Here is a 131,001-nt window from a genome sequence, read left to right on the forward strand (position 1 = left end):
AGCAAACAAAGATTTTACAATATCTTTGTCAGTTTTCGACGTTAGCATTTCCAAAGAATCATTGTAAATACTTCCCAGTTTTGATTTGATTTGTTCATTAACCAGAACGTCAACGGGTAGCGCTTTTTGAAATTGCTCCACGACCTTTCCAATACTTGATGTTTTTGGGAAAACGGTAAAGGCGTGTCCGTACATGTAAAAGATAATAATCTCAATTCCGTTATCGCGAAACCGCTCTTGTAGTTCATAAGATCCCATTCTTTTACTTGTACTTTCCTCTTGGCGATGATTAGCGACGGCTTTTTGATAAATTTCGACTAGATCTTGAACGGCAAAAACGGAACTTGTTCTTTTCATATGTTCCAATACAGCTGTGCATCCAACAATTGATCTTTGCCTTTTGGAATCACAAGAACGTAATATTCGTTCTAAATGAGCAAGTGCTGAAGAAAATGATTCTGACGCTTCTGGTGGAACTGGAAATTTTGTGACTGTGACACCATCCTGATTTTCAATTTCACGACTTTGTCTTCGATATTTTTCTGCTTGCGTTTGTCATGTAACATCTTCCTCTTTTGTAAAAAAAATCGTCACAAAATGATTTGAAAGGTATGTCAAACGGTCCACCAATATCCATTTTTTTTTTAATTATTTTAATATTAGTTACAATTTCGCTTCATGATTGCGTTTCACTGAAAAACAAGATAAATCAAAATATTAGAAATAGATAATCGAAATATAGAAACATTCTTAAATTTCGATTCTAAAGATTTTTTAAGAGCTGGATTTCCTATTCACTAAACATGTTATATTTTTTTTCTGATCAAAGATTCAATTCATTGACTTAACTTTAACCAGATCGATCAACACACTATTTCTGTACAAAAGTCACCTTGACCTCCCCCACCCTAAAAATAACAATAGAGAAGAAAACGTCAAGCTTTTAGCAATTACAGCAAAAGGATTTGAAAATAATGCCTGCTTTTTACAAACTATCCATACTTTTCTGCGCAGTGATACAAAACAACGAGAAAAATAACCATAGAAACTTAAAAAAGGAAAATTTATAAATGAATCATATCGTGTAAAAACAACCCTTTAAGCAGGTTCAATCGAAAAGTCTGACTTTATTTGTTTGACCAATGTCTCGATGACGCTATCTTCAATGGGAAAGACTTTTATTCCTTCAGCCCTAATATTTCCGCCTTCTTCTTCTGTCTTTTCATCGTACAGTATACTTTGGCTTTTATTACTCTCCACTGATTCGAGTGCTTTCTCTAGGTTATTTTGGCTTAATTTTAAAGCAGTCAAGTCTTTTTGGGTTTTATCTTCTATGGTCGTTTGTGATTTTGAAGAATGTTCTTTCCCCTTTAATCTTCTGTTCCTTTCCATTAAGGCATCATTTAAAATTTTCATCTTATCAACCCATTTTAAAACACCAGCAGATGGTGGGGATCCTTTTACCTTGTTTAGTAATAATTGCGATTTTGTGAATGTCCAGGCAACATCGATAATACCATAAACAACTGTTATATTTGTTATTTTCTCCTTATTTTGAAGAAAAATTTTATTATGGTTGATAAAATTGTTGAAAAATATCAATCGGTCTTTTTCCATTCCAAGAGTCTGTTCTATTTGGCTATCTGTAAAAAGTTTTATCTGGCTTTCTTTCTCAAAACTCTTTTTCTTTTCCTTGTCTTGGTCCTGGTCCTGGTCCTGGTCCTGGTCATCTGGTATTTCGATCACAACTTTCTTTTTTACGACAAGGTTATTCGGCGGGAGACGGGTATTCTGGTCACATTCAAAAGATATAGTCTGAATGTTGTTTATTGATTCTGCGACCTGGTTAATGGAGTAGATTGCTTCTTGTTTATTCGATATAGGTAATCTTCTTTTAGAAAAACGTATGTTGGTCAAGGAAAACTTTTTTCCAATATACTTTCTTAAATCAGATAATTTCGTTTTTGGGTCTAAAAAAACCTTTCTCATTTCTTGGGATGGATGGGTTTTCAATAAGAAAAGTTTTGTGTCTGTCGCACAAGAAAGAATTATACTGAGTACTTTCCCTTCTGCCGCGCGTGAACACTTAAGCAATTTTTCTTGAGTTTTTTTCAGTCCGATACTTTTATAAAGAAATGTAAAGTCAGGAATATCGTGCAAATTCTCCGTAATAAATTGTCTCGAATGTTCTAACGTCATATCATCTGTTAATTGCAATGTTACGCGTGCCATGTATTCATTTTGATACGTGAACAATATTAATTCGCACATCTCTAAAACGATAAATTAAAAATACATACCGATAACATTCTCATTTACTTTATCAATCTCAATCAAATTTTCATACATTAAAGAATAAACAAAATACCTTATCGGGGAAAACTTCGTCGGGGAAAAGTGACGAAATTTCGGCCAAGTGACGAAAATTTTCCCCGGCCTTAATGCGTTTACCAAAACCAGCAAGTGACGAATATTTTTCCCCGACGAAAGTTTTCCCCGACGAAGTTTTCCCCGATAAGGTATTTCGCAAAATTTTGGAAAATTTAATCAAAGAACGTCAAAAAATCCCCTTAAAGGATTTTCCTTAAAAAATAATTTCATTTTATATTTTAACACAAGATTGATATGTTTTTTTCTTTAAGAATAGAATTAATCTAATCTAATAATAAGCATAGTGAGCACAAAAAATATCAAATATATATAAAGAAGCATATAAGAAATGTAAACTTGGTGTTCAGAAGCAGACATGAAACATCCTCCATGTGGATATTTTCTCATTTGAAACATCACAAAACAACGAAATTCTCACTTTTTGTTGTAAAAACTTTTTCAATCTATTTCGACTAGATCATGGTCATTCTCGCTTTCGATGTTCGATTGATTATCGGCTAGGATGCTTTCTAGCTCGGCTTTCCTCAATGAAGTTGTTTTTCTTAGGGCTTCGTTTGCCTTTTTAAGCTCAACTTCGTAGTGCTTTGAACTCATTGGGTTCTTTGCCGACTTCAATTTGGCTTTTGCCTCAGAAATCCGGTTAAGACAATTTTTGATGGTAGCGGCTTTTAAGTTGACTTTCCCTTTTGCCTTTGCTGCTTTAACAACATTTTCAGTGATATCCTTAAAGTTCTTGTTGAGTTGGTTGGCAGTTTCAAGGGCCCACAGTCTGTTAGCTTCTTCATGTACTTTTTTTAATTGTGAAGTGAGGATTTTTGCGGCAAATCTCATCAAATTTGGAATTACAAAATTTTCTTCTTTGATTCTCTCCCGGTCGTAAATTGGGTAAGTCAACGTTGAGTTTCTTTATTCCTTTTATTTGTGAAGGGGTCGGGGAAGATAAGCTGAATAAATTTTTCCTCTTCAAAGACCTTTTTTCATTACTTTTAGGAGTTGAATTGCTTGGAGTGTTTGGATCGAAGTTCGGTGATTGATCGGAGTTTAGAGACTGATCGGATTCTGTAATTGGATTAAGGCTTACTGGTAGTTCGGGATTTGGTGATAACTTGTGCGTTGGTTCGAGAAGTACTAAATCATCATCTTTTTCAAAATCAATAACGCTGTTGTCTATGGCTGGATTCTGATCTTCTTGCCACTCTTCTTTAGAATTAGATTCTGTTTCTGATGCTGTGATATCCGTATTCGCCGGACTCGCGCCACTCAAACCTTCGCTTATTGATGGACCATCGGGAAACTGGTGTTCTTCTGATTCATGCTTGACCCGGACAATTATGAAATTGTCACCGTTTTCTTTTGTATGAATTTTTGCCACGTTGAAAACCAATTCTTGTTTCGGTGATATGACAACGTTCCTAGTTAAAAACTTAAAGTTTCTTAACTCAATTTCTTCCTCAATTTTTTGCCTTAAATCCTCTAACAGAGCTTCGCTTTCAACATCTAGGAGTATTCCCATTAATTCACCTTCGTTAGACTTTATAATAATGTCCATGCTGGAAATTAAAAAATATAATTGAAAAAATAATTTTCGCATTCATGGGAAAGATAACAGAGTTACATTTCGGAGGAAAAAAGGTCGAAAATTTCGCCCATTGAGTGAACGTTTTACCACCAGCCTCATATACAGTCATTTAATACAGTGGTTTCAACCATCCACTCCCACTTTGTTTGGTCTTTCCTTCCCTTTTCATGAAAGAAAACTGTTTTCAAAACTTTTTTTCAATTCAGTTAATACTATAGAGTTGATAAAAGAAATCTTAAAAAGGCAAAAGGCAAAGATTACTTGTATTTTTGAAAGAAAACAAAAAGTTTAATCCTTTGTATCGTTGAAGGAAAATGGGCAATCTACTCTTTGTATTTTTTAAGGAAAACGAATGATTTATGTCCTTGTATTGAAGGAAAATAAACAATTTAATGGTTTTACTTTTGAAGGGAAATGGACAACTTGTTCCTTGTATTTTTGAATAAAATGAACAACTTATTCCATGTATTTTTAAAGGAAAATATACAATTAATCCTTGTATCTTTCAAGGGAAATAGATACTTGTTCCTTTGTATTTTTAAAGGAGAATGAACAATAATTTATTCCTTGTATTTTTAAAGGAAAATAAACATTTTGTTCCTTGTATTTTTAAAGGAAAATAAATATTTTGTTCCTTGTATTTTTGAAGGGAAATAGATACTTGCTCCTTTGTATTCTTAAAGGAAAATAAACAATTAATCCTTTTATTTTGAAGAAAATGGAGTTGTTTCCTTGTATTTTTGAAAGAGAATAAACAATCAATCCTTGTATTTTTGAAGCGAAATGGATAACTTGTTCCTGGTATTTTGAATGAAAATGGACAAATTGTTCCCTTGTACTTTTGAAGGAAAATAAACAATTTAATCCTTGTATTTATTCCTTGAATTTTTCGAAGAAAAGTTGAGAACTTATTCCTTATTTTCTGATGATTTTGACTTTTGACCTTGTTGGAAAACGAAGGAAAAGGATTCTATGTCGTTGTATTTTTGAAGGAAAAAAAGCCACTTAAATGGATAATCAGATGGTTTGTTTCTTCCATGGTCCTTAGAAAAATTGTTCAGTCTAATTTTTTTTCAAAAACAAGATATAACAATTTAAAGTTTCTAAAAATGAGACCTCTCAGAGACCTTGCATCAAGATCCTTTTGTTTTCTATAGAGAAAAAAAAAATTCGAACTTGGAATATCTTAAGTAACTATTAGGAAAGTTATTAGACTTAAAAATTTGCAGGTTTTTCTCAGGACCATGAAAGATATCTATGGGCAAAAAAATCTCAAACCTTCTGATTATCCCTTTGATCTTATTTTATCCCTGGCCCCCCTGGACATCTACTTCCTTAACCCCTGGACATCTACTTCCTTAACCCCATGTCATCACTTTAACCATGAAGGTAATAAAGATACAGATGGAGAGAAAATGTCTCGGTAATGACATTAATGGTCGTTGAAATTTTTCATAAATCTATTCAAAGCGGCTTTTCTTTGATGTACCATCATTGGAAGCAAAAAACATCAATTTATAACTTTATAAGAACAGAAAGAAGCTGATCCGTTGATTTTGAAAAACTTAATTTTGCAAGAAATCTTAGTTAAAATGCGATTCGAAATAGTTTCAACTGATTTAAGGATAAAAGAATATATTAATTTCATAAGGATATACTTTTGGGCTGGCATTTTGTGAGCATTGAGAGTCGCATTACATTATCATTGAAAGTTTCTTATCTTAAAATCTTCATCCTGAACGGGATTCAAATGGCAACATTTTCTAAAAATCGCAAATTTTTAATCAAAATTGCCCTATTTTTCTCAAATTTTCAAAAAAATGGACCCTACGAGGAAGGGATTTTAAATTTTCGTGTTTATTTTTATAATAATCAGGATATCATAATTAGGCTGCTTTGAAATTTTTGTGCAAAAAAATATTAAAACTTTGGATTTTATATACAAAAAACGTATTTTATCTTTTGCCTCTCATCTTTACTATTTCGCGCGCTCTTTTTAAGACAATATCTACGGACCAGGAAAAACGTATAAAACTTGTACTTTCCTTTTATTTCTTTTATAAGACGAGACCAATTTAATTTATTGTTCTACGGGCAGATAGTAAAACAAATATGGGTCGGTCGGTCGGGATAATAAAAATAATAATTTCGAATTTAAGGTTCTGTTAATATCGCTACGCTGAAACTCTATGGAATAGGGAAACCAAAGTAAAAGATCAATTATGTTTACACAAGATTTTTCTTCCTTTTATTTTGAAAAGTAAATAAAAGCCTCGATTGATCACGAAATATAAAGGCCATGTTTTATTCTCCTCTTTCGATGTAATACATAACAAGGTATGATTTATTGATATCAGAAGGATATAATTTATTTTGCATCGTGTTCGTACGCTATTGTGTAATGCGGAAACCCTCATTCTAAGTGCTTTTATGCCATTCTGTAATGCGGAAACCTTCATTCCAAGTATTTGTATGCTATTTTGTAATGCGGAAACTTTCATTCGAATTAGAGAGAGAGCATAGATAATAAGAATCATTCGGATTCGAATTAGAAAGATAAAGTACACGTTGTTTTTATAAAAACATCCAAAACTTTCGAAGCAAATAAAAGTTCATGTAACAAAAGTGGCACCAAGTGTGAAAAGACAGAGAGAAAAAGAAAGAAAAAGTATCAGATGATCATGTTTATTTAACGCATCAATAGCTCTATTTATTTAATTTGATCACACCATGAATATTTTAGTGGTTTCCACATTCCATAGAGTTTCCGCATAGCGATATTAACACACTCTAATATTTTAAAGAGTCACTCGCTAAAAACTAATGTGATCGAACATCAAGTAAATAAATAATTGTGCACGATGTCGGCCCCGGGGGGGGGGGGGCAGTCAGGCAAATTGACCCATGTGCGGCGGTTAAGGGTATGTATTTCAAAACATCAGGAATGCACTGTAAGGGTGGACTTTTGATAAATGCACTGTAAGGGTGGAAATTTCAGCAAATCTGGGAAAAATTGCAAATTTTTGCTCGAAAATCTTGATTTCTTTTGCTCTAAAAGAGTTTGAAATTTGAAAAAATGCACTGTAAGGGTATGAATTTCACCGATTTTTTTCTGCACTGTAAGGGTGCGATTTTAAAAGCCGATTTTTTCGCTGCTCATACCGTCAGTTGGTAAACCCACTCCCCCCCCGGGTGTCGGCATATCTGATTTATTATAAGCACCTACTTATTATAAGAATCAAATCAAACTTTTGATAAACTGTGATAAACCTTTCGGTAATCAGTTCTTGCAAAGTAAACAAGAGACGCTGAACAATATGAGCATTTCTCTTTTTCTTTTAAGCATCTACTTTATAAGAATGAAATCAATAAATTTTGATAAACGGTGATATAGCCTTCGGTAATCAGTTCTTGCAAAGTAATGAAGGGACGGCACACAATATGAGAATACTTGCTGTTTTTATAAGTATCCATTTTATAGGAATCAAATCAATAACTTTTAATAGACGATGATATACCTTTTGGTATACAAAGTAAACAAGGGATGGCGCACAATACGAGCATATTCATTTTTCTTATAAGCATCTAATTTATAACAATCAAATCAATAACTCTTGATAGAAAGAAGCAAACTTAGTTAATTGACGTTTTCAATATTAATAGTATTTATTAAAAACGCATGTTCCACATCGTCACACTGGCTTTAGCAGTTTTAATATTGCTCAACCTTACTCAGTCATCCTAATGACTGTCAAAATCTACTCTCATGGTTCGACCTAAACCTTATTTCGAATTCGCCTCATCTTATTTCGTATCAACGTTTCAGCATACCTTGTGCTAATATTAGGCGAAATTTTCGACATTAGGTCGTCTTGTTTTTTTTTCTTTCTGGCAAAAAACAGGGTCAGTCGGGCCCGTAGAACAATAAATTAAATTGGTCTCCCCTAAGAAAAGCAAAAAGTAAAACCATCTTGTATTTTATTGTTCTTATAAAATCAAAGGAAAGAAAGGAAGAAGAAATCTAGTTAGTTTATCTACACAGCTGTGTAAATAAAACTTTGTGCTTTATGTTTTTCATTCAGAATGTTAAATATAAAAAAAGGGATGTACCTAGAAACCTTTGAAATTTAAGAAGCAGCCGGCGAAGCAAAATCTCGAAAATAAAGAAAATATGTTCTTTTTTTCTAGGCGGTAAATACTTTGCCAAAATATTATGCAATAAAAAATTTTCTAGGGAAGATAATTAAACTGAAGAAAATACTACAACAGAGTTTTAATCAATTTTCGCTTCTTTCATGAACTAATTCAAGTTTTGCACTAGAGATGTGTTCTGATTTCCTAGGGCCAAGTTCCTCGTGCCATGTGTACCTACAGAAAATTATTTTCAGAGATTTTGCACGAGAGATGTGTTCTGATTTGCTAGGGGCCATCAGTTTTTGCTAAGAACACATCCGGCTATTATCTATGTCTAGGACAAGGGAAATTTTTTCGAAAATTCTCAGAACACATCATTTTTTATCAGTTTTCGAAAACAAATTTTCTAGACACGTCTTATTTTTTTTCTCGACATATTTTCAATTTTTTTAAGAAACCGATTCTTTTTTCTAGGAAACAAAGTATTTAAAGGCCTGTTGATTTTCAAGTAAAGAACACAAAATGAATTTAATAGAAAAAGAAATCTCATCATAAACATCTAAAGAACTGATCGAAATTTCTAGGACAGGAATAGGCCAAGAACACGACGCAAAAAAAGGTCGCCTCGGCAGCTGCTTCCGAAATTTTAAAGGACATGCCCCTCACAATTTTGCCCGTGGGAGAGGGGCACTTAGTGATCTTACGAAAGGATGCGAAAAACTGAAGTTGCCTAGATGCCCCGAGCGCAGTGCAGTGCCTTGCCTTTTTTTGAAAAAAATAAAAATTCAGTCAACGAAAATTTTTTTAATAACCAAAATCAAACTACCTAATTATGTCAGACTTACGCGCCACTTTTCTTTGTTTCTACACGCTAAGTAATTATTTTATTAAAAGTGATAAAAATTGATGTAAAATTACTGTCTAAACTACTAATCATGAAGCTTTTTCTCACAAACCATCCGCACCTGTGTGTGTATTTTTTATATTATTGTATCTTGAAAGTTTCCGAAACTGAGACGAAAATAATTGACGTACTAACCTTTTTTATGTCCTTATTTGGTAAGGCGCCACAGCGAAAATTTTTCTCTCATTTTTTTCTTTTCGCAATATGTTTCATGTCTATAACTTTTATTTGTTGTTTGTTTTTTCTCTCCTTGATCGAGATTCTTCTATTGTTTAGCGATCCAGGAGTATATATTTAGCCAGGCCAGACCACTGTTCTTATAAACGTTTCTAAGACTTTATGCAAATGGGATTCGCTAATCTTTTATTTGAAACACAAAAAATCTATTGGAGCTTTTAGAGCTGAAAAAAATCTAGTACATTTTCATCACGATATTTGGCTCTGTTTCAACAAAGACCGAAGTAAAAAAGTCTTTCTTTACTAATTATTCGGCCATCGGGTACCTTTTGTGCTTTTTTGAGGAAAGGTAGAAAACATTCGGCAAGGGTAGTACCCCTCCTAATAGAAAATTGAGATGGGCTCATTCGAGGGATAATTTACTGGGGTAAATTACTCGAAAAATGGCATATACGTTTCGAAAGATTTCTTGATTTATTCTAGAAAAATTTATTAGAAGGGCTTTCGACCCCTTATTCTCATTTTCAAAGTTCGCGAAATTAAATACCACAACCTCCTCGCAAGCCAGGGCCGATAAAAAATTCTACAAGAATAGATAATAACCAAACTTTTTTTAAAATCACTCTCCCCGGCTCGAACTTGTGTGTTTTACAAAACTGTCACAAATTTTATTTGCGGAGGTTGCGCGCGCAATAGAGGGCACACTGCATACAGACTTAATACGCAGATCAACTAAAGTCTAAAGTCAATAAAGAAATTCAAATTGATGAAAACTTATGTTTATAATTTATTATTTTACTCACTAATTTGATATTCGAAAATAAACCGAAAGATAAAAATTTCATTAGGTTACTCACCCCGGCTCGAACCTACGATCGTAGCCACAAGTATAAAGCTTTGAAACGGCGGCTTTGAATGTGTGGGCGTATAATTTGGCGGTGTCGGGATATGGCCTCATTGAATTTTAAAGCCCGTGCGTTAGGGCTAGAAGCGAAACTCATGGAAAGGAAGTAAAGCTACTTAAATCCTACCAAATCCGTGCGGCTCGCGCGGTTTACATAGAAACGCTGGATTGAAAATAAAATCTCTACCGCTATATTTTAAAAAATATATGAGACTTGAAAACAAAGAAAACGTTAGATCCAACCCGACCGTCATACAAAAGGTGCCGGAAAGTTAAAGTTTCACTTTTGCAAGCCTGTGAAAGATAGAACCTTCACTTCTAGCCCCTTCAAGGCATTGAATTGAATGTACGGAAAAAAGCGGAACAGATTTTATATAAATAAAAGTCTTCAATTTCGAGTAAAAATTCATTGATCATTCAATAGATATTCGTTTCTCTATGCTGTATGGCCTTTATTCGTTTAGGATGGCGGTAATTGTCAGAAAAAAACACGGGGATTACGGTATTTCAAATACCTAGTGATAACCTCGATGATATATTTGATTAAAAAAGAATTCCCATGGGAAAATATCATTTAACTCCGATGCATGCCAATCCAATTATCTTCTATCGTAGAGTTTACACGATGACTTATCAACTATGTTTAGGGTAGGGTAATCCTGTTTTTTCTCTATTTTTCAATTAATTCAGTGACGTGTTTTCACCAGGGGAATTCGACTGTTCGTATTTCGAATAAAACAGGCAGAAAAACTGTTACTTCTTTAATGAAATAATACCCCCTAATAAAAGTCCTGTGCGAGTTTAAATCGCCAGCGAAAAGAAAAACGCTGCGGTAAAGGCTATTATTATATAGAAGTATCTTGATTTCTTATCAAATTCGGTCAAACTGTAAGACAATCATTTATAGGAAAGGAAAGATCCAGTAGACGAGGAAAATAAAAAAGTCAATTTGAGGAAGAATTTGATCGGGGACAAAAAACTACCCCGAAAAATTAGTCACTATCCGCGACATTATCCCATAAATCAGCATCAGCAGTGGGCGATGGGTTCGAGGATACAAGAAGGTATTTCATTATAGCTCGTATTTTGGTAACTAACCTAACGGTAAATAAAATTCCAAGTTCCGTATTTTTCATAAAAATGTTCGGTATTCCGGTGAAAATTGAATCAAGCAAACTGGGCAATTTTTTTAGACCTGAATCTCAAAAATAATGAATGTTTTAAAGAAAAAAGGAAGGGGAAAGTATTTTACCTAAATATATAGTTCATTAAAGTGGAGCGGGGACGAGCGTACTAATTTTCGCGTTTTGGGCGTCTGTATCACGCAAATTAGTTCCTCGAAAATGTAGTTTTATCTAAAAATTTCAAATACCCCTAGGAAAATTAAATCATTTTGCTAAAAATTAGTTTGCACTAATTCGGGTACCCTTTCACCTTTTCACCGTGAAAAAAAGTTCCACGAAAATTAGTTCCCGTAAGTGCTAGGTATAATCCTACCTACTGCGCTGAGGTAGTTATTACGACCTCGAAAACTCGGAAATACTTTACCTTATAGCTCCATGACCTCGGAAATAGTTCAGCTTAAATTTCGTATGTGACCTATTTAGCTCACTTCGTAGCCCGAATGACGTCGGAATTAGTTCACTCGTTGTAGTAGCTCAAAATGATCTCCAGAATGAATGTTTAGAGTTTACGCCATATCGTTCGGATAATATGACCTCGGAAATTGTTCACCTTGTAAAACGACTTCGGAGAAATAGTTTACACCATTGTGTTCGGATGACCTCGGAACTCAAAATGACCTCGGAATTTATATTCCATGTTTTGAAATGACCTCGGAAGTTCCGTTCCGTGTTTTAAAATGACCTCGGAATTTCAATTCCGTGTTTTAAAATGACCTCGGAAGTTCCGTTCCGTGTTTCAAAATGACCTCGGAATTTATATTCCAAGTTTTGAAATGACCTCGGAAGTTCCGTTCCGTGTTTTGAAATGACCTCGGAAGTTCCGTTCCGTGTTTCAAAATGACCTCGGAATTTATATTCCAAGTTTTGAAATGACCTCGGAAGTTCCGTGTTTTGAATTTTATTTTTGTTTCGGAATTTCCGTGTCGTCCGCACCCCAGTAACGACTATTTTCTGGAATGGCCCAATATCAAACCAACTTCAACTTAATGGCAGCCATGTTGAATAATTATGTACTCCAGCATAAAAACAATGATACAGCCATACCTAATTTTTAAAATATGCATGATACATTAATTATGCATGGCTGTATCATTGTTTTTATGCTGGAGTACATAAAAAACCTAAGAACCAATCAGAAGCCTCTCTGAAGTCACCACTGGATGACATCCTGGTGGATGATATCGTCTGCCAACCTTCTAGCAAAGGGTGAGATAGAACAAATTTAATGGAACAAATGGGCTAAGAGTTTTGATATAGCAACAGTATACAGTTTTGTTAAAGCCAAAATGAATGAACCTGTTCACTCCATCGATTTAATTTTTGGATTTTTCTTCCACTTCTCTTTCTGTTTTCTTTCTTTCCATCTGTCTGCCGCTTTTCATCTGAATAAATCGTCCTAGTGGATGTATTACAAAATTCGAACAACAACAATAAACTCACATCATTTGGTGACCCTATAGGTAGCCCGTTTGAATATGCAAAGCCCGTCGGACTGCATCGGAAGCCCGGATTAAGGCGTGAGATGATGTGTACTAACAAAACGAAAGTGATTTTTCCCGCGATTTAAATTCTATTTTCGAAACTTTTTTTTAAGTCCAGTCAGGCATCAGGTCATACATATTCATCACCTGATATCACTGACAGTGGGTCATATATCTACCTAAAAGTGAGTGTAATCCAAGTGAGTTATCTTTCTTTTGAAGTTGTTCATACTTGCTGTTGAGGTCTAATTAATAATTTGACACCTGTTTGACATACAGTTTTTTATAGAAACTTAGTGCTTAGTGCTTAGTATGTCAATCTAGGGATGTAGACCCAACTGGGCAGGGTACCAGTATGGATTTCGTGTAACTAACGCCGAAGTTCTTCGGCGTACAACTGAAACGTTTTTGGCGCATTGGCATAAGGGTACTTACAAAGATTGTTTTGATTTTCAGTTGGCGTATAGTAATAATTCCAGCTCGGCGTGAATGACTCCATAATCCATCGATTTTTAGCTTCCATTTGGCTAAATTTGCTTTCGCTCGCTTGCGCTTGTGTCAATTTATTAATTATGTTGGCGCATGCGCCTCTTTTCCCATATTGCACCCTTATTGAAAAATTGAATGTTGGTACAAAAGAAATTTTGCTTGGCGTGAGGCTTGCTGCACGGAAAAATATCTTCGGCGCAAGATTTCGTGGAATCCATACTGGGAGGGTACTCTAGCAACGGGTCAAAACCAGTTTGAATATAAATTTGAAGGGGCCATTTTGAGAGGGGTGTTCTTTAAAAATTTTTTTTCAAAGGACGGGCATAAATATTCAAGCAGGTTATTTGAAAGAAGAGGAAAAAAAGAAATCTTAGATAGGTCCAAAATGTTTAAACTCAATACACTTTTGGAACTATTCCTAAAAAAAAGTGACCTTGTGACGAAATATTTCTTTCCAGACCCGATCAATCGAACTTGTCATACCAATCGAACAATCGAACTCCATCGAAAGCTTAAAGTTCGATTAAAAAAATTAATCGAACACTAAGATTTTTTAAAAGATTGTGAGTGTTCGATTAAGTTCAATCAATGGCTTTCGGTTCGATCAGTTCGATAAACCAATTTTGTTCGACAAATTTGTGCTGCTCCGCCACCGTATATTAGCTTCTTTTCAAAGCCAATTTCAGAATGTAAATCGGGAAATTACCTCAGACAACAGATTACACACATTTCCTGTATCCTTTTAGCGCCAGAGGCGGTTTGTTGGGGCGTAGTATTCCGCCACTTGGCCGCGCACGAAATTGCAACAGAGGGGCTACGGACTTTATCCCGGATAGACAAATATCCGGGTACAATAAACGTCAAGCTGTTAAGTCCGGGAACTGTCGAAATGGCAATCGCGTGGCCAGGACAAAGTTTTTGCAAGCGAGGGAAGATATGAGGATTTTTAATATCATTGAACTAATCGAACTTTTTACTGACCAAACTAATCGAACTGCTATTGCTTCAAAAATTGTGAGTGTTCGATTAGGTTCGATTAATTTTTTTAATCGAACTTTAATCGTTCGATGGAGTTTGATTAGTTCGATTGTTCGATTGGTTCGACGAGCTCGATTGATCGGGTCTGGTTCTTTCCATCCTCATAAAAACAACAGATACCCCCCTTTCGCCCTGACTTGCACTGGTGTTAATTGTAAGCCCCAAGACTTGAAACCACTTTTTTTGTACAGGTATATAAAGAGGAAATACATTTTTAAAGGGAAATGTCCTTTTCAGCTAGAATTAGTCCCTAAAATAGATTCTTCAAAATCAATGTTGAAATGGAATCAGAAGAGGATATTGATTTCAATCAAAATGTTCTTGATCTGTGTGGAAATTGTCATGAAAAATGTGAAATGAAATGTGGCAATTGTAATGTAACCAGTTATTGTTCAAGATTATGTCAAAAACTTGATTGGAAGTATCACCAACGTTTCATGGGATGTACAAGCACCAAAAAGACTTCAAATGAAGGGGCAGCCTCATCAAGTGAACAATCCAACCAACACCCGATTCTTTTAAATGAAAGGAATAAGATTAAATATGGTGAATTGTTGAATGCACAGGTTGCACTTACGCATGCTTTTCTTGGAGCAGGTAAATATTCTGTATAACATTCTTCTATCATTGGTAATTAGCGTAATTTTCTATCATATTGTGATATTTTTATGGCTGCACAATATTAAAGAGCTTTCACAATTCTTTGTGAAGCCTTTTGCTGCTTTGGAAATGGCCAAAATGTTTGGATAGCCCCTCCTGCTCAAAGAAAGGAAACCTAGGCCTGCGTCTACATATTTGTTCAGGTTTTGGAAATTGTCCTTTGTCATTAACCATTTCTCACTTTGCTGATTTCAGGCCTGGGTTTTTCAAGATTTTTGTCGGTTAATGTAAAACGCAGGTCACAGGTCGCAGGTCACAGGTCACAGATCAGTGATGACAGGTTGACTCTAATCAATGTCATTGCAGAGGAAAATGTTTGGAAAACACAAAGAATTATCAAAAACATAATTCTCAAGCAATTTCATCCATATAAAACCATTTCAAACATCAAAATTTAACCATGTGCTTTTATCGATCTTTCGCAGTTTGCGCTGTGTATAACGCAGACCAGAGAATATTTGAAACCATATTATACGTATAACAGGTATATTACATATTGTAATGTTTGTAATGTTATATGATGGTTAAATATAATAAAACACATCGCTCTAAAACTACCTTCTCACAGAACTCATGAGCTTCTGATTGGTATAACTTTATATCCAGCCATATTGTTATCATCACATTCGGTATGCTAAATATTTTTGGTGTTTTTCTCTTGTAAGACATGATATTTTGTGATTCTGTCAATATTTTTGTCAAAAATTGTCATTAAGTCATCAAAAATAACAATCGAATGATTAATTAGTTTCATTCTTCTAAAACCACTCTCTTAGGGACCTCACAAGCTTCTGATTGGTGCTGTTTTATATCCATTCACACTATTAACATCACATTCTGTATTATAAATTTTTTTTTGTGTTTTTGTCTTTTCTTGCATCAGATTTTATGATTCTGTTAATATTTTTGTCAAAAATTGTCATTAAGATATTAAAATAATAACTGAATAATTAATTAGTTCCGTCCTTCTAAAACCACTCTCTTAGGGACCTTGCAAGCTTCTGTTTGGTGCCATTTTTTATCCATTCACACCATCCACATCAAATTTTGTATAGTAAATATTTTTCGTGCTTTTGTCTTGTTAGGCATCATATTTTATGATTTTGTCATTATTTTTGTAAGTAAGTGTCACTAGGTTGTTATTCTATTCAATTGTCATTTTATAATATCTAAATAACATGTATTACTTTTTTGTAATTTAATGCGTTATGTATTGATGTTATGTTATGTATATGTTATGATCTTTTTTCCGGTCTGCACTTTGTTGACCTGTGACCTGCGACCTGTGACCTGTGACCTGCGTTTTACACTAACCGGATTTTTGTCCTCTCAAAATTTTTTACCGGAAATACTCTTACGCATACTTTTATTCATTATCTACTTCAAAATCATTGACAATCTTATAAGAGCAACCAATAACTGGTTTTACATCCTATGCTTTTCTTTGCAGATTTGGTATACCAGGCTGATGATGACCACATAGAAATGTTGATGGAGCAACGTCATAAAACGTTTCAAAACGCTGGTCTCCCTATCACAATACCGCACATATTTGAAGGAATATTAGACATCAAAATATTTCGTACTTATGAAGGTGATGTATATTTTCATAACACGTGTTATGGCTTGGGAAGTGATATATCAGGAGGACATTTACCGTCACAGAACCCCATCAAAATATCGGAAGGAGATGCAACAAAAATGCTAACACCAAGAGATTTATTAAATAAAATTACAGCGGGTGTTGTCTTCGACCCAGACGATCATGATGAGTTTGCGCATTATGCTTCAAACAATTTGAGACCCCTTTTTGTATGCTCAAATCATAAGGAATTGAATGAATTACAAGTTTTACAATTCAAACATGGAGTGTTGATACTATTCACATTTGGGTTTTGATGATGAAAGCATATTAACTCGAAATTTGTTGTGTTCAAATTTTGGTTAGATAAAGTTGGCTGTTAAGACATGATGTTGATGCAGGTTGATGAGGAACCTTGGCAGGAAAATAAGCAAAATGAAAAAGTATAACATAAGTCTTATATGGAGACTTCAATATCTCATAGATTAGTACCAACAATGAGACCACTGAGGTTTAAGACCTGTAAGACCTTTTTAAGTTAAAATAAGTACAGTAAACCCCATTTTCAAATTATTTCAGTTCAATAATACAATGAAACTTAGGTGAAATGGGAGTGCCAAATAAGACCCAATTTCACATGAGGCAGGCAACAAACAGAAGAATCATTAAAAGTTATTTTTGATAGTGTAAAGTTTTGGGGACACGAGAAGTTTTTTTTCACATTGGTGCAATGCAACGTGTTTTATCCCAACAACACAAGAAAAAGTGCGTGTCCCATGGTTTCTTTTTTTGTCCCTGGGACAAAAGTGAGATTTCACTATTATTGGTAGAAAGAAAAATGTGGTGTGGACCCGAGAAAACTTCATGTGTCCCCAAACCTTTAATTATATCTTTTTTTTTCTTTAGTTAGTTTTACAAATCTGAACTCCTTAAAAGTATAATATCATGATATTTATGAAAAGGAAATATTCTAAACATGACTAGCTTCATGGGTTAAAATTTCCAAGAACACCGTACGCTGAAATATCATCCCCAGTGGAAAATTATACTCCAGTTTTTGTCCCGCTAAAATAATTAAATAAACAAATCCTCGTTGCAAAATATTTTGTGATTTTCCATCCCCAATGAATTTTCTGGATTGAAAACAGTTGAATTCAAATCCTCAGCCATAAAACATGGGAATATCAATCCCCATGGAGTTTCAGTCCGTTATTTTTACACAGTGAATTTTACTTTTTTTCCATACATGAAAAAAGTGTTGAATGTTAATTTGTCTCTTATTTCCTGTTATATTCCTATGATCTCTTATTACATGTAACTAATTTTTCATTGTAAAATGATAGGTACTTTAACATTAATGGAAAATCTTATTTATTCTAGAAACAAAGTAAGTAATAGACAATCTATTCTAAAATAGAACAAACGAGCCAGTGATGGCAAATTATTATCAAACAGTACCAAACTCACAAAACGAAACACCTCAACAGAACCAGGATGATGGATGTAGTTGGATACTAAATGAAGAAGATTCAAATGATCATACTCAACATAATATGGCCACTGATGACGCAATCGCCCAATGGAATGAAATAGGTATGAAAATGTTAATTCGTAATTTATTGGACACGCCGGAGTTTGTCTTACACTCTCTTTAGGATTCGACTGCTTCACTGTTTTTTTACCAAGTGACTGAAAATATATATTTTATGCCCCACTCTAGTCGAATATAGTCTTTTTTTAGCTCAGAAATACTTTTATTAAAAATAATATATATACTTAGTCTTCGTTGTATTAAGAGTAAAATAAGGTCAAATATTCTGTAGAAACATCCTTGAACTCGTAAGCAAATTAATGCTAGGTTGTGGATTGGCCTCGTCGTGTTTTCCTTTTGTTTTTGACTTTTAAACGATTTTTGACAATTTGACCCAACTTGATTTATGACGCCAAAAAATTGCTTTCCAAATCGGACCTTTACAGTGTAGCCCTTCAGCAGTTAAAAGGTACCCTTACAGTGCATTTTACCTAACGTCTCTGACCCTTACAGTGTAGTTTGATTTCGTATCTTATTTTGCTGAAGCCCCCCAAAAATGAGTCTAAGATGTCGACCACCCTTAAGGGTGGCACATGGCGTGGGTTGGACCATATGGGTGCCCCCGGGGCGAACCCTAAAAATATTTTTGTTTCCGGTCCACCGGGTGACGAAAAAAAAAAAATCACCCGGCCGGCCGCAAAAAATTTTTTTTTGCTAAATTTCGATCCCAAAACTCGATTTTTTAAAGCACTCGTAGAAGTTAAAATGATGGTCTTCTTTACCTTAAATCTGTAGTAACTTGACACCGCTACAGGCTTCGGCATAAGAAAAATTCACGTGTGATCATCGCACGCCTAGATTTTGATTTATAGCGGTCTAGGCGTGCGATTATTCAAATACTTAATTTTCATCGTTTATATTTTCAACTGTGTTACAATATCTCTAAGAACTGGACACTCTCTTTCATTTTGAATATTTATCTTCAATTGCTAAAGGCTCCAAACTGTGATTACGAAGTGAACTTTTTTGAGAAAAAAGTAGAGTGAGAGAAACATTTCCCCAATTTTTTAAATCCTCACTTTATGAATGTTTCTTTTTATTTTACTCACAAGTCAGCATGATTCCTTTTATAAGAACAAAACTGTTTACTTACTGAAAAGTCCCCACTTTGTGAATGTTTCTATTTATTTTACTCACAAATCAGCATGATTCTTTTATAAAAACCAAGTTGTATATAAAAAAAAACATTCTTAAAGGTTGAGTTGCAAGCAAGAATTAACAAAAACAATGCAGGGTTTAGTTTGAGATGAATAAAATTTCATTTCTATAACAATGATCGGCGTGTATTTTACAGTAGAACATAAAATATCACATTCACGAAAGTTTTCCAAACAAACAAACTAACCCTAACCCTAACGATGATGTACGAAAAAAAAATGCGGCCGGGTGACGACGAAATAAATTTTCACCCGGCCGGTGGACCGGAAACAAAAAATTTTTTCGGGTTCGCCCGGGCATTTTTACTGTGATTAGAACCTATACTAGTCTTATTGCAGTTCCCTTGCATCGCATGGATTGACCTGGGCGAAGATTTGGCAAAGACAAGATTGACAGACATAACATAACTTCGGCTTATCAGTACTAGTCCAGTTGTAGTAAGTATTGCGTTTTACAGTTTTTTGAGGTTACAATATTTCCCTTATACCATTTCAGAGCAGTCACTGAGGAATAACATAGATGACGAGATTAGATGTTTACGAAACAGGATACATCATTTGTTGGATGAGAAAAAGATGAAGTGTGATTTTATGTTGGGCATCTCTGGCACACCAACATCCAAAGTATATTTAATATTCAGACTTCTAGCACTTGTAGATTTTTCTAATATCACAGACTGTATTGTATTGAATACTTTAATCAGCTTTTTTGCGAAGATTTGGATTTTAAAGGTCATTTTAGACTAGTTTTAGCTGTTTCGCAAAATTAAATTCAGGCGAATTTTTTCTAAAAGCAGATCCGCTAATATAAATCCAAAAGATTTCGCGACTTTTCGGCTTCGAAAAGTTTGAATGTTGCGAAAATTAATCTGATTAAAGTAGGTTGATCTTGATTCAAGTTTTATAGTCTTTTACAGTTAAAGTCTTGAACAGACTAAATATTTTCTTTCATTAGGGTACGTCTTTTAGATTACTTGTTTAAATGAAAAAGTTATCTGTTATTTGTTTTCACGCCATTATTGATGTGAAAGCGTTCATTGAATAATAAACCTACCTTAGAATTACATATACGCCTTTTCGGGGTTCACGACGCCATTTTGTAGGCGGAGCAAATTTTGCGTGATACGCGGGGCAAAGTCCAGACGGGGATTCCTTCGATACAAAATGTCAATCAAATGTAAACAAAACAAAAACAAAATAATAAAATAATTCAACTCTGTGGTGGAATCAAGATGGGAAAAAATGATCATTGTTGTGTCTCAGGCTGCAAGAACGATAAAAGATATATCAATAACACCGTTAAAAGGAGTCATGTTGCTGAATTGAAATGGCACAGGTTCACCAGCCACCAGGATATCAGAAAGGAATGGACGAGACAGGTGAGGAGAGGAAGACCAGACTTTTCACCTGGGCAATGGACTTTTGTGTGCTCGAACCACTTCCCTGATGGAGAACCAACAACACAAAATCCATTTCCGAAATTATTCATGACAACTGCATCCATTAAAAACAAAACTCCAACTAAAAGGCGAAGTGTTTGGGAGTGCAGGAGAAAGCTTATAATGACACCACCAAATACAGACACCAATACACCAACTATCCTTTCAACCATTACCTCTCCACTCACGCCTTCTACTCCTTCGTTCTCATCAGCAGTTATCAATGGAATAGACTACTCACCATACCTCCCTTCAAGGTCATTTGAAGCAGTCACTAGAGAGTATGATGTCAGATTTTACACCGGCTTTAACACACCTAAGATCCTGAACTGTCTTTTTGACTATCTGAAATTGAAGGCATCGACAATGAGATATTGGGATGGTCAGAAAAAGACACTAAAACCAACTAGCTATCAAACAAGGTTGAGTGATATTGTTGAAACACATGACTATGATATTTCATTGCTAAATTATCACAATTCGAAACCCGGACCCTCAAGAAAATTGTCACTAGAACAGGAATTCTTTTTGGTTTTGATGAAATTGAGAATTGACAGTCTACAACATGACCTGGCTTACCGATTTGGAATTTCAATTGGAAAAGTTTCACAAATTTTTATTACGTGGATAAAACTGATGTCGAAGGAACTTGGTGTCTTGATAATTTGGCCGTCCAAAGAGCAAATTGCGAAAACCTTGCCTAAATGTTTCAAAAAATTTCACCAGTACAAAAAGACAAGAACAATTATTGACTGTACAGAGGTATTCACAGAAACCCCAAGTAGTTTAGAATCTCATTGCCTTCTTTGGAGTGACTACAAACACCATTGTACAATCAAGTTTATGGTTTGTATCACTCCAAATGGGTCTGTTTCCTGGATTTCGCCTGCATATGGAGGACGTACTACGGATGTACACATTGTGCGAAACTCTGGATTTTTAAAATTGTTGGAGCCTTATGATCTTGTCATGGCAGACCGTGGATTCAAAATAAAAACAGATCTTGCCATGAAACAATGTTCACTTGCTATCCCACCCAGTGCTTCAAAAGGGGTACAAATGACGGAAAAACAGTCTAAAGAGACGTCAACTGTTGCAAATGTTAGGATCTATGTTGAGCAGGCAATTAAGAATATCAAAGACTATAGAATCTTGAAGAATGAATTGAAATTATTGTATTTGCCAATTGCAGACGATATGATCAAAATATGTTGTGCATTGAATAATCTTAAAAATTCACTCTGTACTTAATTTTTTTGTGATATTATTGCAAGACTATAAACTTTGTCAAAAATCAGGTTTCGGAATTTTGAGATTTCTTTAAGGGATACATTTAAAATTTTATTGGAAAGTTATTGTGTAGAATTCAATAAAACTATTTTCGAGTCATTATAATAAATGCTTCAAATATAAACACTGTCTATCAATACGTTTACAATCAACAATCATCATTTTCAAATATATATATATAATAATACAAGAAAAATTTTTTTAAATCTTAAATCAACAAAATAATTTAACAATATTTAACTTAGGAAAATATGATAAAACTTGATAAATTTGTATCAAGTAGTTAAATTATTTTTTCAAATATATAAAAAACTTTATATAAATTTGACGTTTAACGTGAACATGTTTTTAAAGTATACTTACACTCTTTACTGAAGTTAACATTGTATTTTTACAAGAAAAATGTATTTCCAAAGGAAAATCTGCTTTATTGAAAGAAAATCTATTACGTATTTTCTAAGGAAAATCTATTGTGTACTTTTGAAGAAAAATCTATTGTGTATTTTCCAAGGAAAATCTATTGTGTATTTTCCAAGGAAAATCTATTGTGTATTTTTGTAAGAAAATATACTGCATCTTTTTTAAGGTAAATCTTATTACGTATTTTCCAAGGAAAATCCATTATGCATTTTTATAAGAGAATCTACTGCGTCTTTTTTAAGGAAAATCTATTTACGTATTTTTCAAGGAAAATCTATTGTGCATTTTTGTAAGAGAATCTACTGCGTATTTTTGAGGGAAAATCTGTTATATATTTTTGAAGGAAGATCTTCTGCCTAATTTTAAAGGAAAATATTAAAACATATTTTCCAAGTAAATTCTACTGCGTATTTTCCAGGTGACAATCATTATTTTACGTATTTTCATGGGAAAATTTTGATTTCTCGTATTTCCCAAGGAAACAATTTTTCAAAGTATCTCAAAAGAAAAATTATTTATGCATTTTACAAGGAAAATTAATTTTAGATTGTTAATTTACAATTAGTTTATAGTTTACAGGTTTTTAATTTTTATTTAATAAGGATAGTGAAAATAGATTCATCATGATATAATTATTGTTTTAAGAATTTATATGTTAACATTTAAAGTAATATTTTTATCTATCTATATAGTACTATTAGTTATGGTTAATTTATGAATGAGAGTTTTACCATCCATTTTAATTAATTTAAACTCAAGATGAAAAAAATCTAATATTAAACGAAATCTGTTGTTTATATAAAATTTCGCCTTCCTAATGATATGAAAAATAATTAGGAATAATCGTGCTCTGAAGAGATATTGTCATGAGATGTGTAGTCATGTTCTAAAGAAATTAAGCACAATCTACACAACCAACTTTCATTCATCAGTTCTTTTGAGTTGAGGTCCTCACATTTCAAGTGGTATCTACAACAACATCGATCACATAACATGCTCTTAAATTGGTCATGCTCTTTCATTTCAATTTCACAGTCTTTAAAAATAAATTTTCCACATTTTCCACAATAATCAATGTGTTCGATATCCAGCAACACAGGACAAACATAACGTTTAAAGAAAATCAATAGGTTACGCTCAACATTTTGCCAGTGTTCTTCATCAAAATGAATTTCCTCAATAAAAAAGTCAATATCAGTCCATACAATAAAATAACATAATTTGCATCCAGTTATAGCCATTTGTGATTGAATTTGTGTGTAGTATGCATGAGAATGTTTTAAAGAAATATGATTGGTTGATTCATTGTAATCAAGAAATAAAGAATTTTCTGCACAATCAGCAACAAGTTTCCCTTTGAACGAATGTGGGCATTTGATTTCAATAACCGCTGTTATATTGTGACATTTGCAACTAAATATAGCATCTGGTGAGGCTGCAATATAAGGAAAGGTGGTAAGGGAGAATAAACCACACTCTTGTAAGGAAAATTTTATGTGGTGGGAGACTTGATTTGCGTAGAACTGTTTCAGTGCAATTTTCTCTTTAGTACGTCCCCAGTTAATTGCTTCATTGGACGATAGGGTATCAGCTGGACGGTTTATTATTTTATGAACCAGATGTGTTGTTTTGGGTCTGACTACGGAATGTGACCTAACAATGGTATTTACTTTGGTGAAAATGGTGTGATGGTCAGAAGCAGTCAAGCGTCCTTTTCTGGATTCAAGCCATAAATCATTTGTTGATTGTCCCCGAGTTTTCTCTTCAAGAAGATTAGAGCTTTCTGTGTTTGATATCGAAAGGATATTTTTATCAAATTTTGCAATTTTCTCTTGAGGCGATAAATGCGAAAAGTTTTGAACAATTTTTTCGGCTTCTTTGGAGATTAGGATAGCGTTGGTTTTCGAAGGGACATCAACAGGGATACACTTAAAAACCACCGATTGAGGGCTAACAATATGCAGTTCTCGTAAAAGAGTAGAAACAGAGTCGTCAGTAATGGCTTGTAAAGCTGGTTGAGCAGGGTGAAATTTTTGCAGTTTTTTCGCACGTAAACCTTCTCTGTTAATGTCAATGTTATTCTTTTTGTCATCTGAGCGAATCTTTTTCCGAATTACAATATCTTTAACTTGTTTTGGAACAATGTCTCTCTTTGTTCTTTTGTTCCAGTCACATGGAACATCAGTACAAGCTGGATCAAGGTAGCCTTTTTGATTTGCATACTCCATTTTATACAAAACAGCAATGACATGATTACACGAGCGGCTACTACCAGCCATACAGCTACACCAGCAAGTCAAAATCAAAACAGGATCTTTTTGAATAGCTATCCACAAATGTTTTGTATCACTGACCGTCAATGAAGCTTGTACTTTAGAATACATGAAAACTTTGTTTTTTGATGATGAAGGCTCGTACACGTAGATCGGATGGACAAACCCACTATCAAAGTAAGAAAAAGCTTTTTGGTCTTTGTATCTACCAACATAGTCAATATCAAAATCCCGCACTTTCAAAATATAATTGAAAATGTTTCCCAAATCTAATTTTGGCCATTTTAAAAAATCATCTGAATGTTTCTCTGTCTCAATCGAAAGAGGGTCACATATCTTGAACTCTTTCAGTCTTTTATCATATTCAGCTGCCAAAGCCTTCTTTTGATCTTCTAGTGTTCCAATTATTGGTAATTTATTTTCGTAGGCATAGAAAGCCCTGGCAACAAGAATTACCTTTTTACCAGTGACTTTCATACCTCGAATTGAGAGATAATCAGTCAAATTATTGAGACCAAGGTCCATAAAATCTTCATATACTTTCATTGACATATTGTAATAATTTGTTATATTTCTACAGCTGAAATGAAAGAGAAAATTATCACAACACAACTCTAAGTTTCAAACGCACTCACTGTTTTTCTTGACCAAAAAGAAAACCTATATATCCTTTATAATAAAAATCAAATCAAAGATATCAGACAGAGAAGATATGTATTATGTTTTCATCTGTGAATTAACTTTCACTTTCGGTTGTTCAAGATGCAAGTGGTGATTCTGTTTTGTTTACATTTTTTGTTGTCGCGAAGGAATCCTCTTTTGAACTTTGCCCCAACCCACTGAAATTTTCTCGATCCCGCCATAATTTTGCTCCGCTTACAAAATGGCGTCGCGAACCCCGAAAAGGCGTATTGTGAAGAAAGAGCAAACTAAAACTGGTAAAAAGTTTCTCATTCGACACCCATAATTCCATTGCGTCGGCAGGATCGTTGAATTCTCTTGACTACAGGTAACTCCTGTTCTATGTATTCCTGTCTCCATGCAAGAACCAATTGCATTGCGTAAAAAGTTGTGAAGATCTCGTCAAAAAACAAACTGGTTAACAATGATATTGTTTTGTTCTTCCACAGGATGGTTATATAGATGACGAATCACATTGCAGCCAACCACAACAAATGGTATCAACACAATCTATGCTTGACCACGAAAATAGTAAGTACCGTCAGCTTATGGTTAAAGAATTCTTAAAGCAGCATACTGTATAACTTAGAATAGACGCCCCTTCTTTTAAACGCCCCCTTGAATAAACGCTCCTCCTTTGATGAAAAATTTTCAATTAACGCCCACTCAAATAAACGCTTCCTTCGAATAAACGCTTTTTCTCTAGGAGGATCGTTTATTTGAAATAAGTAAGGAAGTAAAATGTGAGGGAATACTTAGATATATGATATTAATTGTATCATATTAATATTCAAACTGATTTTGACCCGTTTCTACATCTCTTAGTTAACATATTTGTACTCAAACAATAATGAAAAGGCAAAATGAGGCTCCTATACTAAAGTGATCTTGGTTATAAATTATTTAATAACCCCCCTCGAATAAACACCCTCCTAAAAACAAAAAAATATACGGTATACGGTAATTAGTATATCGTAGTAGATAGCCTATACTAGAAGCTTAAAGTTTTGATGTACTGTAGACCGCTTGGGTGACTGGAAATTTAATTCCAAAATGATCTCATAAAAGTTTCATTTTGTTTTGTTTAAGTCTCATCAGAATGATAATTTGATTGTCTAAATGAGAAGTCAGTTAGCAACAAGCTTCTGGGTTTTATAATCAGGATAGAATAAAATAATTGAAATTCATTTGGTGAAACTTTTGGTGAAACTTTTTCCACAACTCTTCGTTTTAATATATTAAAATTGTTTGAGCATGATTAAAAGTATTGTGATTGTAAAAAATATTCTCAGTACGAATTCTTGAAAATCATTACATTAACGTGCAGTCCATTCTAACTTTCCAAGATTCTGCTTAAATTTTGTGCTAATTTTTTGAAATTGTTTGTGAAACTAAATCAAATTGATATCCAATCAACGCTCTAAAAGAGGTCGGTACGGAACGCACGGCGACTTAGTAAAATTTTAAGGTAATGAAGTTCCGGGAGACTTTCCACTCTCGTTTGTTTCGCTCAACCGTCTTTTCAAGTTGAACAATGTTTTGGTTGTTCGTTTGTTACCAGTCGATGGTGTTCCTTTCTTCTTTTTACCGTCCAATCGGATCTCTTTAAGCTGGGTCACGTGGTTCTTCAACTCTTTCAATTTGGATTCATTCATCGTTTGTTTAAAGCTAGACACGCGGACCAAATTTTCCATCTTCTCCTCCATCTCCTTTACAACTTTAGTGACTTTGTCAAAATGTTTTTCATAAGATCCCAAATTTTGTTTGCCATCGACCAGTTCTTGAGACATGTCATTGATGGTCTCGCAAAGCGCTTTGATTTGTTTCGAATATTCTATTTCAGCGCTCCATGACTTCTTTAATTCACGTTGGTATATTTCGGATGTTTCCTCGGTTCGACGCTTAAGGATCATGTAGTTTTCCATCCAGCGTTCAAGTTTATCGGCTACTACTTGACTTTCGTTGCAAATCTTGGCAACCTGTATAGTGATTGAGATGGTAAGGATTAAAGAGCTAGAGATATTTGTTTCAGCCCAGTAGTCTAAATGACCTCTTGAGTTTTGTTTTTGAGTTTATTACTGGCATGACAAATCAGTGTGGTGGGATCTCCAACAGAAATATGCAATTAAAATCAAGTGGCATCTTTCTAGGAAAAGTGTTTTGTAAAACTTGTCATTTTTTATCGCTTAAATACTGCAACTACAATGCAATAATATAATAACTAGAATACTATAATAAATAGTCAGGAAACACTGTCTAACCTTTTTCTTTTTTTCCGTGACATCCTAAAGAGAAAACTATTGCTGAACCAGGAATTTCCGCAGTAAAGGGATAGGTGGGTTTCCGGCCTATACTACAGTGGAGTCTCCATAGCTCGAACATACACTGGGAACGCAAATCTGTCCGAGTTAAGGAAAATTTCGAGTTATGGAGTAAGGTTTATAAGGTATGAGCTATAGAAATTCGAGTTAAAGAGACTCAACTGTATTTTAAATCATCATCTACGGTCAAGCTCACCTTTTCAGTATGGCCAGTGAATGCACTTTGACATTTTTCACTCAGTGCGAGCAGCTTATGATCATTTCGTGCTGCGATTGTTTTGATTTCACGGATTGTCCTCTGTATCCCCAGATCATCTATCGGAACATCTCTCAAAGGCGATTCAGCTTTGAATTGACCTTTTCTTGGTCTCTCGTCAACTGGAATAAGGATATATTCAAACAATGACTCTTCGAACTTGATAATTGAGTGGAAATGAAAACCTATTACGTCAGGATTGTTTGTATTAGCTAACTTAAGTTCATGAAAAGTTTGTAGTTTTTATACATTTCATTGAAATTTTAATCGATAAGACGATTTCCGAATATTCAAATTCAATGGCAAATTATTCTATATGTTTCACTTTTGACAAATGCCTTTTTCAGTTGCACAGGTTTTACCGGATCTTTGAAAAGATATGCTAAAATATGATGAAAAATTCAAGTTGATTATCTTACAATGTCTACGCTCATTCATTCCAGTATAGTTGCCAAATCCTCCAGGTGGTGGTGGGAAATCATGACCGGGAACGAAAAACGTCTGTTCTGGATCTATTGCACGCTTGCCTTGGATTTTTTCCGGTTCAACTCCTCTCTGGCCATTCCTTTCCATCGGCATAAATGTTTGCTCTTTAGGAATGGGCGATGGCGGAGGCGGAAATTTTTCGGGTGTATTGAAATGTGGTTGACGTTTTTCACTATCTGAAAGTGTAAAGAAATCAAGACATCTTCTTATAGAGGTTTTAAATGGCTAAGTAACTTGTCACGAACGCCGAAAAAAGACGAGCAATGTAGCAAAGTGCTTTCTTTCACTTTTCAGCTAGAAGAAAAATATTAACGAATACGAATATCCATTCTTATCAGTTGAGGTCGTAAAAACGCTAACCGCACCCATTGATTTATCCTTTGAAACAACACAACATGAACAAACAACAAACTTATACAAGCAACTAGTTTTTTTAAAGAAATATACAAAAACAATCGTGTGAAAAATCGTAAACAATCGTGTGAAAAATCATGAACAGTTGTGTAAGAAATTTCGGAGAGTCTTAAATATTTAGGCTGTCTACGTAAGAAATAAGGACTCTACAAACATACCTTCAGAAAGGACACTTGTCACTCCACCTCTGACTTCACTACCATCATCATCGTCGCTTCCATCGAGGTGAACTCGATCTCTCGTTTCGTTCAATGCGTAATCGATGCGTTCATGTTGGCTTGCTGTCAAATATCTGTCACGGTATTTGATACAGAGCATCTTCATCTCTTCGTATTTACCTGTAGAAAAAAAGGTATAACACACACATTTATCCGTTAAAACTGTTCGAAGCTTGTCTGAATCACAGACCTCTACAAACCCGCAGATTGTTTTTATAAGGAGCACGAATCTGTTAATGGATGTCAGCAGCCTAGTTTAAAGCAAACCCTGTTTGATGCTGTTTGATGCTCTTTTGTGAATCTTTGATCCGAAAGAAAGTCCCTCAGGGATATTTTTTTCTTTATTGTTTTCGGTGGACTGAGAGAAATATTTTTGATAGTTGTGGTAGAAGTATTGTCTCTTGATGGGGGCCTCTTGGATTCTGTCCCGTTTAGTCCCAGGGATAATATAATATGATATAAGGATGAAGACATACCATGCAGCCATTCATTTTCTCCATAAATATCGATCATTTTTTGTTCGGTTTTTCTTAACTTTTCTTCTAGCGTGCTTGATTGTGTATCATTGATGCGCTTTTGGTCGATAGCTATCCGCTTTAATTGCGCTCGTTGCTCCATCAGTGCGCTACATTGTTTTGTTTTCAAACGGACCTAGGTGATTGATGTTTAGGGTCATTGATTAGAACCGTTTATGATAATTTTACCGTATTGCTGTCTTTAAGAAATGAGCTGGGTTCGACTACCAGTCTGAGGAATATTACAAGATTTATCAAATATTGGAGTAGGACTGTTTGACTTTAATGTCAATTTAGTAAAGAACCTGGTCTGGACTGAGGGACGTCGACTTCTTTTGAGATTTGTAATCAAGATTTTTAATCTATTCATTTCGATCACTTGATTAAAGTTCTTGACTGAGAATTTTTTATACCACTTATACTCTTCTTGATATAGCTTTCAGGCTTCCAGACCAAGTTTTGACCAGCTTTCTGCATGGAAAAATGGATGTACGCTACCTTGATTTCTTAATGGGACACTTAACTTTCTAATCTGTTTACGATACTTTGATACTGTTATGCACTTTATGGAACTTTTCAAATTTTCATCCAGAGTTTGACTTGAGGGAAGGGGCAGGACAGTTTGTTGTGTCAAAAAGGGGAAACAATACGAGGTATTCACAGCCCAAATGCTGCAAACCGACTGATTTCCCCTTGATAAGGATTTATTCGGCCTTACCTGTTGCTCAGCGATCTGCAACTGTAATCGAAGATTCCTGCAATGGTTGAATGCATCTTGTGTCTCATACATCAGTATTGAATAATCTCCAAAGTCCACCGTATTGTTCAATAAAGTCTCTTTCAAGCCCACCAGTTCCTTCTCTTCTTTAGCCCATTTCACGATGCTGTTTTCCATTGCCTTCAAAGGCGTAACAGAAGGATGTCTTTGAGTTAACCTCGGTGATTTGACGGGTGTCGATCCGTCTCTCGATTTATTTAGTTGTCTACTGACAATGCCATCGCTAATACTGGCCGAATCTGTGTTTGATGTACCCGAGGGTGCGTTCGTGAAACCTTTTCGTTTACGGCTACCTGATGGACTAGAAGAGATATCGCTACCTTGATTTTCATTTTGTCCTTCAAAATGGATATGATCTTTGTTTTGACTCGGAGAGCTTTGTTGTTGTTGCAGATTAAATACTTCCCTCTTCAGCTCATCTAGATTTGAGTACGGATTCTCGTTAATATCTTCAGCTCCAAGAAATGGAGAAAAACTTTGTTCTGCTTGAATCATTTTTTTCTAATCGTGGTTCTGTTTTGCTACTATTTTTATCGTTCAATTACATTGATAGGTAATGAAGTCGTTGCAATGACATTGAAAACGTTTCCTTTTTTTGACGTCACAATAAAAAATTTAGAGTAAAAAAGATTACGACTTTTCTTAATACTTTTCACTTTTCACTTCCAACAGTACGCAATTCGGCAATTACACTTCCTTAAAAAGATTCCCTACGTGTGCACATTTCAGTCCAGGCAATCGCCTGTAATCAAGTGTAGTGTCCAAAGACTCGTATACTAGCTAATCCATCTGGGATCTCTTTCACACGGAAGAAGCTTACTTGAATTATACTTGGTTTTGTAAAAGAGAGATCGCTATTTCTCTCTTTTTGAATATTTCCCCGCTATAAGGGGAAATATTAGTTAAAAAGGCATTTCTCCGATCCTTGGCTACTTACGCCCTTTTTGCGCCCTTAATAACGCCCACGCCCACGCCTTTCCCGATCGATTTGTGCAGCGAGGCATTTGTGCAGCGAGGCGGAACTCTTGTCTATAGTGTAAAACCTTTAGTCAGGATTAATCAATGTGCGATTTTTATTGAGCAAATTTAACTCACCATGTGGTGCATGTTCTGGACTGTTTTGGTTGTCAACTCGACTGAATTGGAAACTTTCTCTCTGGTTATTTTTCAGACAGTCAGACAGCTTTAAAAGTGACTTTCAGGGAGGACTTTTGAAGTTTTGGGATGCAATATTCTTTATTTTTATTTTTTTTTTTCTCCTAAAAGTGCCATACAGTGTGCTGGTGATTAAGGAAGCATTGATCACCAACAATGTGAGTAAACAACAGTGCTTGATCACTAAAGAGGTACACGGCAAAAATATAAACCTTGTCTGCTTGAGCAGATTGATTTACATTCTCGACAAAGAGGTCGATAAAACAAACCTTGTTTGCTTGAGCAGATTGATTTACATTCTCGACGAAGAGGTCAGAAGAGGTCGATAAAACAAACCTTGTCTGCTTGTTGAGCAGATTGATTATTTACACTCTCGACAAAGAAGTCGATAGAAAAACTATTGTCCGATATTTCAGGTTGACATATATTCTTGACAAAGAGGTCGATAGAATAAAGCATCTCCTCTTTTGTGGATTAGATTGGTGTCAAGAGATTCATATATCAACAAACTTCCACATAAATATAAACATGAAGGTAATCCAAGGTAATTTCAACCAAGCACACGAAATGTGTGAAACGTTCGTTTTTAATCTTAGATTTCTGGCCCCCTCCCCCTGTTCGTTTTCGTTCGCTTTTTGGCTGACCCCCTCCCCCCCCCAGCGACGAACGTACTTTTTGAATGGCCCCTTAAAGAAGTCATTGCCAAAAAAATGACAAAACGGTCACAATGCAATTCCTTGACCTTTGCCTTTATAATCCCAATAAAAACTGCTGATTTGGCCTATCCCATTTGTGCTGGTTTCCTTGATTTTTAACAAACTTAGCTTTACTGTTCTTTTGTTATACATTTTTTAATATACATTATATACATATATATTAATATACATTTTTTGCTTAATCTGAGGTTTACATTCAGTGTAATTTTTAAAACACATGACTACAATATGGAACGTTCCTCACTTTGACATTTTCTTGTTATGAACCCTCATTACGCTCTTTTTTTATTAGAACCATGAAATTTGAGTTAAGCCTAGGCTTGTTCTTATTTTTCTATTGTCTAGAATAATAGACCTATTGTTTCAGTCTAAGCCTGATTGTTCTTCTAAAAAAAGAGAGTATGCTGTTAACCCTTTCAGTACCGAGCCCTTTTTTCTATTTTTTTAACCTACACTTTTTAATAAGCGTATCGTAATGCCCGAAGTTTTTATCATCTTATCCTGGAAATGAGCTTACTTTTTTAAATACAGTAGAGTCTCCATAACTCGAACCTCTATTACTCGAACGTCTCCTTAACTCGAACAAATTCGTTGGCAGCATGAAAATCTCCTAATAAACTCTTATAAAAAAACCTCCATATATCGAATGTTCCCCTTTTTTGGCTCCATAACTCGAATTTTGTTCTCCTTTCCTGAACTTGAAAAATATAAGCATCTCTGGCTAAGAGACAAACCATATTTCTTTTTTGAAAATTTTGATTTTTGGGCCTGGGGTCGAGTTTTCATTTTTTTCAAAATCTTAAACTGCTACAATCATACCTTTAAATAATAAATAATTCGAAAGTTACTGAAGTCGAGCCCAGTGCGGTGCGCAAGCCTGGACGGCCTCAAGTTGAAACGTTTTTTTTTTCTCGATCAGTCAGTCCATAGGCCTGTTTCCATCGATCGCGCGAGCGTGCACGCTAGGGAAAAATTTCCTAAGATAGCCTATTGACGTCACGAATTAAATTTTCTAGTGTACGCTCTTGTACGCTTTTGTACGCTTTTGTGCTCTTTTCTACGCTGAAAATTTTCAATTTTTTTGAGCGTACAGGAGCGCACATCTCAATTGACAATTTTTTAACCAATCAAGAAAGCGAAAAACTGCTGAGTAAACAAAAAAATGTAAACATACAGATGGTGTATGTTTTTTATGGAAATCAAACATTGATCGCGCGGAGTGTGCGGCCAAATCTATTTTAAGAATTTTGGCCTAACGTGCACGCTCGCGCGATCGATGGAAACAGGCCTTAAGGGGAAATATTTAGTCGCATTTGTGCGAATCTTGTTCTTAAATTGAAATAGCACCCATAGACCTGTGATTTCCTTTCTTATGATGGTAGGTGTGACCGGGAATAGGACATTTTCTTTTCTTTTAGTTTCCGACATTTCTTCATTCACGTGTGATTTTGAAGATGCAGCAATTGACGATGATGAAAAACCTCCAATTTCATCCAGAAGGTATTTAAATGAAAATAACATCGTTGGCCCAAATGCATTATGGTTCCGTTCTGTTCTAAAAGTAAATGAAGACTGTGAAGGTTGTGTTTACAAACCTGCGAAAATGAACCGAAAGATCATTTTGGAAGAAACCCCAACATATAGCTCTATAGAAGGACAGAACGAAATCGATACAGCAAGCAATCTGGTGTAAGATGCGTACCGTATATGCATATATGCACTCTACCTTTCAATCGATTTCGCTGAAATTAAATAATAATTTTACAATCTGAACATTTGGATTGATTTTCAAACTCTTTGAAAGATAAGTAAGTACGCGAGTACGATAGGAGTCGTAAATTAAAATAGTCTCAACCATTTTCACACAATATTTTCAACATCTCTGCCTGTACAAAAATCTTATCTGCTCGACAAAAAAGTTATTCTGTCGTATTTACCGAAATCTAAACTTAGAAAAGTAACAATGATTTTAACTAAGTTGGCGGTTTGCGTAAAAAGAGGGTATTTTCGGCATCGTCACGGGATTTATAATTTTTTTAATTACAGTACCTACACTTTAAAGGTATGATCAGATGGTTTGAGATATTTTGCCTGCAGATAGCTTCTAGGATTTTAGGAAAAACCTCTAAATTTTTCGGTGTACTTATTTTCCTAACTCAAGTTATGCCAATTTGAAATCTCGAAAAATGGGACTTTTCAAGGACTTTTCACACTTTTTTCTATTGTTTTCAAGCAAAGGTTCAAAATTTCAAATTGGCATAACTTGTGTTAGGAAAATAAGTACACCGAAAAATTTAGAGGTTTTTCCTAAAATCCTAGAAGCTATCTGCAGGCAAAATATCTCAGACCATCTGATTATCCCTTTAAGATTTAAGCATGGTAGGTAGTAATTTGGTAATTTGTCGAGAATAAGTAAGAACAAAGAAATTTCCGGTGATCACGGGCGGGAGGACGGGTGCCATCTAGGGGCCCCTTCATCAGAATCATGATTTTATTATTTTCCCTTTTTTTTGTTAGCGCAATGAACTATGGAGGAGGAGACGAATCTATAACAAACGAAGATGACTTTCATTTATTACGAATTATGAAAGCTGTAATGTCTATCAGAAACCATCACAACGACCTAAAAAGCAAGTCATAAATCATCACAACAACCTAAAAAGCAAGTTATAAATCATTAGACAAGGCTATTCAGGTATACAAGACAGTGTTAAAAATTCTTCCGTCTCAGTAAGGTACAAAAAGAGTCTTTTTCCGTCTCGAAATTCAATAAAATTCTGCAAAATTTGAAAAATTTTGTCTCTTATTTTCAGTCCGTTTCAAAAAAAAAAAACTTTTGCTTTGACCTGAAGACAATCGAAGAATTACTTTCAGCAGGCACAAAACTTTGGGGAGATCAAAAAATCAAAGAGTTTCCGGGAAATCGATAATGTATATTATTTTAGATGGTTTTGTTTAATCTTTTTATTGGGTTTTCTTTTACGCCTGTGAAGATCACGTTGATAGTAAGTTAATTTCGAATTATAATTTCGCAATTCTTTTATTGTATTATATCCTTGCTAAAAGTCAAAAAAATTTACTCGACTTGAAATAGCAAAAAAAAAGATTTCGACCTTGGAGCAAAATAGACAGGGGAGAGAACGGAAATTAGACAGGGGTGTCAAATTGTTATCTGGTACCAGGATGTGGAGATATGTACGACACGCTTTGCCCTGAAGGTCGGGCATACTTTGTAAAATGGCCCGCTCCTTTAGAGCTTTAGCGTGGGCGGCTTCCAATACGTCATCCACCTCCTCCCGCCGCTTTTGTTGCTAGACTAGTGGATCTCTTTTTTGTGCTCTTTTTCATTTCGCTCGCGCGTTTTCTTCTCGGCTACAAAATGGTAGCACCAAAACAACAACAAAGAAAAAAGTGCAAGAATTTGCTCGTTTTTCGTGTTGATGATGTTTTGTTGTGAGGTGTGTCTTATATTTGTCATGTTCTTAATTATTTTCTACATTGTTTATTTCAAAAGTAATATAGCAGTCATTTTGTAATTCTTTTTATTCATTTATACTGACTTTCTGTCATAAACAATCAAAGGTAGTCTAATTTTTTTATCTTTACAAACTTTCTTGCTTGGCTTGGGGACAGATCAGAGGTAAATAAAGTACTGGCTCTGAGCAATCTATTAAACTCAAGATTTTACTTTAAAAGCTGCTATTCCATAAGTTAAAGAACATCGAGTTAATTAATAACAGAAATTTGTTCATACTTTTAATTTTCATTTCAATATTTTGCCTTTTGGATTTTCGTAAAAATGGGTCAGTGTTTGTGAGGTCCAGCCAAACTTCCGTGAAATAGCCTATCAGCAATAATAAAGATACGGATCTAGATGGGTGTCTTTTCCCCGTAGATCTTATTATTGAGAAGCAGTTCTTCAAATTAGTTTTCAAGGTTCGGATCAAATTTTTTCATCTTTGGCTCAAATTTAGGTAATTTCTCTTATTGTTTTTGAAAATGTTAATTTTATTAATAAGCGCCAGTTTACTTTTCCTCATAAATCCATTTAGAAGTTTTGCGGTTCACTTTTTTGTTTGTGAGTCCAGTATATAAATGTTTAGTACTTTCACCAGCTTTCACAGCATTAATCTTTTGATACACATTTTGGTAGGACGCTAGTGTGACTCTTACTGCTTGGAAAAGCAATTCATCATTTATTTGACTGGTTCACTTAAGGCAAGTGGGTCAACCCATCATGCAATGTGAGGACAAATTTGGGTAGTCAGTCCAACAAGACGTGCTGACACAGCGTCATTGTCATTGAAAGCATTTTATAGTTGTTAAAATAGGCATCAAATTGTTAAAATAGGCGTCAAAGCCTCCTGCAACTCAACGCCTAAAAGAGAAAAAGAAATACTCTGGCATATTCAGTGAATTATTTCACTGTCTAGTTTTTGATGTTTTATGTTTCTGGTTTACCACCTGAGTCTTCCTGCTAAAAGCAATTTGCATTCTCAAATCAAAATGCAGTCCACATGCTTGCACTCACTTTGCTAAAGCCTACTATCTATCTATCTATCTATCCATGTATCTATCAGTTAGTCACACTAGCGTCCCGCCAAAATATGTATCAAAGATTAATGCTGCGAAACCACCGGATAGGCTATTTCCCGGAAATTTTGCCGGACCTCAAACAATGACCTATTTACGTGTGCGGAATTATTTTTACTTTAGGGTATAAACAAGGCCTTAAAAATCGAAGCGCTGTCTCGGGAGTTGAATGACAAAATTTGGTTGGTTGATATTTGGCTGCTGCATGTTTTATTTTGTTTCAAACTTTCAAGTTTTAATTAATTTTCTTGCGAACTTGATTCAGGTAACTCTCATCCTTGTTGTGCAAATACATCCTGTAGATGACTGATGTTGTTTCTTCTGAAAGCTAGATTTCCTAGTGTGACTAACTGTCTATATATTTAAGTAACATCAGGCCCGAAGGCCCATTCTCAATACATAATAACTACCGGCCTATTCTACATGACACTGAGAAATTCTCTAACAAAAATAGGTTAACCCTCCATTTGATAGTGAAGATACAGCTTTCTGATTACATGAAAACATTAAAAAATTGCTGTATAGAACAAAAGAAAATAGTCAAAGATCAAAGAAATTTACCTTTACCTTCAATTGCATAGCGTCAGCCCCCCCCCCTCTGCTGGTTGGGGGTTACACCCTAAATTTTTCCCAAAAATGGAGGGGGCTGGAAGTACACCATATTCTTAGGGGACCTATGTACTTGGGGGAAGCTAAAATCTCATCACTTAACGTCGGGGCTAAAATAATTCAGCTTAATAGTTGGCTTCAATACACCTTATCGGAAATTCTACAAAAACAATCGCGCTAAAATGGATCCGTTGAAATTGGGAGGTAAACATAAATGGGACCAATGGCAGCGCGAGTAGCGCTTAAAGTTCCCGCGTAAAACAAGAACTCATTTGCTTATATCTGGCTTGTTTATATGTTCCTAAAAATACACTGAATTTGAAAAAAACAAACAAAACAAAGCTTTCAAGATGCTAGCAGAAGCTATAAGAAAGAGAAAAACAACAACTTCGGTGGTTCTTCAGTTGATTTGGAGGCTCTTTTGGCATCAATATTTTGGGTGTTTTGTAAGGCTTTTTGCTTGAAAACCGCAATATCGCGCATTGTTTACCTCCCAAAAAGTGTTGCGTAGCAACAACGCAAGGAGGTGGAATTTCCGATAAGGTGTATTACTCAAATTGAAGCTCATGAATCTGAAAAAATTTTCCCCTTCAGTGCAATATTTTTAGTGTGCAAAATATTTTATCTTAAACTTAGAACTGAACGCAATTTACATAGGAAAACCCTTTTTTACTGGATCAATTTTTTGAAAGTGTCTAGGGTCAAAAGTCCTGGGGCTAACAAAAAATTCATAAATCTTAGAAACTAAGACTTAAAGGCTTAAAACTAAGGGGGGGCCTAATTTTTGCCTGGGACCTAAACCCAGGTTGGCCCTATGAATCGCAATTGATCACAATGGAGGACACAACTACAGCCACTTGGCAAATTACACGCTCATGATTTATTTATTATATTGGGTGTTGGGTGCCTGGCGCTCTCTAGTTCTCCAATCGCCATCAACCTTTTTGAAGAAGAACAAAAATTAAATAGGGTGCGCTAGCTGTGAAGATTCATTTGCCATGATAACTGTTACAGAAATGTTGGCTCATTTGTGTTGTTAAAATGCTGAGTTTATGGACACAAAAATACGACTTGTGATGAATATGGTTAGTCATGGTGATCAGGGTGAAATTTTTTTTTGAAGTTTTGTGTAATTTTTGGATGTCTTAGAGGGTTTTAGATCTTGTAAGGCTGACCTTTATAAATTCCTCTTTGACTTCCCTGGGTTGACTGGGAAAGTTTCGGAAACATAGTTTTCACTTTCATTTTCTAGGGAGATCAAGACACATTGAATGTTGTTTCAGCAACATTTTATCATCATTTTGTAGGTTATTGTAAATGTGTACAAGTTCAAGTTTAACTCTTACTGTTCCTTAACTTGATTTCTTAATCTGAACCTGAGCAGTTCCTTAACAATTCCTTATTTTTGGACCATTTTCAGCTTCAAGTTCTGTAAAAAAATGTTTATTGAGATAAAATATTCTTTATTCTTTATTCATATTCTGAAATTTAAAGCTTGGATATATCCAGGCTAAAAAGAAATATGGATACAAAGAAATGCGACCCAAAACTGTTACATTTATGATGAAAAAATCAACATTTTTTAATGAAATTTTAATATTTTATAAAACTTTGAGAAATTTCCTAATTTTTGAGCCATTTTAATAATGAAAAGATTTGACCCATCAGCCTCCAAAACTAAAAACAGTGACAAACTAAGACAGTTAAAACTGCAATCTGCTTACATTTCCAGCACTTGCTTTATTGTCTAAGATAAAAATGATGTGAATGGTAGTAGTTTATGGTAGTTTTGATGGATTCACTGCATTTTTTTTGCTTTAACTCTCACTAAGGTCCCCAATAAACTGTCCTCCAGTTATTAAAAAATTCCATTCTTATTAGAAGCCCTGTTTATTTATTTTTAGCTAAGGAAAGCTGAGTTGCTCTAAATAGCCTGGTTTTAATAATTACCTTATGTTGGGTGGTTTCGAACCCCAGACAGCTTATCCCTTTCTCCTGAAGGGTGTTATCCTTTAAAAGTATTATTTTAAGCTGTTAAAAATTCTTATCACTTAATTTTAGTGGATACTTTTAGACAATCGTATGGAAAAGATTTGGATGTTTTATTTCATTTTCTTCAGATACTATAAAATACTAAGTATAAAATCAAAATGATGTGCGGTGGTGTTGGAAATGCTAATCCTGCTGATGAGGAAGTTATTGGAATCTTGAATCAGGTTTGTAAAGATCTTTATAATGCGTAAATTAAGGTATCACACAATCAGAGTAATCCATATCTTTACTTTTTAATGACTTTCTTGACCCAGATGATATCCAAACTGATTTTTATTGATTAACATAACTGATAGAAGGGCAAAATAAGTCAATGAATCTGAGGAAATTGTCATAAAAATGTCATTGAAAAATGTTAAATAAAACTCAATTTGATACACCTTTTCAAAGTATTTTTGAAAATCTTCAAAAGTAGATTTTTACTTCTAAAGCTTATACATTTTGAACCACTGCAAACTAAATTCAAAAAGTTTAGTATAATACATGTTTTCCTTTTCTCTTTAGAATTCAGAAAGAATTTTGCAAAAAAATCATATTATACAGAAACATTTAGTTATCAAATCTACTTCATATACTTTTCTGTTTAATAATTTCAGGTTAAAGGACAAGTTGAAGGCAAAACAAATGATAGTTATGATGTATTTGAAGCTCATTCTTATTCAACTCAAGTTGTTGCAGGAACAAATTTTTTTATCAAGGTATTTTTTTATCAAGGTATATTTTTCAACGAAAAGGCTCAGTATACTTTAAGGCAAAAATAAAAAAATATCCTGTTTCCATAAATCGACCCGTTGAACTTTTTTTCGAGAGTCATCCGGCCGCAAAAAAAAAATTTTTTTTATAAGCAACGTGATTTTTTAGATAATCTAAAGATTAGTTTTTATATTACTAAATAGTAAAAAAAAATAACCTGCTTATTTGAAGGTTCAAACCTGGTTGCTTATGAAATGTGTATTTTTTGATTGTATATTTTACGCTGTATTATTTTTGTTTTTTGAAACTATAAAAACAATCTATAATTTCTACAAAGAAAATCAAGGAACAAAGCTAAACACACTTACAAGTTTTGTATTTCTGTTTAAAAAGAAAAAAATCAAGACTGTAAGAAAAATTTCAAAATGTAAAAAACAAATTATACGGCCGGCCGGCTGATTTTTTTTCATCAGCTACATTTCCGGAAACTTTTGGCCTAACTTTTGCTTTATCTGAGAATCTAAACTTAATCAAAATTTTCGTATTCAATGTTTTTAGTTATTATTGTTTGGAGTAATTTTAAAGATATTACATTCTCCAATTATAATGCTTTCTTTTTCTTTCAGGTAAAAGTTGGTGATGGAAAATACATCCATGTCAGGGTATTCCGTCCATTACCACACACCAATGGTAGCCCTGAAGTACATTCTGTACAAATGGATAAAAGTGAACAGGATGCTATTGTTCATTTTTGAAGAAGTGCACAAAAAATAGAAATTATTTCTAATGGGAATGTCTTAGGATAAAGTGTGGTTTTTTTTAATGATAATTTTTTTTTCTAAATTATACTGAAATGTATATAGTCAAATTTCTAGCTCAACAATATTTTGCATTCACCAATTTTATTTTTCCGGTAATAACATTGGAAACAATATCTAACTAAACAATATAACTAGAAACTGTCATAGGTTTCACTTTCTTACGGAGGTTATTTTTTGTTTACTATGTGTCTACAACCAAGTCTTGCTTCTAAACATTTTCAAGTTACAATTATTTTTTATTATAATATAATTTTCACAGTCATGAAATAATTTCTTAAAGAAAAAGAATGAGGAATTAAAAATAATATCTAAAAATGGAAAATGATTATTTCATTATAAAAATGTATATATGATTTTGGGGATCATTTTATTCGTTTGAATCTGTTTATTCGACAAAATGTTTGAGTCACCAATTCAAAATAGTTAAGAAGTTTTAAATATTTTTACTGACTCCCATCTGTAAATCTCACCCACTTTTCTAGGTCAATCCCATCTTAACTTTGCCAGGTTTTAAGCCTACATGTTAGTTTTGATAGATTTGATACTTATACTTTTAAAGCATATCTTACAATCTCAAAATATCTTAGAATCTAATCCAATGCGTTATGTAAAATCGACCTTCTGTCTTGAATGAAAATTCAATTTTAAAAGCAGATCCTAAATTTGATTAAAGGTTTTGTTTTTACGTAAGTGTTCCCGTTTCATATCAGACACATATTTCATATCAGGACAGTGTCTGCCTATTGTTATATTATGCTGATATGAGTAAAAAATGTATTTCTTTTCCTCTTTCTGACCAATCTTGCTCCACATCCGTGTCAGTCCAATGCCAAAAAGCATTAAAGCATTAAAATTGATGAGTAAGCAAACGATATCACTCTTATTTAAAAACAAAACCTTTAAGTTCCAGGCATTAGCGTTATTATCTTATTCCTTTTTACAGTCAAAAATAAACTAACAATAATTAATAACATTCAAAATGAGAAATCTGGAAGTGAATTTTGTGGAAATGTTGATGGCAAGTCGCTAATGAAGTGTGAATGGAAGCATCAAGATCATGATTCTAAAAGGTATCGATTTATCATTATGCTTTGACATTTTGTTGGCTATTTTCAGTTCATGGCAATTAAGCCCTATAAAAGTTTGGTTGTTGCTGGTTCTCGTATTCAACCGTCTTAAGCCCTTAGTTGAGTTTGCATTAGAGAGCTTTCTCTTACTGATTTGGCCCAGTTACTACAAGACAGTATGACACTTACTACCGTGGTGGTACTGTATTCAGAAGTTATGAAAACAGTTACTACACAGTGTAGTAACTGCTGTTTGGGGGTGTTGCCAAACACTAAAACTAGCACTTTTGGTGTAGTAAGTGCTTATATTTTAATTCTTTTTAAAGAACTTTCAAAATTTTTCACAAAAATGAATTTTTTTGTGAAAAAATTCTTTGTTAAAAAAATATTTTTGTTATAAATGGACGAAAAAAAATTTGAAATTTTTCTCAGACCCAACTTTGAAATTATGCTTTCCCTAAATATCATTAAAATGTTATCAACAGCTGTTAACCAAGTAAATTAAAAGAAAATCTAGCACAAAAATGGCTTTAGGTTGAAAAAAAAATCGCAATTTAGGGTAATTTCGAGCATGTTTTTGATGATATCGCTCAAAAACAGGGGTGGTACCTGGAAATCTTTTCTGAAAACAGTTACTACCAAGGTGTAGTAACTGCAAAGGGTGGTGGTCCTGAAGAAAAGTGTTGAAAAAGCACTTACTACACATCATGTCTTGTAGTAACTGCGTGCCCCCCCCCCTGATTTGGCAGAATTTGAAAGAAATTTTTAGTTTGGAAAGAAAATATCGAATTTGCTAAATTGCACTCGAATTTTGAATCCCAAATATTTTCGCGATCTAATCTTAGATTTTGAAATTCGGTGTTGAAAAGAGAAACAAAACGCGATTACACTGATGTGATATAAATGGTTAGCATTTTTCTTCACACATTTCCTCAAAGATGTGTTAATATTACTTTGCCTTGCAAAAAAAATTATATATCAAGTTCTATCAAAAAAAATCTTTCTCGTTATGTTACTTGGATGGCTACGAAGAAAAAAGACGTGATCGTTGAAGGTTTTGCATAGAGCAGCAACAAGGTGAGGGTTTTCGTGATATGGAAAGCTTTTAATTCTGTTTTGATGAGTTTAAAGATTTCTAATAAAAATATTTTTATTAAGTCTTAATTTCTTCTCAGTTTGGAATCTGAAAAGTTGATCTACAATATTTTCAAATCGTCACACGACTTTAATATCTTCAACTAGACCTAGGTCTTCACCACCCCTTTATATTTCCTCAGAAATTTCGGTTTTAAATGTTTGATTTGGCATCCCTCTTCTGTGACTTAAAGGTTTTATTTTTAAATAAGAGAGATATCGTTTGCTTACTCATCCATTTTAATTCACAAGCTTTTTCACATTGAATTGACACGAATGTGGAGCAAGTTGGTTAGAAAAAGGAAAATAAAAACATTTTTTTGTTTATGTCAGTACAATATTTATCAATAGGAAGCCACTGTCCTGATATGAAATATGTGTCTGATATGAACACTTATGTAAAAATAAAACGTTTAAGATAGCTAGAACTCTTTTTATTAGTCATTCGTATTATATACACATTTTTTTATTAGAACACCTAAAATTTGGCTGAGCCTGGATGTGCTTATTTCTATAGCAATTTTTAGCCTAAAATGTTCTTAAATGCGTTCTTAATTTTTCAGACTACTTTAAATCGACAATATCATGCAAAATAAAGAGCACTTAAAATTGGTAAAATTTGAACAATATTTGACGCTCGATTTTAGAAAATCCATCTCTAAGTTCGGTTAAAACTGCTTGAAACGAGGAAAAAATTGCAGTTTCTTGTCATTTTTTTCCAAACTGAGGCTGGGCATGTTCTTACGATGTTCTTAGTTTTTCGACGAATTTCAGCCTGAATGTTCTTATAAATTGGGTTCAAATAAAAAAAAAAACGTTTAATAAAAGAAGAATTTTAACAAGCTCAACTGAAAGTCAGTTAAGGAGATGTATTATTTTTCAACTTAAAACTTCGATTGAAAATTCACCACATTCAGATTGGATAGAAATCATTCTGTTTATTTAAATAAAATATCAAAAACTGATCGAATTTAATTTTTTTCAAGTTGAAGGATAGGCGTCAGCGAACCTGCTTTGAAATTCTAGAAAGTGTGATTTTTTCGAATTTGAAAGTCAAGGATGGAAAACATTTTCATTTAAAAGTTTGTTCTCAGGAATATGTTGCTATTGATCATGTTTTGATTTGACCTTGATATTTCCCAATGAGGTTAAAGCCTTTGTTTAATATTATGGGGGCTTATAACACATCAAGATGTATATCAGTCTTAAATATTTGTTTGAATTTAGTCAGAGTTTTGTAAATAAGTGTCTTTAGCTTATGCAGTTATGCACTTTTTCCTGAAATAGTGTTCGTTATGAAAAATATATAAAAGAAATGCTGAAAGCCTAGTTTCAGTTGTGGTTCAGTTTTTGATACACTTTTGAAATGTGGTTCACTCATGGTCTGTGTTTTGTGTTTCAGACTTTTAGTTATTATTTTAGTTTTATTTTATAATGAGAAAACTATGCTTTGCTTGTCATCGATTTCAACAAATAATATTGTATTTCTGTATCGTAGCCCATAATAGCTAGTTTATGTATTTTGCATTTTTGAGGATGGTGGATTCAGAGACTGAAGCGATTTGGAATAACCCTCGTTTTGCCCTGCAAAATCGAGGGCGGTAAAAGTGTTTAGGGATCACAATCTTTCTTATGGGCGTTGGCTTATGGTTATATAGTCTTAAATTATAAACAGTTTATCGATATTTGATAACTAGTAAAAAGTAGTAAAAACGGAAACAGTGCTTGGTTACTCCAGTTTCGTTTTTTCGTGTATGAAAAAGGATGCCAATTTGCGTCGGCGGTGAAAACGGTAATTTACTAATGAGAAAACAGTCAGTTTACTTTTTAGTAAGTTTTTTTTGTATCGTGATTTCTTTAATTTCAATATGCTGTTAATTTGAAACCTGGTTGGAAACAACATTTTCTTCCGCCTAGAAATTATAAGTAATTACCTGTTGAAGATATTTTTCGCTTTTTCCAAAATATTGGCCCTTGATTTTTTGAGCATCTTTTATGAGATCCTGCCTCGAAACTGTTAGTTTTGAATCCTTTGGGGAAATAGTTCTATTTTAAACATAGAATCAATTTAAACAGTGAATCTGAGCAATATTTAGTTTAGGTATAAACTTTTTTTTTTTATGATTTTTGTTGGCGACAACAAAAAATCATAAAAATCATTAAAAAAAGAAATAAGTTTATACCTAAACTAAGCAATATTTAGCTATTTCTTAAATGACTATTGCTGAAAATGCAAGCAAATGTTTATGTTGAATCTGATATCTGTCTTCCTTGAGTTCCTCTAGTATGATTCTTCATCAGTTAGTACGCTTCTGTATTCTTCACCCCTTACATAAATCTTTCTGATATTGAGCAAAAACTAACCTTCCTCTACTTTAACAGTTAAGAGTTAACAAACAAAATTGTTATAGGGGGAGGCGTACGGTATTTTGGAATTGCGGAAATCGACCCTTTTCCTTCGGAATTTCGGAAATCGGGCAAAATACCTTCGGTATTTCGGAAGTCTGAAATCGTTTCGGTATCGGAAATCCATGAATTTTTGCTTCGAAATTTCGGTATTATAAAAGTTTTTATCCCCCTTTTTCGGAATTCATACGTGAAAAATCTAATTTAATGAAAAATTAGTCAAAACGAAGAAAAATACCCAAAAAATCGGTATCAGAATTGCAAGTATTTTTTACGGAAGTTCGGAAATTTTGGCAAAATTATTCGGTATTTCGGAAAACGCAAACCTCGTACGCCCTCCCCTTATAGGAAATTTAGGTATTTTTGAATTGTTATAAATTTGAGTGTTGTTATGTTAATTTTATTTTTAAAAACAATTTTAAGTAACGGAATTTGGAATTGAAAGTTTATTTAGAAAACGGATACATTTATGAAGACTTAATGAATGTTGAAATACTCAATTGTCATGAGCTATGAGCACTGATTGTGTCTTTCAGCACTTATGTGATTCAGATTATGTATTTAATGTTTTAGTCAAGTTGCTGGACCACTTTTTTAGAAGTCTTAGTGTGAATCTAAAACTCGTTGGAACTTGTTATATAACAAAGGATTCAGAAAAGTTTTACTGGCCGTTTTATATCCACCTTCTTTACTCGTATTTGGTTCTGTTTGATTCGTAAGATTTATTTGATTGAGGAAAATATTTTTTTTCGGGAATAATAATATATTCTCTGTGCGAGTGAAGCCTGAATCTAGCAGTGCTTCATAATATACATATGATTTTATCTGAAATGCAGATCTGATTAATTGAGTTAAAGAGGTCAGGAGTGGAAAAAGAATTCTTTGAAATTTAACTCTATTGATTGATAATAATCTTGATTGATCTAATCTGTATATTGGATCAAAGCCAATTAGGACTTAGGACAGATTTGATCAATGAGAGAATTATTAATGATTATCTAAAAACGTAGGAAATATAGTTTGAGGAAAATAATGGGATGTCTAAAAATAGTCTGTTCAAAACTGTCTGCCGATGAACTTTAATGTGTCATTGTTCATAAGATCAAACCCTCATGGGAGATTCTTAGTTTACCTAATCTGATGCGAGCAATCAGGTCTGGAATTTCCTGAAAAAATGGTCGGATTATCTTTAACGATTTATCTTTTATGTATGACTCAGGCTTTTTAAACATCAGTAAATACCTATACAACTTTTCGAACGTAGTCGCCAATTGCCGCGCGGGCATTTTTTTATCTGTTTTACGACCCTAAACTCGAACCAAAAGACTGGGACGGTTTTAGGTTGGTAAAACGGACATAAAAATGCCCGTGCGGCAAATGTCGAAAAGGTGTATTGGTATTCACTGCCCCCCCCCCAACTGCACTACTGTGTTCTTGCTTTCGCTGAGGCTATACTAATAACGTAAGTACACTATTAACAATCTTGGAGTAACATGTTTTTGTGGTTTTATGGAGTGATAATTCACCTCTGATTGACGTCATATAACATGCTTTTCTATTAAACAAATTTGCACAAGACAACATTACTGAATCCCACATAACCTACGATACATTTAATTATTACGTCATTAGAATTACAGTGGGCTTTCCTAATTCGAACTAATTCTCAGTTCCTGTCAATGGGAAACCCTTGTAAAATACTCTCTATTATTCGAATGTCTCTGTAATTCGAACTTCCCGTTCGAGCTCGAATTAGAGAGAGTCAGGTGTATCTCTTATTGCTGTGGTATTACAGTATTATAGTCGAGAGCTGATTAAAAAGTCTTACTCCAGTTGTTTTAATGGCTTGACTTGATTCTCGTTTTGAGAGGAAATATGGGTCTTTGACCAATTTTAAATACCAAAAGTCTACTTAAGCCGAACCTCTGTTGATGAAACAAACTGATCGTTTGCATTTACTTGTTTTTTGTCATAATTTTCTCAATTTAAATGAGTTCAGTATTTTCAGTATTTTTCGATAAGCCAACCAGAACGTCATTCTCCGAGTCTTAGTCTATTTAGTACACGCTTTTTTTTATAAGAATGGTGTAAAATCCATTTCATCATGGATATTCTTAACTTTTTTGGGAAAATCATCCTAAATTATCATTACAGCATTCTTAGGTTAGGATCCTAATTCAGACTAGAATTTAAGACTAACATTTAGTACATACGTCCCAATCATAAAATGACATTTTTGTGAAAAAAGTCAGCCTTACTTGGGGATAATTGACAGTTTATAATTGAAAATGCTCTTAAAATGACATTCTTAGCTTCAGCAGCAAAATTCCATGATAGTGATATTCTTAGCATGTTTCTATTTTTTTGGCCATTTTCATCATGGAAATTCTTATAAAGTGTGTGTATTCTTATAAAAAAAGTGTGTATATCATTTTTTGATTTTATTGCAAATTACCAAATTTTATTGGAAAAAGGTTCCAAAAGAAGATTCATTCCAGTACTCAGCGGACGTATAGTAATTGTCACTCTCGGATTACCAAAGTTGTTCTTAACCGGTGAATCAGCTGTTTTGTTATGGTCAATAAAAACCAATCGGAAGTACATCACTAGTTCTTTTGTATGTAAAACATACCCTTGAGAAAACGATGCCGCTTCTCTCAGTTAGATATCCACATAACGGCGACAACCAGGAAATTGCATCGGACTAACAAAGACAGCATGCTTTGTTGTGACTGCATGTGGCTCCACTTAATGACCCAACCATTCGAGACATTGGTGTCTAGGAATGTCTTAATTTTGGTTACACTACAATATGGTCAGTAAAGCAACTGTTCTAAAAAAATCAAGGGATTCGGCGACAGTGGTCTGGATATTAAATTATATTTGAAATTTTGGAAACAACATCAACGCCTAGCCAACTAAATTTTGTTTTAAAATGATTTTCGAGGACCAAACCAACACTATTTAATGCCTCGTGTTATCGCCGTACTTACCTTGTTAAGACCTAATCTAATGTATATCTTAATGGAAATTGTCATTATTAACTACATATGTTGTGTGTGTCGGTTTATCGAAACGAGACGAACTTATGCATGAGAAAAATTAATATTGCATCATGATTAATGCTGTCACATATACAAATGCCGGATCCTTCTCATCGAACCCGGATTTCCATACTTTTTAACCACAATTTCTAATTTCGTTCCAACAACGTGTGTTTTGTTTATCCATATATGGTGAAATAGTTTGAGCTCCGATATTACGTTAATCGAATACCTTCAGTATACGCTACAGCCTTAACTTACCTGAACTTTTATTACTGCACGCACACGGACCAAAACTCAATCTTTTTTACGGCTTGGGATTTGAATTCCATTGTTTTCGAGCCAGAAAATTCAGTGGGGATGGAAAATAGCACAATATTTTACAGCGAGGCTTTGCTTATGATTAGTTTCATCGGGCATAGGCGAAGCGAGATACCCTGCAAAATTTATGAGGGAGTGCAGACGTTTATGACATATTCATTATCTTTTGATAAAACAAAGACAATAATTACAGTGTCGTAAAAACCGCTCTCATCCATAAATTTTGCAGGGTATCTCGCTACGCCTATGATCGGGGACAAAAATCAGAGTATATTCTGCCTATTTTTCCAGAGGAAAGGGGTCCCAGTGGGTCTGTGGGTCTGTGAGAAAGGGGTGCTCACACCCGTGTTACTGTACAGACCCGATGGAAACTTAATAAACCAGCTGCACTGGAAGCTCCGGCTAAAGAGATTAAAAGATGTGAAGGATGAGTTTGTTGAGTTATTTGTGTTAGAACGTTGCCCACAAACTACTAATCAGAAAGCAAAGTAATAATTCTATTGCAGAGCGAGTATGAGAAATAATCTTACCAAATAAATAAATCAGCTGGAAGTTTAGCTCTTCTAAATGATTGCCTAAAGAACCAACCCAACACCCCGCCCGCTCATCCTCGACTAAAAAGTACAAATTGGAGCTAAAGGAGATAAACATTTAGAAGTCAATATTTCCAAGTTCTTATAGTTATAAATTTATGTTTTTCTAAACTTGCCAATAGATAAGCCATGATGCGCCGTTGATTGATTTGATTATCCGGATATAATTTCCGGGAGAAAAATAGCCTAGAAATTAGAGGCCACGGCTTTTAGCTAAGCATTATTCTGAATTGGAATAATACTTGGAGGAGAGTAGGATAAACCAAATAAAATGGTACAATAGTGTGTATGTAATAGTGGTATGTTTGGAAAAAAAACACAAAAAACACTGAAAATTTCTCCGATCTTGTTCAAATTTACACAGGAATTGTGTTTTAGTATCCTTTACTGAATTCCTACAGTCGTATGTTTGAAAAGAATCTGTATCGGGTTTGAAAAATCAAAAGGAACGGTCGCCAGCCGTGATGAAATTACGACAAAGTCCAAAAACGATCATTTTCAGCCATAACACTGTGAAAATTTCTCCAATCTTGTTCAAATTTACACAGGAATTGTGTTTTAGTATCCTTTATTGAATTCTCATAGTGAAATGTTTGTAAAAAATCTGTGTCGGGTTTGAAAAATCAAAAGGAACGGTCGCCAGCCAATTTGGTGATGAATACGACAATAACAAAGTCCAAAACAGGATCATTTTCAGCCATACACATAACACCACAAAAACTACTCAGATCATTTTCAAATTTACACTGTAATGTTGTAATTTTAGTATTTTCTTTTGAATTCCAATGGCTGTGTGTTTGAAAGTTTCATTGTCAAGTTACAGAGTTTTATGGTTTTGTGCGTCTAGAAGAGAAGTTAGCCATATGCAAGATTTAAGCACTCGATCAGCTGACGATTCATGGCCAAAATTTCTCCAAAGTCTTTTCACATTGTTAGAGAACCATCATGCATCAAACTTCTCATAAATCATGTCCAAAACATCATGAATAATGATGAAAATGATCAATTTTTCACTGAGATTTGCCCATTCGCTACCCGTTTTTATTAAATCGGAATAGATCATCGGATTAGATAAACAAAAAAAAATGTCTTGACCGTTGTTGTGGGAAGAGAGAATTAAAGGCTCCTAGGCCGGAGCAATAAACTGGAAAGCTGGAGGAACCACTGAACTATCAATAGACCTTATCGGAGTTTTTGATTTTTCTAAAAAAGCGATGCATTGTGGGATTGTTTCGAGTGTATTACAATAGAATTCCCTCGAGGAATTCCTAAGAGATTTCTATTGTAATACACTCGAAACAATCCCAAATTTTCCGATAGTTAATTTTCAAGCGCTTTCAGAGGTTTACCATGCGCTGTTATCAGATCCAAGCTACTGAGGCATTGTTTTGTAATGACCACAACAATAACAATTAAAAAATATATGATACGAAAAGCAAGGTAGAATTGGATTCAAATTGTTCACATTATTTTGAAATTTACAAACATTTTTCACAAAATATTCCCATTGTCATTTTTTCTAAAAATAAATCAAAATAAATAACCCCTTGTTACATCACACAGAAGCATGATCAAAATATATTTTTCTTTCTCTTTTATTGAATAGATGCTATTTTGTTACGGATTTCTTGCCAATCATTAGCTATTACCTTCCTATATATTTTATGATCTTGGCTTGTGTTCTAAATGCCAGCTACTTGTAATTATCTCTAAGGAAAAATAAAACCTACATCCTGTAATACACACTTCCTTGAATCATTTCATTTTAAGCCAAAATTATAAGTATTGCCATAAAAAACAGTTTTAGGTAATTTAATTTGCAGTTGACAGTGAAGGTGTGTACAGCTGACAGACGTTAGAGTTGTGTTTAAAACTAATTTTTGTGTTTATAAAATCATCGACTTTTGTGCTGTGGTGAAGTTTGTTTAAAATTCTTTTCGTCGAACAGTGGTACAGCGAATTTCAAGACTCGCGAATAAAAAGAATACTTCAAGTACTATGGTAATAAAATAATTCGAATTGTTTTATGGTTTTTATACGAGGTAGCAATAGAATTCATAATAGATTGTTATGAACTTATAAATGTGTCAATTAAGAACTGACTTGGGATATAATTTTTGATCTTGACTGCTAGCATTTTTGTGGCTGTTTTTTTACGTCGCAAAGCTACCTACAGGTCAGATTGTGTTTGGTGTTTGATTCTCGTCCGGTTAGTTTGAGTTGGGTGAGTTTTAGGTGATTCCAGGATTTTTTTGTACAATCGATATAAATTAATCGGCAATGCTCCATTGGAACAAAGGATAGGTCGTGTGTTTACCGACTATTGATTTCTCGAAATCTGATAATGAACACATTATTAGTCCGTTAGTCTTTTTTATTGATTGTGAATCAATAAGCTCTAAACTTTAGAGTTTATCTCAGACTCAAAGTTCTAAGAATGGTCTAATAGTAGGGGGAAATTTGTAAAATCGCTCGAATTTTTTAGTCAAAGCACTTGTTATACATTTTTGGAAAGCTAAGGGGTAGGGGAATCAAAATAACTTAGGTGCCAATTTTGTTTCGGACACTTTGGTGTGATTTTCGGACAAAACGACAGTCTCGGGCAAAAATCATAGGGTGAAAAATTAGTGAAAATTTTAACTTGAGAAAACGGAGACCTGTTGTATATTTTTGGAAAGCTCTCAAAAAATTAAGATTAGTGATATATTGCGAGTATAGGTGATTTCTTTACCTAACTCGAGATTTTAATCCTTAAAAACAGTGTTTTTCAGTGTTTTTCAGCCAGAAACAGCTGTTTTGTCCAGTTTTAGCGCTTTCGGAAGCTCAATATCTCGAGTTAGGTACTGAAATCACCTATACTCGCAATATATCACTAATCTTAATTTTTTGAGAGCTTTCCAAAAATATACAACAGGTCTCCGTTTTCTCAAGTTAAAATTTTCACTAATTTTTCACCCTATGATTTTTGCCCGAGACTGTCGTTTTGTCCGAAAATCACACCAAAGTGTCCGAAACAAAATTGGCACCCAAGTTATTTTGATTCCCCTACCCCTTAGCTTTCCAAAAATGTATAACAAGTGCTTTGACTAAAAAAATCGAGCGACCTCAAAAAAACGAACAAATTTCCCCCTACTATAATATACACCACAAAGACAAGAAAAATATTAAAAACTACGAAATTTGCTTTTCTTCCAAATGGGGAAATCATGAGTGTCACGAGCATTATTAAGTTGTTGAATGACAATCCTGGGCGCTCTCCCCTCCCTTCGGGTAAAGAAAAGGGAGCCTTCTGATCGCCTCCAACGGTGGTCGTAAACCTATTATTCAGTTGTTGATATTGTATTGTACTTTGTCAAAGGCAAGTTCAGTATGAAAGCTAGTGAGTAATAGTTGTCCCCGCATCGAAAGAGAAATTCGAAATAACAAGGGAAGAAAACGGGGGATGTCCACAGATATCTGTAAAGCCCGAAGGGCTAGATAGGCAACTTTAAGCTTACTCCAGCAAAAAAAAAAAGTGAAGCAAAAATTTGACTTTTTAAATTTCGTGCCGATGGATAGGATCTAGCATTTTAATTGTTTTCGGAGCGCGAGATCAAAAAAATTAGGCGGCAAACGCTATTTCGCATCTCTCAAACCAGTGAAATTGCTTGTTGTCACGTGATTTCTTTGGTAGGAAATCCTACCAAAACTTGCTTCACTTTTCAATAAAGGCCGCAGATCTAGCCCTTTGGGCTTTACAGATCTGTGAGGATGTTGCGTCGTCAGCTATTACGTAGTGACGTGTAAGTCGTTAACATTTTTTTATAAGAACACAATAAGACTCGATAATGTTCTTATTTTATTGGCACTTTGGGCTTTAGATTATTCTTATCGTGTCCTTAATTATGAGGCAAAAATCAACTATTCCAAGCTTGATAACCTATTTTTGCATATTTGGCCCTTGCATTCACTAACAATTGAGCCATTCCAGACTCGACGCTATTGTTAAATAGATCTTATTTTGGCATTTTTGAGCCATATCATTCTTATAAAATTGGGATGTTCTGGAGTTTTTATAAGATACTTCAGTAATTGGTCATTTGAAGTAATTAAAATGACGCATTCTTTAGAAAAAGCAATAAAATTGTTGTATTACTGGTTAACGACCAACCAAATCAAGAAAGAGCTTATAAAAACTCCAGCTTGTCCCATAGTCCCATAAAATTACTAATGTAGAAAAAGATAGATATTATACTTTGGGTAGAACAAAACGTGATTAAAATTATTTCTTACAAAAAGTTCGTTCAGGCAATGACGCATAATCTTGATACCTTTCATAATACGGTTAAGAATGCTTTTCATGTATGTTAATTAACTCTTTTATTAAGATATCATTATATCAAAGAAAAGTTAGTTTCGTATGCTAATGGCTATTAATGAATGCCTACACTTCAGTTATTATTCAATTTTCTTGTGTGTATCGTGAAGTCTTTGGTGAAGTTTTTGGTTTTACAAACACATTCAAGAAAGAGAAGTTGTTGTGAATTTTTTAGTTTGAAGGTTTACGTGGAGCAAAATTTGAAGATTCTACTTTACTGTCTAGGTATTTTTATAAGCTTTGCTTTTTTTGAGTAAAAAGTTAACTCAAGCAGTTCGATTCTCAAGATTTTTTTTATCGAATTTGAAAATTCAACTTCTCACTTCTGCAATACACTTTTTTTTATAAGAACCAAGTAAACTTTTGAAGAGGCTTAGCTGCTCTTTTTTTGACACTTTGAGCCTCAAATGATTCTCATCCTGTTCTTATTTGTATAGTGAATTTAAGTTATTTAGGCATTATACCCAATTTTTACTACTTAGCCCTGAATTGCTTGAAATTTAGTAATTCCAGGCTCAGAGTTGTTCTTAAATTGTTCTTATTTTTTGACAATTTTGAGCTTCATTGTTCTTAAAAAATCGTTTTTATAAAAAAGTGTGTGAGGTTTTTCCTAGAGTTTTTTTGCCAGAATAAAAAAAAAGGGTCGAAAGATTTTATGAAATGCTCTGGCCATTATTAACAGGATTATGTTTAGGGAAAATCTTCTTTTCTTATCCCCTATGTAACTTTATTGTACTTTAAAAATCCCCATTTTCTCTGTTTGAAAAATCGGAATTATCTTCCTTTTCGCAGCTTCTTCATACGGAACTTTTTCACAAAATCTTCTCACTTCATTTTGAATATAATATTATGTATTTACACAGATGAAATTTGAAAATGTGATGAAATAATGTCTTTTCATTTATACGAGATATTTGTAATCATAAAATCGATCAGTCTTTAAGAAAGATTTGTAGATATGATGAATTTATCAAATTGGGCGAGTGTTGAGGCCTTTCGAGGTTTTTTTTAAATATACTTTAATATATAGTAGTTTATATGTACCCTGGGGAGGCCAAATTTGAAAAAACAATTGTTGGGCAAGTATATCTTCTGTTTCTGTTGAGTGGACATTCCCTAAGTAGCTAGGGGGAGATATACTGGAAGAATCTTAAGGTATTTTATTTACTCTTTTTTAAAGTGGGAACGTAATTTGGTTAACTTGGCGTATCCATCATTTTTGTTGTGATTTTTGGGACGGTGGTTGCTCCTGCTAAAGCTTAATCACAGGGGTGTTTTAAACGCTTAAAGGATCTGGGAAACTTCTAAGGAGTCTTAGCTCTCAGCTGACACAAAACGTCGAAATAACGCTAGTTCAACGTTAGATGGACGTTGCTAGTTTGTAGATATCCGTCCTTGATTTAGTCAGAAAATCTGCCGTATACTATCTTCGCTTTCTGATTTGAATGATGGCGCTACGATCTACTCCCCCCATCAGAATTATTAAATGCAAAAAGTAGTTGAGCTCCAGCTTCTGGACTATCCTTGATTCTATCTTTATCAGTGTCGTGTTGTTTCGTCCTACTGCTTAAGTACTAAATACTTTAATTACACGCGCATTGCATTATCCTAATAAAGTCTTCTAAAGTATTTATTTGATGAAATATAAGAATGATGGAAGTTGAGATATCCCTCTTAAAGTAATAGCGTGGCCAAAGTTTAGGGGCTAAATTCGAATTAATGTTCAATTTTGTGTCAAATTGTGGGGCACCTTTTTTACGGCTCTTTAACGTCTGGGGTATGATGCTTTTAGGATTCTTCTCAAATAAATATCATGTTAGCGTAAGTCAAGAGTAATTCCACTTGGATGCAAAAAGAGTGCATGTACTCAATGCGAATGGACTTGACTATTGGTATATTCGTGTTATGGAGTCTGGTTTACAGAGCTTATAGAGAATCAGAAAACTTAAGAGGCTCAACTAAACGGTGTTTTTCCGGCTCATTTTTAGAGTTTGTTATATAATCAAACAGTGTTGTTTCAAGACTCGTGTAATGGTCATTAAAAAATTATGTCAAGACGTTGTATGCCAGCTTGCATGCCAGTTTCGACACATTTTCAATTTTTGAAAGATTTGAATTTATTTCAGGGTTTTTTTTCTAAGCACTTTGAGATGGGACCGTTTTTGTAAACTTCGATTGAATTTCTAATATGCCTGAAAGGGAACTTGCTCAGCAAAGCCGTACATTGACGAAGCTGAGGCTCTTGTTAGTGTTCAGAGGGCGAAGCTCCCAAAAGCTCTTTTCGTGTAAAAATGACAGATACACGTTTTTTATTAGAACACTTAAAATTTGGCTGAGCCTGGATGTGCTTATTTTTTTAGCAATTTTCAGCCTTAAATGTTCTTAAATGCGTTCTTAATTTTTCAGACTACTCTAAATCGACAATATCATACAAAATAAAGAGCATATAAAATTGGCACAATTTGGACAATATTTGACTCTGGATTTTAGAAAATCCATGCCTAAGTTGGGTTAAAACTGCTTGAAAAGAAGAAAAATTGTAGTTTCTTGTCATTTTTTTCCAAACTGAGGCTGGGCATGTTCTTACGACGTTCTTAATTTTTCGACGTATTTCAGCCTAAATGTTCTTATAAACTGGGTTCTAATAAAAAAAAAAAACGTGTATGCGGATTGTTTAAAACTTCCAGCCTGTAGAATCCATCTTTGTTTGATCCTGCCTGGCTGGTACACAACGTTGTTTGACGTTTTTCTATTGTTCACAACATCCATATAACGTTAAAATGAACATTGAAACAACGCTGTATCAGCTAGGTGAGAGAAATCTTAGAAATCTCAATGTGCTTTACCGTAAGTTGGTCTAATGTCGACATCCCTTTTCTAATTTTGACACCTTTCTTTAGAGATAGGAATAATATGAAGGTCAGAATCGCTAATGGAAACTATCTGTTTTTGCTTAGCGATCATAGAAGGAAAATCCCGACCTTCAAATTATTCCTATCTCTAAAAAACTATGATGAGTTATGAAACAGATACAAATTTTGAACTCCTATCAACAGAACAATGGAAGGTTTTTGTCTTCTCGACAGTTTAATAGAAAAGTATTATAACAAGGATTATAATAAGAGTTGACTAAATTCTTATTTTAAACTCAGAGTTTCAAGGTGGCTCCCGGGGGTGGGGGAGGTATTTAGGCAAAATGGGCGTCGGGTATGTAAGGGTCCCCTTTTCACACCATCGAAAGTCCCTCAAAGGGGTCCAAAAATTATTAAAAAGCTATTGAGTCCCTGTAAGGGTTCCAAAATTACGAAAATAAAAGATCTGCTCCCTCCAAGGGTCATAAATTCTTGAATTTTCGACTAAAATTTGAAAGTTTTGAAGGTCACATACTTAGTACCCGTCAAAAATAGACAAAATTTTCGAAATTCAATCTCTCTAAGGGTCGATTTTTGGACTTTTGCTCGGACATACCCGTCATCTCACAAACCTAGTACCTCCCGGTTTGAGTCTCAACGCCAGTGTTCAGTAAAGTAAGATATTTCTAGATAAACTATATAATTTCAACGTAAGAACCCTGTGATTTCAAATTACAAATTGTCGCATCAAAATAAAAAAGCTTTAAGTTCATTTTTGTTGTTTTGAGAAAATCTACTTTAAATTATTTTTCCTTAAATCCTGAAAAACCATTAACATTTGAAAAAAGTTAAGTCCAAAAAATCGATAAAAAATGGGGTGTAAAGCATCGGTATGGTTATAACTCAATTTTCCAGAAAATGGACTTAAAGCTTTTTATTTTGATGTAAAGAAATTCTCGACTTGAAATTTAGGCCAAAAGATTGGAGGTTTTACTCATGACAATAAAGTGTTTTTACTGCCGCCAAAAAGGTATTCTCACATTTTTTTAGTTCGTAATTGTTATTAGGCTTTAGCCAGATTTCAAAAGTTCTTATAAAATTGTTCTTGTAAACTTACGAAATTTTACTTCACTTTTTTAACAAACCGCAAGTGTTTAGATTGGGAAATAACAATCAAAAAAATATTATTTATCACGTTCCCTGCTGAGCATAAATTTGACAAAAGTGGGGAAATTTCATAACCATTTTTTCTTGAAAATGATTAGTATAACCAAGATGTCACATCACGTTTTTTCAAAGTTCTTTTAACGTTATTCGAATGTCATTCGGAAATGAGAAAAGTTCCATTTTTTATCGCGGTTTCAATTCCTATTTTTCTAGATAGAAAGACAATTTTTTCTTACTCAAGTCTAAAGTTAGCCTGCGTTTTCCTTTCGCCATGTGTTATGCTTCCCTAGTGAAGCTTGGACGCCTCATCAATCTTTCAACATTTTTACTTTAACAATCCTTTTCATGGGAAATAAAATCATAGTTTTTCCAGTAGACTCATTGATTCGTATCTTTTTGCTGAGAAAAATATTAACAATTCCATTTTTCTCAAAGAACCAGAGATCTTACAAAAAAATTATCAATTTTAATTGGGGGTGACTTTTGATGGGGCTTTTCCAGAAAAAACGTATACTCCCTGTTGAGTAGGGCCATCCCTCTGTGGCTGGAAATGCTGTAACCCCTCTGTAATACGCTCTTCTCGAAATGCATAAATTTATTGTTGTCCTCGTTTTCAAACAGATTTCATTACTATAAAATTACATATTCACAATTATAATTGTGTCGTTTAAACCTCATGAGACATTTTGAATTTCAAGTACTTTTGTTTTAGAGTTAATGTTCGCCTTTTGGGAATTTAAATTGGTTTAAATGTATAATTTCATAGCAATAAAATCTGTTTGAAAACGAGGACAACAATAAATTTATGCATCTCGAGAAGAGTATTCTGAATTTTAGTAGGATTTAAAAAGCTACCCCCATGGAATTGCAGTTATTTTTGACAGATTTTTGTATCTCCCTATGGAATTCCGCCACATATCAAACCTTACCACCTTGGAATGGAAATGGATCTCCTCAACAAGCTCAGACTATTTTGATGTGATTATGAGATTCTTAACCTTCCCTAAGCGCTACCTCCTTTCTCATCTTATGCGATGGTAACCAATAATACCAAGGGCATTCTATACGCTCTATGCTCCTCAGATCACTAATTTCGGCAACTAATTCCCTTCTTTGTTTTGTATTACAAAATGTAGTATCTTGAATGACTTATCTTAACTCTGGTATACTATAAAGGTTTTATTTTTACATAAGTGTTCCCGTTTCATATCAGACACATAATTTATATCAGTGTCTGCCTAATGGTTATATTATGCTGATTTAAGCACAAAAATGTTTTTCTTTTCCTCTTTCTAACCAATCTTGCTCCACATCTGTGTCAATTCAATGTAAAAAAGTTTGTGAATTAAAATTGATGAGTAAGCAAACGATATCACCCTTATTTAAAAACAAAACCTAAAGTAATTATAATATTAAGTTTTGATGAAACAAATTTATCAGTTAAGAAAACATTTTCCCTGTAAGTTTCCTTAAATACAAGTTTTTCTTTATAAGAACTATTTCAAAAGAAAATTGTCCTTGAAATCGGGTCTGAACGTAATGATAAGAACAAATTAAGAGCAATTTTGAGCCTAGAATTTCATATATATTCAAGAAAATACGCGCTTTTTCAGCCTTTGTGTAAAGAAGCGTACCAATATGTAGTTAGTAAATGCCCCCAGCGGTTTGCGTGAATGGACTTTTTCGCTTGCGTCAATGCGTGAGTTGGAAAGCTTTGCGTGGACAAAAATTGCGTGAATTGCGAGAAAATATTGCGTGAATGCGTGAATTTGGGGGAAAAAATGAGTGATCGTATGAATTGAAGGTCTGCTGGGGGGGGGGTGCTCGTAAATGTATCAATAACATTTTTAAAGAACATTTTACTTGAGTTTTTTGAAAAAAATAGAAAACTGTTGATACTTGCTCAAAATCTGGTTTTTACAAAAAAGAGGATATATAGGTTGTTGACAACATTGACGTTATCTTCCTGATCAAGGAAAAGAAAGAAAGAGATCCTTTTGTTTTTGTTTCCCTATTTTCGTTGTTTATAAATAATTGTTGTGATCACGAAAGATTTGTTTAGTTTGTCCTTGCTCGTTCTACATCACAAACAAACAAAGATTATGTCACCTGTAGTTTAGTGGCTTAGTTTGATTTTAAGATTTCGTAGATTGATTTACTTGGTCATCAAGTTCTCCGAAATTTCCATTTTGTGGTTGTATAATATTCTTGGTTTCATTTTTTGTTATTCAAGATGTCTACTGCGGTATGTTTTTGTTTGCTTTTTATTTTTTGCTGCCTTATATAAGAGGACCCCCAAGAGGTTTTCGTGATGGCGTGATAGGGCTTTTTTCCTAGCGTGATTACGTGATTTGGAATTTTATTTTTCGTGATTGCGTGATCAAAGGTCAAAATATGATCGTGATTTAAAAGATTTTTGAGCCGTGATGCGTGATTTGGACTTTTTCAAAGAGATGCGTGATTATCAAATTTTTTTGCTGATTTCCGTGATCGTGATTGAAGTCAAAAAATTGCGTGATATCGTGATCAGAGTTACCGCTGAGGGGAGGGGGCTCATAAAAATGTGCTGTTTTAACCTTTGTGTGTGCAGTCTGACCTTTGTCGGCTGTCATTTGTCGGCTGTATGTTTCTTGAGGAGCTTATCTTTTGGTATGTTGATTAAAAATCCAGGTAAATCATAAAGATTGTTTTGGGCTGTACCCGATTAACAAGCATTTGTAAAATTTTTTAGTTGTTTAATTAATCTCTGATTACTCTTTCATCGACTGTTTTACTTGCTATTATTATTTTTCTTCGTGCGAAAGTTTTGTCTGGTGTCCTCGTTAGACTTTTCGTTCTTAAAAAATATTTCACATATCAAAGCAGCTTTTTTTTCCATAGATACATACAAAAATGTTGAATGAAGAACAGAACTTTGAGGCGTTTCAAGTATTTCACTGAACAAAATTAAACTTCCCAGAACAGGCTAGTTCAGTAGCGACCCAGCAATGTCAATTGAATATCGTTCTTTATTCTATTGACTATGGAGCCAGTGCTGGCTTTATCTTAGGTTTCCTCCTTTAATGCTAATCAATCTAATCGAAATTCTGTGAAAAGTCTTTGAATCCGTGGATAACATTTTTGAGATTTAATCAAATTAGAATCGATCTCAATCGCTAAAAGTCTGTAGATTTTTATCAATAACATCATTTCCATTCTTTTGCTAATGACTGTTGCACCCGTTTTTTTATAAGAACATCCCAAACTTTTGAAGCCTGCTGATTTTCTTAACTTTCTGAGTTCAAAGCCTAAAAATTTTCTTAACATGTTCTAGACTGGCACGCCAGTCGGGCTGGAACGGTATCACGCGGGAAAAGTGAGCGTAGGAGTTAGGTAAGCGTAGGAAGAAATTTTGTCGGCGGCGAGGGCTGAAAGCTGTTAATCAGCAGCCTCTCACCAACTTTTGCTCGCTCTCCTACGCAGCTCCTATTCTAGCAAACGCCCGCCACCTTTATGTTCCCGCCCTCTGACATGATAAATTAACAGACTAGTATGCTAGTCTAAACATGTTCTTAATTTCACAATTTTGTGAGTATTTTGTGCAATCTTCTATGAAATTGGTTGTTTTAGATTCTGCAAAGAAAAGTTTGTTTTCCTATATAATTTGTTCTTAAAAAAATGTGTACTTATAAAGAGACTGATTGCATTTAAATAATCAAACAGTACTATTTTAGTCCAGCCTTTGGTGTTCGTGTTCTGTACTTGTGTATTAAACTGGGTTAAATCTCAAGAAATTTTCACCTTATTCGGGTAGGAACACTATAGCTGGTACTGACAAGTCTTACAAATATTGATATTTGAAATTTTTGACCTAACACTTTATGAAACCAAAAGTTTTTAGATTATTTTTGAAATGTTTTTAACCAAAAATAGTATTTCGTGCATATTACTTTCGGCAAATGCACAATTTTACACAGATCTTTCTTTCTGTATCGTTTCAGGGGCCACAAAGAAGAAGATCTAGCGTTGGGATAGCTATGGATTCATTGAAAATCGCTGCTAATAAAGTCAAGAAAAGCCCTAAAGCTTTGAAATGTAAAATTGATAATGCTCTCAACAAGGATAGTAAGTGATCCTTTGTATTTTTTTTGGTCTTTTTCCTGTCAAGAAAAATTTCCTGAAATTTCAAATTTGTGTTCCTCGTGCGTTTTCGAGTTATGAAGACCACACTGTAAAAATCTTCTTGTTTTATCACCGCTAGTCAGAAGATTCTCACTGCTACCGGGTCGTTGAGACAGGGTTGTTAGAGAATCTCCATTCGTTGGTTTTCAGTAGCAGACTATATTCAGGTCTGTTTCATTTCTTAGTACAGTGGTTGAATAACTATCGGATATCGAACATTGTCGGGTCAAAAATCATAAATTTCAAGCAAAAGCAACCTTGTCCGGTCATTTTGACCGCCCCACTTGAAATCGTTATCTTCAGCCAAGGTAGAGGTACCTTCGAATTTCTTCTAGCTGTTCGCAACATTCTTAACAAGTCTCGGTATTATCTTAACCTAATCATCATTATTGTTTTTCAGAATTGACAGACAACTGGATTCACAACCGTGAAAATGTTCAAAATGGCGTCGTTTTTAATATGAAGGTATTTATGGAATTCTTTGTTTTCGATTTTTCTTTAATTCTTATATCAGTTACATTATATGAAAAGGAAATCTTTGTGAAAGTATCACTATAGTAGTGAAATGTTTTCGGAAAGCAATTGGAAATCTCTTTTCAATTCTGATTTCATTTCTTTCGAATCTGTTTTTCCTCTTACTCCGAATGACATATAATAAATTCCAATATGATTTACTCCAAGGTCATATATAATAATTTAAAGCCAGGCCAATGCTATGCTATGCCTAACCTAGCCAGGTATACATCAATGATTTCCCACTGAACTGTTAGCGCAAGCTAGAATTAGAACTAGAGTCTACTTCTGACTAGAATTTGCTTTCAGATGATTTTTAATTGAGTCCAGAGATCCACCAATAAGTGCCATCCAGTCTATCATAAAATCATAAGTGGCCATCAAGCTAGCTATACCCTAGCCTCATAGGTGAAATAATTTCCAAAGAAATAGGCATTTTTTCTCCACCCATAGGTGTTGGGCAAAAAAGTGGCGACAACGGCACAAGGGAAAGGATGTACAGATGACGCAGTCAAAGAAATGGTCCAACAACATAAAGTGGTAAGAATTGTGTAGCTGTGGTGTTCTTCAGTGGGCGGTGATGTGATAGGGCGGAGAAGGTTATTTATAATAAGATGGGTGGATGTCTAAACTTTTGACGTCAAAAATGTTTTGAAACGAATGTTCTGAACACAATGAGCGTACAATAGACGATGTGGACAACAGATCCTTTTCATTTACCACCTGACTTCTGTCGCCCAGTTTTCTTTGGGTTATCCTTTTTTTATAATTTTTTTTTTAGACCCCATATATTATGATATTGCTAAATGTTTTGAAGCTTAGTCAACAGAGTAAAAAAAGCATATTTTCCACATACCAGACTTACAGTATAATTTGGTATCGCGATAATGAAAGACGATAAGAAAAAAAACTTCATTTCCTTAAAAGGAAAAATTAAGTTCAGTCACATGTTGTTATTTCAAAGGAAGGAAAAACTTAATGAGCATCTAATGACTGATAATTGGGAAAGAGCATTTTCATCCTGATGCATCATGCGAAGGGAGGGAAATGCGTCATTTAAATATACAGTATCCTTTTTACATTAATTTCGGTGCCTCATCTCTGTTTTCGTTCCTTCATACAACAGCTTGTTAATTAGTCATTAAAATGACTAGTAATTAATCAATCCCTCTATAAATGGGTTCTCATAACAGATGTTAATTAGTTTTTTATATGTATCGAACTTCCTCTTACAAGTATTTGAAGTGCGCAGAAGGAATACCCAAAAAAATCCGTAAAACAAAAATAAAAAAAACTGTCACTTTTATATGAAGGTACAATAGTCAATTACTGTCCCTGAACCCAGATTCTCTTTTGAGATTTAAATATTTCTTTTTTTTTCTTACAGAAAGGCAAAACGGAGAAACTATTGAAAGTTTCAATGAGGGTGGATAGCAAGAAAATGATAATTCGAGATCTTGTTACACACGTATGTTTCTTCTTTTCATTTCATTTCATTAAAATATTTTGATTTTTTTTAAACCCCCGGTTTGCTTTTACGTATTGTGGTCTGATCTGATAAACATTGTCATAGTCGTCGTCTCGTCGTGAACCAAAAAATGGTCTTGATTCATCACTGTCAGGGGAGATAAAATCAGCTAACAGGCTTTTGTTACCACTCTGCACAAATTGATGGAAGGTAATTTTAGTCAGGGAAAGTTTTAGTCACATTTTAGTCATTTTTCCCGATACACAAATTCCTACCGATTGTATTCTTACCACGTCCAGCCCTTTAATGGGAGTTATTATTGCTTTATTTTAATATGTTATTGTTTTTTGTAGGAATTACTCGAAGATGTTCCAGTCAATAGAATCTCCTATTGTACAGCTGATCCGAATTTCCCAAAAGTCTTTGCGTTGATTGCACGAGAACGAGGTTCCAAAACACTTTTCACGCATGCCTTCTTAACGAACAAGAAAGAAATGGTAAGTAAATTAGCCGAACTTAAGTTTCATCATCTCTAATTTCAGACAAAGATCTTATCACTACTTCCATTAGCTTGCATACAGTCAACTCTCTCTAATTCGAATTTCTATTATTCGAATCTCTCTCTAATTCGAACTATACTGTTTGTGCCCTCAGTTAAGAAATAGTATAAAATACTTTTTCTAATTCGAAGAAAATTCCTGGTCCCTTGAAGATCGAATTAGAGGAGGTAACTGTATTATAGGCTTGTAAACAAAGCCTCTTGTAGCACTGTTTGTAATATATAACAAACAATAACGGAAAGGGCAAACATGAACGTATAGATAGGTGCTTCGAGAAAAATGACGACAGTGTTGTTTCCGAATGCAGTTGGTGAAGACGCGTGTTGGCCTGGGAATCTGAGATGACAAATCTAGGTTACAAAAGTAGATCTACTGCTCCATCAATCTAGAGAAAACAGTGTCCCCTTGATAGTCATTTCGGTACGATTGCAAAAAAGATTGCATATTATCGTGAACATATTTCAACCAACCTTGTAACCTTTGTGTTCAGGCTGAAGCAATCGCATTAACAGTGGCTCAAGCGTTCACAATGGCTTACGAGGAATGGGATGAAAAATCGAAAGAAAGACAACGCGAAGTTGAAGATGAACAAGCATCTGATGCGCTAGAATTATATAAAGATCTAGCGTCGGAATCACCGAAACCCGATTCTAATCCATTCAAGAAGGAAGACCAAGAAGATGATTTCAATTTCATTTCAAGTTCACTGGCACCAAGAGTTCAAACCATCGTAAGTTGTTTTTCAACTTTTTTTACGCTTCGCTAATTTAATATATCCCTGTCTCTTAGCAGTGAATGTTGGAAAACCAATAGGCTATTTCACAATCGAAATGGATTATGGGTAATCAGTACTGATTGCGCCTCCATAACGGCTTCCCGTTGGCTAGACTCAAAAAATCTTCAAAAATTTTCAAAACTTTGGACCAATAGGAAATCGTCATTAGCGCGCAGTGTTCCTGATCACCCATTACGCTTTGCGCCTGTGAAATGGCCTATGGAATATCTGAAACTCAGTTTCTTTTAAATTCGAGTAGGTAGGAAGACCAAAATGTCGTTGAATTTCATAGAAATGAGTAGTTCGGCATACTAGACAACTAATATAGACGTATTATCGCATATCGATTGTTTTATGATGGATTATAAACTTATATACTTATAGACTTCATGATATGAGATATTTCAGAAGAAAACAGACTTGACTCGAATTCTGCTTTTTTCCACTAACATTGAGTTCTTTTTCATCATTAGGAGATAGTGGAACCATTGGATAACGAAACACATTCAGATGGTGCTTCATCGGACGATGATGAATTCTCAAGGTCAGTAACAGCAAAAGAAACCTTCCTCTTTTCGCACCGGACACATTTGCGCCCGGTCTCAAGAGTTCCCGTAATGTAACACCGGACAGTTGTTTCTGTCGTAACTTGATAATACTTTTTGGCACAGGACAGTCCGGAGCGTCGACAGGGTCATTTGGGTCAAATAAGGATTTTAATTACAGAGTGATCGACTTCAATTTAACAGTGAAATACTAATTTATACGTCCGTAAATTTAAACAGACCTGATATCTACGGAAATTTCAAAATTCATTGCCGTACTAGGCTACAAGTTATACGGTAAATAGACTTTGGTACTAAATTGTTGGAGTGTCTTGAGACTCGAACTAATTTTTGAATCGCTAGTGAACATAGATATAACCGTGCCAGAAATTCATTTAGAAGTACAAAGTGCATAGCTGTGACTTTGAGACGATGGTGTCTTTCCTATACTTAACCAATTTTGTGAAAAAGCAACTCCAAGAATTGTTCTATTCCATTCGTATATTATAAACTTTGTACAGTATGTGGCCCCCAAAACGGCGATCAAATTTGAAATTTCTCTCAAATCTAGAGGAAAAGAGGTTTTACAAAAATTTTTGCTGTATGAAAACCTTTAACATCTCTACTTTATTTCCTGGTAGTTCTTTTTCAAAATTTTCAATTTCAACAATATTTTTCAATCGCTTAAAGATAGGTAGCTTTTTTCTAATGGCCCCCAAAACGGAGGTTTGAAATTTTAGCGATTTCTCGAGATATCTTTAAGATATGAATACAAAATTTTGACCATAGTTTTGAAATATGATTTAGAGGGTTTTGGGCATAAATTTATTTGATAGAATTTTTACAGTATACCCCTGGTTGTCAAAATGCAGGTTTGGGGCCCCCAAAACGGAGGTGTAGTTAAAATCAAATTATTAAGCCCAGTGGTAATAGGGGGAAAAACTATGAACATATTTGTGTTTCCCCTTAAATTTACGACCCGATGGATGTAAAATTTATGATTTTATGAAATATTTCAAGATTTTCGATATTGCAAAGTCCAAACTGAAAATTTAGAAATTTTCAAAATGACAATTTTGATTTAACAACGTCTTAATCAAGTTTTTGAAAACAAATCTCTTTTGAAAATAGTTCCATTCATGTATGGAATAAGCTGTGAAAATTTTAGAAAAAAAGCTTAACTGAAACTGAAAATATTAAGCTTTAAAGATATTTTTCTCCTATGTTTTGCAAAAAAATGACATAATTTGCCGTTTTTGCTGATTCAGCGAAAAATTTTATATATAATGTTAATTTTTTGTTATAAACTATTAACTCAAGGTGATAGGAATAGAATTCCAAGATTTTTTGCTTTTTCTCATATTTAGAATTTGCGGTTTTGTCAATGCTGATTCTAGGGCTCCAAAATACTGGTTGACCTTCAAGATGCTATATCTTTTACCCAGCCTCTAAAGTCACAGATGTATTTGCATTTTCTGAACGGCATTAGGTGTAGAAGGTTTTCTATACCCCGTTTTCATAACTTGTTTTCAATATCCAAGGAGCTAGAGTGAGCTATATGCAATTTTTATCAAATTTTGGTGTTAAAATATTTCCTTTGAACGCAAATATGTTATTTTGAATCTGTCTCAAACCAGCAAAAACATGCTCATTTTTAAGTATAACCATCATTCTTTCAAAATAAACAAAAATCGTTTAATTCTGATAAATCTACAAGTCAGAATCTTCATTTTAATGAAAACCTCCGTTTTGGGGGCCGTCTCCGTTTTGGGGGCCATATACTGTATCATATTCTTTTATTCATCAGACTTGCACGTGACCGTTCAGCTTCAGATTGTGGACGTCTCGATACGGGTCTCGTACGACGTGAAACGTTCAAAGGAAACGTCAGCAATTTCCTTGCCGTAAACGTCACGTTAGCCGACCTCGATCTTGCAAAATCTACGGAAGACTTAACACAGATCTCAACGACACAAATTTCCCCGACCCCATCACCTATCCCGTCTCCTCAACCGTCACCCCGAAGAAACCGAAATCGGGGAAGCAGTAATCCGGGAAGCAGTAATCCGTTTTCGAATAATTTGACATACGAAGCTCCACCAGCAGAACCGAGTAGTGAAGACAATTTGATACAGTTCTAAAAAGAAAGATTGATATTGCAATGTGAATCGATCGTGTGAAAGTGTGTACAATTCATTGAAAAACACAGAGGTTTAAAAAGTCTATTCCAAAATATATAGACAGATTTTAGCTTGAAAAAATTGATTCAGGTCTTTTTGTACAGTCGCCGCTCTATAATTCGACGTTTACAGGTTCCCTTATTCGATGAAATTTAAAGTCCTTGTCAACAAGAAACGACGCTCCCTTATTCGATAAGCTCTCTTATTCGATGAAAATCCAATTCCCCTTGAAGTAGAGAGCGTCAACTGTATTTTGTAAAAAGCTTTTTATCCTTATCATCCGTCATTCTGCTCCAATTTATCATCAATGTTAGTCAACCTTTATCCCGGAGATGGATCTATATTTTTAAAGAATCTGTTTTACAGATGGCATTTATGAAAGAAAATATTTAAAAACTCTTATTATTAATTGATTATTAATTATTATATATCATATTCAAAACAACATATTTTTGTATATAGACATGTATTTTAACTGTGTACTCGAAGAAATAATTATACAACCAAAAGGTATTAAAACTTATCATTGGTGTTCTAAAATACAGGCCTGGCACCCATTATATCACGTGGAAAATGAAATTATCACGCCCCTTGCAAATATTTACCTGTGTATATATAGGTAAATATTATACCTCGAGTACACGTTTTTTTTTAGAAGGAACCTTAACTTTGCTCTGAGCCTGGAGTTCCTTATTTTTACAGAGAATTTCAGTCTCGAAGTTCCTTATCGAGTTCCTTACTACATAGGAAATTTTGAACTTTTTGCCCCTTGAAAGATCAAAATTTGGTCAAATTAGTCCCAATAAGGTACATTATTTTCAAATCCACTTATTCTCAGCCTGAGCAGTTCCTTAACAATTCCTTATTTCTTGAACCATTTTCAGCCTCGAGTTCCTTATAAACGTGTTCCTTATAAAAAAAAAACGTGTATACCGGAAAGTCAGTTTTGTTTGTTGTCAATTTTTACTCGCCATGTGTACAATATCAGCATATTAATTTATAAAATGCTATCAAAACAGTGGTATTTTAGTGCAAGCATGGAATTATTATAGAGACTCTGGATTAACATCGAATGGGACGGTGGAGAGCGTAGCATTGTCTTTCCATTGTTGTAATTCCAAGTATTAGTGAGGTTAAGTATACCAGGATAATCACGACGACGGACGAAAAATGTAAAAGGCTAGTGGAAATACGAAATTTGATTGGTTGAAACTCACTAGCCTGTTAAATTTTCGTTCCTCGTCGTGATTTTACTGATTTACGTAACTTCACTATTGTCTTTCCACCAGTTGTCCTTTGTGTCCGCAAAGGAAAACTGGCGACTCGAAGGACTCTGATTTTCTAAAAATATTTTTCTATTTTCATTTTTACTGGCCAAAAGTTTGAAAATAGATGCTAGAATACTTAGTAGATAGATATCGATAGATATGCCCCTCCGATGCATCGGAATGGGTCCTACCCACGATGGAGTAGGAATCACAGCGCAAGCAGACATTGCAACCTTACAGATGCGAGCTGCCTAGCCATGGTGTATACCACGACACTCGAACTACACGGGAGTACGGGTGTACCCGCAGGTGTAGAACCTCCTAAGTGTCTCAGCACACTGCAATGTCTGGAATATCTACCCATACTATTGTATCAGAGTTATGGTACCCAATTCCCCTCACATGGCATGGGTTGACCCGGGCGAAGGAGCATTCACTTGTCAAGTGAATCGTAGTGCCACGGTGGGTATCGAACTCGGACCTCCCGGACAGAAGTCAAGCACGATAACCACTATACCACTACGCCTTAGTAGATATATTTTATGAAATTTGTTGTGAAAAAAACATCATCAGACAAGTACAGGGTGATTCAAAAAAAAAAACCGCCCCCCTAAACTTTTTAACGTAACTTTTTTTATATTCAATGTATAAGTACGAAATTTCCAACGCTTCTCTGCTACTAAGTTTATAACACTTGTGTAAAATTTCAGGGTTATACCGCAACTACTTCTTTAGATCATGAACATATAAACGACTGGACGGACGTCTATCTTCCATTGTGTCTTTGAAGCGAGCTTCGTTGCCGCCTGTATTTCAAAATTGGTATAAAAGATCCGACAATATTCCGTCACAATTTCATTTCTTCGAATTATAATTCGAATCCCATACTCTCTAAAATTATTCCATACTTTTTAGTCCAAATTTAAAAATATTAGTCGGAATTTTGACAAGCTGACGATGATTTGCCTCTGTTATCTTTGTCATGATATAGATAAAAGACTTGAAAAGAGCGAGTAGAACAACAGAGACTTTTGTCGAAGTTTTGACGTTGTTAGCAAGGTATTTCCAAGAGGTATACCAACAAAATTTATTGTTTCATTTGATGATTTTAACGAGGCGGCAACGAAGCTAGCAGTGTTATCTTCAAAAATGCAAAGGAGATGGATGTCCAGTCGTTTATATGTTCATGCGTTTGAATATAGAAGTTTGAAGGAAAAGTACTGTTTTTACAAGTGAACAGAGATATTTTATTTTGACGTCAAAAATGAAAAAAATTCTCCGTACTTCGGGGTACCTAAGGCACTCCCCAATGGTCGCACGAGGTATTCTGTCCCTTAACGTAAATGTTTTTTTCATGTTTCTGGAAGCGTTTCAATATAGAAAATGAGATTGGGCATGGTCAGATGGTTCCACTTGTTAAAAAATCAAAAAAAATTGAAAAAACCTCGTATTTCGCCCCATTTTGTTTTGATCACGTCACAGAAATAAGAATTTGAATAACTTTTGACTTCAAATTTTCACCAAAGGTGTAAATCAATAAAAAGAAGCAATCCACGAAGAAAAATTTAAAATTCCTTGCTGACGTCGGCAAATTTTGCAAAAAACCCGTTTTGGCTGAAATATGCTGACGTCAGCAAAAAATTTTAAAATTTTAAACGTCTATCCAAATTGAAATCTTTCTACTAATAGTGAATTCAGAAAATAGGGAACGTTAAATTTTTTTTTGTGAATTAAGCTTCAACGTTAAGCTTCGTCTAAAGTTAAATTGTTAAAGGGACATTAGTAAAATGTAAACTTTGCAAGAACCACGTGTCATTAAAGAGAACAATTAAAATCACGTGTCCAAAACAAACTTGTAATTGAACAATCAAATTTTGTATCCGCTGCATACAGTTTGTTTACAAATTTTGAAAGTACTGTTATGTCCCTTTAAAAATCCATCACTTAAATATGTCTCAAATTAATGACACGGTAAAATAATTAGTTTTTGATAATTTTTCAAAAATAATTCATACCAAAACAATAAAGGTTTGGGGACACGGGAAGTTTTTTTCGCGCTGGTGCAGCACCCACCAACATAAGTATAAAATTGCGTACCCCATGGTTTCCTATTTTGTTCATGGGACAGAAAGTGAGGGAAATACCCAAATGACACGTTGATTTTGTCCCTAGGACAAAAGTGAGTGACACACAAATGTTATTAAAAGCATGTTAGGATTGAATCTGAATCTTTCCCAGGTTTTAAAATACAAACATGGTTCATTAAAGCAAAACTTCCGTTTTGGGGGCCATATACAGTAGAATGTTTTGCATCATTCTCACTTAAATAACAACATATCATTAGCAATTAAATAGATGAGTTTAAGTCTCGGAGGAATACTTAAAGTCTCATTTGGGAATTGGACAAGTTCGTTTTGATGAGAAATGCAATTAAAATGCTACGAATAATCATTTAATGGTTGAAGGAAAGTGAACAATACGAAAATTACATTACTGTGGACAAGGCTTGTACATGAGAAATTGGCACAAATCAGTCAGTTGTTATTCCAGTGTCTATGTTATGATAATTCATTGAAAAGAAAGATTGGTTGGCATATTTACCATAAGATTCGAAGATCGATATCTTTCGAACTACAAAATACCTCGACTAAAGTGCTTATTTCGGTTTTTTCTGTTTTCAGAAGAAAATCAAAAAGTAACAAAAGCACAGATCTCAAAAGATTTCAAAAAATGGTGGAAAACTCAGATTTTGCAAATGATACTTTTTGTTACCAGTTACCTGTTTCTGTTGGTAATGCAACCTTTTGTGGGCTGACACAAAAATGGAATCCTCGTTTTAGCCATGAGACATTATTGGTAATGACAATCACACCTGTTTTAATCTACTGGCTGGTGTTATTCTTTATGGTCATTGATTTATATAGAGTGTTAAAACAAGCATGGCATGGACAGTTTAGGCTCTTAAAAGAATTGAATGGGTTCGACAACAGCCCTGATGTTCCAGAGACAAAAATTGGTTTATGGCTTCGCCTGCAAGTCAAATCATTTATATCAACTGTCTTTTTAGTGCTTTTGAAATATTTTTGGGATGCCATAGATATAACATTAGATGTTTACATTTTCTACCAACTAGAAAAAGGTTTTGTTCTTGATCCTGTCATACACCGAAATCCTCATGTCAATGATGCTATTTATGGAGTTGCTATCCTTGGCTGTTTAACCAAAATTATTGCTTGGAAGTTCTTTTCTTATAACATAAAAAAGGAAGAAAACATTGACGAGGAAGCTTTCAATTTTATAGTTTTTTCATATAACGAGGACAGTTTGAACAGGGTCAAGCACTTTGTGACCTTCGTTAGTTTTGTTTTTGAGGATGGTCCAGAATTGATCCTCGAATATTTCTTCACTGAGAAATACATCACATCATATACAGCTTTGATAGTCATCAAAGATATCATAATAACGTGTTTGTTTGTAATAATGGCCATTCCATCACTTTCAGGATTAATGCAATCAAATACGTTCAGCTTCGATAACTTCCCTGCTACCTCCAGCCCCTCAATCTCCTCGTTACACCGTTTGAAATTATGGATGAGAATCAAAACTGTATTCTACAGGAAAATACCATATCTTCGATTGTTTTGCAGAACTACTTTTCACTCTCCTGAGGAATCTTCAATCCCTTCACTGACTCCCAGAAGATTTGCTTTTCATCCATCTGTATCTTTTGTTCAATCACAGCAAGGTAATCATCGACAACCGTCGACTCAGCCCGAAGTTATCAATATTGACGCAACTCCTTCTCCAGCTCCTATCTTAGATCTAAATCATAAACCAACGGTAACTGACAAACTTTTCAACTTCCTCGTTCTATGTTTCTCACTGGCTTCCATACTCCGAGTTGGCGGTGCTCTGTTTCAATACATCACTAAAAAGTTGAAAAGATCATGTTTTCAGATACACGAAGGAACGATAATACAAAAACCTTTTAACGGAGAATGTATGAGAGAGGTAGATTATGCCATCGTTGGTGTAACTGGGGTATCAATAATTGCATTGTTTGCAATGGCGATTATCTACCTATGTAAAAGTTTGAAATACCAGAGAAGTGTAACATTAAATAGTTAAAAATGAACAAGAAACGCGATCTTTATGAATCCTATCTCTGCATTGTAAATAAATGCCTCAAATGAAGTTCTGTTGTATTTTTGTTTATTTAGTTTAATGATACCATATTTACAAAAAGAAATAAAGCAATGTATAAAAATTAAGGTATTAAAAATCTTACTACTCGTGAGATTATTATCCAGTAAAAAGTTCATTTTTATTATGATTTTTCAGTTTTTTAGTCAAGGTATTGAATACCGTAATGTTCGTATGGGACAGTATTGACATTATCTAAAATTCTATTTCCAATAACTCAAACAGCGTTCCATTTACTGCATTAAAAAATGAGCTTTTTCAAGTGCATTCAACTAGTATCGAGGCTCATTTTGAACGATTTCGACTCAATATTGGTGCATTAGAGTTTAGTTTTGGCGGGATCGACCATCATTCGAGGTGCAATACTCATCGACATTAATTCTTGGAATAGTAATTTGCAAGCATACGGAATACGAATTTGTGAAATCTAAAATTGAAGGAATAGTATCAAAATTAAAATGAAAGGAAAATTTTCTTTGTGTGTTTGGGAAACCGAGTTGTTGCAATACATTTTTGGCTCAAAATTTTGTAACCTTTCAGTGGGTATCACTCAATTTTATTTATTGACTTTTGAAAATCAGCTATAAATCACAGTTTTGCCTGTGGTGTCACTTTTTTGGTCATAAAAATTTGACCAGGCCTGAGTTGCGTCTAACAGCCTCAAAAAAGTTTTATATATAATATTGAAGGAAATCGGTTTAGTCCCATAACAGATGTTACGAAACCCTAGTGCCCTCTATTAGTATGCATACCTGTGTTTTATTCTTGCAACCACGACATTCGAAAGTGTTGTTTCTAAGATTAGCGATGGCGATCAATCCGCACAAATTACAAACGTGACAACGGTAAGCGTCCGATGCTTCAAAGAGACGCTCGTTCAAAAATTGTGCTGACCCATGCGAAATTTGACAGTCACGCTCCATTTCTCCGAAACGTAAACCTCCATCTCTGCAGAGAAAGAAGAATCGAAATATAACAATAAACCTTGTTATAAATTACGTCACGAACATCACTTGCCTCGTTATGAAATTATTACCAAGGTGATTAACTCCCAGCGAATTTTATTGAAACTACTTTCTACTCATAAAATCTTTTTAATGTCTCAAGGGACATAATCACCATGGTAATTGTTTGAATACGAGGCAAGTGATGTTCGTGACGTAATTTATGAAACAGTCTATTACATTGTATATTAGATTTTTAGATTCAGAAAAACTGACAACTGTAGAGCAAAAATATGGACTAGTCGTTATCGTTTACTGATAGCTTTTGCTATCGCTGCTGGTAGATGATAGACACCAAAATTCCAAACTAGCATAAGCATTCTACAATGAAACTAGCGTGTTTATGTTTTTGCAGTGTAGACATTACTCTTAATTTGTCTATAGATCCTGTACTGATGGATGAACTGGGGACTACGGTACGCTTGTTAATTTTTGCGAAATTTTTTAACCCCCCGCCTCCCACCCCCCGTTCATTAATTTTTAAGAATACTTTCAGCTGTCAAAGAGAAGGCCCCTTATTTTGCTCTAAATAGCCTGATTTTAGCCTATATTTACCTTAATTTTGGGTTATCAGAAGTACAATTTCCAACCCCCCGGCAATTAGGTACCCCCCTCAAAATCTCGAAAATTTTCCAACCCCTCCGTTTATTCGAACCCCCCCCCCATTTATTTGGAGCCTAAGAGTAAATAAACACTTCTATCATTCTAAAACTGCATTTCATTAACTTTGTTGTCTTCGTTACTGACGCTAATAAGTGAGTTCGGGGGTACATTTTCATCCAAAACAACTATGCTCATTAGGAGCGACCTTTTAAAACTAGTTTTGAAGAAACTTGAGAAGCTACTTGACGTACCTTGATCGGCCCTCCATAGGCTGTCTTGTGAGGATTTGCACCGGTCCACGAGCACGAGAATGGATTTTGTCATCCACCATGTGCTTTAAACGTTGATAGTATGTTGGCCCGATGAAAACTTGCGCGTTCAATTTACGACCAGTAAAACCGTTGAATAAAACCTAGAGAACAAATGTAAAATTTTCCAAGAACGTCACAAAATATAAAATTTCTCCCATTACGTTTGTCTGTAAAGGTGGAGAAATCGTTTTTGTTAATTCTCAAAATGTCAGTTATAGCATTTGCAAAAGTAGCTAAAGTTTCAAATAAATCTCTATTTTGTTGACGGTTGGCTGAGAAGAAATGCTTCATTGTGAAATCATATATGGCAAAATTTTCCCTTTAGAAATATATTCTTAATTATTACCTCGTTTCCCCTGAGATGATAACCATACTCTTGTAAATAACCAGAGATCCTTTGCACATTGACGGCATCGTTGAACGGTGTGGCGTCACCAATTTCTCCTTTGTTCGCTGACACCTGTTAAAATCAACAGTGAACCTTATTAATTTTACCGATCAATTTAATCTCTAGCCCTTCAAAAATAATCCAAAAGGAGGCAGAAAAGTAATAAGTATCAAAATAACCTCAACAAACCATCACCAGTAAAACCAGAGTAGGTTGTAAGGAACGAAAACAGCTGTCTTTTGCTTGCTTGCAATAGGAGAAGAATTTCCAGGGGAGATAAAAGGTTATTCTAAAATCTCTGATTATTATAGTTCGTCTGTTCTCACTTATAAGATACGAAAAGAATTTTTCCAAGGGTTCTTTATACAAATTTTGCCATTTTCCTCGGGGTACCCACACATTTCTTAGAATTTTTTTTGCCTCGAAAAGGTTCGTTACCCCCCCCCCCATTGTAAGAAAATTTAATGGAACACTCCACTGTACCTTAGAATCGGGGCAAAGTGCAATCACAGGGTTAATACCATTTGAGAAACAGAGCGGAGAAAAGCGTACCTTTCCGAGGAGACATTCAATCAAGTGACCAATTGTCATACGAGATGGAATAGCGTGAGGATTGATAACGATGTCTGGTGCAATACCTTCACATGTGAATGGCATGTCCTGAAGTGGAACAAAGTTAAGTATACTCAAAAGTGAATTCTATCCTTGCTTGCAGTGAAACAAAAGTTATGGGTTATCGGGTACTAAAGGTGAATTCTTTCCTTGCTCTCGAGAGATCTAGCAGAAAGAAAAAATGCGCACTGCATGGATGATGCCAATGTCAATTATATTATTCGAATCTTTCTATAGTTCCAGCTCGTATATTAACAGTCAAGTCACAACTGTCAATTGCTACGCAATTCTAACGGATCAGATTTTTTATTTCAGTTCGATAAGCAATCGTGTCTATGATTGCTGTCAATCAAATAAAGAGGGGAATGCTTACCTCTTGTCTATAAGTGATACCACAGGTACCCTTCTGGCCGTGACGACTAGCAAATTTGTCACCAATCTGTGGAGTTCGTACGGAACGCACCTAAAGAAAAAGGTTAGAATCTATGAACTCTAAATCGTCGTTAGTGAGTCTTTCATTGTGTCACAAAATTCCTTTAAATTTCATCACCACAGATAAAGGTCCGGTTATGAGAGCCCAGCCTGTAGACAGCATCGAGTTTTACTTGCTTTTTACCTCGTTAAAGAAAAAGCTTGGTAAGCTTGAGGAAAGTAAGTCTATCCTCAAATGAACAAATGAAAGGGGTATTACAATAGAAATTTCTTCGGAATTCCTCGAGGGAATTCTATTGTAATACCCCCGAAACAATCCCACAATGCATCGCTGTTTTAGAAAAATCTAAATCTCCGATAAGGTCTATAGAAACTTACTTTGATTTTGCAAAACTTGTACCCTTCTTCATTGATGGTCAACATGACTTGATCGACAATACCAGTTTCACTGGCTCTCAAGAAAGTGCTACAGCATCACGTTTGGTGTAATGCCTGGTCTGTGAGTCCAGTTCGTCTTCGTCTTCCGGTAATGTACATGTTTTACCAATAATGACATCTTCACCGGAGACACGGGAACCTGGCGCTATGAGGCCGTCTTCATCCAGTTTATCATAAATAGCGTTTCGCATACCTAACATAAAAGAAACGTTTTTTTTAAGAAGAGAAAGAATATAAAGTCTAGTTCCGACTGATACGAGCAGTCTGTCTCAAGTTTATTAAAAAGTTTACATTTGGCGCACGCGCTGGTGTAGAGAAAATATCCATAGTCGGATAATGAACGATAGTGAAATTTTTGCATCACTTCTAGTGGGACTAATCTTCAATGTTTTACCTGCAGTTTCGTCTCTGCGTGGCTTTTCGAATCTTTCTTCTTGGTCCAATCCTTTCCTTGATTCTTCGTCACGATATGAACGGTAAAATACAGATCTGCAAAATGAAAATTTACAACATTGAATTTATAATATAACCCTCTAAATTTACAAGGTGGATTTACTGGGTTCGTGTCTCGTCGGGACTGAATGCGCCAATATATTGATGAAACTTCCAGGAAAGGCATCGAAAAGGTTTTACTGGAATGTTTTGAAGACAATACACGTTTTTTTTTTTAAGAAACACGAGGCTCTTAATGCCTAAAACCAAAGAAACATCTAAGAAACATGCTTGAGGCCGAGAAAATAACATTTTTTAATTTGTTTTTTTTTCTTTGCATGAAAAATAGGCTGATTATGTCACAAAGTTTAGAAACATATAAAAAACATTTAATTAAGGCTCCAAAGGCCGATTTCTTAAGAAACATTGAGGCTGCTTGGTAAAACTAGTTTCTTAAAACAAAGAAACGTGTAGTTTTAGTTGAAAGTCGCTATTTCAATCTTAGGGTATTTCTTAAACATCCGTTATTTGTATTTGTAAGGGCGTCACCGTAACCTCCAGTCGCACTTCTCAAAACTTGTTCCATCCATGCAACTTTTGGTGCATAACGTTGATAGACATATAAGCTGAGACATCGAGACAAAAGAAACTAAAATGAGTTTGAGAAACATGTGCTAAACGGGAAATGACGGAGCGTTTGTAAGGCATGGGTAATGCAAGAACAACACTTTAATTAGTTTACCTGTAGAGACCACGATTGATAGCTGAGAAGTTCATGAGAACAGAATCTTCTTGGTTGTAACCCGTATAAGAGGCAATTGCTACCACAGAATTGATACCTAAAATTTGAAGTGAAGTAAGATTATTATAGTGTTGTAGCTAACTATGATGTATTGGACGAGGTTAGAAAAGTAGAGATTGTCCTTGATATAGATTAAACCGTTCTACAAGTAGGCTTCATGAGTCTGGACGAAAATCGGAGCCAATCTTTGGTTTTGTGGGTCATTTCACCAAAAACTCTCTCACTGGTAAGACGGAAATTGTGTGTTTTTATTTTAACTGGACGGACTCTGGTCTTAGAGACGGAAAGGTTGTAATACTGATTAATTAAAAGGCATTTAGCATAATAAGAAATTTAAAGAATGAAAACTATCGATCCATCTATAATCACTCTCCTTCTCGTAATTTATTAATCCAGCATCCACTCACCAGCAGGCAACTCTCTGAACTTCAAGAAGTCCATTGATCTTGTAGTGACCAGTGGTTTTTGTGGATAGTAGAGGACGTGCGCTAATGTATCCATACGAACGTGAAAGTTGGTGATGTACACACCCATGGCTTGTTTACCCATAGCAGATTGGTAGGTATTACGTGGAGACTGAAAAAGTAAGGATAGACCAGATTTTTAATATATTAATCGGTACTTCTATATGATGTTCGATATTTTTTCCATACAAATTACACAGAATCAAGACAGAGAACTGAATAAAAACCTGTGTATTAAAACCTGTTTCCAGTGATCCCGCGAGTGACAACAAGCTAGATCAAAATTCTTAAATAGATTTGTCTAGATCAAAATCCTTAAATAGATTTGTCCACAGACTACGCGCGATAAATCTTTGATTTCCATCAAGAAAGAGGTGGACTCGAACACAATATGTATATTTATTTTTTTGTTTATTCAGCAGCTTTTCTTTTTCTTGATTGGGTTAAAAATTATCAATTGAGATGTGCGCTCCCGTCCGCTCAAGAAATTTTGATCTAGCGTGCACGCTCACGCAATCGATGGAAACAGGCCTTTATGAAAGGATATGGTATAAACGTACCTGGTTGTGATCAGGGAAAGGGATAATGGACGCACATACGCCCAAGATCATGGATGGATGAATTTCACAATGTGTGTATGTATCGGAATACTGGTCTTCAAAAGAGATGTTTTCAATGGACATAGCAATCATGGATGTTTCTTCTTCGTTGACGTCCACGTATTCTACCACACCTTTACCGACTAAATCAGCCCATCTGGAAAAATATGAAGAAGTTGTTTGCAAAGTACCCTAAGAGTTGATTCTTTTTAAACCCTTTTTTACTAATTTCGAGTGTCTTGTCCTATGTACTTTCAATCACAAAAAAATTACGAAATTTCCACCAAAGAACAAGGCAATATATATGTGCTATTTCTTTCAAAATAAAAATTTTGTGCTACAATCAGTACTTACCCAAAATCATTGTATTCTCTTTCTTTCAATTGCTCAATATGGCTCTTCTTCAACAGCAACTTTTGATTCTCCACAATCAATAAGGGTCTACACACACGTCCAGCATCGGTGTAAATTCGAATTTCTTTGTCACGAATATCACGCACCATAGAAACTTCAGAGACAATAATGTCCATCTGTCTTCTCAAACGACGCAATGTTATGATAAGCTGCTCAGGGTCACGATGAATACCTACCCAACAACCATTGACAAAGATTTTGGTAGAATCTTTAATAGCTGAAGGTGAGATTTCTTCCAAGTTCTCCATAGCCCACTCTTCCAAGAATTCAAGGATAGGACTTGGTTGAGAACCGACGGATATATACGCCATTAGAGCAAGGTTTTTGACAAGACCGACAGCATGGCCCTCGGGTGTTTCAGCAGGGCAAATCATACCCCAATGACTGTTATGCAACTGACGTGGCTTAGCCAGTTTACCATCTCTTCCAATGGGTGAATTCAATCTTCTCAAATGTGACAGGGTTGAAGCAAAGGTCAATCTGTTTAAGACCTGGGATACACCAGCGCGAGCCTGGTGAGCTTTCTTTTGATCACCCCAGTTTCCAGTGGCAAGTGAATACCTCAAACCATCTGTAATGGTTTTTGTTTTAATAGCCAGATCCATGCGAAAGTCTTTTCCTTTGTCGATGAACTTTTGAGCATACAACCGAACTTCTTTCATAAGATTCTTGAATAATCTAAGAATAGTAAGAATATTGTTAAACAAATATGCAGGTAAAAATGCCAATATGAAATAATTTCAAAAATTCAAAAAAGGTTATCTCTGTAAACTTTGATAAAGTTATTTTTCTTCTCAGATTCTCACATGGAATGCCAGAGAAGAGCATTTCACTGCGCAGCTCTTTTTAAATAGATTATTTCAACTCTATCACCATCATATAAAAAAGAACAATAACCTACCCTCTGAAAAGGAAAGCAAGCAGAGGACCAGCTAAGTCTAAACGTTTGTTACCATAGTGATCACGATCATCTAACTCACGACGCCCTAAAGCTGCTAATAAAATACGATGCACCATATATCTAGAAGGAATAGAGCAAAAGGTTATTGTTTGTATCTCTTATTTCCCTTATCACTATTGAGAAGAGAGGAAGTAATTATTTTATTACATGAATAAAGGTGGTCTTTCAAATATTTTAGTAGACTAAGAGTCTGCTTCTAACTGAACTTTGCTTTCCTTTTGCTGAACTTGGAATTTTTCGCTTTCGTTTTCAAAATTTATATAAAAACACTAACACAATGAAATGTTTTCTAAAATCCCATCAGTTTATGAAACTATAGTAAAATCACAAAAATACCTCTAAAATTTGAGAAAATGGTCTATTGGTCTCAGTTTTCTGTTTATTTTTCTCCCAAATGGGACTGAATATTGTAATGGATTTGTTACGTGCTCAGGCAAAGCTAAAAAATGCAGTCTGCCAAATTACACCGGACTACACCGGACTACCCTTGTCACTTTTCAGCGTCATCCAGTCTATCAAAAAGCTTTAAGTGGCTCCCTGGCTAATATTCTTGAGTTTCTTAATCTTAGATACAAAATGGATAACATAATAATTAGTTTTAGAGATTTACCCTAAAAAGTAAGCTTTCTTGGTTTCACAGAAATCACTTGTACCAACGTGGGGTAACATTTCCTTCTGTAAAATTTCTCTTGCATATTTGATTCTCTTTTCCTTGGTGACGCCAGGTCTTGCACCACGAGTACCAATAAAGTTCAAAGCCACGTTTTGTTCTTGGACAACAAAGGCTTCATCTAAAGATGGTTTGACCTAAAAAAAAAAGAAGATTCTTGTTCTTGAGGAACTGCAACTCGGATCTCAGGGGGTGAGTGACAGGGGAACTTACTTAATCCCCAAGCACGCATGAAACACAAATCGTCTATGGAATGACGACATGAAACTTCAAGCAAAGACTCATTTCTTGCATAAACAGAATAATTCAATTGTGAAAATTAACTCACCATTTCCATCATTTCGGTATCGTTAAAATCGTAAATGATATGTTCCAAAATATCACGATCAGACACAAACCCAAGTGCACGGAACACAATCATGATAGGAATCTCCTGTCGAATGTATGGAATTGTTGCAATAATTCTTTGTCCAATTGAACCCTTCTTGGCACCACCACCACCTCTTGCCAGCATTGAAATAAACATTGTACTAGTTGGACGTGAAGATTGTTCTAGGCAAGACCTAATTTCACATGTATAAGCATATTTGGAATCTTTCTTTTGAAAAACGTAGACTGTATTAGTAGCCATCTTTTCTTGGGCAATCAAAACTTTTTCTGAACCATTAATAACGAAATAACCACCAGGATCCAATGGACATTCGTTCAATTCACACAAATCACGATCAGTTTGCCCTTTGAGTACGCAAAAGGATGATCTCAACATGATAGGGATTTTTCCAATGTAAACTTTTCCATGTTCCTCAGATTCTGGGTCATGGCCAGCTTTAGTGACAGTCTTTGTTATGTCTACATACAGTGGAGCAGAATACCTGTAGAAAAAACGCAAACAAATAAATACATCTGAGATCTTAAATCTAATTCTTCTAACAGTTTGAGTTAATCATGACATCAAAGGAGTAAATATCGAAACAATTTTTGAGTCAGTGTACAATAGTAAAAGTTACATACGTTAAATTTCTCAAACGTGCCTCGTTAGGCATCATTGGCTTTGATGAACCATCTTTTTCCCAAAATGTTGGTTTGGAAAGATAAATCTGCTCAAATTTGAATGAGTATCGATTCTAAAACGAGATAGAATACAAAGAAAATGAGGCCCGGAAAACCCGAGTTACAAAAACCCGAGTTACGACGAATGTGACGTCACAAGTCTCAAATTATGACGTCATAAGTGGGCTTTTTAACTCGAAAAAGTTTTTTAATGTTGTTTTGTAACTCGAAATATTTTTTAAAAATTTTGTTTAGAGTTTAATATGTAACTCGAAAATAAATTTTAGATTTCATTTTTCGAGTTACGTAACTTGAAATTGTAGTACATTATTTGAACTTTCGAGTTATCTTCAGGTGAAACCAAGTCGGCCAAAAATTCTAGAATTCATATTATTAATAAATATACACCATTTCTTTCGAGATAAGAATCAATAGATCCGATTAGAATAGAAACTTATTTTAGTCGAGCCTTGACATTTTCTTAAAATGTTCCTATTTCACTGCACTATTACTATTAGCATTAGGTGACCATTTTCTGCAATTTTCTAAGAAATTAATGTTTTTGAGTCCCTCATAATGTCAAGAAATGTTCTTAACAGTAACTTATTGTTACCATTTTATCCCTCAAAACCTTCTGTTCTCGTATGGTTTATTCTTAAAAAAATTGTGAAAAACCTAAAGAAACTACAAGTTCTACCGAAGTTTTTAGTTTTTAGCGAAATGACAATGAATTTGAATTTAACAAAGATAGATTGTGGAATACAAAATGTATTTCGAGTAATCGAATCTTTTAGATTTTAGTCTACTTCAGCCAACAAAACCTTCAAAAATTTCCATCAAAATAGACGTATATAAGTTTCAAAAAAATTACAGAAAATTAAATTGTTTACTGTCCGCTTTCATTTTTATTCCCTTCCATCCTCTCTATTTTTAGTTTTATATAGATCAAAAACCCCATTCGTAAACAAAAAGAAAAAAAGCGCTTTTTAGAATTTTTGGCCAACTTGGTTGTGCTTTAACATAACTCGAAATAATTTTTTAAAATTTTGTTTTAGAGTTACGTAACTCTAAAACAAAATTAAAAAAGAAATATTTCGAGTTACAAAACAGCAGTAAATAACTTTTCGAGTTAAGAAGTCCCCTTATGACGTCATAATTTGAGACTTATGACGTCACATTTGTCGTAGCTCAGGTTTTTATAACTCGGGTTTTCCGGGCCTCAAAATAGCAGGCGTCATAAACATGATTTGAACAATCAGAAAAATATTTTAAACAATCATTCCAAACATTTAACGATTACAATTCATTATATTATTTTTGTACATTGTGCCATCGAGAATCTTTTCAACGAAATATGTGTTGTGTTTTTTTATAAGAACATCTAAAAATTCGAAACCTTCGGATCTTTAGTTTTTTTTAGTTGAGCCTTAAAATTTTCTTAAAATGTTTCTTTTTCACTATTCACATTAGGTGAGTATTTTCTGCAATTTTCTAAGAAATTAGGTGTTTTTAAGTCCATAAGGCCTTAAAATGTCAAGAAATGTTCTTAACTTATTGTTACTATTTTAGCCCTCGAAACCTAAAGAAACTACAAGTTCTACCGGAGTTTTTAGTTTTGAGCGAAATGACAATAAATTTGAATTTAAAAAATATAGATTGTGGAATACAAAATGTATTTCGAGTAATCGAATCTTTTAGATTTTAGTCTACTTCGCCCAACAAAACCTTCAGAAATTCCCATCAAAATAGAGGTATATAAGATTCAAGAAAATTACAGAAAATTAAATTGTTTACTGTCCCCTTTCATTTTTATTCCCTTCCATCCTCTCTATTTTTAGTTTTATAGATCAAAAGCCCCATTCGTAAACTAAAAGAAAACAAGCTAGATGCTGATTGGACCTACCTGATGATGAAAGTTAGATAGCAATGCGAAAAGAAAAATGAAAAAAATCAGTCAGAAAATACAGCGTTTAGCGAAAATACAAAACACAATAAATTCATCATTGATTGTTGATGGGGGGAGAGGGAAGGGTTGTAGGGAAAAAATAAATATGAAGTTCTGGTTGCAAAAATCAATAATGTTTTTGTGTGAAAAACATAGAAATAAAAGGAAAAAATCCAATGAAAATCTGCAAAAAACGGCGATTTCCGGCATTTTCAACCGGAAAAAAATTTTTCTCAAAAATCGAAGTCGGCCATGTTTTGAGCATTGCGAATACGCATCTTTCTGCAAAAAAATCAGAAAACACTAAAAATGAAATTCGAGAAAACGTCAAAAACCCATTTTTCCGACACATTTCCGGCATTTTCGGCCGTCAAAAATGTTTATCGAAAATCAGGCTCCGTCACATTTTAGGTATTGTCATATTGCATCAGTATGCAAAATTTCATAAAAAAATATAAAGTACAGCTCGAGAAATTCAAGAAATACCGTTTTTCCGGCGAAAATCGGCTGTTCCGGCGATTTTTAGAAAGTTCCAGCTTCAAAAATCAATTTTATTGAAAATTGAAACATGCGTGATATTGGGCATTGCTATTAATAATGTTTTTGAATGAAAAAACAACCAATTATATGGAAAAAGTCCAATGAAAATGAAATGTGCAAAAACGGCGATTTCCGGCATATTTCCGGCATTTTCGACCGGAAAAGATTTTTTCTCAAAAATCGGACTCGGCCAAGTTTTGGGCATTGCTAATACGCATCTTTGTACAAAAAATCAGAAAAAACTAATAAGCCAATCTCGAGAAAAGCTGGCAACAGACGGACGGACGAACGGACGGACAAAGGTTAATTTATAGGACCTATAGGAGGTAGGTCCAAAAAATACTTTTTAGAATTTTTGGCCAACTTGGTTATGCTTTAACATAACTCGAAATATATATTTTTTAATTTTGTTTTAGAGTTACGTAACTCGAAAAATAAAATTTAAAAATTCATTTTCGAAAAAAGAACAGTAAATAACTTTTTCGAGTTAAGAAGTCCCCTTATGAAGTCATAATTTAAGACTTATTACGTCACATTCGTCGTAGCTCGGGTTTTTGCATTCGAGTTTTTGTAACTCGGGGTTTCCGGGCCTCTACAGAAGAAAACTATATAGATGTCAGAAAAAACCTTTAACATAAACAGAAAAGAGAAAAATAAATAATAACTTTTTTTACCTGGTCTGCTAACTTCAAGTCGAAAGGATATATATATCTGGTCTGGCAATTATTCCGTTTTAACCTGTAACCTGAACCTGAAACCTGAAACCTTTCAGCGTTTCGAACTAGCCGCTTCGAAAATATGTCGTTCGGTCATTAAAAAATATTCTCGGAACAGTCAAAATTCACAAACAATGAGCGGGGGGGGCAATGTACCGTAAGGGTAGATTTTTCGCCCAAATGTTCTCAAATTTTCCAAAATTTTCCTTGCACTGTAAGGTCCGATTTTAAAGGCATAATTTTGGGCCGCACGTATGATCGTTTTTGAATCGAGTGCCCCCCCCCGTATTTTGAGTCTTGACCTTTTTTAATATTTGCAGGTGCTAAAGTAATAGTTATTACACGGTACCGAGTACAAAAAGGGATACATTTTTCGAGTTCAGATTATTTGTCATATTTTCCGAGCCTTTAGACGAGTAGATTATAGAAAATACTTACGAGAACAGGGGGGGGGGGGGGTTCAAGCAGTTAATCCAAAACACTATGCCTGTTTTGACCGTGGTGGTCCATTTTCAAATTTTGAAAAATATAGTTAATCCAAGAGTGGATTAACTGCCAAAGGGGTAGTCTCTATAAGAATTCTGGGAGAAAAAAAAGTGGACTAACTGCATTTTCTGTCATTCTGTAAAATTCATTTATTCTGATTCATGCTCGTTTTTGCCTCTTCTTCTGTCTTTAAAACGTCAAACTGCATCAAAGTCTTGCTTTAACTTTCTCCTGCTTTGTTTACAAATTCCGTTTTCACTAATTTTCAAGCTGTTATAAAATCGGGTGATTCGCCCCTTTTTTTGTAAACAAATATCCGATTAAAACAGATTAAAAATGGTAGACAATTTGCGAAATATATTTCAGGTGGAACAGCCTGCTTGCGAGCTTGTATAACCTTTTTATCAAAATGTTTTGTTTTAAACCAGCTTTTACTTAATATAGGAAGGAACCTCGTTCCTTGCTGTAACATAAAGTCAAGTGCATGGTTCCCTAGTACTCATTTCAACTAAAATTGGTCAGATTAAAGAAAAAAACCCGTTTTGAAAGATTCCTTTAAGACATACCAAGAAAACCAAAAAATTCTCCACTAACAAAAGCTCTCAATATATTCAGCAGAAATTGAAAAACTAAGGGAGTACTCTGCCAGGGAATTAGATTCCTTTCTCTTCAAAACAATGACAAGAGAACTAAAAATGTCAATTTGAAAAAATTATAGGGTGAGTGGGGCACCTAACCCCAAGCAAGTTCTACATCGTTGGGAACACTTAAAGATTGGGTTTGTAGCCTAGTTAAAACCACAAAATCTAACTAGATCTAACTGACTTTGAATGTTGATTTAAAAAATGAGATATTTGAATCTTTTTTGAGGTATGCAAAATAACGTTTGCTATATTTTGTTACTTACTGCCTTTTATCATTTTGCTGTTTTGATCTATTTTCATACCTGTTCATACTAGATTTAGATATTTTTTCTTTAGATTTTATATTTTCATAGCTATTCATGTCTTTAAAAGAAATGCATTGAAAATTACTTAGAAAGTCGACCAACATCAATTAAAATAAGTTAATGCATGCCAAAATGCCCCGGTGGACTGTTTTAGGGGGTGGTATACAAAGATTGTGACTGAAAAACAGTAAATCCAGTGTGGATTAAGTGTCAGAATGGGTGGGTGGTCCTAAATATCATCCAAAATCAGTTACTACGGATGATGTTCTGGATTGACTGCTTGACCCCTCCCCCTGCAACGAGAAAAATATTTCCCATATTGTACGAGTAAAAGTGTGATAACTGGTTTATCGTCAACTTGAAAAATATCAACAAACTTTTCCGGCTTTTCTCTCTTCATCTGTGACTTTTTCAATGTTTAGTTTTTTCTCTCCCCTCTTTTGCTCCGGCCTAGGAGCCTTAAATTCTCTCTCGTCCGACGGTCAAGACATTTTTTGTTTGTTTATCTAATCCGATGATCTATTCCGATTTAATAAAAACGGATTATCTGGATTCCGATAATATTATGATTTGATTCGCCGAAAGAAAGAGATGGGCTGGCGAAAGTGGGCTATGTAGCGAGTGAGCAAATCTCAGTGAAAAATTGATCATTTTCATCATTATTCATGATGTTTTGGACATGATTTATGAGAAGTTTGATGCATACTGGCTCTCTAACAATGTGGAAAGACTTTGGAGAAATTTTGGCCATGAATCAGCTGATCGAGTGCTTAAATCTTGCATACTGTATGGCTAAAACTTCTCTTCTAGACGTAAAAACTCTGTAACTTGGAAATAAACTTTCAAACACACAGCCATTGGAATTCAAAAGAGAATACTAAAATTACAACATTACAGTGCAAATTTGAAAAGGATCTGAGTAATTTTTATGGCGTTTGATTTTTCGAACCCGACACAGATTTTTTACAAACATATCACTATGAGAATTCAATAAAGGATACTAAAACACAATTCCTGTGTAAATTTGAACAAGATTGGAGAAATCTTCACAGTGTTATGGCTGAAAATTATCGTTTTTGGACTTTGTCGTAATTTCATCGCGGCTGGCGACCGTTCCTTTTGATTTTTCGAACCCGACACAGATTTTTTACAAACATACCACTATGAGAATTCAATAAAGGATACTAAAACACAATTCCTGTGTAAATTTGAACAAGATTGGAGAAATCTTCACAGTGTTATGGCTGAAAATTATCGTTTTTGGACTTTGTCGTAATTTCATCGCGGCTGGCGACCGTTCCTTTTGATTTTTCGAACCCGACACAGATTTTTTACAAACATACCACTATGAGAATTCAATAAAGGATACTAAAACACAATTCCTGTGTAAATTTGAACAAGATCGGAGAAATCTTCACAGTGTTATGGCTGAAAATGATATTTTTTGACTTTGTCGTAATTTCATTGGCTGGGGCGACCGTTCCTTTTGAAGATTTTTCAAACCCGAAACAGGTTTTTTCCAAATATACCACTATTTATTACATACACACTATTGTACCATTTTATTTGGTTTATCCTACTCTCCTCCAAGAATTATCCCAACAGAAAAAATAATGCTTTGCTAAAAGCCGTGGCCTCTAATTAGGCTATTTTTCTCCCCAAAATTTTATCCGGACAATCAAATTAACGGCACATCATGGCTTCACTATTGGCAAGTTTAGAAAAAAATAAATTTATAAGAACTTGAAGATATTAACTCCTAAATGTTTAGCTCCAATTTTGAACTTTTTAGTCGAGGATGAGTGGGGGGTGGGGTGGGGTTGGTTCTTTAGGCAAGAAAGTGCATGTGTAATCACTTAGAAGAGCTAAACTTTCAGCTGTTTTTTTATATTCGTTAAGATTATTTCTCATACTCGCTCTGCAATAGAATTATTACTTTGCTTTCTGATCTGTTCTGATGAGTAGTTTGTGGGCAACGTTCTAACTCAACAAACTCATCTTTCACATCTTTTAATCTCTTAAGCCGGAGCTTCCAGCGCAGCTGGTTTATTTTTAATGAAATCAACATCAAAACATTCGAAAAAAAATCGAACGGTCATTAAGTCTTTTGATAACCTGCTGTGTATTATGAATGAAAATAAAACATTTCTGAACATAAAAATGTACAAAATATTATCTCTCGCTTACCAGATCCTTTATGGAACGTGGTCTTGTATTTGTATGGTACAATGTGAAATACAACATTTATGTACACGTTTTGAGGCAATCAGATCGCTCATAAATTTTCATGTCGATGATAACCATTGTAAAACTAGCATTTTAAATTTATCTTTCTAGCTTAGAAACAGTAAAAATATTTGAAAAGTATTCTAGTGTAGCGCTTTTGAAACATGAAAATCGTTTCGTACATAGAATCAAAACCAGGGGGGGGGCACTCATATGATCTGGCCTACGTTATGTGCCGCGCTTAAGGGTGGGGTTTTTCAGCATTGTGAGTAAGGGTGTGTTTCTGTGAGATTGCACTGCAAGGGTCGAATTTTAAAACAAATTCAAAATAATTGTTAAAAAGAAAGTTTTTTACTTCGCGTTTGTTTGAAAAAGTTTCTTTTGTCTGATAATTACAGCTGACAAGAATAATTTTCTCAAATTTCTTTGAAACAGAAAATTTCCCAAGCTTCTTCTTCCACGCAGATTTACAGCTGAGAAATATAGTTCACTATAAGGGTTGGGTAAATCAAGAGAAAATGCACTGAAAGGGTACCTTTTCCTGCCTTTTCAGCTATATTGAACTGCACTGTAAGGGGTACGATTTTGAAAAGCAGATTTTGCGTGGCACATACCGTCGTTTCGAAATCAAGTGACCCTCCCCGGAATCAAAATCGCTTCAGATGGGATTCCAGCATTCAACTTTTCTTGGTAATGGATTTTACAAATTTTTAGGTTTTAGGTTTAGGTTTAAGGCAATCTACCTATTAATCATTTAGTATAAATATTTATGAATGTAAGTATCCAGAAACTCCCGATTCAAATCCCCACTCCTTCCAATGCCCCATTTCGCTCATACCGGGTGTGCTAAGAAAAATATACAGGTTTGTCAAGATATTGTGAGCTTACGGCTAAAGATTTTATTTCATTATAGAGAGTTTAACTTAAATTTTGGTATATGAAACTTTAAAATCGGTTGAAGACAATCAAAAGTTATGTTAAAAAACTGAAATGCCTAAAATGCCGTAGATACAAAGTAAAAGCCCTAGACAGCGGATTTTATCGACGTATAAAATAGACTCTATGCAAACTAAACATAAAGGTATTTTTGTTTATCATTCATCTCTTTCAGGATGAATCGTCCATCTTTGGAAAAATTTACGATACCAATATTGTCGTATTTTAGAAAAACTTGTTAAATACACAATAGGATTCGAAATAACATTAACCAATCCAAAAAAGGCATCCAATCTGATGCCTAGCTCGGATCCGTCTGTCACAAGAAAACTCAATGAGCAAAACATCATAGGTAAAAGAAAGACACAAGTCCAGATATTCAGTTTCATAACATCTTTGACACTTCTTTTCAACTTGATAATTACTTCCAACCTTTCTGCTTCTACACCGTGAAGGTTTTCTGTATGTGGTCTGTTTGCTTCGCTCTCATCACGCAAACGAATTGTTAATTTTCCCAGTACAAGTATGGCAACACAGGTGACTGTTCGTAAAATAAAGAGGAACGAAAAAATACCGCGATTTATGAATAGTGTTAATACTCTTCTTATATCAAGAGTGAAAAACAAGCAACTCAAAGAAACTGCACAAAAAATCCCTGAAATAGACACAGCAATGTTGATTCTAAGTTTGGAGACGATTTCTTGATATCGTAAAGGGTATTTGACAGCTATCCATCGGTCGGTGGCTATCAAGACAGTGATAAGCATTGACGAGGCATGAAAAATGTATACAGACATTGTCATCAAAACCATTACTGTCTGGTTAGGTAGACTTTTGTCGAGGGCCACACCCATAAAGTAAAAAGCCTGACAAATCACAAAAGTAGCGTGTATTGAATCAAAGATAGACAGCACCCGAATCAAATGATAGTGATTTTCATTTACGTTAAGTTTGAAAATGACCCATTGTAAAATAGCGTGCAAGACCAAAGTCATAATTTCAAGTGCAATAAACACCTTCGCGAATAAAAATTCGTCACCCTTTTCTTGAGTGCTCTTTTCAAAACTCTCTAATGTAGAATTGGCCATGGTTGAATCGACGAAGACCTACCAACCAATGAGGGGAAGTTTTTATCAAAATGATCATATATAGTGAAGATAAATTATTCGCCATACTGTAGGTGTTAAAAGAAATACATTTTTTTAATAAAAATACTCTTTATTTTTAGGAAAGGGTCAGAAATTTAATTTACACTTAAAGTATAAGATGGTATTTCTGCGAGAATATAGGGCCTTACTGGGGGATAATTGGCAATCCACACAGTTAGAAATGCTCTAAAAAGGCATCCCTAGGTTCTGGTGCTAACTTAAATGATGGACATATTCTTAATTTTTTGGACAATTCCATCATAAATGTTCTTATGGGATTTATTCTTATAAAAAAGCGTGAAGTTTATCCTAATCAAAGAACAATTGCAATGAGAAATTGAAAGTGAAATTGACTGTTTAGTGTCTGTTTAATGTAAAAAACAGTAAAAAAAGTCAAGGGGTGTAAAAAGTGAAAAGTTACGGCTATAAAAAGTGAAAAAATCACGGATGTAAAAAGTGAAAAAATCACGGATGTAAAAAGTGAAAAAGTGAGTGCATTAGAGTGAAAATCCCTTATATTTTCGATATTTTCCAACTTATATACTCGCAGTATTTCCCATTTTTTTCTCCCTGCAATTAAAATTTTTTTTGCAACACACCGCACGTCATAGATTATCCGATTTTTTTTATGGCTTCAGATTTGAAATCCATTGTTTTCGAGCCAGAAAATTCAGTGGAGACAGAAAAATAGCACAATATTTTGCAGCGAGGATTTGCTTTTCTGATTATTTTCAGCGGGGACAAAAATTAGGGTATAGTTTTCCACCGGGGACGATATTTTGGCCAATTTTTCCAGTGGGTCTGTGAGAAGGGGGTGTGATATATATTATTTTTATTTATTTTAACTGCAATCACAATTTCTTACGTCCATTTCACTTTGAAAATATGTCAGTCGTTCGGACAGTAAAAAATATTCTCAAAACAGTCAAAATTCAAAAATATTGAGCAATGCACCGTAAGGGAAGATTTTTCGCCCAAATGTTCTCAAATTTTCCAAATATTTCCTTGCACTGTAAGGTCCGATTTTAAAGGCATAATTTTGGGCCGCACGTATGTTCGTTTTTGAATCGAGTGCCCCCCCCCCCCGGTATTTTAAGTCTAGACCTTTTTTTTAACATTTGCAGGTGCTAAGTAATAGTTATTACACGGTACCGAGCACAAAATGGAATATATTTTTCGAGTTCAGATTATTTGTCATATTTTCTTTAAACGAGGAGATCATAGAAAATACTTAACGCGAAAAATATTTCCCATATTGTACGAGTAAAAGTGTGACAACTGGTTTATCGTCAACTTGAAAAATATTAACAAACTTTTCCGGGCTTTTTTCGCTTCATCTGTGACTTTTTCAATGTTTAGTTTTTTCTCTTCCTGATTTTTCTCTCTCCTCTTTTTTAATGAAATCAACACCAAAACAATCAAAAAAAAATTGAACGGTCATTATTAAAGGAATTATACGGTGTTATACACCCGACTCGTCTGAAACTGATGTCAGCAAAATTTTAATAAAAGAGTCCTTTCAAATTGTAAATAAAAGGAAGAAATCATTTTCAACTTCAACCTTCTAAGAATTGTTTAAAATATTTGTTACACCTTGAAATAACTTACGTAATTTACAATTTAACTTTTTCGAAGGACCCTTTTTTCAAGGTTTTTGGCTTATAAATTGATCAAACTTATATTTTATTTTAAAAATCTTCATTCAAGATAAAGTCAAATATAAAATCTTGCAAAAAAGTCCCTTATGAAAACTAATAAACTTTGCAAGAACTAATTATTTCAATTAATTTGAAAGAAATATTCTCAACCGCTGACCGGGGTTCGCGGATTCGCTCCGACAGACATGTTTTAAAAAGAGAAAGAGAAATAGCCGTTGTACTCAGTCCAGCTTCGCTATACAAGTGTCCTTGGCTGAATCAACATACATTATAACTATGTAAAAGGTCAATGGCTTTAAAGGGACATAACAGTACTTGCGAAATTTGTAAACAAACTGTATGCAGCGGATACAAAATCAAAACAAATGTCACATGTCAAAATAAAAAATCAAACCAAATATGGCTAATTTTGATTGTTCAATTGTTTTACAAGTTTGTTTTAGACACGTGATTTTAATTGTTCTCTTTAATGACACGTGGTTAGGGCAATGTTTACATTTTACTACTTTTATGTCCCTTTAAAAAGAGGCTCGGAATTCCCGAGTTAGTAAACCGAGCTAGCAAAAAAAACGAGTTATGACGTCATCAAACGAAAATTTTGACGTCACAATAAAAATAACTAACTCGATTTCTGATTTCTCTAACTCGATTTCTTTTATCAAATTAAAATATTTCGAAATTTTCGAGTTAGCTAACTCGATTTTGTTTAACAAATTAAAATTTTCGAGTTAGCTTACTCGATTTTTTTTCTTAAATTAAGATTTTCGAATTTGCTATCTTATACAAGAAAGTGTTGTGTATCTACGAAAACTAAACAAAAACAAAAGAAAAGGGAGAAAGGGAGGAAAAAATCAATAGAAAGGAAAGAAGCAATGAACGGTCATATCTCATTTTTTGTTTAAAGTTATAGTTAGTGTTTATTTCCATGACACTGGAATCCTGAGAGGCACGCAAAACCCGAAGTTACAAAAACTCGAGTAACAAAAACCCGAGTTACGACGAATGTGACGTCACAAGTCTCAAATTATGACGTCATAAATGGGCTTTTTAACTCGAAAAAGTTTTTTACTGTTGTTTTGTAACTCGAAATATTTTTTAAAATTTTTGTTTTAAATCGAAAATAAATATTAGATTTCATTTTTCGAATTGCGTAACTCTAAAACGAAATTTTGAAAAAATATTTCGAGTTATGTTAAAGCGCAACCAAGTTGGCCAAAAATTCTAGAAAGCGCTTTTTTTTCTTTTAGTTTACGAATGGAGTTTTTGATCTAAGATAAAATGTTATACTCCAACCAGAGATTTTGTGATGGCTGAGAAAATCTTTGTCAAGATCAACTGCAGGTCCTGGCAGATCCAACTTTTTCTAGATCTACTTGCTGGAAATTCTGTCAAAGTTTCAGTGAAACAGAGTGAAATTCAATCTACCATATTTCCTAAAGTAAGCGCTACAGTGCTATAGGCACTTTTTACAACATTTTGAAATGTCTATTCGTTACCAAACATCTGCAAGTTTTAGCAAATACATTTTTTACAACTATATGTTTGCCTTTTAGTAGCTTTTCATAGTTAAAGATAGTAAAAAGCTCTATTTCAAAGTTTGATAGGACATTATTGACTACCAAATAATGACTTATAAGGCTATGAAATACCAAAAGAGAGGTGATCTTTTCACAGTTCAGATGTGGCATTCTTTAGAGGGTTATGCTATTCATAAAGGGACACTAAATGTAAATAGAGGAAATATGGTAATTGCAACAGATGAGCATGGTATCATGGTATCACGAATTACTAAAAGATTTCAAGAGCTTAGAGAGGATAAAAATAAAATTATCTTACTGGTTCCTCCACTTCAGCTTCTGTATACTGAACTTCTGATTGTAGTTCAATGGCAGGTGATTCTTCAACAATACGTTGGACTGACATTTGAATAAATTCGTCAAATGAATCCAGCTGTTGTCGGACAAGACCTTTCTCTTCAAAATAAGAGCTGATAACCGTCCAGCAACCTTCTTGCCACATTTCAGGCGTAATTTCATCATCTCCATTATCTTCCTCCTCATCATGATCTTCATATTGATCTAAGTAAAAAAATAAATCTTTGAAGTTCTATCTTCAAACTTTCTTAAAAATTTTCACTTTCACAAAAGTACTTAAAACAGTATTCATTAGGTCAAAGAAGAGTCTGCTAAATTGCGTGGGTTGCGTGGGTGCGTGGGTCGATATCTTTGCGTGGGTCATTTTTGTGCGTGGTTGCGTGGGTCAAAATATTTTTTGCGTGGGTCAAAATTTGCGTGGGTCAAATTTTTTGCGTGGGTCAAAATTTTTGCGTGGGTCATTATTTTTTCCGTGGGTCATATTTTTTGCGTGGGTCAAAATTCTCTCTGTAATTCGAAATAATGCCTTCCCTTGAAATTCGAACGGGTCACATCCAAAATGTTGGATGTGTTTTACATAGCACGTTTTGGTTTATTTTGTTTATTTTGCATAGCTGTAGCTTAATAAGAGGAAGCATTATATAATCTTTTTAGAAGCTTTAAAGCTTCTTAAAGCACGCTTTAATCTTTTGGGTTTCCTTTTGAGTGTTAAAGAACAAAGCAAATGGCGACAAAATCTGAAAATTTTTCTACAAAAGTTATATTCATTAGGCGACCGATTACTAAACAATTTAATCGTTGTCAATTATTTCGTCCACCCCACTTGTAATTTCTTTGATTTAAGTACATTAATAAAGGCCAATTTAAAAAATTGGACGAAATAAAGACGCTGTACTCAAAGCAATAGAAAAGGAAGGAAAAAATTAAAGTTATAGTGTTTATTTCCATGACACTGGAATCCTGAAATATAGCATGCTAAAATTCAAAAGTGTGATCCTGAAGTGTGTCTACAAAAATTAGACGGGTGTGTGTTGATTCTGTATAATGTTATAGTAAATAAGTGCATCTATGTAAAATAAACCACAAGGTGTTACTACATAAAAACTGTGTGCTTTTGTTTAGTTTTCGTAGATATATACACAACACATTTTTGTATAAGATAACTTGAAAATTTTAATTTGACAAAAAAACGTCTTAGCTAACTCAAAATTTTTAATTTGGTAAAAAAATCGAGTTGGCTAAAACATCACCAAAAAAATAGTGACCCACTCAAGAACTTTGACCCACGCAAAAAATAATGACCCACGCAAAAAATATGACCCACACAAAAAATAATGACTCACGCAAAAAAATATGACCCACGCAAAATTTTTTACCCACGAAAAAAAAATTGACCCACGTTAAAAAATTGACCCACGCAAAAAAATTGACCCACGCAAAAAATATTTTGACCCACGCACCCACGCAAAAAAATGACCCACGCAAAAATATTTACCCACGCAAAAATATTGACCCACGCACCCACGCAATTTAGCAGACTCGTCAAAGAAGAATGTTCTCTGAAAATTTATAACCACAAAAAAGTATATTTGATTCTTTTTATACCAAATAGACATGGCCTCTTCTAGAAAACAACTGGGGGGGGGGCTGGATATGGCAATTTTCATTGATTAACCCTTGAAATTAAGAATTTTTACCCCCTCCCCCTTCAATACCTGAAATTCCCAAAGCAATATTCAATCATTTTTGCTACCTCCGAGGGATAGGGGAACAAGCATTTTTGCGAACAGGCCAACTTCCAGGGAGGTCTGTTAGCACAATAATACTGGGTGTTACAGAAAAAAGTATTCAATTTTGAAGTGATGTTGTGAGGAAACTAAAAATGCTCATGATTTAATCAGCCCTTCCTCTTTCTGATGGTCAAAGTTTAGATTTAAAACTTATAAGTTTTTTCACAACCTTAACTCAAACTTGTACACTTTTTTTTGAAACACACTGTACAAATGGAGATGAAAGCATGAAATTTGGCACAGATGACCCTTAGATGGACGAGAGGGTCTAAAATTTAATTTTAAACAGTAACACCAAATTTGTTGTTTTGCCACCTGCCAGATAACGTCATCAGGTGGCTGAGTAATAAATAATTTTTTTGAAAATATTCAAAATCTGATAATCCCAGCAGAAAGATCCTAAAATTCTGATAAATATTGAGTTATTAAAATTTCTTGAAAATGTTCCTAGATTAAAAGTTCAGGAGATTCAGGGAGATTGCAAGTTTTTTGGATGACATCATCATATCAAGCAAAACTTAAAAGGCTCGTAATCTCTGAACAACTTGTCCAAATTTGATGTTTTATACACGAATCCCTGTCAGACAGTGTCAGAATGGTCAAAAGAACTTTTGTCAAAATCAATTTGACATTTCCAATTTTTATCCTACTGTGTGCAAAGAGAGAATTGCCGTTTTTATCTTTAATACCCAACTGTTAAAGTAAGCTCCACTCCAAGCAGCCTCAAGCCCTGAAATAAGCCAATTTTTTTATCTCCTTAAAACAATCTTTGTAATTTAAAAACGATTTTATATTATCCAACTCTCTCATTTGTAGAGGCTAAAACCGCAAAAAGTTATTTTGAAGAGTTTCTATTTATGGACTATTTATTTATATAAAAAAGTAAACATTCCAATTAGAGGGATTTCCCAAGAGACAAGATGATTACTTTTCGAATCCGAATGAAAGGGAAAACATTCGAATCATAACAACAAAGGTTTTCCCTCTCACATAAATAAAAAGAAAATGCAAAAGATCAGAAAGTTTTCCCCTCTTCTTTCTCCCAAAAAAAAAGAGGTAAACACCTGAACATTCGAACGTTAAAAGATTCACCCATTTTCTTTTGTCTAACTTTCGCATAAAGCTCTTTCATTTATATTGGGCTTGTCGATGTCAATGGTTTGTGAAAGGGTGAAAGGGAAAAGAAACTTTTATTAGCGAAAAGATCTCTAACATTTACCTTTTTGGGTTATTTTCGTGTTTTTTCTACACTATAATAGGTTCTGTAAAATACAACACTATGAAAATCAAAATGACGACAAGCATTTCCCCAGATGGTGTCAATTGAACAAATCGAAGACAAAATCAATTGAACGCAATTGAACACAAAAGAATAATTGCAATTCGATTGTCGAATGCAATCAAATCGCAATCGAAAATTACCCAGGATTTGCTGTTCGATTTCTTCGAAGGTTCGATTGTATTCAATTACGTTCGATTGTATTCAATTACGTTTGATTGATTCAACTGTATTAGATTTTATTCGCTTTCGTACGGCACTTAAGCGCTTGGCTGCCCAGGCTTAAATGCTTTAGGACATGTTTTTTAATTCTCACCAAAATGACATTTTAAAAAATTCAAAATTTTGAAAAAACCAAATTAGGGGTTTTTAATATTAAAAAAGTGATTTGCTATGATCACAGGACCTCAAAAAAACTTTTTTCGAAATTCTAAACAGTTGTAGTGACCCGATATGAGCTATTTTTTAGCATTTGACCAGATTTGACACTATATTCTAAATTGCTAATTGTGTGCATATGAGCATGAATTTTCTTAATCTGACTGAAAAAATTGGTAATTGGATAGTTATTTTGAATGCAAATTGTTAAAGGGCCCAGATTTTCCCGTTCTATGGCCCTGTTTTGAGCTAGTAATTAGCAACCCTATTTGAAAGAAAAGCTAATAATTTGCTCTAAATAAGGACCTTCAAAAGTGGTATATTTGAGTTTTCTACACACATGCTAATAGACAATAGATAAAACCAAGAATAAAAACCCCATATGGTTAAAAAAGAGCAAAAAATAAGCTTTATGGAAGAAATGCTAAATAATTGCTCATTTTGGGTCCATAATACAGTAGTTTTATTCTAAATTTATTAGTTCCTGTAAACATTTTAGAATAGAATTTCACTTAACAAAATGTAAGAAATTGTAAATGTTTCCACATTTTTAAAATGACTAAAATATAAGATATCATAGTTTCCAGAATTCGAAAATAGACTAAAGCTAAATTCTTGCTCGAAATTAGGCCTTGTAACATGACTCTATAACCATAAATTTCGCTTTTTATCAATAATTAAGGGTTTAATAAACATAATTGATCAAAATTAAAGCCATACTGCAGTTATTTTCAGCACAGTGAGAGGTTTTCAAAAAGCAACAACCAGTACTAATTATCTGCTCACAATTAGGCCCTACAACCATTTAAGATTATTTATAAAAGGTGTATGGATGTCCCTGCAAAATTTCAGCTGTATAGCACTAGAACTGATAGAGTTATGTAGAGTTGAAGTTCAATGCTAATTTTTTGCTCATGCTAAAATGCTAAGTTTTAGCTCATTTTTAGGCCGCACTTTGAAATAGGATAACTTTAAGTAGAATTAGAATTGGAAGTAGATTTTTCAGTATGTTGTTCTTTGACTATTTAAGATAACCACTATTATAAGATTGTAAAATACAACTGGATACAAAAGCTGTATAAGGTTTTTTCGAATTAAAAAACTATTTATTATTGACATTTGAAAGATATTATTCAGTCTTGTAAAAACACCATAAGAAGAAGGTCTTGAATTCCTTCCACACGACAATTGGAGCTTCCACCGAAATTGAATTTGGATTATTTTTGTATTTTTGTGAGAGATATTTGGTGTTGATAAATTTTTTTTTGATAAATCATTTTGATGTTTGATATTTATACGTTTTGTGATGTCAAGGCTCATTGGTTGTTTTATTGATCGCGATTCATATTTTTGTTTGGAGAAATTCATATTTTTGTGATTTTTGATTTTTGATTCAATTTTGATATTTTGCATGTCATTTGAAATTTTGGGTATGGCGTCTGGTTCGAGAATTCCTAACATACTGAAATTTTGTGGAGATGATGAGGTTAGTTTTAAGTTGTGGATTCAGCGTTTTGAGGCAATGTTGCGTGCAACGGGTGTTAAGAATGATAAATACAAAAAGACTTTCTACTGTGCTGTACCGATTCCGTCGCATTTTCACTCGTATCCGAACAGATCTTAGCCGATAACACCGTCACGTATGCAACGTTAAAAGATGCGTTAAAAGAAAAATTTGCAGGGACAGATTACAAGAGAACCTTAGAAACCAAACTTTGCGGATTAGTTTGGAAGAAAAACTAAGATGTAAACACTTTCGTCCACGATTTACCGAACTGTTATACAAGATTTATACAGGTTGTAAGATGCAGACACCATCAACACGCTTGCTACCAACCACGTGGTCAATACTCTGGAGGATTCCTATCGAAAAGAAGCCAAAATTTTCCAGCTTACGAATTCGACAAGACTGGAAGCATTGATAGAATTTTTGAACACTCGATTTTATGGAAGTCAGTAATATTCAGACATCGCACCAGACAGGACATCTGCTACCAAACTACAAGGTGAAGACCGCGTAGATAAGCTAGAGAATATGGTAATGACTCTTTGCACTAAATTCGACAATATGGGCAACAAACTGAAAAACTCAAACAAACCTATATGTTCCTTTTGTCACAAGAAAAGACATGATACTTCACGTTGCTTCAAGAAAAAGAAGTGTTTTAATTGTCAGAAAACTGGGCATATTTCGAAATTTTGCCCAGAAAACAAATCTGAGACAGGGGCGATTAGAGATGATGTCAAGCCTGCTCCGCGTACTATTATCAAGATAAACACTTGTGGAAAGACAGTTGACTTTTTGTATGATACGGGTTCACAGGTCACCATCATGAAACGACAAGACTTCGAGAACTTACCAAATAAACCACCACTCCAAAAAGTCGAACGCTCAGGTACCGCAGTCGATGGCACACTGTTCAAATTTGATGGTATTGCTTATTTGAATCTATCGTTCCCATCAAGTGACAGTAATAGCAGGTAATAGACATAGACAATACACATTAGAGTATGAACCCATTCTCATTTCATCTAACGTTGAATCGAATATTTATGGTGCTCAGACGGAGGAGAAATTTAGAAAATGTGAAAGAGGCATTGAAAACTCTACACTTAGTTACACGACAAAAGAGAATGAGAAAGTTACAGTACAATGTTCATAGTGGGCACCCCCCCCTGGATTCTGGGGGGGGGGGTTGAGGATTTTCAGATTTTTAAAAATAGGTGGGGGTTGGGTTGATGAGAAATTTCAGGTGGGGGTAACCCTATGTAGGTGGGGGTAACATTTTTCAGGTGGGGGTTGTCAAGTTTTCTGTATTTAACTTCGTTTGATTTTGTACTTTTTTGTCTTTTTCAACTTTCCACATACTATACTAGATAAAAATATAAACAAATGACTGTCATAAGTTCTGAAGGTTAAAAAGAGTTCATTTTTTCTCCAGTCTTTTCCTTTCCAGTTTGTTTTCCTCAGGACTTTTAACTGGGATCTTTAGTGTTCCTAAAAGAAACAAGACCTCCAAATTCGAAGGTGTGATTCGATTGCGCCGTTTTGCGCATATGAGTTGGAGTATGGTGTAGCCCCTTTCTACTGGCGAGGTTGCTGAAAAAGGTGGGGGTTGGGCTGATATGAGATTTCAGGTGGGGGTAACCCTATGTAGGTGGGGATGACCTTTTTCAGGTGGGGGTTGGAGGGGTGTTGCCCACTATGAATGTTATCGGGAGAAAATTTTGTCAGTCACAGCTTACGTTAAAGTTGCTTATTTACCACCCAACTATACCATGATGATCAAAGGTCGAATCAATTCACCGAAAACAATCACTGGTACAAGCTTTTTATGTGAAAATGAAGAGTTACCAGATTGCTTGAACGTAAACGAACTAACTTTCAAAAACGTTGAAAGAAACATCACCATACCGATCTACCGATAACCAACTATTCTGAAGTCCAACAGAAATTGAAAAAGGGACAAATTGTTGCAGAAATTCGAGAAATTTGTCCAGAGGAGAGTAAAATCTAAATTAATGCTACGGATGCGTCGAATAAACTTCCTTTGTATACCGAATTAACTGAACGAAACGAGATTAAAAAATTAGAAACAATTTTAGAAACTTATTACGGTGCTATTGAGAATTCACCTTTATCAAGATTGAAACTACCTTTGAAACATTTGTGCACCCAGATCGATCCCTCACGCTCGAAAAGAGGCAGTAAACGAACAAATAAAAACATTATTGGAAAATGGATGTATCGAGAGGTCATAAAGTCCATATTCAGCTCCGATAGTACCGGTTTTGAAACCTGATGGTACGCTACGATTTTGCATTGACTATCGCAAATTGAATGCCAAAACCATAAACAACAAATATCCCATCGCTCGAAATGAAGACCTTTTAGACGGACTGAAAGGGTGTAAATATTTCTCTGTTATTGATTTGAAAGCAGCTTATCTACACATTGGTATGGAGGAGACCGACAAATTGAAAACCGCCTTCGATTCACCACAGGGAAAATTTCAATGGATAGTTATGCCTTTCGGTTTGACTGGCGCAGTCTTTACCCTTTCTGCAAATCTATCTGAAATTTTGAAAGATTGTCACGAATTCGCTCGTATGTTTTTCGACGATGGTTTGATCTTTTCAAAAACGAAAGAAGATTACTTTGAGCATATTCGAAAGATTACTGAATTATTTGCAAAGTACGGTTTACACATAAAATTTTGAAAAAGTCAATTTTTAAAAAGTGAAGTGATATTTTTGGGACATGTCGTTAATCAGAACGGAATTCGTGCTGAGAAAACTAAAATTGATGAAATTGTGAACATCAAAACACCAGAAAATTTAAATGAACTACGTTCTTTTCAAGGGATGGTTGCTTTCTTCAAGAAATTCATTCCAGATTTTTCCCATTATGCTGCAGATTTATTTTCACTTTTGAAAAAAGGAACTTGTCTTCAATGGACAGAAAAACACGCTACAAGTTTCAATGAGATCAAAAGACTCTTATCTGAAAATGTTCTTTTGCTCCACCCAGATTATACAAAGCCATTCGTTTTGTTTACAGATGCTTCAAATGTGGCTGTGGGGTTTATCCTGACACAAGAGAACGAAGGAACCTTTTGTCCAATTTTATACGGAGGTCATTCTTTATCTATTTGTGAAATGAACTATTGTATTACTGACAAAGAACTTTTGGGGCTCTATTATTCAGTTAAAAAGAGCGAATTTTACATAACAGATCAAATTGTTATTGTTTATACTGACCATAAACCGCTGACCTATCTATCCACGTTTCGTGATATTGTAAATAAAAGATACCGCTGGATAGAATATATTGAGAATATAGGAATTATTATTCGTTACATTGAAGGAAAAGACAACGTCATCGGTGATTATATCAGCAGAAATTTGAAAACAGACATTCAAACCGAAAAACGGAGACCATCTGTAAATACTGTAAATATTACTGACTTTGATAAACATTCAATCATTGCCCGGCAACGTAACGATGCCGAGATTCGTGCTGTTTGTTATCATCTTGAGGGAGAAAAAGTTGAGGTTCCATTGGTTAAATTGAGTAAATTGAGAATTGTTGACGGCTTGTTGAAGTATTTTAAAGGAGGGAAATCATATGTTGTTGTTCCGCTAGAATTGAGAGATGAGATTTTTGAAAGAGGTCATTGTCAGTTTGCAGCCGGACATTGTGGGGTTGAAAAGACGGAAAGGAGAATTTTGGAAAGAAATCATTGGTGGCCAGGTGTAAGAAAAGCTGTTGAGGAATTTGTAGGAAATTATAAAGTTTGCATATTGTACAAAACCATCAAATCGTTGTTTGACTCATTCAGGGCGTAGACCATTTCCATTAAGACCATTGGATTTGATTTCCATTGATTATATTGTTGAATTGCCTGTGACGGAAAGTGAGGATCGACACATTTTGACGGTGGTTGATCAGTTTACAAAATTTCTAACAGTGTATCCATGCAAGGATAGGACAGCAAAAACTGCTGCAAATTGTATCTACGATTATTCATTGAGGTTTGGTATATCACTCAAACTCCTCAGTGATCAAGACCCTATGAAAGTGAACTTTTCAACGAATTATTAAACCTATTCGGGGTGAAGAAACTTAAAACGACGTCTTACAACCCTCGCTCAAACGGGTTGACTTAAAGATTGAACGCCGTCATCAAGAACTATCTCCTTGCCTATACTAATTTCTCAGGAGGGTATGGGATCAATGGTGTAGAGAGTGCGCATTCGCTTATAACAAGTCCGTGAATCGATCAGCGGGATTCACACCAAACGAATTGGTGTATGGCAGAAAGACAAGAACTACATACATATTCTATTCGACAAAACCAACAACAAATTCGAATCATTGCTCTTCTGGTCCTTGGAGCGACTCCAAATTTTTACCGTCCCTACTTAGAGCCACAAAGAACATTTCCGGGAAATTTTACACCAGTACTGTTAATAGTTGCTGATTTATGGGGACGAGCTAGCTCTTATTTGATTTGGTTGGTCGTTACGATGTAATAAAAGAATCTTATTACTTTTTATAAAGAACACGTCATCTCTCACTTCAAATGACTAATTAGTGAAGTATCTTGTAAAAACTCCCGCTCATCCCGATTTATGACAACCAAAACAAAACCCGCCATCTTGAATCTTGTCAAATTGCGGTTTTTTGGTAAAGGGAATGATGTTTCATAGCTTATTTTCTTGTAGTAAAGTGATCAGGCCTGGCCATGAATGGCGTGCGAAAGCACGCGCACGCACTGGCACACGCGTAAAATGATTTACCAGTGCGAAAATAACACGCCTATAAAGGTTAAAAAAACTCCAAGGCGTGCGATTTAAGCACGCCTAAAACACTCTTTGAAAATAATAGCACGCGCGTAATAAAAATTATTATCAACAAAGCAGGTAAACTATAAATGGCTTATATTTGCTTCTCTCTTGTGATTCCCTTTTTCGTGCCCCAGACTTTCCACAAATCTCTCTTCTCTTTCATTTGATAGTTTTTCTTTCACTTTTGACGTCATAGGTTTTTATCATTCAGATTCATGAAAGGCTTCTCTTTTCTCTTTTATTTGATAGTTTTTCTTTTACTTTTGACGGCATAGCCTTTTATACAGATTATGTCTGATCTTTCTTTGTGTATACAAGAAAGAAAAATATTTTACATTGTGTTTACACAAGCTTTGCATAATAAATTAGTTGAAGAGTGGTTGGAGACTAGAGTATTTTTACATGAACTCGTTATTATATTTATAACATCCCTGTCTCAGTGATTCGGTCCCAGCGTTGTTTTAACGTTCAACTAATGTTCTATGGACGTTATGAACGTTAGATGGACGTTGATACAACGTTGTGTGCCAGCTGAAAATTGTTCAATCGTTATAATAAAGAGAATAAGTTGTTAGTTAGCATTAGCCTGAGCTGGCCTGAGAGACTCCATACCTCTTCTGAGATATAGACCTGGTCGATTTCTTATCCTAATTAGTAAATATTAATAGCACGCCATAAAAGTTTTAGGCCTGCTATTATTGCACGCCATAATATAAGTTAAGATTTTAGGCGTGCGATCATAGCACACGCACTGTTTTACTCATGGACAGGCCTGAGTGATGGTTTAATGCTTCCATTTTATATAAATAGCTTCTCAAAACTCCAAGGAACATTTTTAATTCCTATCTCCCTCTCAATAACGATACCACAAAAAAAATTTTTACTCCAGCTACCTAGTCTTACAACTGTGGAAATAAAGAATTAGAAGTAAAAACCAAATGTTTACAGTGACCGAGGAGGCACTGTTAACATTGTTCTTCTAGTCGAATAATTAAATAAAGAAGTGATCCTGTTGGTTGATGTCCAACTATGATAAATGGTGAGTAACCAGTTTTACATGGTAGCAGCATTCGGTGGTTTGCAGTAAAGATATTATTGGTTGGTTACTAAAGTGTGATAAAAATTTATGAACTTTGGTTGTTATAAAAGTATAAACTAAAGTGGTTAATTGTTGAAAATGGCAAGTGTTGTTTCGATAGGGCAAAAGTATGGATTGCCCCCGTTCTCCGAAGATGGAGACTTTGAACATTGGTTACATGAAATTGAAATGTGGCAGTTAGTAACTGATTTAGCTAAAACAAAACAGGGACCTGTGTTGTATCTCAGTTTATCCCCAAAGGTTCGCCAAGCATGTGCAACATTAACGAAAGAACAGCTAAATGTCGAAGAGGGTTTAGATGTGCTTATAACCAAATTGAGAGAACTCTATGCAGTGTCAAAAGATCAGGCAATGTTTACTGCATACGAACAATTCGAAACGTTTCAAAGAGATACGAGTATGAATATCGCAGAATATATCAATCAGTTTGAACAACTCAATCATAAACTGAAGACTTATAAAATTGAGTTACCATCGCCAGTACTAGCTTATCAATTGTTGAAAAACGCTAATTTACCAAAAAGTAAACGTGATTTAGCCAGAGCCACTATTGCAGAACTGAAGTATGATGACATGAAACGGCAGATTAAAGCTATTTACGATTCGTGTACGACCGATGATAAAACCACTGAAGATACGTCAGATATTTTAGTTGAAAATGAACAAGCATATTATTCTCGTAACAATTATTATGCTAATCGAGGACGAAATTTCCGAGGTAGTCGATATCGTGGACGTGGAGGAGCTAATTATCGAGGATCCCGTCAAGAGGACAATCGCGCTCCTCAAGCACAGCCATCAACTCGTTATCGAAACTGTCCAGATGAAAATGGAAACCCTACTCGTTGTAAAATTTGTGGTTCAATTTATCATTACTATCGTGACTGTCCGGATGCGGATAAAAAGGACTTATCATTACAACATTTGAAAATTCAATTATTTACGCAAGAAAGTGGAGTCGAGTTATGTTTTCTTGAGCAGATGGTATCAGAAACATTAAGTTGTGCAGTTATTGATCCAGGGTGCCCTTCCAATGTATGCGGAAAGAATTGGTTAAATTGCTATCTCGATTCGTTACCAAATCGCGAAGATGTAACAGAAACAAAAAGTAAGAAGTCGTATCAATTCGGTCCTAGTCAAGTTTATCAATCATTGAAGAAAGTAAACATTCCCATTAACATCGGTGGAAAACCAGGACATATCCTTACAGATGTAGTCGACTGTGAGGTACCTCTCTTACTTTCCAAGCATAGTATAAAGGAAGCCGGTGGACAACTTGATTTTGTTAAAGACACGATAACTCTTTTCGGTACAGAGATAAAACTTCAACACACTTCAAGCGGACATTATTGTATTCCTATTTCGCCAAAGCAGATTCTTGTCAATCGTAATATCGCACCTGAAGCACCAATTGAGTTATATCTTACAATAAATGATTTAAACACAAAGTCGAAAGAGGAGAAAAAGTCTATTGCTATTAAGCTGCATAAACAGTTTGGACATCCTGTTGATTCCACAAAACTGAAAACTATCGTAAAAGATGCAGAAATCAAAGATGACGAGTTATTGAGACTTATCGATCAAGTTACAGAGGAATGTGACGTTTGTACCCGTTACCGAAAAGCCAGAGCCAGACCTGTCGTATCGTTATCGCTTTCCAAAGAATTTAATGGTTGCCTTGCAATGGATTTAAAGTTCATCACCATTAACGATAAAAAGTACATTGTTTTTCATATGATCGATTTATTTACTCGCTACTCTGCAGCGTCCGTCATCAAATCCAAACACAAGGAGGTGATAGTTGACGAAATCTTGAAACACTGGGTTGCTATTTTCGGTTCACCACAATCAATCTTTGCTGACAATGGAGGAGAGTTTAACAATGAACTGCTTCGTGATGTAGCAGAACTTTTAGATGTATCGATAGCGCTTCTACAGCTGCTGAATCACCATGGTCAAATGGGGTAGTCGAGAGACATAATGCCACTCTAGGAAACATGATCCACAAAATTGTTGCTGACACTCAGTGCTCCATACAGAATGCACTTGTTTGGGCTGTAAGTGCGAAAAATGCTTTGTCCAACAACTTGGGATACAGTCCTAATCAGTTAGTCTTCGGCCGTAACCCAAATCTTCCGTCCACGTTAACATCTCAGTTACCAGCCCTTCGAACGAAAACGTCAAGTGAACTTGTTGCTGAACATTTGAATGCTCTTCACTCTGCTAGAAGGGCATTTATCCAAGCTGAATCGAGTAAAAGAATCAAAACAGCGTTATCACGTCAAACACGAACAACAACGAGCAAAGAGTTTAATAATGGAGATACAGTCTATTACAAACGAAATTCAGACAAGGATTGGCATGGTCCAGGTACCATTATCGGAATTGACGGAAAAGTTGTTGTTGTGCGTCACGGAGGAAATGTTTTACGAGTAAGTCCATGCCATTTGACCAAAGCAAATAAGGAAAAGTCGGGATCATCACCAAAGGAAATACTTATCGTACCAGATGAAGATGAACAACCACAAGTACCCATTCCAGAGCTATTCGACATCGATATTGTTAGTAATGAAACAGTTATGATTCCAGTTGAAAACCTGATCGCAGAGCCTAAGCTTCCTAAACCTGACAAAAAGATATCAGAGATCCAAACAGTTGAAACAACACAACCGGTGGGAGATAAGAAAAAGACCGATCGTAGAAATAAAAGTAACTCTCACCAAATTCGGCTTCCTCGTATTGGACAGCAGATTTTGTTCATTGACCCAGATACCAATAAGGAAGAAAAGTTTATCGCTGTTAATCATGCTGGAAAAGCTAATGGCAAGAATAAACATTGGTTTAATGTTAAAAATTTAGTGTCGGGTGTTATTAAGTGCGTTGATTTTGAAAATATTGAATGGCAGCCAGTTGAAGGAGAAGTCCTTTACAGTTCCAGTAACAACCCTCAAGTATTAGCAGCTAAACAAAAGGAACTAGAGAAATGGACCGAGTACAATGTCTATGAGGAAATTGACAATGAAGGTCAAGAGGCAGTATCGACCAGATGGGTTATTACCGAGAAATCTGACAAGGACACCAACACCGTGAAAGCAAGGTTAGTCGCTCGCGGTTTTGAGGAAATCACTACTGAAATTCGTACGGATTCCCCAACTATCTGTAAGGAAAACCTTCGTCTCGTATCAACAATTGCCGTGAGCAATTCGTGGAAAATACACTCTATGGACATTAAAGCTGCTTTTCTGCAAGGGTGTCCAATTAATCGCGAAGTATTCATTCAACCGCCAAGAGAGGCGAATACCTCAAAACTTTGGAAATTGAAACGTACTGTTTACGGTTTAAATGATGCCCCTCGCTCGTGGTATCTTAAAGCTGCTGAGGAACTAGTTAAAGCTGGTGCCACAAGAAGCAAATATGACCAAGCGTTATTCTTTTGGAGATACAAAGGAAAGCTTCAAGGTGTTTTATGTTGTCATGTCGACGATTTCTTCTATGCTGGAACACGCCTGTTCCATGAGAAAATTGTATCACATGTTCAGAAATCATTTGATTTAAGCAAAGAATCGTTTTCAACTTTCCAGTACTTAGGATTGGACATCAACCAGACAGGAGAGTTCGTAGCAATGCATCAGAATGACTACATTAAGACACTTCAACCTATTGAATTGAAAGATACATCAAAACGTAATCTTACTCAAGAGGAAAAGTTACAACTGAAAGCTTTAATTGGTCAGATACAATGGGTGTCAAAACAAACACGCCCTGATTTAGCTTTTGCGTCGTGTGATTTAAGTAATCGTGTTAAAGATGGTACAACAACAGATGACATACGATTAGCGAACAAGTATCTTCGAAAGCTTCAAAATTCAACTGCTCAGATCCACTTACCTAATATTGGTGATGTTACAAAGTCAACGTTGTATGCTTATAGTGACGCATCACACGCTAATCTTCCGGGATTTAAGTCTCAAGGAGGTTTCATTATCCTGATTAGAGGTGAAAATGGACACTCTGCGCCAATCGTCTGGACTTCAAAGAAAGTAAAACGTGTTGTGAAAAGTCCACTTGCTGCTGAGACTCTTGCACTACAGGAAGCAGTAGAACATGCAGCATTAATTAAAGCACTACTCTGTGAGATTTATGATTCAGAACAATCAACATTTCCGACTGTTTGTATAACAGACAGTAAATCACTGAGAGACACTGTTCACACATCTACAGTTGTTGAAGATAAAGGTCTTATGATTGACCTTTGCTGTTTACGAGAAATGATTCAAGGCAAACTCATTACGATTGAATGGTTCCTGCCTCAAAACAACTGGCAGATTGCTTAACAAATCTACAGCATCTGCTGCCTTATTGATGAAGGTGTTGGCTGGTGAAGCTGGCCTTCCAAGTCAATAAGAAGACCCGCCAAATGTATATAGTGTAAATATTGTTGGTATTGAACATTAAACTTCTGTTGACATTATGTTATTGCTGCAGAAACACTTTTGAGATTGATTTGGTCTCAGATTCAAGATACACACACTTATGTTTCGTTACGTTATGTTACAACACTATGTACAACACTGGATCACAAATATGTCGATCAATACAAGATTCGTCCGGCCGGAAGCTGTTAACATTGTTCTTCTAGTCGAATAATTAAATAAAGAAGTGATCCTGTTGGTTGATGTCCAACTATGATAAATGGTGAGTAACCAGTTTTACAGGCACAACCATGGTTTGCCCTAACAAGAGAAAATTATGAATTTGACTCTTTCAAATGGCTTAAAAAATGCCCTGTTTTTGATTGTTTTTGCCAAAAACGTTGTTTTAAGGAAATTATTTTCTATCATTGAAATAATAAGGATGAATGACCATTATTCCAAGACGTCAACCATCTGGGTATCTAGTTCATAAATCGTGACGTGAAATTAATGACATAATGGCCCTGAAGCAAATTATTGGAGAACAGTCAATTTCTTAGGACTCATGCAAACGGAAAATTAGTGAGAAAAACTCAGCTAATGGTAAAAGAATGCATTCCTCGAGACAGAATTGCACCAGAAACAGGTGAATATAGAATTCTCTAAATGTCACAAAGGATTACTTAACGATCCGGATAGAAGATTGATGGAAGATTCAGCCATTAAAAAGTCTTGAGTATTGATCCTTCGTTGATCCATTATCGAGCTAGTATTTCAATTGAGTATATTGATTCGTCATCGATCGTTAATCGATTCGTCATCGATTGTTAATCAATTTGTTATCGATCGTAAATCGAGATCGATAAAAGATCAATGATAGACCGATAAATACAGTCAGGGAAACCATCCAGGATCCTGCCATTCTATTAGCCAGCAAAAACTAAATGCCACTTGTAAACTTAAGTTTCTTACTATTTTCCATCAAAAACAACCAAAAACAGTGCTACTTCCCAAAGCTGGACACCAAAACAAATTAACTTCCAAGATTATGGCGCCCTTTTGGATCTATTGTTATGGCCATCTTAAAATGGTGGAAAGAGTTGTGGAAAGACAGGGGCGCCTGCTAGCTTCGAGGGTGGTAACGCCAAAACGCCCAATATAATCTTCCAACAAAAGGCGAGTTAGTTACCGCGCGAGTTACGTCATGCACTCCACCGCAGCGCACAACGAACGGTGTTTTAGTGAATACCAGGGGATGTCAATCGAAAATTTCGATTGTCAAACCAATCAAATATAATCGAAACCAATCGAAGTGATTGACCGAATCGATCGAAGCCAATCGAAGTGATTGATCGAAACAATCGAAGTCAATCGAAGATTTACATCATTTTAAGATTGATTTGGTTCGATTGTACTCGATTGGCTTTGATTGATTCGGTCAATCACTTCGATTGGTTTTGATTATATTCCAAATTTTCGATTGACATCCTTTTTTGTTAGTGGACTAAATAAATAGCCCTAACAATAACACCATGTGTGATCAAATCAATCGAAGTAAATCGAAGTGATTGTTCATATTAATCGAACTCAATCGAAGTGATTGATCAAACAATCGAAACCAATCGAAGTGATTGATTGAATAGATCGAATCCAATCGAAGTTGATTGAAGATTTACATCTTTTTCCCATTTTGATTGAATTCGATTGTTCGATCAATCACTTTGATTGAGTTCGATCGATTCGAACAATCACTTCGATTTACTTCGATTGAATTCGATCGATTCGACTCCAAATCGAATTCGATTGAGTTCGATTGACATCCCCTGGTGAATATCAATAATTATAAGAATATCTAATGTGCTTAAATTCAGTAAACTTTGAGTGCTTCATTGAAGATTAAGAAGATTAGAAGATAAAAAATGCTGGATAATTTTCATTGTAACAGTTTGGTCAATCATTGCTGAAAGTTTGAAAAAGTTTTTCCGACGCAAAAAAAAATTTCAGCCAGTTAAAAGCACAGTGTGCTTATATTTACTATGTTTGCTACATCGTCTAGGCTAAAAAAAGTGCGAAAAGACACTAACGTCATTTTTTAATGAGTGTTGTTATGATTTTTTAGATCGCGGTCGCGTACAGGAACTCGCCAAATGTTCCTAACTGAAATAATCGATAACTAATCATAAGCTTAAAAAAATCTTGAGTATCGATCCTCTATCGATCTTCTATCCGGATCGTTAAGTAATCCATCGATCACATATCGATCACATATCGATCCGTCATCGAGCCATTCCGATGATCGATCCTATCGAGCGCGGACGTCTCGCTTATATGAAAAAGAGGATGAATATGAAGAACTGCTTTTCAAGGTTTTTAACGATTTTTCAAGGTTTTCAAGATTTTTTCCAGAAAATTGATAGATTTCAAGGTTTTCAAGGTTGGTTGGTCCATTTTCAAGGTTTCAAAGTTTTGTAGGTCCCGTAGACACCCTGTTATATTTTCACACATATTATGCGCGAAAATAAAATGGCTGCAAAAATTGATGGGATTATGAAGATAAGCAAAAGGAATTGAAGGAATCCAAATATCTTGAATCATCATGATTATCTCCTAAGCCTGTTAATTTCCTTTGGCTAAATTTTAAGTTAAACTGTTTGAAAAGGAAATTTGTTTTTTACAAAGGGGGAGTTATAAAAATGTGAAATTATACCTTCGTCCATAGGTTCGTGCATCATTTTTGCTATAGGGGGAGTTGTATAGTAATTTTAGACTTGATTGCAATAGATATCAGTAGATTACATTTTGTAATGACAGATTCCCGCCATTCAGCTCAACTGATCAATTCACACTGATTGACCTCCATTATGGATATCATTCTTAAACCACCGCAACCGGCACCGTAGATTTAACTTTATGGAATAAATTAGGCTGTCCTACCACGTCCGAAAATCTCAATGTAAACAAATCACGGCCTTCGATTTCGCAAATGAATTTCCTTTCGCAAAATTGGTGTTTATCATATCTGGCTAGACTGCTAGAAGGAAAAAGCATTCAAAGACAAAGTCACAAAGGGCTTACTTCTCATTCCAAAGAGGTTCTGGTAAAGATAATCAAGATTTCTTTCAAAAACAGTGTGTTTGTTGTTCCTGTTGGCTTATTTTCTTGATCAAACTTTTTGATTTTGAGAAAAAATGCAATCCCATGCCATATTTTTGTCATGGGATATGGCCTCGTTGGCGACAGGCCTTAATTTTGAGTGTTTTGTTGTTTTTCAAAATTTAAAATTTTTCCCTTACCAATTTAATTTAGCTAGCCTGAGCAAAATATATACCGTCAACTGCTCTAACTTGGTAGGATGGTCAGGCCAAAATTTTCCCCTCAAATTTTGAAAACCAAACTAATTTTATTTGAAAGTCCTTACGTTACCTTTGTGAGAAAAATGAGGGGTCATTTGTTAAAATTGGTTAAGTAGTTCCAAAGTTATTCCATTTTCAAACCACAAAAAACCACCTTTTCAAAGAATCGCCTCCTTACACCACGCCAGCAAGAAAGAATTTTCGGAAGCACCAAAATCGCGCCAAAAATGGCGGATGAAATCTAGTCTTCCGTGTGGCGGGGCGTGAGGAGTTTTGCTGGCGCGGTCTTAAAATCGGCCCGATGACTGTTAAACTTTAGCCTATCGCTATAATGAGCTGGAAATGATAGCTAAAAACAAATTTTACCAATGAAAAGCTGAAACCCTTAGCTTTCCAACGATATATGGTAGTCCTGATAAAAATTTCAGGAAAGTGCCGAAAAATCTAAATTTCTTCTTTTTTCTCGATTTAAAGACGGCCCATAGATTAACGAAAAGGCTACCACGTGACAAACTAAAGTACTATCTTTCCCGCGTTTTATAAAAAAAACCGCGAGTCTATAACTAATCCAGCTCAATAGCGATAGCCATTTGAAAAATGGTGGTCAAGGTCGACGGTGCTGCCACGAATTCGAGTCGCCATTTTTTCACCTTGATGTCTAATAAATGGTATATCTTTTATTGAAGGTATAGGTAATGGGATGGGGTTTTTTTCTTTGTTTTCTCTGATAAATTCTGTATTTAAAAAAAAAGAATGAACAAGTTTGGAGTTGTTAAGGATAAGTTATGATGGATGGAATGTTCTAATTTTGATTTTCGACTTTTTCCACGCAAAAAATCCCGACGAGTGCGCACCCTAAACTTGGGACTATCTGACAAAACATGGGAAACAACCTCCAAAGTCATTTGATTTGAGTCAATGAACAGCGTATTAAAAAATACACGATTTCTCTTTCGTACTGATTAGGCTTTTAAATTGAAATATGAAAAAAATCTGTAGTGGAACATACGCGAATGTCTGGAATGAAGAAGACCAAATTAGTGGCAAAAACTGCTACTGTGAGACTGGGTAACTTGCATCAGTGGAGGCTAACATGCATAGCCCTCAAACGAAAGACCTGGCTGGTCATTAAAATACAAAATTAAATCAAAACAAAAAGGTAGAGTAGAGCTGCGAGCGGAGCTGCGTAGTCATAGTGGGCAGCACCCCTCCAACCCCCACCTGAATAAAGTCACCCCCACCTGCATAGGGAACCCCCACCTGAAAATGCTACCGACTCCAAACCCCCCTTCTGGCCACCCCCCTAATTCTGAAAGTTTTCCAACCCCCACGAAAAAGGTTTTGAGTTTAACACATTGGAGGGTAAGCAAGGTTAATCACTGAAAATTAATTTCTTGCTTTTTATACTCATACCTTTTGTTTATTTTAGACTTGGGAAGAAGAAAATTGTTATTCAAATATGTTATGATGAGCAGGGTGAAAGACGTTTTTGAGTCAAAATAAGAAAACTATAATAAAACTCCCAACCCCCACCTGGAAAAATCACCTCCCACCTGTATAGGGTACCCCCCACCTAATTTGTGAGCAGGCAACCCCCACCTGTTGAATTTTTCTGAACCTCCAACCCCCCCTAAGTCGGGGGGCCCACTATGGTAGGTATTTTAATGACCAGCCAGGTCTTTCATTTGAGGGCTAATGCATGTTAGCCTCCACTGATGCAAGTTACCCAATCTCACGGTATGGCATGGAGCGTTTGATGTCACTCGCGCGGCAAGTTACACACTCATTATTTGTTAATCCCATCAGGCGATAGGCGGTTAGGCGGCGGCTGGCGTTCTCTAATTCTCCAATCAACATCCGGTCATTTTGAATGATTGATAAACTTAGTGGAGTTATCAAAACAAATTTGTTGTCAAAGAGATTTAACAGTAAGTGAAAATACAGGTCAGATATCAAACAGTCCCATATTTCGACCAATCGTCCCAAGTTAGAGCAATTGACGGTACCGTAAGTTGGTGTAATATCGACATCTCTCTATCTATCTTCTAATTTTAAAACCCTCCTTTCTTTATAGATAGAAAGATAGAAATAATAGGAAGGTTGGATTAGAATCACTGATTGAAACTAATTTTCTTTGCTTAGCGATCAGAGTACAGAGAGGAAAAAATCTATCAAAAAGTCTATCAGTGATTCCGACCTTCCTACCGTGAAGTCAGGTAACTTGCATAGCCCTCAAATGAGTGACCTGGCTGGTCATTAAAATACAAAGTTAAATCAAAACAAAATGGTAGAGTAGAGCCGCGTAGTTTATTTGTTTTGAAATTTTGCTGCTTTGATTGGTCACGCTCAGTCATTTAATGGCTATGCAAGTTTCCCTCCACTAATGCAAGTTACCCGACTTAACAGTATTATTGCTATCTTTAAAGAAGGGTGTCGAAATTAGAAGAGTTGTTCTTGTTGGGCAAGTATTGCCAAAAACAGCAATCTTTACAATGATGAAATGCAGAAAAGTAAAAAAGAACTGAATAAATGATGGGGGTACCATTTTCCGTAATATTTGTCGTTTTTGGAAAGAAAAATTGTCTTTATTGTTGAACAAGTGGTTATTCAACACTCTTGCAGTTAGTTAGCCCACTGTGCTTCGTTTAGTTTTGTTTTCAACTGGATTTTGGTGGAATGCAAACTAGCAAAGTCATGTCATAAAGAAACTTACAACAGGGTTTTTTTTCACCTTCTGGCTGTGTTTTCAGCATTGACATAGTATCTTTTTACATATTATTTAAGAACTTTCTTTATCAGCAATAGCAGTTAGAAACATTTGGCAAGTTCCTGTATGCAGCCGCAATAAAAAAATAACAAGTAACAGCACTCATAAAAAATTTATGTTTTTTTTTTACCGATTTTGCCCAGAAGATATACCGTGAGAACGGGTAACTTGCATCAGTGGAGGCTAACATGAATAGCCCTCAAACGAAAAACCTGGCTGGTCATTAAAATACAAAGCTAAATCAAAACAAAAATGGTACATTAGAGCTGCGAGCAGAGCTGCATAGATAATTTGTTTTGAAATTTTGCTGCTATGATTGGTCAGCCATTTGATGCTATGCAAGTTTCCCTCCACTGATGCAAGTTACCCGACTTCACTGTAGCAAACATAGTAAATGTAAGCAGATTGTGTCTTTAATTGGCTGTAAATTTCTGCATTGGTAGAATTTTCTGAAACTTTTAACAAGGATAGAACAAACCTGTTTATCAAAATTAACCAGTGCTGGCCTGATAGATCATCATGTTTGCCTAAAGGAGTATTTTCCAACATTGTGTCAACCAAAAGCTCTCTATAGAAAATTGAAAATTAATTTTGAAAATCTGAAAAACCTTTTCTTCAATATAATTTTACATTTTTCAGACACCCCTTATCTTTGACCTTATAAGGTTGACACAATTTTGGGGACTCAGTATTTCATTGATAAAGAAATTTTGGGAATATTTACCGAAAAGAATAATAATGGCTGTTTATATCTTAAATGCCCTACTGGTTTATTTTATTTATAACAGTTTTTTACAGGTTATATAAGAGATTCATCTTGAATGTGAAGTAAATAGGCAGGAAATACGACTGTTTGAAAATATCTTAGAAATTATTAGATTGTACAACAAAGTTTCTCTACATTTACTCCTTACGAGACGTCAAACGCGACTTGTTTATAAGCTCTAATAAGATTTACGAGTAATTGCTCTTGGGAAATGAATGTTATTATTTTGACTTTTCATAACAACACATTTATATTGTGTACAAAAAAAAAGGTAAAAACAGGTAAAAAGCCCATCTAATCCTGAAGTTTACAACCAAATTAATTGAAACTATAATTGAAATTTAATTTTGATAAGGGCTAATCAGTATTTACTGATAGACTCTTGGACAACAACTAGGCCTTGGCATTTTTTTAAAATATTTGACAATTTACACTTTTCCATCAGCTGCATTCAGACTCATAACAGACTTGGAGGTTCTCTGCAATCGATCATTTTCTTTTTCAACAGGATTTGGTTGTTAATTGGGAGGATGGAGTGAAATGCAACTATAAAAGGGAAAGTTTCTCCCCATGCTTTTTAAAATCCAATCGTAATTTGCCATGTCTAAACAACATCATCAACATATTATCAGGTATTTTGTAATCATCATATTTGTGTGAAAATCTCACACAAATTTGATTTGCATGCACTAACGATGTCATGTCTTTAACCGATGAAGGGTTCAGAGGCAATTTTCTCAAACCTACGTTAAATAATACCGGGTGCGCCACAAATATGTTTCTCTCTTTTAAGTCTCTTTTAATTGTCTCAAGGTCTAAAGATTTTAAGCAAATCTGCATCCATTTCCATTGAAAGAAGAAAGAATAACTTAAATTTTAATAGTTCAGTGTTTAAATTTGGTTCATTGTGCTCAATTGAATGAAAAAGTTACTTTCAGAAAGTGCTCAAAAAAAATTATAATTTGCGCCAGTTCAAATGTGTCACCAACTCCATTATTCACAGTTTGAAATACATTTGATCGTATTTGCTGATTCTGCAAATAAAAAAACTGATTATGAGAGTATCTATTTCTATACATTGCCTCAATTCGTTTGAGCATACTTTTTTATCTTTTTTGTCCTTATTAGACGAATGACCCATCAAAAATTCAATTTATCTGTCCAAAACGAAAGGCGTGATTTTTAAAAACCTGTAGAAATTAAGGAACTGATATTTTTATGGTCTGTAGTATAATTATTTGCTGTTTTTTATTCATGATATAGTTAAGTAATATTGGCATATATTTACTTTCATCTGTCATATTGGGTTCTAAAATTTCAAACTTATGAAGTTTTCATTTTTCATTCTTCCTCTGTTATATAGTCTGGAGAGATTTCATGACCAAAACAAAATTTTGTGGCTTGACCTCCTGTGTAGTATCTATTAACTTCAAATTAATATTAAATTTGAAATGTCAAATAAACATCAAATATGTCTTTTGGTAGCTAATTTATTCTTAGAGATGACTGATGACTGTCAATAAAAATGTTGGTTTTAATTCATTTTAATGCTATTATATCAACAGGGACACGAAACTTGTTTCCACTGACATTTTTAGTCTTATTCAGATTTCACAGAAAGGATTATTCTTATACATGAAAAGAGCTATTCAAGAATTTAGCAAGAGGGACCCTTATAAATAATAAATAAATGGGAATTTAAATCTGTGTGTTCATATTTTTTGTTGAACGTTGAACAAAACAGATTTTTTTATAGGCATCATATTCCATAAAAAAATTCACTATCAGTATTACTAGTAGGAAACAAAAAGTTTTGAACATCTTACTTTGAAACAATTATTGAAAAAATTAATATTCCAGAGAAAGCCGAATTCGTTTAAGCAAGCATAAATTGATAAAAACTTTTAGTAAATCAATACGTCACAAGGAGGGATTTGATTTGTTTCGACTCAGATTTGTGAACTTTTCTACAATATAACATACCACGGATAGAATCAAAACAAGTCTTTAGCTAAAAAGGTTGTAACAATAGAAGAAAGTAGACATCTGTTATTTAAAGAGAGGTATAAAAAGCTGACCAGAAAGGTCTATTTTCAACTAATGGTAAATTTAAGAAGTGATATGCCATCCCTAAGTTCTTATAAAAAGATAGGATTGTCATCCTTGTCAATTTTTTGCTTGATTCATGAAAGATTATGCATTTGAATACAATCCTCATCTTTCATTAAAGAAAAAAACCTTTTTATCTATTCATTAATATTTCATTTACTCCACTGTTAGCTAATCATCAGCGTGAAATGAAAAAGAGAACTGTTATTCTTTCATCCTTATCCTCAAGTTTTTTGTTTTCAGTTTTACAGGGGAAAAAATTCAGGAAAATCACAAGGGGAGAGTTTGCATGATTTCTACAATAACTTAAAAATATAAACGTAAATATTTCTGTATTTATTATTTCTGATGGTAGAGAAAGGACTATGGATCGTTATTTTGGTTATGAACATATATCACAAACCAGTTTTATATCATTTATCATTTATATCAGTTTTTAAAGTTATCCAAGTTTTTATTATCAACTTTCTATGTTCAGTCATCCAGAAGAAATTTTAGTCAGTGTGAATGAACGTCAACGAGATTGACTCTGGTGAAAATTACTTTCAACTAGGTAAAACTTTAAAACAAGTAGTATTGGAAGTTTACGTCCAGTTTTATTAGTGGGAGTAGTGGAGTAGTGGGAAATAAATTGCTCTCAACGGATAAGTTACCGACAAAAAATGATACAAAATCACGAAATACATATATTGTGCACTTTCTTTATTTTAAAGCTCGGGTATTGCCCTAAGGGTTAGAAATATTTCGTTTTTATTTCCGCGGTATGACCCGATAGGGTGGAAATATCTCGTGGAAATAGAAATAGTTTGTTTACGTTTTAATTTGGTAACCACCAGATTTTTGGAAAAAAAGAGACTTGAACTCAAACTCCAACCTTGCCATTTCCAGGAATTTGCTCTATGATTGATCAAAGCTCAAATTCATCATTAACAATTCTTTTATCTTGTCTTTAGAAATAACATCACAGAAGAAACAAAAATATTCTATAGTTATTGTTGACTGAATCTTACGATGAAGATTTAGACAACAATATAAGCCGATGCTTATCGGAGAATGAGATGAAATGGAGAAAGCGAGTCGTTCTTACAAACAGCCGAAGATGAAACAAAAGGAATACTTCGAAGTGTTACAACGTCGCCAACAAAATGGTTACTATGGTGACAACCCGCAATCTTTGCACCAATTGAAAATGCAACGCGGTGCTATGGTTCAACGTTCATACAGTGATGCTATGTTCAAACAAAATAAGCACAAGACCGCCTCTAAACAACCTAAAACTGTGACTGTCTCGCGAAATAATAGTAATGTGAGCGTAAGTAGCCGTGGTAGTCGAACTAGTAGCCATTACTCTGGACAGTACCCTGCATATCCTGCTGGAGTCCAAAGGTCATATAGTGACGGTATTCGATTGGTTGATTATAGAGAGCGCGGGAAAAATAACAATAACAACATTCAACAAAATGGTGCCGTTCGAACCAATCATAATAGACCGAGTTCTGTTGATTTATCTCGATCACAATCTTCAGTAGTGCGGTCCCAAAAGTACGCGCGGCCCGCTTCGGTAGATTTAGATAATAGACGGCCACGATCTATTTTAAAGAAATCATCATCTTTTAACGACTTGAATAATAATCATTCTGCTGAACAAGACTTGATTTTTGATGATGAGTATTTAGATTACGTCAGCCCACGCGATCTATTAAGTACGTCTGACCACGGTGGAAGTTATCATAATTTGAATTACTCTTTTGAGGGCGAGTTACGGAACGACCCGCGACAGATGAGAGCTATGTCTCCTAAAATGACCAAACGTGTTAATTTTAATAACGAACCAATCTATTATAAGACAACGAAATCGAATGATAGTAAATCACCTGCTCAAAGAGTTCTTCCTCAAGGGCACCCGCTTCGGAGATTCAATTCGACGTCTTTGATGGAAGAGCGCATTTTGCAGCAGCAAAGGTTACGTAATCAACAAAGAAATCAACCTGCTATTAACGGACATGCTAACGGTGGTGCAGTGTACGCCAACGGAGGTGAAACATCTCCTGTCAAAAAACAGAACGCTTCACCGCGCAGTGATACTCGAAAGGAGCAACAACCATTTGAAATCAGGAAACCTTTAGTAGGCGGCGAGAATAATGTTGTTGATTTTGGAACATATATTTCTAAGAAATTATCGAAATTAAAATTCGGGGGTAAAAAGAAGGACAAGAAAAATCAATCATCACCTACCAAAGAAAGTATAAGGACAACACACGATGATAATTTTACCATGTTATCAGGACGGAATGGAAGCCCTTCTAGTGATAATTTTATGGATCAGGAAGTCTTGTACTAATATAACTTGAAAAACATAATTTTATTTGGCTAAGAGCTCTTGCTGGTGGGGCCAAGATAATTTTCGTCAAGTGACACATGTGTTTTTGAGTTTTAACCTTTTTTTTCAATCTTGAACTAAATTGTATTTTAAACTTTGCTTTGCTTGTGCTGACTGCGGGTTAAAGTTTCTAAATAAAGTTCTCTGGCTGTTATTTCATTCTCAAATTATGATTTTACATTTTTTTTTCAAGGTTAGAAATGAGACCTACTCCACACACGTCGTTTGCCAAAGGATAATTTACAAACAAGTTCAGTTTTCCCAGTTTAAATTTTGACAGCAAATTTACTATAATTTTTAGACATTTTGAACAATATATATTTAACACAGACATTTTTTCCATTCACGCGAATTATTTTTAAACTCCATTTCATTTATAGAAAATTTTTCTCAATTTTTTTAAGTCGGATTTTTAAATTGAATCAAATTGTAAATTATATTGAGTCTTTTTAATTGATAATGATAATATCAAGTATTTAAAACAGCATTCTAGGTCAGGCAGCCTCCAATGACGTCAAAACTTTTATCACTTTACTCTACTTGACACATTCAATATTCTTTACTTAGTCATTTCTCAAGGCAAAAGTCTTCATTTTGAAAAACTAAAATTAACTATTACCCCTATTCGGAAGTTTACTAAAATTTACTAAAATTAACACTCTAGATTTTAGCATTTTAAATTTGGAATTCGCACATGAAAACAAAAGATTTTCCGTCACCATACTTCATATTCAACATATTATCAATCCCTTCTGGTTAAGGACTGTGTAAGACAAGTAAGGTAGTCAGGTAAACTGCTTTCGAAATGACCTAGGTATCCGAGCAAAAAATCGAAAATCGAAATAAAATCAAAACTCATAAAGGTATTTCCCCGACAATTTTCATAATAATTTAGACCAAATTCCAGAATTTGAAACTTCTTGAGGGCAAAGCTCTTTGAAAATTATGTCATTTAAACGTTCTTGGAATTTAAGTCTGAAACACTGAAAGTAATTCGTCAGTCATCAAATTTTGATAATCTTGCTCATTCAAACTGGAGTTGCAGCATTTTGACTACGAAAGTTAACTGTTTTATAACTTGCCTATTCGTGCAAGCCAGGGGTCTTTACCTTAAACTTAATCTGTTGAAAATTCGAGTTGATACATCATATTTCTAAAAGAGACATACTGCAATGAGTAATTTGATGCCAATCTATTTTTATTTCTTAGATTTTTAAGGAGGCTATATAAAGACTTTTCCTGCCTCAAGAAAGTTCATTGTTACAGACCAAAGACTAAAGCAAAGTACGTCAGTAAAAGCAAACGAGCCAAAACAGATTTGGTAAAAACCTCTACGATTGTGGATTGTCGACTTGCTTAAAAGGTAGGATACAAAATGTAAACACTCCATCTTAGATCCCTTTAGTATCTTTTATACGGATTTGGCTTGGCATACCTGGAAATCCGTTGTTTTTCCGTTATTTATTGTCTCTATATTTTCCCTATTTTCAAGCTAAGTTTGTAGGAAATTCTTTCAAGGAGGTCAGTCAATTGTAAACAACCCTTTTGTATATCAAGCAATGCTTTTGAACATATGGTCATTTTGTTGGGCACTGTTACCGACTGGCTATCATTGTTAAAAATCGAAATGGCTTATGGGATATCAGATGATGATTTTTTGTTGCTCTGCAGGTGATGGGAGTCTGAGCTATAAATCGAAATTCAACTTACAAAGAGAAAAATGCTGAAGTTTCTGGGACCCTTAGAATTTTTTTTCCAAAGGTTTTTAGCATTATTTGTAACAAATCTCTCGGTAGTCTAGAAATAGTCGATTTATTTCGTGATTTTGTAACCCTCTCGCTGCAAGATTTCTGTCTCTATATCAATATATCTTATCGGTAGAAAATTTTGTTGGTAAAATTTTTATTTGAAAACACCAAGAAACTGAGCAATTATTGTATTTCCTTTAGTTTTAGTTTCTGTAGCAGGATCTTAGGTCGCAAATATAGTATAGAAGTTTAGCACTCAAACATTCATGTTTAAACGAAAATGTTTAAAGTATTTAACACCCCTGTCTCAGTGTCCCGGTGGAGCTTTTCCGCTCAATGGGGATGAAATTTCTATCGAAATCCCAATGGGGATAGAAAATCTATTAATTTTCAGCTCAAAAACGCCAATTTCCAATGGGGATAAAATCAAAGAGAGCAATTTTCCGGTGTCCGGACAACCCCCCCCCTGGTGAATTCCCCCCCAGTAAATTCCCACCCAGTGAATTCACCCCTGTATTTTCATATGTGTTATGATTTTTTAGTTCACCAGGGGGGAATTCACCGGGTGGGAATCTTCCGGGGGGAATTCACCAGGGGGAATTTACTAGGGGGAATTGTCCGGGAATCCAATTTTCCAGTGGGGTTGAAATTGTAGGGTATTTCTTCCATCGGTGACGAATTTTGGCTTATTTTTCCACCGGGGCGGGGAGTCCACCAGGGTCTGTGACACAGGGGTGTTATTCAAAATCATTTGGTATGACATATTTGCCAAAAAAAAATTAATCGTCGGTCAACAAAATTCGGTTAAGGATACATAATACTGTCATGTAAGAAACTCCTTCCCACAGACCCACTGAGACCCAAAAAATTGACCAAAATATCGTCCCCGGTGGAAAATCAACCTCCTATTTTTGTCCCCACACTGAAAACATTCAAATCGACCAATCCTCACTACAAAATATTATGATATTTTTCCCATATCCACTGAATTTTCTGACTTGAAAACAAAAGAATTTAAACACCCAGCCATGAAAAATATGGGAATATCAACCCCCTTCGAGTTTCAGCCCATTATTTCTATCCCCACTGGCTGAAAAAATCCTACCGGGTCTGTGAGAAGGGGGTGTTGTAAGCTTTTGAAATCGTTTGATTGAAGTTAGCCAATCAGCGTCATTCGATACGCAGCTTTGATGGTATTTTAAAGAAGTGTGAAAGCGTGGTTACAACAGTAATCTGTGACAGATTGAAAAATTACGATGACAACTATTAAAGAGGCTAAGCAAATCATAATGACGCAATCTTCGCAATCTTCCTTGTGATGCATTTTCAACCAATAAATTAAGCTTAAGTCCGAAGAAACATGCATTATGGTTTAACTCGCTTAAAAGTCCTGTTTACTGGGAGTTAGTACAAAAAGTAATGAATATGTAGGGGTGGTAGTCACACCAAGGTTTGGGTTTGCGACGGTGAAATACGTCGCTGTTTGATAGTTAGGGTTAGGGTTTGTCGTTCTTTTTGTCGCTTTTTAATAGTTATTTGTCGCTCGTTTTAGATGATCTGGAAACGTTAGATGGAGAGTCTCTTGGACACACATAATTTATATTTAAAGTGTTAAACCATGTGTTCTATTTTCATCCAGTTCTGACGCCATGTCGTGATAAAAATACTTGGAAAGAAGATGTAAAATCCTTTGGATTCAATTTAGAATTTAAACAAGGGGTTATTTCTTTGTTTATTTTTTGAAATATTTTAGTTGATGTGTGTATTCCGTATCCTTTTTTGCAATGCAAATAGTCTTTGTCGCGACCCCTAAAAATGTTGTTGGGAACTATTAAAATTTGATTTGAAATTCATGGTTTGTAATTTTTCAATGTTTTTGTGGAGTTGACTTTAAGGAGGCCTTTTTTTTCAAGAATTATAACCATTTTTTTGTCAGTCATAACCATTGACCAGATTTGTTTACTTTGACAGGTCGTCGAATCTTGACTCGTTCTTACAAACTTTTGTTTGCTTCATCCCCGGGGGGGGGGGGGGTACTAGGGCAAAATGGGTCACGGGGATGCTCCGCTGGTCAGGGTACCTTTTTAAACCTCCACGAGTCCCAGGTAGGGTCGCAAAAACACCAAAATAGAAAAATCAGTCCCTCGTAGGGTGCCTATTTTTGGAAAATTTGGGGAAAAAGTAGAAAATTTGAGAAAATTTTGGAATTTCAGTCCCATTCAGGGTCACTTTTTTCGCAAATTTCGAGTCCCACGTAGGGTCCATTTTTCGAACCTCAGCGGAGCACCCCCGTCGGTCGACAAGGGTAGTACCCCCCCCCGGGGCTTCATCCTCAGGAATAGTTAAAACCACGGCGTTCTAAATCACACTTTTTGGGCTTGAGATTTAAAACACCATGGTTAACTTAAAGAGGTTTAATTTTCGTCCTTTCTGTTTTTCCAAACTAGAATGCTCAAGACACCACAAAAATTATCCGATGTTTTGTATTAATACGGGGATATACTTGTTATGCAGCCATTTTAATGTTTACACATTTCCTGATGTGCGATATCCTTATCAACCAACCCTCGTACAATTTTACATGGAATTTATTATTCTTTATAGACGAAACACAATACGACCCAACATTACAGCAACAAAAATGATGATGAAATTTTATGCAGTTTTACTGGTCCTTCAATACCTAGCAACCAGAACCGAATCAAGAAATATAGAGACTGATATAAAACTTCTTCATAAATTAGTACTGGACTTGATTGATGTGGAAATGAACTTACTTAAATATGAAGAAGTCAACTCAATAGACTCGACTGAAAATAAAAAATCAATTTTCCATAGACATAGTCTGAGTTCTAAATCAAATTTTCGTGAAAACGATAATGCCGAATTAAGTTATCAAAATGTTGTATGTTACCATTTGAATTTTCAACATGGTGGATATGGGTTCGCCAACAAAATACCATCTTTCTTCAACAAGAAGAAAACAAAATATGTCGATGCAAAACAGTTGAAACGATACCAAATCCTTAGCCCTGATCCAAAATGGACGCAAACAGAAGTGAAAAAATATCACCAAGTTATAATGAAACTACGAAGTCATATCTCAAAGATTGATGATTCAAAGGCTTTGTTTAGTATCAAGAAATTGGTGGCAAAATTATTAAAATTGCCGGAACCGAAATTTCAGAGCTCGATTTCATTGACGAATAATGATCAAAAGAGATCTTTCAGTAACCAGGTGTCATCAACGTGTTTTCAAAAGGAGACAAAGGATCATAATGGTCGACTCTACCGTGCTTGTGGATACTGCAAAACAACTAAAGATCTCATTAACAAGTAAGTTCCTTTTAAGACGTTGGTACAATACAACATGCTCCATCCCACCAACCTGAAACTCTTTCTCGTGTCTCCACCCCATTTTTCTTTCTACTAATAAAAGATAGAGCTCACTTTTGTCCCAGAGACAAAATCGGCGTGTTTTTCGGGTATTTCCCTCACTTTTTGTCACATGAAACAAAAAAGAAGCCCTGGGACACGCATTTTTTTGTTTTGATGGGATGGAACATGTTGTCATACCATTTAGCGTATCTCCTACCATTTGATTACACATCATTTTTAAACAACAGATAGAACTACTTTCTCCCCAGCGCCACACGAGCACAAATTGTGAGAAATTCTTATTCTGCTTTGTCAGCATAGAGACGCCTTAAATAAAGAATAAGATAATATCTCATTATGCGCCAAAAGCAAGCATCATTGCTGTATAGTGGAGAATAAGTATTTAATCCATGATTTTAAGGGCTACGCTATACTATACAATATATTGTCAGGCAATACATTGATGATATATCGCTGAATGCCGGCAATATATTGAAAAGGCGTCCTCAATATATTGTCAGGTTGATTTGCAATTTTCCAACAATATAGGGGGATTGTTTACAGTAGGAAAATTCCTTTTTATAATAGAGCACCTGTTATTTACTTCGTACATTTTTTTATGGTCCAAAAACGATATTGTCAAATATTGTTTGTCAATATATTGTTTAGTGTAAGTAGCCCTTTAGGTTGTTCCCACAACATCCGCAGATACGAAACTCTCTGTAATCCAAACTATAATATTCATCCAATTTCATGCTCAATTTTCAGGTTACCAGAGAAAATCATTGAAATCACGTGTAACCATGGTGACGAGTCATCATGTTTCAGTTCATTTGGTGAATGTGTACAAAAACATCGATTCGTAACCGTCCTCAAGAAAACTGGCAAATGCATCAAATTATTGAATTCACCAAACATTTGGGTGGATGAGTGGATACTACATGACGAACTTGTTGGAGCTTCTTGTCAATGTGAATTAAACAGTTTGAATTTCCTTAAGGGGTAAGTGTGATTTCATGATACACGTTTTTTTATAAGAACGAACTATATAGAAGCATAAGGCTTCGATGGCTAAAATATTAAGAACAAGTTAAGAACATTTTAAGACTTTGTCGTTTCTGAACACCCAATTTCTTAGACTGGCACGCCAGTCGAGTTGGAACGGTATCACACGGGAAAAGTGAGCATAGGAGCCAGGTAAGCGTAGGAAGAAATTTTGTCGGCGGCAAAGGTTCTCATCAACTTTTTCTAGTTCCCCTACGCAGCTCATATTCCAACAAACGCCCACCGCCTTTATGTTCCCACCCTCTGACATGATTGATTAACAGACTAGTTTGCTGGTCTACCAATTTCTAAATAAAAAAAAAAACTCAAAAAGTTAAGAACATCCCAAGGCTTGAAAGTTTTTTAGATGTTTTTAAAAAACGTAAAAGTAATAAATAATTATAATTATAAATAAATAATTTCTCAATTCTAATCTGATTAATTTTTCGCGAGATTTAAGGGCTCTGACCATAGTCCGAAAATTGATTTTGGTATTTGAACATGAAAGTTATATTTCAGGTTCCTTAATACTTTTAACAAAGAATTGCCTTTATAAATTGCTTTTTAATCAAATCCCTTAAGAATAATTAAGAATTTAATTGCAAAAATGACGTTATGAACTTTAAAAAGATGTTAATAATATGTTGCATCACCCTCTTTTACAAAAAGTGCTTAGTTTTAATGGGTAATTAACTTTTTTGTTTCAAAATTTCTTTACACTGTCCGCAAAGAATTGAACTATTTTAAATTTTGCGGAAAATTTTTCTAAAAAGATGTATCAAAAGTTATGACTGTATTTTTAAGCAAAATCCAGATGAAAAATTGATGAAAAACCACTATTTTGAAGATTTTGAGACAAAGAAGCATTTACAAAAATTTTCCGCAAAAATATTTATTGTTCGGTAAAAGATACACATTCTACTGTGAAAATTTTTTCAAAATGTTTCTTCTTCGCCGAAACTTATCACTTCAAAGTTGAAATACTCTTCCTCGCAAAAGTCTTCATTTTCTTCCTCATCAAATTTTTTCAATGCAATTTTTGAATTTTCAGATTCAGGAATAGTTTCTCTAACAGAAAATGTATAACATGCCATAGTTTTGTTGGTTACATCAGTCAGAAAACACATTTTAAACACGGCAATTATGAAAAATTCACTATGGTCAGAGCCCTTAATTTAACAAGTCAAAAAGATCGCGGCGAAGTTCTTTGGATTTATTTTCGCGAAGCAGCGTTTTGTAAGATTTTGCACAGATTTAATTTCAAAATAGATAAAGTTCTTACGTTCTTGACGTTTCGATTCATGGTGGAACAACTTCAGAATGATTGTGGTGGATTCAATTTCGTTAATGAGCTGAATATCCTTGAAAGTTGTTTTCTCATCGAAAGTAAAAACCTCGTGAAAATTAATCCAAGTTTACCAATTTATTATTGGTGACTTTGACTTTTTATCCCAACTATTTCAAATGTAATTTTCACTGACTTCCAGCAAGTGCATTTTCATTTCTGTTAGTTTTTTTCTGGAAAATAAAAGTTTCATGTGCAATTAATCGAATTAGTACGTTACAAGGAGGAGGGTGTATAAAATGTAAACGAATTTCAAAATGCATTTATTTCTTAAAAATATATTTTCATTCCAGGAAACGTCGTAAATAGGTTGCAAATGTTGATGAACAACCTTCAGGACGAACCACTTGGACACAATGCAAGGAAAAAGTCGCCTTTGAAATGCATTAAGAAGAGTCTTTAAAAAACAAAACCTACCCTCTATAAGTGACTTTTAAGCAATATTTTCTCGAGTTCTATAAAAATCTAAAAGAAAACCCTTACACTTTTTAATCGGAACTAGAAATGAGAATTCAGATCTTCTTCTTTTGACCAATTTGATTTCACTTCCTCAAAGTACCCGAATATTAAGAAAAATCATTCAAAATTACTTCAAAGAGGGTAACACTTCACAAATATTTTTGCAAAAAACAAAGGGAAGGAAAAGCTCTATATAGTGTTTTATATAAGATATCTGTGGTAATACTTGAGAAAAACACCCTGTCTCACAGTCCCGGAGGAATTTTTTTCCTCAGTGGGGATGAAAATTCCTATCGAAAACCCAACGAGGTAGAAATTGAAAGACAATACAACACAAACGATGGAGTACTTTCAACTTGACAAGCTCCATGCAATGAAAAAAAATGCTAGAATATGAAAATGCTTCAAAGTTTGATTCTTGACATATTGACCTTATTTTGAATACTATACGCTCTATATAACGCTATATTAAATATTTTTGAGTATATATAATAATTTTATAAGCATTTTTTGTTGAAAGTTATATTTACACGGTCTTGTATACACATTTGTTAAAAGAAACTATTGGGTTATAAATATTTCGTCTCTCAACTTAAAAACGTGCTAAAATACTTTTAAAATCTAGGACGGTCATGTATGAAAAAGAAAATTAAAAATTCACATACCGTATTACTTCGAATAAATGCTCCGGGCGTTATTAGATTCTTTTTGATTTTGGGAGGGGCGTTTATTTGAGGAGGCCTTTAAAAGAAGGGGTGTTTATTCGAAGTAATACGATAATCATTTGATTATAGACCCTAAATTAAAGGTTCTTCATTATATTACAGTGTACATTGCTGAGATTGATAATTAATCTGTTTCCTAGTCCTTCAGGCCCTGGAATGTTATCCAATCAATTTTAATGTTAAAACTTAAAGTTTAAAATTATATTGTAAAGATAATCTAAAATGACAGTACTACTAACTATGATAATAACGAAAAATAATAACCATCATGTTTTGCTTTTGTTTTGTACAACTTATTTACAGAATAAATACCTCTTACGTTTATTTCTTACATATACTTGTACG

At 34.7% G+C, this 131,001-nt stretch overlaps 9 protein-coding genes across 15 annotated transcripts in view; 6 read left to right on the forward strand and 3 right to left on the reverse strand.

Moving 5' to 3' along the window:
- Nucleotides 1–3,940, reverse strand: part of LOC136821211 (uncharacterized) — a 9,923-nt gene extending 5,983 nt beyond the window's left edge. The window contains exons 1-2 of the mRNA XM_067077445.1: nt 3,376–3,940; nt 1–542 (exon numbers count right to left, since the gene is read on the reverse strand). The exon at nt 1–542 is cut by the window's left edge and continues 37 nt beyond it. Of these exons, the coding sequence (XP_066933546.1) occupies nt 1–542; nt 3,376–3,940 (1,107 nt within the window). The remainder of the gene's footprint in view (nt 543–3,375) is intronic.
- A 10,456-nt stretch (nt 3,941–14,396) lies between these two features.
- Nucleotides 14,397–17,532, forward strand: LOC136821198 (uncharacterized). Its single transcript, XM_067077433.1, has 2 exons — nt 14,397–14,878; nt 16,392–17,532. Exons 1-2 carry the CDS (start codon nt 14,563–14,565, stop codon nt 16,838–16,840), a joined length of 765 nt encoding a protein of 254 aa, XP_066933534.1. The 5' UTR covers nt 14,397–14,562; the 3' UTR covers nt 16,841–17,532.
- Nucleotides 17,533–17,882: 350 nt separating this feature from the next.
- LOC136821278 (uncharacterized) lies at nt 17,883–39,460 on the forward strand. Of its 2 annotated transcripts, XR_010848714.1 has the most exons (6): nt 17,883–18,116; nt 19,768–19,895; nt 25,824–25,905; nt 33,652–33,733; nt 34,751–34,928; nt 38,688–39,460. XR_010848714.1 is itself a non-coding variant. In XM_067077511.1 (5 exons), the coding sequence occupies exons 1-5, from the start codon at nt 17,957–17,959 to the stop codon at nt 34,872–34,874; spliced, it is 576 nt and encodes a 191-aa protein (XP_066933612.1). In that variant the 5' UTR covers nt 17,883–17,956; the 3' UTR covers nt 34,875–39,460. The 2 variants fall into 2 exon arrangements, 1 of the variants encoding a protein (XP_066933612.1); XM_067077511.1 differs by having other exon boundaries at nt 34,751–39,460.
- On the forward strand, nt 20,504–21,961 carry LOC136821293 (uncharacterized). The gene has a single exon (XM_067077526.1). The coding sequence runs from the start codon at nt 20,504–20,506 to the stop codon at nt 21,959–21,961; it is 1,458 nt and encodes a 485-aa protein (XP_066933627.1).
- Nucleotides 26,580–30,920, reverse strand: LOC136821259 (uncharacterized). The gene is made up of 6 exons (XM_067077487.1): nt 30,303–30,920; nt 29,546–29,720; nt 29,010–29,189; nt 28,371–28,613; nt 27,892–28,073; nt 26,580–27,353 (listed from the first exon to the last, which is right to left on the reverse strand). The coding sequence occupies exons 1-6, from the start codon at nt 30,855–30,857 to the stop codon at nt 26,838–26,840; spliced, it is 1,851 nt and encodes a 616-aa protein (XP_066933588.1). The 5' UTR covers nt 30,858–30,920; the 3' UTR covers nt 26,580–26,837.
- A 67-nt stretch (nt 39,461–39,527) lies between the features above and the next one.
- On the forward strand, nt 39,528–41,306 carry LOC136821279 (cystatin-B-like). The gene is made up of 3 exons (XM_067077512.1): nt 39,528–39,651; nt 40,084–40,185; nt 40,807–41,306. Exons 1-3 carry the CDS (start codon nt 39,586–39,588, stop codon nt 40,933–40,935), a joined length of 297 nt encoding a protein of 98 aa, XP_066933613.1. The 5' UTR covers nt 39,528–39,585; the 3' UTR covers nt 40,936–41,306.
- A 561-nt stretch (nt 41,307–41,867) lies between these two features.
- On the forward strand, nt 41,868–68,114 carry LOC136821277 (low density lipoprotein receptor adapter protein 1-like). 6 transcript variants are annotated; one of them, XM_067077508.1, is made up of 9 exons: nt 41,868–42,071; nt 61,923–62,046; nt 62,504–62,568; nt 63,070–63,156; nt 64,004–64,084; nt 64,438–64,581; nt 65,135–65,374; nt 65,893–65,963; nt 67,772–68,114. In XM_067077508.1, the coding sequence occupies exons 2-9, from the start codon at nt 61,959–61,961 to the stop codon at nt 68,103–68,105; spliced, it is 1,110 nt and encodes a 369-aa protein (XP_066933609.1). In that variant the 5' UTR covers nt 41,868–42,071; nt 61,923–61,958; the 3' UTR covers nt 68,106–68,114. The 6 variants fall into 6 exon arrangements, with proteins under 6 accessions (XP_066933609.1, XP_066933611.1, XP_066933608.1 ...); XM_067077510.1 differs by lacking the exon at nt 41,868–42,071 and adding an exon at nt 43,082–43,145; XM_067077507.1 differs by lacking the exon at nt 41,868–42,071 and adding an exon at nt 51,386–51,567.
- A 5,631-nt stretch (nt 68,115–73,745) lies between these two features.
- Nucleotides 73,746–113,404, reverse strand: LOC136821231 (DNA-directed RNA polymerase II subunit RPB2-like). Its single transcript, XM_067077463.1, is given in 19 exon segments — nt 73,746–74,042; nt 74,368–74,563; nt 75,474–75,634; nt 75,880–75,993; nt 76,474–76,581; nt 76,907–76,996; nt 77,344–77,433; nt 77,436–77,596; nt 77,798–77,892; nt 78,578–78,674; nt 79,045–79,213; nt 79,662–79,857; nt 80,055–80,792; nt 81,016–81,135; nt 81,686–81,882; nt 82,074–82,617; nt 82,757–82,869; nt 95,236–95,477; nt 113,290–113,404. Coding segments are annotated over 19 exon segments (3,564 nt in total). The 5' UTR covers nt 113,315–113,404; the 3' UTR covers nt 73,746–73,934.
- Nucleotides 113,405–123,215: 9,811 nt separating this feature from the next.
- On the forward strand, nt 123,216–128,375 carry LOC136821181 (uncharacterized). Its single transcript, XM_067077413.1, has 3 exons — nt 123,216–123,320; nt 126,310–127,041; nt 127,852–128,375. Exons 2-3 carry the CDS (start codon nt 126,347–126,349, stop codon nt 128,087–128,089), a joined length of 933 nt encoding a protein of 310 aa, XP_066933514.1. The 5' UTR covers nt 123,216–123,320; nt 126,310–126,346; the 3' UTR covers nt 128,090–128,375.
- The last annotated feature ends 2,626 nt before the right edge of the window (nt 128,376–131,001 follow it).

Source organism: Clytia hemisphaerica, unplaced genomic scaffold, assembly GCF_902728285.1.
Source record: "Clytia hemisphaerica strain Z4C2 unplaced genomic scaffold, Clytia hemisphaerica genome assembly, whole genome shotgun sequence".
NCBI classification, from domain to species: domain Eukaryota; kingdom Metazoa; phylum Cnidaria; class Hydrozoa; order Leptothecata; family Clytiidae; genus Clytia; species Clytia hemisphaerica.

Bases quoted from the DNA above. Each gene is read 5' to 3' on its own strand.
- LOC136821198 (XM_067077433.1), top strand. From the start codon at position 14,563: ATGGAATCAGAAGAGGATATTGATTTCAATCAAAATGTTCTTGATCTG. The intron at 14,879-16,391 runs GTAAATATTCTG...TTTTCTTTGCAG, and splicing joins GCATGCTTTTCTTGGAGCAG to ATTTGGTATACCAGGCTGAT.
- LOC136821278 (XM_067077511.1), top strand. From the start codon at position 17,957: ATGGCAAATTATTATCAAACAGTACCAAACTCACAAAACGAAACACCT. The intron at 18,117-19,767 runs GTATGAAAATGT...ATACCATTTCAG, and splicing joins CGCCCAATGGAATGAAATAG to AGCAGTCACTGAGGAATAAC. The intron at 19,896-25,823 runs GTATATTTAATA...GTTCTTCCACAG, and splicing joins CTGGCACACCAACATCCAAA to GATGGTTATATAGATGACGA.
- LOC136821293 (XM_067077526.1), top strand. From the start codon at position 20,504: ATGGGAAAAAATGATCATTGTTGTGTCTCAGGCTGCAAGAACGATAAA.
- LOC136821259 (XM_067077487.1), bottom strand. From the start codon at position 30,857: ATGATTCAAGCAGAACAAAGTTTTTCTCCATTTCTTGGAGCTGAAGAT. The intron at 29,721-30,302 runs GTAAGGCCGAAT...TCAATCACCTAG, and splicing joins TGCAGATCGCTGAGCAACAG to GTCCGTTTGAAAACAAAACA. The intron at 28,074-28,370 runs GTAAGATAATCA...TCCTTATTCCAG, and splicing joins AATGAATGAGCGTAGACATT to TTGACGAGAGACCAAGAAAA.
- LOC136821279 (XM_067077512.1), top strand. From the start codon at position 39,586: ATGATGTGCGGTGGTGTTGGAAATGCTAATCCTGCTGATGAGGAAGTT. The intron at 39,652-40,083 runs GTTTGTAAAGAT...TAATAATTTCAG, and splicing joins TTATTGGAATCTTGAATCAG to GTTAAAGGACAAGTTGAAGG. The intron at 40,186-40,806 runs GTATTTTTTTAT...TTTTTCTTTCAG, and splicing joins GAACAAATTTTTTTATCAAG to GTAAAAGTTGGTGATGGAAA.
- LOC136821277 (XM_067077505.1), top strand. From the start codon at position 53,857: ATGACGCATAATCTTGATACCTTTCATAATACGGTTAAGAATGCTTTT. The intron at 64,085-64,437 runs GTATGTTTCTTC...TGTTTTTTGTAG, and splicing joins TTCGAGATCTTGTTACACAC to GAATTACTCGAAGATGTTCC. The intron at 64,582-65,134 runs GTAAGTAAATTA...CTTTGTGTTCAG, and splicing joins TAACGAACAAGAAAGAAATG to GCTGAAGCAATCGCATTAAC.
- LOC136821181 (XM_067077413.1), top strand. From the start codon at position 126,347: ATGATGATGAAATTTTATGCAGTTTTACTGGTCCTTCAATACCTAGCA. The intron at 127,042-127,851 runs GTAAGTTCCTTT...CTCAATTTTCAG, and splicing joins ACTAAAGATCTCATTAACAA to GTTACCAGAGAAAATCATTG.